Genomic DNA, 121,896 nt, shown 5'->3' with positions numbered 1-121,896 from the left:
GAGAGGTGATAGCATTATTATTATTATTTATACGGCACCATAAATATGTATTCTGCTTAACAGACAAATAAAAGACATCTCAGGAGATCACTTCAAGTTCAACTTCAGCCTAAAGTACAACTTTCTCCTGAACAATTCCTTTTCTCGCAGTTGCAAAGAACAAGTGTTTCAGACCCAAGTGCATTAATCTGAGGAACTGAAATCCTTAGCTAGTTGAAAAAAGAAAGAGATTTGATCGCACTGCTTCAATGTATAGACCAAAACTCACTCTGATAAAAATCCTCCTAACTGCAGGTGGAGGCCAGCGGCTGACCCAACATGCCCATCAAAGCTGCCGTAGACATGAGCTGGGAGCCCGTGGAGTGAAGGTAAGAATCCCCTTTTGTTTCCCCACCAGGGAAGCAAAATATTCCAAATGAATAGTTTCAAAGGAAATTCACTGAAAGTATTAACCAAGCAACACAACAAATCAATTTAAAATAATGCAATCAAAAGACTAATTACATGCCTATCTAGGATAATGCTTACATATTTCAGAGGGAGCACAGAACGTTTGTCAGAAACATTTGTAAATTGCAAGGCAATAAGAAACATTGGCAGGTGCCAAGACTGTTAGTGGTATATCATGGCCAAACTTCAGATGTTATGTCAGGAAGGAACATGGATTTCAGTGTATCTGCAACTAAGATCTTTGGCAAGGTGCGAAGTTTTATGTGCCAGAGGGGCATCTCCTTAGAGCAAAGTCTTTCTTTTATAGCTTAATTGTTATTGTAAAACCGCATTAATACAAATGTAGCAAGCAGATTTATCTTATTCCATCTATGGGCAAACTGGGAAGTACTTATAGATACCTGTGGGAATCCACCCGACCAAAAGGAGCAACTGCTGTGTCCTTTTCATAGTCAATGGGGAGAAACAGTCAGCTTTACCAGTACAGTTTGTCTCGTCTTGAAGTCAACATCTGACCAAATGCATTCTGTGAAGATGTCTTCCACGTGCCACTGCCGGGGCCCTGAACCCTTATTGCAGTAGGAAAAAGTAGAAACCTATATTTAAAGAAATGAAAGAAAAAAGGGCAAAAGTCATATAATTAGTACTTCCAACCAAGTAAGACCAGACACACTTTCAAGTACATATGAATAGTAACAAAGATGTTCTAGCACTGCATCACATTCCCAAGTTGCAAAAATTAGTAGACTGTAAACGTTCATCATTCCAGATCTGTACAGATAATAGGGCCTTGGTTCTTGATAGTTTATCCATGACAGTTCAGACAACTTTAGAGTTTGGGAATGCTCTTTTCTATTGGTTTGACCCAGGGTTAGGAAATGACCCTTTTGGAAAAAATATCTTGACTCCTGTGAATTCAGTAGAACTTTTTCAGTCAGCCGTGGCTGAAGTGGGATTTCCCTGATTGTCTAAAACAACCAGAAGCAAATGGAATCAACCTGATGGAAAGTTTTATAAAACTGGGGAGAAAATTTCTCTTCCAGGGATTAGAAAGCGCTGAAGCCAATTCTGTTGAACTCAAGCCTGCCTTCTGACATACTTTACAGTCCTTCTCAGTGTGATAATTGATTTCAAATACCTCCTGAAAACACTGTGGGATAGCATCTAAAACAAGGGGGGATCTGGTATACCTGGCTGACAAATATTAGTTATTACATTCCTGTTTCTGAGCAAATGCTTTTGGACACAGTCCTTTTTCTGACCTGAAAAATAACATCAGGAAGATTATAAAGCAATTCCAATGAGGGAAATAAAAATTGAGACAGATGTGTTTGGGGCATTTTTTGTTCTGTTTTGTTGGTGGTTTTTAAGTGTCAGTCAACAAACAGCCTTTAAATCAACAAATGGCTCCTAAAGCTCTTTGAAAGCCTAATACAAAATTTCTGTTTAATGGCTAAAGGAAATTCCCCTGTTGTCTGTGGAAAGGGGTTCAACTGCTGTCTCTAATTCTGTTCCACTTAGTTTTAAAACTGACTATTCTAGATCTGCATTACCTTGGTAATCCTTCCCAACACTACCCAGGAAGAGATCTGGGTGCTCTGAGGATTCAGAGATAAAAAGAAGTCTCTAAAGTGGTCTTAGAGTTAACGTCAGCTGCCTCTGGCCCCCATCCAGCAAAGCACTTAAACCTGTTCTTCTCTTTGAAATTGTCTTGGTGATATCAACAGGGCTTCTCATGTATCTGCAGTTAAATACCAGCATAAATGATTATTTAGATCTAACCCGTCTGCATTAAAGCCTGAAGTACCCACAGTAGTCACTGTAAAGGACTTACTATTATTATTATTTAAACAGCACCATATGTTTTATGTTTCTGGTGATCACATTAACAAGTTACTTTTCCCTTTCAAGAAATACCCTGGCGTTTGATTTGCTGCGCAATGCTTAGGTTCAGGCTCAAAAGCTTCTCTGGCCCAAACTCTTCCCTCTAAATTTTGCATCTGAACAGCCCCACTCAACCCAATCAAACATCTTCTTGGTACCCACGCAGATTTACTGCAAAAGCTTCTGCCCATCGCTAGGGAGAGTTGACCCTCAGTAAAACCAGGATGGCTTTTCCTAATTAAAGAACAACTCACCTTCTCTAGCTTTGCCCTTCGATTTCTCCCAGAAATCATTTTCGCCTTAATAGAAAAATGTCTACATGATGAAACAAAGCACGATCTGGTGACCCTTGGTTGAGTAGAAATCTAATAGCTGTCTTATAGGCTGGGGAACCACCTTTTCTTTTTCTTCCTTAGAACTTTGTAAAAACTAATTGGAAAGCAATCACAGCCCAGCACTTAACAGACTTTCACGTTCCAATAGCAAGCAACTTTTTGCTGTGTTCAAGAGGCACATCCTCGGCAACTTACTCCCTTTCATATAAGGTAGTTTGGTCTTGGTTAGAGAGAAGGCTACAGTGTATCACTTTTATTACCTACTTCATATGAGAATAAATGTTTTATAAAAGTTTTGAAAATGATTTCTTATGGCAGGGAGAGTGAAACTTCACTCTGGTACTCAAGATGCCTTCATTACTGTTCCCTGAGTCTGTTTTCTCAGTTATACCACTACAACTTGATCCATTTTATTACCCTGAAGAAGTAATTTGCTGTTACTAAGACCAAGAACTCTGTTCATAATCTGTTACATTCATTTTCAACATTAAAAGGGCCTGAGCCAAAGTTCACTGAAATCAGTGGAAAGTCTGGTAGGGATACCAAAGGGTTTTGCACCCTTTTAAGAGAGTTTTAGTCAGAAGATGCATCTATACTGTGGTTATTATGTGCAGCGTATCTAACTTAGGTATTATTAGAGTTGTAACAATGGTAGTACAGGGTTGTGTGGTAAGTATTTATGCAGCTCCTTGAGCAGGTGGGGTTTTTTTAATCTGAGCTGAATTTTATGCTACCATGGTTACATTACTAGAAATACCTGCCCTCGTTAGCTTAAATTTAGCTCATGTATGGTTACACAAGTTGAAGTCAATCCAGTATAGACATATTTACTCTCCCTAGAGGTTTATTGTCTTATAGTGATATGATTTCATCCCTTAAATCAGAGATATGTGTCTTGTTTTGCTTCATCACTGGCTGGATCATGCTCCCACTTGTCAGCAGTCACCCATAACAGACAGCCTTCTCTGGAAATATTGTCATTTTCAGTTAGAATCTATTTTCTTCTTTCATTATTTGAAAAGGTTTTGGTGCTCCTGCTTTTCTGATAGGTAAATTTTGTCCTTGCCACCTGTGTTTCCCTGGTGAATCTGCTAATAGCAATAAATTAATCCCTAGATGCAGTATAGCATGGCTGAGCACCATTATACTGACAAGTGAGCCAGAATAACCCTTCTAGCTCAGTCCCTTAGAGACTGAATGAAAAAAGCCAACCTAGAACTACATTGATATCAGGGAATATAAAAATTACGTTGTGTTCTGGAAGCATTATTTTCTTCCAAGTCATAGTCAAGCCTAAATGTGTTCTAGGCTTAAAAACCTTGGTTTTGAAGTGTCCAGTATGCTTGCTTATCTGTCTGAGAGTCCTGAGGATCCATTCTAATTCCAGAAAATTAAAATCCCCCATAATAAACACCTTAAATATTCATCTAACAAAAGAGGAAGTCCTTTGTCAGGTTCATTGATGATCAACAATGGGAAATCTGATGTTTGTAAGCAATGTTTTTGTTACCTTCTTGCATGTCCAGTTGAAAATCCTTCGCCATATCCTAATGTGTCATCATGGGCCGGCTCCAAAGCTGGTTCAGACCAAGAAGGGGCTGCCTGATACTTTCAGTCATTCGTCTTGTAGCAGATGGAGTTAAAAACTTGCTCCTTCTAAGCTCGCTGTGATGCTCAGTTTTTACAAAATGTAATGAAAGTTCCATAAAGCAGGCAATTTTGTGTCCTCATTTTCTGCTGCTCTGGTGTTTGTTTCATTTTAGAGTTTGTGAGAATTGAGGGTGAACGTAAGTAATTTCTTCAAAGTTTCTTCACAAGTCTGACAGCCGTGAGTCTTTAAGGAACACCCTGAATCAAGTGAGTGAGGCATAGAGTGCCTCAACGGGTGTCGTGAACTTTGCAATTAATTTGCAAGTCATGGTACTGGAGTCCTTCCGCCTTCTGCATCCTCAGCACGTGGACTTCATGAGAAGTATTGATACAGCTCCTAAATGGAAGGAGAAATGAGGGAGCAAACTGAGCAGTTATTAAGAATGGAGCTGTTTTCCTGATGAAACATGACTCATGCTGGCAAGGGAGATTCAAAGGACTCTGCAGATTTAACAGTCATAGGTAATATTTCACTAGTGGTAAGTATTGTTTGAGAAAGAGAAATTTTGAAGGGAAAGAAATTCTGTCTGATTTTTTTCAGACACTTTTTAACCTTTTTTCTTTAATGCCTTTACCGCAACATCTATAATGAACCAATGCGTAGGCTTTGGGGACAGCTGAATGTAATTTCTAAGCCTAACACATGCATATCCATATACACTGGAGTTTTATTCCATACCCTTTGTGCTTTTATTTGTTTACTTCAGGACAGAGGCTATTTCTATTGATATGCATGATCTGATTACAAGAATCACCCTGATACAACCAATTAATAATACATACTCTCACTTATCTTGGAGGGTTTATAAAGACAATTGTTGGCAGGCAGATTTACAACATACGAAATACCTGGTATGAAGACATGAGCTCAGCAGCCAAAGGAGGCATAGGCAGACTTCATGCTTCATTGTATTTTCTTCTTTGGGAGGTTCAGAAAGATAATGATTCAAAAAAGCTCTCGTCATGAATGTGTGTAGGTGGAGACAGGACTTATTATGTATTAATTATAATCTACCACAAGCTATTGCTGGACCAAAGATAAATACCTTTTTACTATGATGGTGTTTAAAGAGATCATAGCTCCTCCTATGTGTGTAAGAATGTGTGAAGCTGTATTAAAGTATCTTTTGCAAAACTTCTCAGCTTTCCCAGTGAGTTTTAAAAGCTAATATCAGTGTTGATATAATAGAAAAGAAAGATTTTGTGCTTACACTTTTTAAAGTGTGAAGTGCATGTTTGATATTCTTCATACAATACTGGATTTTAATGAGCTTAGAGGCTGCACAAGGTGTCTCTTTCTTGACTGATAGAAAGGCAGAAGGAGAAATTAGTACCGGGAAAGAACATTATATTTGCTTCTCTCAGCGTGATCTTTTTGTCTTCAGATCTGAACCCTTTGTTATTTTCATCCTTGCTCTATTGAAATCTGGGGGCAGGGAATACTCAGGCAGTAGGATATACATTCAAGCACACACAGGTGCACTAAAAAGCCTTATGCGTGAGCTCCTATGGAGATTCTCTAAATCCTTAAGGTAATCTATTGTCCACCTCACTTATACTCAGTGCTCTGTTCTTCCATTTCTCTGTTTTCAAGCTGGACAATTCTGTTTTCCGCATCACCAAAATGAGAGTCAAAAGCCTTTGATTTATGCCCTCAGTTCTCTCATTTACAGATAGTACAGAGATTTTTGACTATCCAGTCTGCTTTCAGGTAAGGTTGAAAGTGCCCTGGATCTTGACAGCTATGCAGCAGCAGCGGGCTCAAGAGAGCTGCAAGAATGAGTCCTGTGTCCTCCAGTGGCAAGTGGGAAGGAATTTGTATTCTTGAGCTGCATTCTCGAGCAAGAGATGATTTTCTCCCTTTTTAGTTCAAAACCAAGAGTTATTCCTAGGTGTTCTAGTGAACTAAATTGGGCAGCAAAGCCACCAGTTTTAGATCAAGAAGAAAGGAAATATGTTTGATGCTCGACCAACAGCATCGCATCCTTTCCAATCTGAGGACATCCCCGCTTCTGTCAGTGTTTCTCAAAGGTTGCTTCTCTTCCCTTCACCTCCAGGCCCTGCTTGAAGAAGCTGCTTTTAGCTGGGGTGCCCAGAAGAAAGGGGGCATATCCCTTCACTTTCACACTCCTTGGCCAGCCAACTTCTTTCAGCCTGTGGTCCCCAGAAGTACAGAGTGCAAGCTGCTCTCTGACAGCAGGTAGTCATGCTATAACTGTACATGCTTCTTACTCAAAGCCTTTGGTGGACCAGACTTTTCTAGCAGTGTGCAGCAGAGCAGTTGCTCTAAGACAGGAGTGTCAGGCTATGTATACAGGGAGGAAATTTCAGAGATGCCCAAATCCTACTGAAAGCTGATAGGATTTAGGCACTTAAATAAAACCCTCAACAACATTACTTTCCACTGAGTTTATAAATGTAAATGCCAGAAGGGTTCAGATTTGCAGTCTATATTTTTTCCTGTCTAGGCTCTTATATATTTTTTGCTATAATCAGAATATAAACTACAACAGAGGAGATCAAGGGGTTTTATTTCAATTTCCTGACAACCCCTGATTTAAAGTCATTGAACTAATACATTAAAAAAATTAATTTCCCCATATTTAAAAGGGTTAAAAAAGTAGTTGAAGTGGCTATGCTTTACTGATAATGCTAGCATGTAACCACCCCGCATGAGCACCGATATTAATGTTTCGATAAGGTATATGGTGAAAAAGAAAGCAAAGTTTTAACTTCCTTTATGTTTCTGCAGTTTTACTTATGACCAACACTCAGCCAAGTTGGGAATAAGATGGCAATGCTACGTTCCCTTCTGTCCAGTCCGCAGTATGGCACCTCAGGTTAATGCAGCCTACCTCCAGCATGCTGAACATATCAGCCCATTTTCATCAGAGCTGCCAGAACTAGTGTGAGGAAGCCAAGTGGAAGAGCAGGCATAGGGGTACTTCCAGGCTGGCAGGCAGAGAAAAAGCTCTTTCTGAAGAGTGGTTTTTTGGGAGGAAAAGTTATTTTGTAACATCACCGGAGGGCAACAGGAAGGGTCAGAAGTGAAACGAGAGCAATTTGCTGGCAATATGGGGAAAATGCTGCCAGTGGACTTTGAAGTGGGAAACATTTCTTAAAAAACAGACCAGATGGAAACTGATCATTTTGATGCTCGCAGGACACAAAATAGACAGATTGTCAATTACCTGAAAGACCGCACGATTTGTCAAATACGGGCTGGATAACAAGCGAAACAGAAGTTAGCAGTACAGGGGAGTTCAATGAACAGGTTAGCCTAGCCGTGTGAAAATCTCTAGCTTTAGCAAAAGATATGACTTTCAAGCATATTTTTGATCGCAGATAAAATGTTTCAGCTGGCAGTGATGTTCTCCCTTGCTTGTTGTTTTTGAAGCACTAACATCGCCCACCTATCTTTCTGTCGCTTGCCTTAAGTTTTAAATCAACTGGTGATTCTTGACAAAAGGACAGGGATCTCAGGCACACTCACTTCCTACACAATTACTGCATGTAGGCAATTTGATAGGGAACAGAACCCCCTACTAATGTCTTCTCACTGCAGTATGAGCACAAACGGTATCAGGTGTCAGTGAATATGTACTGGTGTAGGTTTTGCTGAGAAACAAAGCCAGAGAATGGCAGGTTTTATTCTTCGTGTTGCTCATGCAGTGGTTTTATTTTTCTATAGTCTTCTCAATTAAATAGCTAGTGTATTAAAAAGGACTGTCACATTTACAAGAAGGCATACATTAACCAAACTAAATCCTTTTTACTATTATTATTTCCTATTAAAAATATTTGAAAACCTGCTATGGTACAGACTCCCGTAGGCATCCAGGCAGCCAAGTAAGAAATGGCCTGATCCTTTTTCTACTGAATTCAACCACAGTATTTTCTTTGCAGTACTATGTCAGGCTGCAGTCAATGATATTATACAGGAAGTATACGACAGGTAAGCTTGTAATGTTGGAGATGAGCCATCAAAAAAACTGATTCTATGCAGTTTTGACCAAAAAGATCAGGCCAGATGTCTCAGAACAGCCTAATGGATAAGCCACACGGAGCGGAACCCTTATACATTCATATATAAACACATGGATGGATAGTAGGAAGAAATACATACTGAGGAGACAGTGGAAACATTTTGTTATGTCTGACAGCCACATGAGTATGGATACATAAATGATCAAGGTGAGATATTAGTCAAAGACAGGTATCAAATGGGACCTAGACCCAGTACAAACTGAAACTGAGATAGCAGTAATGCTCAGCAAATGGAGCTGGGTGGGTGTGCTTGCACATGTGTCCACACATGCGCACATGGGTGCGTGTGTGTAATAAACTCAAGAAGTGCCAGATTGGTGTTAAGCTGCAGGCCGGTTGTTTATGATGCTTAGCATAACATCAACAAGAAGCCTTTGGAATTATCCATACGAGCACAATCCTTGGGGCATCACAAACATCTCTGCATAAAGCAAGACCAGCTGACAGAAAGCAAAAAGCATTTTCATAGAATCATAGAATAGTTAAGGCTGGAAAGGACCTCAAGATCATCTAGTTCCAACCCCCCTGCCATGGGCAGGGACACCTCACACTAAACCATCCCACACAAGGCTTCATCCAGCCTGGCCTTGACCACCGCCAGGGATGGAGCACTCACAACCTCCCTGGGCAACCGATTCCAGTGTCTCACCACCCTAACAGGAAAGAATTTCCCCCTTATATCCAGTCTAAACTTCCCCTGTTTAAGTTTGAACCCGTTACCCCTTGTCCTGACACTACAGTCCCTGACGAAGAGTAGCTCCCCAGCATCCCTATAGGCCCCCTTCAGGTACTGGAAGGCTGCTATTAGGTCCCCACGCAGCCTTCTCTTCTCCAGGCTGAACATCAACAAGAAGCCTTTGGAATTATCCATATGAGCACAATCCTCGGGGCATCACAAACATCTTTGCATAAAGCAAGACCAGCTGGCAGAAAGCAAAAAGCATTTTCTCTAATATTTGAACTTATTAGTCATAATGAAAGCTCGACTGGATGTGCACAAGTGTGTACAATGGGAGGCAGAGGTCAAATAAATGCTACATATTCCGAATTCCACAGGAAACACTCCCCCCCCCCCCCCGTAAGACACTACTCACAAACTCCAGGGACAGTGCTGATTAAAATGAAAGAAGAAAATACAAAGACAGAAGCAGCAGCACAGAAAGTCAACATATTCTGAGCCGGCTGCTGCCAATCAAGTTATATTGCCCCTTATCAGTTGGAAATTCAGTTTTCCCTCAGCAGAGCTGACTACATGCACTTTCCCAGTCTCCTATAGTGTAAGGTTCATCACCTCCAGAAAGCAAGTTGCAATCCCAGACAAATGACATATTCATAAAATACCCTGGATCATTTTAAGAGCACTCTTCCAGCTTGCTTGAGACACAGCCTTATTGAAATCTTTGTGTCAAGGTATTCTTAGGCTCTCAGTGAGGTCTTGGAGGTTATTTAAAAGTGCAGGTATTAAAGACCACGTGAATACGGTAGATATTCCACAGTGTCTGTCCTAAGGCTGCAAACCACCAGGCTACTTCATCTGGCAAAAAACTATGAAAGCGCTGTTAAACCCAGGCCTCACTGAAGACAAAAGAAAGAGAGGAAAAACTCAGACCTTCCAAATGTCGGTATGTTCATTGAAGTTGGAATGACTGCATTTTGTACACGGCACATTACATGCTAAAGCAGGCATCTAAAAAGAGAGGGAACACATGGAAAAAAGAGAGAGAAAAAAGACATGAGGGCCAAAAAAAGAATAGCTTGGTCTGAGGATCTCAAGAGACAGTGATGAGATCCAGCTACACAGAGCTGAAGGAGCTCTCCAAAGTCAGTGTGAGAAAACCACTTTCTTTCCACTCAAGATGATATTGCCCATGAATCTGTGATGCATTGTCTCACATGCATAGACCAGACCCTGGCAAACTAAGTTAGATGGGGGGGTGTGGGAAGGGGACACGCATGGCAGACTGACAGCTTGAGCGTACCAGCTGACTAGCAGTAGTTCACTTACCTGCCACTTGCAATATCCTCCACCCAGGAGGTACTTCAGGTGAAAGCAAATGAGGTGTTAGCTGACTTAAGCAGTGCGGAGGTCACTGCTGATGAAAGACTAGTGAGTAGGAATTCAAAGGAGCAGCTTGACAGGAATGCAATGGCGTGACAGGAGCAAAAGGGGTTGAGCGTGCTGCAAGCATCTATTCCTGCAAAACAGTACGGAGGGAGGTGAAGAGGCTTGTCTGTTTTGCATATAACCTAAGGAAAGAGGACTCGGCGAAGGAGGACTGAAGAAATCAAAAGCAGGTTGTCCAAAAGAGATGACAGTGGCAATGTGCTTTCTGCTGCGCCTCGTCCCACCATTTGCTGAGATCATGCGGTCCCAGGGTGACAGCCCCGCAGCTGTACTCCTGCGTGACACCTTGTGTGCTGGCCCAGGGGGCAAATCATGTCTGCAACCACAACCTGTGAGAAGAGAACTCACATTACTGTAGAAACTGCTGCTCAAACACGCGTTTCTTGAAAACAGGGGAAGCTGATAGGTGAGTACGAAGGGTAAGAACAAACTCTCAGGCACACTTCAGAAGAGGGTAAAACTTACGTCTGCCTGGAAGTTTCCTGGCAGTTTTATTTAATGACAGAAAACAGAGGCTCCGGTTAGTTTATATATTCATGAAAAGAGCTGATTTCTGTCAAAAAGCTTCACATTTTTAGGAAGGGGATTAGAAGATGAAATTTTTCATGCAGCTGAAAAGACTGCAAAGACTTCTTGATTGCTCTTAATGTTGTCTCTGTGCAAAGAGCTGCCAGAATGTTCTCTATCACCTCCATGATTGAGTACAGAAATGAACCACAAGCCAATGAAATCTATTTTAAACAAAGCCTTGTAGTCAGCACTGCCAAAATACATCTTTATCGTTAAAACAATAAATAACAGTGACAAAATATGCAAAAATAGGACAGATCTCACTGTTACGGCCCAGCTCAGGGAAAATGCATGTCAAAATACCTGAGTGACCTTTCGAAAATGTTTTATGCTAAAAAAAATGAAGCATGAAATTGAAATCATATCCTGCCCCTTAGTTAGTGTCCCTGCATAGAGACAAGAACCAAACCATTTGTTTTGAGGTCTGGAAAAGAATGCAGGCAATAAATATCAGCTTCCATTATTTCTCCTTAAATAAGCAGCACAATATTTCAGCATACAAATCTCCTTCAATAGTTGCTAATAGTCAAATCTAATCTAAAGACCGGAGACATGGATGAAAGGGGGATACAGTGTCTGTCTTATCCTGAAGTCTATCCCAAGAATAGCCATCACTTAATCCAAAAGAACAGCTTATGACTCCAGGACCTGAATACCTTCCCTGTTGCTCACTTATATCCCTTGCTTGCAGGAAATCAGGTTCCTGCTGCCAATTACGTTCATCATCATCACTCATCCACGGAGTCTTACTAATCTGAGAGACATTTGTTGCTCTGTATGTGTGCAGCTACCCCGAGCTGATGTTTAACCTCATCTCTGCCAGGTCATGGCGTATGTTAGAAGAGCACACATGCCTCTAGGTGTCTGAAGGGGCAGGAAACTGTTGGGTCAGTAAATGGGTCAGCAGAAGATGCTTCTTCCTTGATCCATGTGCTTTATGTTATGTCTGCTGACATAAGATCTGTCTGTCAATTTGTTTTGGCTTTGTTTTGTTTTTTTTCACTTGAATGACACCTTTAGTTTCCCAAACAGTATGTAGAAATGTGAGTATAAATGGTCCAGTCCTGAAATGCAAAAATCTGATCACTATTTCATTTCTTGGTTACAGACAAAGTAGTAGAGTTTAACTGCTGCTGCTGTACTAGATAGCTGTTACACTGCCCAGTTCATGCCTCTGTCACAGAATGATGTTTACTGATGGGGCACAAGCAGCAGGATGCTATAGAAAGGCACTGCATTATATATGGCTGAGTGTAGGCACTTGAGTGTTGGAGTTTGGCTCCTTTGAACTCCATTGCTGACATCTCTTCTGCTTTCAAACTTCCCTTTTTGAATAGAAAGGTTCAACATCATACCTCAAGACTGTATTTCCCCCTTTACTGAAAAAAGAGAGTGTGATTAGGTGAGAAACCTTTATGCTACCTGATTTTGAGTCACAGTGGAATAATGCTTTGAAGCAGCTTTTGCTCACTGGGCCTCCCAAATAGCTCTGTCATCAGGATGAGGAGGCCTCATGCGAAGGGGAAACAAGATGTGAATATTCTCATGTCCATGAAGTAATTCTTTCATTATGCTCAGTAGGTCTCAGAGGTGATCTTTGTAAATGACAGACTGATTTCTATATAGATAAATACCTATGTAGTTACCCAACCCTCCCAGACAACCTGCATGAGATATTTGCTGTCTGAAATGTGGAAGCCCCTTTCAGTTGCCTCCTTTGTCCTACAGCTATTTTGGTCCATTGGTCATTTTTTAATGTGCTTGCTATTGTGCTTTGATTTGCTAACCCGTTCTCAGGCCTGGCTAAGCTGTTTTTTGTTATGCTGCCATTGAGCATCAAGATAGATATATAAAATTATTCTGTTTTCAGAGAAAGAGGCTGTTGCCATCAAATGGCTGTGACAATTTACAGGGAGGGGAGTTCTTACATGAGAGACAATTCCTTAAAAGGGTAGAAAAAAAGCGAGAAAGAAATATTGCAGTAACTCAAAGAGCAGAGCTGGACCTTGTTACCTTGTCGAGGAAAAGAGAACTAAACCAAAACCCTGTTAAGAACACAGACTGATAGATTACTTTTAGTGTCTCTTCAGCTTTTGCTGCATGCCAGCATTCCCTGCAGAGAGTGAGATTAAAATGAAAAGTACAATTTTGCCTTTCCCTGCTTGCAAGGATCCAGCCCCTGCTCTGTCCCCACAAAATTACAGGAAAAGGAATCTAGCTTTGAGGTGTCAGAGCACAACGGATCCATATAGCTGCCACAGTACCATGCGCAGAGTCCAGTCCCCCCATTTCTGTCTCTGTTTCCAGTTATTGCATTGTTACATTTTTTGCTCTCTTAAGTGGCCATCTGGGACAATCCTCATTGTTCTATGCGCTGTGGACTTGCTATGTAGAAAGTTAGCTTGTTTCAGAAAGCCATACTTTCCTCCAGGTGTAGGAGGTGTATTTTCCTGTTTCCAATACGAAAACTGGTGTTGGTTAATTGGATGGCACCCTGATGGGTCTTGCGTTTTGCCACCATCACTTTCTGCTGCTACTTCCCTTCTCAGATTTTCCTTTACACTGCACCCATTGACCATGGGTCAGCCTGAGGAACCCAGGGGAAACAGCCCTTGAAAATCTGGATGTGGGTTCTTCCTTCAGACTGTCTAGCTGTTTCCATTTAGCTTTCTGTTCTCTGTTTTGTTTCTGTGTAGTTCTCATTTATGGGTTTATGTTTGCTTCTGTTTTTCTCTGATTGGCAACAGACACCTGGGTCTGTTCACTGACATTTGAATTAGAAAACCCTTCTATCTACGATTATTCCCATTTCTGAGAGCGCTGGAGTCTACTGCCTGGGTAGTTTCCTTTGCTTTGGCCATGTAACACTCAACCTCTTTTGCTCTGGCTGCCTCATTTCTGGAAGCTTGCTTCAGACTTCATTGAGTTTATTGCCTACACTGTGTGAAACTACAGTTCATTATTGTCGTCGTTTTATTAAAATAGTCCCTAAGTGCACCAGATTCTGAACGCTTGACTGCAATATTCCACAGAGATCTACTTTATTTTTATATTGGTCAAAGCCAACAGTAAAGCTGCCACTATCAGCCAAGCTAACGCCTTTGTGAAGTGCTGCCATGCTTTCCCAGTGCCTGGCATTTAGTCGTTGGCTCTTGAATGCTGTATTTCAACACTGGCTACAATACTGCTTTAGCATACCAGGGGTAAAATGCACTACTACTGTACAGGAAGGAGCATTAAGACAAGCTGAAATCCAGTTCTATATTTAGAGCTTCATGCATTCTTTATAAGTTTTGTGTTCTCTTTTCTGATCTGAAATGGAAAGAAATGCATTTGGCCTTTACGCCATATATTAAATTTTAGAGTGTTAAATAGGAGGGGGAAATGTATATGAGTCGATAAGTGATCTTTAAGATGTAAAACATGCTGCTTACATTCCTCAGATCTATAGTAGAGTTACTGTCTGGTTTATGTGGAGCTTAACTATTCAAAATTTTGTGTATTTTAATGCCAAGCTCATAAGGATGCTGTAATGAAATGCAGATTCCTGAGAATTTTACAGCAAAGTAGGAGAAAGTCAAAGAGAAACTGGAAACAGCATTTGTGCTTAGTAAGGTGTGACAATTTGTTGGGCTTTTAAGATGTTAGACCAGTGTTGTGAAGTAGAAGCAAAATACAGTTTTGGCACTTGTGTTCTGTTGGCATTGTGTTGAGTATTATGTCTATTGTTTCATACAGCCTCAGCAATAATCCTGCGGAGTAGTTTAGGGTTTGTCATGACTTTATGTTGAGCTTTTCCAGGGAAAGTGGGAAAACATGTGTACAGCTGTATTTATCTTGTGTGTGAATGACTCTTCTTGAAGTACAGGCATACTGAGAGTCTTGTTTTAGCACAAGTGAAGCTCTTTAGATAATCATGTCTGGATATTTTTAATAGCTCTTGGTAGTATCTTATCCCCTTCTACTCTAAGTACCTTTGAAAACCTCCCAAGTACTCCAGGAAAATGCTTTGGAGCAGAGCTGTATGCGTAACAACTTCAGGTATTATCAAGAAAAACTTCAGATAATAAAAGAAGTTCAAACCTCAGACTTCCCAGTCTTCTATAACTAAGACCCATTGATTTCATCACAAAACCTTTATGAAGGACTGACAATACGCAACGCCCTCACCAAACTCACTATAAAGGAGTTACTTTTGTTAGCTTTTTGAGACAAAGCACAACTGCTTAGTTGCTGAGTAGGGCTGGTAAGCTGGGTGTGAGGCAAAAATCATGAGCTCAATCATACCAGCACCATCCAAGTGAATGAAATGGCCAGATCTTGGGTTTGAGGCCCTGCCTCACGCAAACAGAATCAAACTATTAATGTAAAAAAAAAAAAGTTAAATTTCTTTAACAGGTCAGCATCGACATTAATCAAAGAGCAGAACCTTTTAAGTGTCATTTTCCTTCTGTATCTTGTACAAAATGTTACAGTCATAATAACAGATTCCTTTCCCAGAGACTGATTTTACAGCGACTCCAAGTAATTACACACATCTGGTGATAACTTTAAAAACCGCAGTTATAAAAAGAGCTAAACTAAAGACTACAGATTCCCTGTGCTATAATAGATCAGGTTTTGGAGCCATATCCATTGTGTCACTCTTCAAAGGACAAACACTGCTGCAAATTTGGAAAGACTCAACTGTAAACTTATTTATAACATTGTTATTATTAACATCTGTGTTACAGAGATCTTAATTTCCCCAACGGTGGAAAAGCAGCATGAAAGATTTTGCTGCACACCTCTAATTAAGTTCAACCCAGTTGCAAGCAGTGTTGGGTGGTAGAAATGTCACATCGCATTGTCCTTGACTGGACTGATAGTTAATCATCACAGATGCATTTTCACAGTAGTTTTCAAAATCCACCCCCCAATACACACATAAAGCACCGTGTGTACAAAAAGCAGTAATATACATTGCAAAAATGTGTGAAGTCTACATTTTTCATCATATAGTTCAGAAATCTGTCACACGCTCTTGACTGGCTCATTAAACCCTGACCATTAATCCATCTTCCCTTCTCAATTCAAACATCCCACACATCTTCATAGTGTCATACAGCTGTCATTTTGCAAACAATCCAGCAAAGAAGAGTTTCCTTTACGTCCCAAAACAGACATTCCAACCTACCCCCATAATTTCAACACAGTGTTAAGAACTGGATTAGTGTCAGAATTAGTGTTTTAGAATTGTCAAGCCAGCACACACAGAAATGGGGATCTCGGGACTTGTGTGCTTCTACCATATTGTGAGGGTTTGGCAGCGCTTGTGTTTATTCCCAGTTACTTATCATGCCATTATGCTCTTATCTGAATGCCTCACAACCTTTTGGGTTCTGGGAGCCATCTGGTGAGATAAAGGACTGTTCCCCTATCACAGGTTGGGCACCTAGAGCCAGAATCTTCAAAGTCATTTAGTACATTGTGTGCTGCATTGGAGGCAGACAGGGAGAGATGGAAGAAGGGAAAGCTTTATCAGTGGGAACCTCCAGCAGCAGGATCCTCACCACCATGGTGACATGACCCTGAAAAGGATCAGTACTACAGATATATATCTATATAACTAGGTACGGGGGGGGCTGGGGGGTGTTCTGTATTTCCAAAAGTTACCAGAATCATTTGTGAGGGGAACAGAAAGGGAATCTGTGTGCCTCTGGGGTTGTCCACTGAGCTAGATTTGAGGCATCAGGCTTTGTAAGCAGAAATAGAGGACGGACAGCTAGGCAAAAAGTCTGACTGATGCAGACACACATGCTTATGGTATGTGCAGAACAGAAAATGAACTTGTTTATGTATCCATGTGTGTGTACGTTGGGGGATTTGGCATTTGGAAAGATCTGTATAAAAAAATCAGCCTTTGTATTTTACTGGACAGGTAATAAACCCATTCGCAAGTCAGGACCAAATCTTTTTGCCATACAGTCAATCCCTGATTCACTGGGGTCATGGTGGTGGGGCAATAGAACCAAATTTAAAACACATTCTAAAAGCGTTGTTAGACTGTTTCTTGTAAAGTACCTTCCTGAAAAGCTAGGCACCTTACTAGCATCAGTGCAATTGCAGGAAGGGAAATTATAGGTAAGAATTTTAGATACAACCCCAGGATGTACTGTGTGTACCTCTGAGCCAGGAAAACCCCGATGGGCTTAAGTCTGGAACATAGTAGCTAGCTCCTTCCCACGCAGACAGCTGCAGTCTCACTGAAAGGCTGACAGACACTGCAATGCATACACCTAAAAAGCAGCACCAGTGGCACTTAGCTATTCAGATCTGATTCTCAAGAATAATTTGGGTTCAGGAGGGCAAAAATGGTAGACATTGTGGGGATAAATCCTAAGTATGGGGGCTTTGGTTCCATATCCCATTGGAATAATTTCCTCTTATCATTCACTGTAATGAACTAAACCCCGTACTTGCCATTACTTAAAGAGCCATTAAGTTCATAGGATGTGTAGGCCTAGATAAAACACTAGGCTTGTACAGTCCACAGGATCACGAGCATATGTAATTCTTTTGTAGGATGTGGTCCCAGGAGCAGCACTCATCTGTAATGACTGTAGTGGCTTTCATTGTGAAATAAGGTATTGTTTAGTGAACGTTTTCTGTGATGCTACCAGGCAGGGCAAAGTCAGTTTATGCTCATGTTTTCAACTCCATTCCAACACATCAATACTGGAGGAATTTTCTGCCTCCATTTTAATTCTTAGCTTACCTTGCTCCAGTTCGAAGTAGCGCAGAGGAGAGAGGAGGAGTCACTTAGCATTCGAGTTTGGAACCTGCTCTTGTAAATCTCAGCAGCCAGCCGGCAGCTGACATCTTTTAATGAGAATGATCCTTTTCTGACAACAGCCAAGTTCCTTCTTTTGGGTTCCGCCGTTGCCAGCAGGCTGCTATAGAAAGACTCTCAGGGACAAAAATACATTAGAAAATAGTAGCAGGAAGGGAATAGTATTGGCTGCAAACCTGTCAACCCAAATCAGACGTTAGCTTCCCTTTTTGCTTCCAATTTAGTAGAAATATGCTAAGGATTTGAAACTGTGACTTTTCATCAACTATGATCCTATTTTTCACTCTCTAAGTTAAAAAGTGCTATTATATTAGTGCTCTCTGAGTTTCTAAAGTGAAAAAAATGTCTTGTTTTTAATAGGCTGGAAATATAACAGCATGACAGTCATTTGCACCTGAAGCTTCCTTCTCCTCTCACTTCCTTCCCCACACCCCATTCAAATCCACAAAGGCCTTTTTCATGTCAAGCAGGAGAGCTTTTTGTGTGGTCAAATTGTTTTTTGCAGGCACTAATAATTCTGCCTGCTGTTAAGCTTTCAGCATACAAAAGCAGGACATGCTCTTTATATGCCTATTTTATATATATATATATATATAATATATATTTAATTTTAGATGAAACAACAAAACTGAAAGCTCCACAGGGGTCAGGGAGGGAAGAAGTTGTGTGTAACAGACATACCCCTCTTGCTGGTTCCATGAAATTGTCCATCTCAGGGCTTCTTTCAGCACTGCAGATCTGGAAGCATGCAGCACAACTGACCAGACTTCCCATGAGTTTTGGAGTTCTCCTTAGGCTCCAGCGGCAGGAGGCAGGCAATCTGAGTGGGAAATTCAGCTCACTTTCCTTTCTTCTCAAAGCAAAGACTCAGGTCTCAGAGAACAGCCTAAAACTATGGCACACATGCACCCCTCTTGGCTAGAGACAGAAGGCAGACTACAGACATCATTTAAAACCCTTGTGATTTTTAACCTGATGTCTTGGTTGCCTTTTGGGAAGTGGATGAGCCACAGAGTCCACAAATTATTTGGAGTGCTTGGGTTTAGCAGTCCTGAGCAGACAGGTAGGCAGACATCTGATGTTTAAAAGACATGAGACACAAGAGGCAGCCACAACTACATACACATAGTACATAGAGACAAGCTGGCTGGAGGCCCTGTGTTATCTCTATAAATTGCCAAAGGGAATGAAATTCAGAGTAAATGCTCAGACTTTTTGATTAAATCAATCCATTGCCACTGCTCAATGCATCTTGTGTTCTCTTTTACTGCAGCACATTACCCAGCAATAGTTGATACCATAAATGATCTATACGATCTTCTGGAGCTCTGGGTGAAATAAGGACAAGCTGCATTCATTACCTTCAAATTTCCCTACTGTTTTTTTACTCCAATCAGACCTTTAGCATCCTCTTAAATGTCTTTCTCTATATTTATTGTATGTGAAGATAAAGGAATTCAATAATTGTGAATGAGGTAGGTGTGAAGTCAAGCTAAAGTGGATGCTTGGTTAAAATGAAATTGCTGTGCAGGGGACCTACCTGTGATGGAAGAAACAGCAGCAAGATTCCTATAGACTTTTCTGTGCCCTTTTCCATATGTATCAATTTGCCTGGTAGGGAGCAGGCCATTGTTTAATTTAGTGATGCATTCTACTAGCCCTGCTGTCAGGACCTGTGGACAGCATCATAGATTAAAACCTGCACTTGGGGAATTGGTGCAACAGGCCATAGGGTTGCTTCAGGCTCTTCAGGCAACAGAACAAAAACTGGGGAACTAAGGCATACTCAATCTTTCCACCTTTCAAAGGAAAACACCAATGTTCTTAACATTGTCCTGGTGAAATTGTCACATTGCTCTAATGCAGTAAAAACCCAATATAATCAATCCTCCATGTATGGCACACAGGATAGCACATGCAGGCACTCAGAGCTGCCCAAGTCCTCTCTTCTGTGGAGGTCTCTGGAGCTGCACAGGCAGCCTGTCCGCTTCCCTCAGCCCCAGAATATCAGTGAAAGATGTTTCATTAAGTTCTAAGCTCTTTAGGTTGGAGGCAGACAGTCTTCCTGGCCTGGTGCCCACCACTAAAGTTTAAGAGACACTGCAGAAAGTTGCTGACCATGAAATACACACACACACACGCACTCTGGGAAGAGGCAGCTAGACTTTTCAGCCTGTCTTTATCAGTTCAGTAGTTCTAAGTTAAAACAGGCAAAAGCCTCAATATCAGTAGCTGAACACCAAACCCTGGGAGCTTGTATAGCAATAGCACTGTGTAGTTTACGTGGGGGGATATACAGGGAAAACAAAACCAAGACAGAACAGCAATGCACGTATATAAGGATGCTGGGGAGGGACTCTTCATTAGGGACTGTAGTGACAGGACAAGGGGTAATGGGTTAAAACTGAAACAGGGGAAGTTTAGATTGGATATAAGGAGGAAATTCTTTACTGTGAGGGTGGTGAGGCACTGGAATGGGTTGCCCAGGGAGGTTGTGAGTGCTCCATCCCTGGCAGTGTTCAAGGCCAGGTTGGGCAGAGCCTTGGGTGAGATGGTTAAGTGTGAGGTGTCCCTGCCCATGGCAGGGGGGTTGGAACTGGATGATCTTGAGGTCCTTTCCAACCCTGACTATTCTGTGATTCTATATGAATGTGTGTATGTGTGCAAGCTTCTGTGTATCTGCACAACCTTTTCATTCCTGCACAACCTTTTCATTCCTGCCTTCTCCCACAACTTGAATAGTCATGCGGCTGATAAGGGCAGCACAGGCACTAGCTGAAACTACTCGCAGCTGGAATGCTCACATTTCCCAAATATCTGCACATCAATCAGATACCAAAGCCTGGCCTTTCCTGGAGGCACTTCCTGGATGTCCAATCAGTCACAATGCCAGACAAATTCCTCTCCTAATTCTCAACAGTTAAGATTTTAATCAAGCTAACTGTGAGTTCTTGCCTTTTCTATTAAGGTGGGCTTGAGTCTGCTGAGATTTGAGCAGCACTGTGCCATGGCTGCCCAGTTGTGGCACAGCACTGAGCACAGCTTGGATTCAGCTGTGAGCATAGCTCCTTCTTGCTGAGAAGTCCAGGGCATGGTCCTTCTCCTAATCCCCAAGAGGCAAGTGGAGTGGAGGGGCTACTGTCAGCCTTAGAAGGAGAAATGGGCACGTCAAGCTGCAGGGCTGAAACCCACCATTATCCCAAATGTAACATGAGGCATGCCAAAGGTTTTCTCAGCCCAGTGTGCTGCCTGGAGCGGGTCTGTGAGGCTGGAGTTTTTCCAGAGGAAGCTGAGCCCAGTGGGACAGGTTTCAGCCCCCTGAGACCCCTGCGCACTTCCTCGTACTGCGGGGTATCTTTTAATACTCCTGCCCAATGGAACTTGGGACCATTTGCAACTCTATACCAGCGATAATACAAGGGAGAAAAACCTTGTATGGGATGAAAGTAAAGTAGGGTCAAGATTGAAAGAAAAATGGTTAAAGGCCTCTGCAAAGAATGGTGGTTCAACCTTTATTTTACAAAGATTCATGACCACACAACTCCCTCTTTTGAGCAGTAGCTGACATTTCTGGAATGGCAAACTATTTCCAGCTTTGCAGAGAGGGGGTCCTGATGGACACCAAGTTGAACATGAGCCAGCAGAGTGCCCTTGCAGCAAAGAAGTCTAATGGGATCCAGAGCTACATCGGGCATATTGCATCTGACCGAGTGATGTGATCCTTCCCCTCTAGTCAGCACTGGTGAGGCAACATCTGGAATCCTGTGCTCAGTTCTGGGCTCCCCAGTACATGAAAGACATGGGCAAACTGGAGGGAGTCCAGCAAAAGGCCACAAAGATAATTAAAAGCATCTCACAGGAGGAAAAGCTCAGAGATCTGGGACTGTTCAGCCCAGAGAAGAGAAGGCCCAGGGAGATCTCATCAATGTGTAAAAATACCTAAGGGGAGGGTGCAAAGAGGATGGAGCCAGGCTCTTCCCAGCAGTGCCCAGTGACAGGATCAGAGGTGATGGGTGTAAACTGAAAAATAGGAGGTTCCCTCTGAACGTCAGGAAACACTTTTGTCCTGGGAGGGTGACCAAGCACTGGCACAGATTGCCCAGGGATGTGAAGACTCCTACCCTGGAGGTACACAGAAGCTCCATGTCTGGACGTGGTCCTGGGAAACCAGTTAAAGGTGACCTTGCCTGAGCAGGGAGGTTGGACCAGTCGACCTCCAGAGGTCCCTTGCAACCTCAGCCATTCTGTGGTTCAGTGATTCTGTGAAAAGCTTTGTCCTGGCTGCAGTTTGCTCATTTTTCTTCAGCCATGTTCCTTTCAGTTCCACTCAGAATAAAAAGGAGGAAAGCAACTTAAACATGAAGGAAACTTACAAAGGGAGTTTCCCATCCGAAACTGTTCTTTCCCTCCCTCTATTGTCCGTTTGTGCCACAAGGGCATGATCAAGGAAAAGATGCTGAACATAATCCACTAATTCAATAATCTCACTCAAACCCAACATCCATCACCAAATGACACTGTTGTTCTCTCTGCCCCATGCAAGAATACACACACTCTCCTCCCACAGCCCAGGCAAGTACTCCAGAGAAACAACACTGATGTGCAGTGCACATCAATTCGAATTTAATCCCAAATAGAAAAATGAATGTATGACTCTGCAATTCTTTTTCTTTCCCCCCAGCCCTTGCCCTGATTGTCACTGGGAGGCACTGAGAAATGCATGTGCATGAAAGCAAGCCAGCTGGCCACTAGTTTCCTTCCGGCACTCATTAGCAAAGATTTGGATGATGGAAAGCTTTGACCAAACTTGAACATTTTAGGAATGATAGCCTAAAATCAGATCTATCAGTCACCATTTTTCTACCCACTGCTTTTCTCTTTTACACAGCCAGATGATGCTGCTGTTAACACCCTGACGAGAAGTAGCCTCTTGTATCCCTCTTAAGCTTTAAATACTGTTTTACCTGCTCAGAGTGAAAAACCAAAAGGGCTGTTTAGACCATTAGGGTGTTCTGTGTCTCCCTCTTTATGTTTCCTACTGTTCCTACTGTTTGTTTTTTCTCTGTACAGGGCAAGGGAACCTTTGTGCTACAATTGCTTTGCAGATGGCATCAGGAAATGGTTCTTTAGGAGTTTTCACTTGGCTTCCCCTACTGAGGATAATCCTTAGTTTGCATCAAGCTATCATCTGCTCTGTTCTCCCTTGCAAAATGGGATGTGGTACACCTTCAACAGAATAGCTGCAGCAGGACGACTCAGGCTAGCATCACCTAAAGTGACCATGACAGCCAAATGGAATTGGGGCAGCAGCACAGGCCAAATGCTAAATAACATTTACAAAAACTAAATAAAGCGGCTGGGCCCAAAGGCAATGTGGAAACCAGCATCTGGCAATTGCTCTTTTTAAGGAGGTATCTTTTTAATGGTATTTTTATATCATGCAGATATTGCAAATATGAATTGCTCACCAGTGAACACTCATCTTGCAAAGACTCCAGCACTCACTGGATCTTACTTTCTCACATAAAAGGAATATATCACAGACAAAATAGGACCGTCTCCCACATGGTCAGACTTTAGGCGAAATTAAAATCTTAAATATCTACCATTTATTGCTCTGTTGTTAACCAGTGGAGAGCCTGGAAAGATGCCAGTTAGCAGCTAGCATACAGGAGATTCACTGGCTATTCTTGCTGTTCTTAAGGACAGATTTCTTTAGCTAGGGAACTGTGCTCATGCAGGATTATCTTGAAGAGATAAACATTCTATCATATCTTTATCATATTATCACTTAAAATTCAGGAATGTCCTGGGGTCTTAGCCAGACTGAGGCTCTATTGCATAAGGCCCAGTGCAGACAGGGAGTCTATGAGCAGTCACAGCCTTTGCAGTTTTAGTCTGAACAGGGTTTTTTTCTGAAAACCATAGCTGCCGCATAGAGATTACTGCCTGAAAATCTCACTTTATTTTTAAAGGAGTGTGTTTCTCGCCCGCAGTGCCTGGAAATGAAAGTCCTAAATGCTCCAGCACCAGAACACATATAAAAAGACTGTAAAATGAAATTGTCTGCTTTCATGGTGTTAAGTCAGTCCTGTGATTGATTGAGGAAAGGAGAAGGTGAGAGGTAGAGAAGGTGTTATTGAGGGTTTCTGTATGCTGGAGTTGGGCAGAACTACAGGTCGGCGTTCCCTCTCCCCATTCCAAAATGCACTGATTTTAAACAGACACCATCTTAATCAGACCATCTGCAGTCAGAGTAAGTAAGGCCACTAAATGCTCATTTTTGAGACCGGCATCTGTAAGCTGATGCATCATGACATAAAAGAACACTGGTACCCAAGGATGTTCAGGGATATTTCACTTGCTGAAAAATGCAATTCATATACCATCATATTGGTGCATTCCAGCTGCTGGTCTTTAAGAGAGCTATTTCTTCAATGTCTATCCTATTTTATTGTGGCTTGTGCTACAGCTTCGGTTTGCCACTCACCCAGAACTCGCAACAGATCTAGGCAAAACCATTGCAGTTCACCCTGTGAAACACTAAACCTTGTTTCTAGCATAATCAAGACACAAATCATCTTGCAGTCACTCATTGCAGCAGCTTGGCCTTTTGCGTGTTACAAAACAGACTGACAGCAGTGAATTTCTGCATAGGTGCGAAGTTCCTGATCTTCATCCTCTAGATTATTGCTACCACAACAGTTCTCAGGCATAGCAAGAGACTGCTTTCTTTTCTTTACCGCTTCGCAGGTGTGCCATACTGGTGTTTGCTGAACCTCTTGCTGCAGTATTCAGGCCCCACTGTTCAGAGGGAAAAGCCTTCTATACATTTTGCTTTCTGACAGACTGCTTTGGCCACTGCTCAGACGCATGAGTTACAGCCAGGCACCAAGCCAGTATGGCCTTCAGGTCAGCTAGTATGGACTCTCCATGGCTAAGTCAGAGCTGGGGGAGGCTCTGGAGGTAGGAAAGTCGTTTTTCACACAAATCCCCTTGTGGGGTTTATCTTGGAGTTAAACTTTGCTGTCTGAGCAGCAAGGTTAATCCAGTAAATTGGGCTTGTAAAGGCAAGGTCTAGGTAAATGAAAAGGCAAAGAAAGCTATAGTTAGCAAAGGGAATGAAATGGAGAGAAAACTCAATTTTGGTCTTTTGGAATTTATTGGTCGTTTTTTGAAATGAAAGAAACTTCTGAAAGTCTTTAAGATTTTCTTTAGTTTCCCTTCCAAACAAGGCAGGATCATACATTTGCATTTCTAACATGATCACATTTGCAGCCATTCAGATTTCAGAGACATTCTTCTGGTTTATGTTGTCAGGGCTTTTTTGCTTGTTTGTTTTGTGTTTTCTTTATTGGATGGGTTCTTTGGTTTGTTTCTTTGGGTTTTTTCCCCTGTATATCATTCTGCTGTATTTCTCTGATTTTTCACTCATCTTTCCACAGTTCCTCCTGGGCTGGAAAGCAAGTACTGAACGTCAATGTCATCAGCCAGTTTCTCAGACGTTGAGCTCAGACTCTGTCTTTAAGGGCTCTTTAATCCTGGCCTGAACACTGTGCCTGTAAGAATGGTCCCATGACATTGCCTTCCTCTGAAGAGCCACCTTTAGTCCCTTCCAATGGTGCACTGAAAGAACCAGGAGGTTTTGTTCTGAAGCAGCTCAGCATTCATGGGACCAGGACACTGAAAAGAGCACGAGGCAACTGTGGAGCTGGAGGTGGTAAGTTTTCTGTTTGCACATCAAAATGAAAACTGGGAACACCCGTCACCAACAGAGAGAATGAAGGGCTGGAAAATATTCTATTCACGTCCATGTGTTCTAAGTTTCTGTTTGTTCTCCACCCTTTCATTACCCATGGTTTTCCTTATTGTCTTTTTGGATAAGCAAACTGGTTTAAATATTGATCAGTGGATCTGATTTTTCACTCTCTTCTTATGCTGGTAGAACTGGAGTTACAGTGGCCAAGGGGCCTATTCTAGCTGAGCACATCACCTGATTCATGTAGTTTTGATTAGTGAGTTGTAAGCATGGCATACTGGGTCCTGCCCTGCATCATGTCATTGATGTTAGACCAGCTTAATGAAAACCCATGAGAAGGAAAGCACAACAGAGCATTCCTTCCTCCGGCATTCACTTTCTTTTGCTGCCATTCAGCAGTTTAGGGACTTCCTGCAGTGGAGGCTGTGCTTAGTTTAATAGACACTGGTGAAAGGAAACCAGATCAGTGCTGGGATATAAGCAAAAGCCTCCTGGGTTTCAGCACACTTACAGTGTAAGCATGCTTAGCTTACACAGGTGGGGGTGGAAACTGCCCTGCCTCTTTGTAAAATGACCTGGGGATCTACATAGGTCTGCTCTCTCAAATCCATCACCTGGTGTGTCAAAGAGGGATTACATCCCCTCTGCCACAGCACACCCACACCAGCTGGTGAGTCATTCATGTTTGCTCTCACACACCATGGGCTACTTGAACAGACTTTTCCCCTTTCATGGGGCAAGGAGCGGCTGTTCGGTTTCTTAGCAGCATGTTCGGGTAAAAAGGGGAGCTGCATATAGAGAAAGGCACTTATTGTTACTCGTGTTTGCACTGAAAATTTTGAGAGCACAATGCAAACAGGGACGTCAAATATAAGCTGTATCTCAAATATAGTTTTAAGTCTGAAAAGTGTGAGAGAGAGCTGACCTCTACCTTGCTGAATGCTAGTGTTGCTAACAGGACTAACGTAACGTCTGCAGTTGTTCATAGGCATCATGATGGATGGTGAATTTTCTGGTTAAAACAGTGCATCATTTAATCTCTGATTATACCACACGTTTTTACACCGTGTTCCAAACTGTACATTGTGGATGCTTTGTCTTTTTCCTAAGAAAACCATAAGACATATGAGAAGCAAGCAAGAATAAAAGTAATCAAAATTTAGAAGGTAAATTCCTTCCCTCTGAAGGTGTGCCTGCTAAGTATTAGAAATATGCTGTGTAACTATATGCTGTGTAAGCTGCGTAGAAGCAGAGCAACGGAAAGGCTAAATTATAGTGAAGTTAGGGTGGGACAGGACAAAGAGCTGAGAAATGGCAGTGGGAAAATTAATCTCTGTAAAGCTGCAGGTGTAAACCCAGGAATCAAAGTAAAAAACCATAATGAGACAGAGAAGGCTTAAATTAAGAAATGAATAATAGAATAATCTCAAAAGGATGCTGGTCCAATTTTACACAATTGACACTTAGATGATTCAGTGATTGTGACATTGGTCACAGGATTCTTCAGTCATGTACAGGGGTTAGCAAGTGCTTTCAAAGCACACAGCAAGTATACATGAAGACATGCTGTTGTGGTTGTCCCAGGTAAGTGAAAGAGTTGAAGAAGCAGGCTTTGGCTAAGTTTGAATCTGTCCCTCCTATGTCTCTCCTGAGAAGAGCCTCTGGTTCTTTGTGTCATGCTCCTTGAAGCACACGGTTTATTTCCCTAGCAGGCTCTAGTTACTGAGCATCGACTGGCATCGTTTTCCTCAGGGGATTTGTGAGCCTGCAATTGTACATTTAATGATTTTGAAAAAGGAGCATCTGAAGTGAGTACCTATTTGGGAGTGGGTCCCAGACCTCTTCACTCACATTGTTTCACAAGACCATCTTCTGTGTCAGCAAAGAAATCACGTTTATAAAGAGAGTGAACTAACTAGTAAGTGGTTCTAAAAGCAATAGAGAGAATCTGTTCAACTGAAGATAAGTAGATCCAAGATAAGGGTCCTTTCAGAACTAGAGAGACTTGAAATTGTTACAGATACTCAATTCTTCCGAGATTTCTGTGAAAAAATTATGACAGAATTGATCCTGCTTTCAAGTCAAACCTGAAATGCCACAAACCTCCTGTTTTGTTTACAGTGCCAATCTCTATTTGGTACTTCTGTGTTTAGGTGGCCAGAAGTAAAGAAGCACAAAGAAAGAACAGTGGTCTTTGAAAGCTTCTCGGTTTTACCTAAAATAAGCAGATATAGCTGTCTCAGAGTTGTCAGTATCATTTGTACTTTACTTACTACAGCTAATTCGTTGAATATTACAGACACTCTAGTTATCTAACTGCAAATAGCAGCTATCATTGCAAAGTGGCAAACTTCCCAGAGTCTCTGCTGCACAACTTCTCCAAAGCTTGACCAGAACTCCATTCAGATTCAAATCATGGTCATGAGCAAAGTCAGTTCTTTACAGCAGACAAATGAACATTTCTCATTCTTTTCTCCCTTAACCTCAGCCTGCAAGGGTCATTTTTCAGCTGTTCCTGAGTTATAGGAAATGCCTTGTTAATTTGGACATCTCTGTCACAGACTATGGGGAAACTCTGATACATGCAGGTTGCCAGTAAAACGTAGAAGAAAGCTGCGTTATTGTTGGCATCACCCGGGAAGAACTGAAGGTAAATGTGCAAACCACAGCTCTTGTTTTGGGAAGTTCTGGAAGCACTTCCACTGGTCTCAAAATGCAGAGACGTGTGCACTGAGGACAGAGGGGCTACTCGCAACCATCACATAGCGCACCTCCTCCAGGCATGTGCAGGACCGCGGCGAATAAACTGCATGTGCTGCACTTGTTTATTGTTTCAGCCAAGTGCTGTGGAGTCAGAGAAGGCGTAGACAAACTGCGGAGACACTGAAATCTGTTTTGGGTCTTGTTTTGTTTAGTGTTTTACTTGGGCATACTTAGAGATTTCTTCCCTCTTTCTGCAGTGAGGGCCTCGATTTCTAACAACATGGAAAGGCAATCATCTAGACCTGCCCCAGTGGGATTACACACTATGGAAAGTGTGTTTAATTATGAAAAATTAAAGACAAGGGGGATGTGTTTAGACTGAGAATGCAGACAGTTTCTTGGCTAGAAGCAAGGCGGAATAAAAAAGGGTAAGAATTCTAGAACAAAAGCGAATGATTTATTTACATTTTTTTTTAGAATCTACATATGTTTTCACTTAAAGCTCTTGGGAGGGTCGTTGCAAAGGTTGGGACTCCTGGCTGTTCTCTACCTCTACTCCCTCTGCTTGCAACCTGAATGCTAATATACAGACCACAGCAAAAAGAAATGGGTATCAGGTGTGATGTATTAAGTGACACAAAAGCTCGGTCACAAGAAACAAGTTTTAAATTGACCCCCCAAGTACTGTGAGGCCCCTTAGGAACATTCATTGGTGTATTTTGCACAGTCTGGGCCACAGAAGTTTCCTGGAGAGTTTCTGGTTTTGCTGCCAATGAGGAGTAAAATTTATAATATTAAAATGTATTCTTTTTAAGCCTTCCTGCATCGCAAAATGGAAAAAAAAAAAATCCAACTTTTTTTTTTCCCCCAGTAAGTTTGCTTTAAGGCTGCAAGGCTTTTTTCATTTGGTGTTTTGTTTTGTTTCTGCTTTCTTTACTATACCTTCAATGTGGGTTACACTTAATCTCCTCTTTAACTCTCTAAAGCCTCAATAATCCTTACCCTACCTTTATGGAACACCAAACCCAACAGTATCGTTGATCTGCAGATTTGAAAATGGGCCATTAGAGCTATTCATCACAAATGGTACAGCACAGTTTAAACAGAAGACAGTGCAAATATATGCCATCCTGAGTCAGATTAAATGTCTGGCTGCCCTAACAGTTCTGTCTTAGTAATGTAGGATCCGTGACCAATTTTAATGATAACACAGGAAAAAAATCAGCAAAGAAAACTGCCACAAGGGAAGGGGACAATCTGGATTTCCTCAGCCAAATCTTCTTCGTTTAGGAGGCATGATGCTCGTGTAACAGAGCTCTCAGGCTGCAGCTCACCAATGAGGAGGGGCAGGGATCACCCTGCCTACAGTTTACCTTCTCTAAAGAGCTATTATTACTATATAGCCACCTCAGGCTCTGAACACAAAGGTCAAAGCTCTTATCTACAGCTGGGTGTCTGGACTGAAGGGTGAGGTAAGCGGGGGCTCTGATTATTGTCTGTGAGCTCTGTGACAGCCAGAGGAAAGACCAAGGGGAGAGACTGGGGCGCAGAGCCCTGCCTTGTAGATGATTTTGCCACTCTGGACCTGAGAAAAAGGTAAAGACTAAAGACTTCAAGCTCCTTTCTGAGTGTTTTGGTGTTTCCGTGCCAGGAAAGTGCTGCGTGTCATTAAACAAAACCAAATGCAAACTTCCCCGAGCACCTTGCTGCTTGGCACATGATGTGTGCAGAGTCAAGACAGCCAAAGAGAATTCCACTTGAGTTTCAAACACAAGAGAAAGATTCACAGTATCATGGGAAAACGTAATGGCTTGCAGCCATTGAGCCATTTCAGAAGATTTATGGCAGCTTTTTAAACAGCAGACCTTCACCTCCATGCACATACGCCTGTATACACCTGCAGCGTGCGCAGGAAACAGTAGCAGTACCAGGAGGGTGGTTTTACAGATGATTATAGCAGATACAGATACCTTTGGTTGCTTTAAGTTCTATGTTTCAAGCCCCGTGTAGCCAAGTAGTTCATCCACCCTCAGCTGGAGGATGACTTCTACCCTCTGCACATTTAGTACTGCAGCTATAGCATGTAGCACTGTTGGAGTTTTTCCTTTAAGAATTCAGAGTGGTGCACCTCTAATTGCTAAGGAGAAATAACGATGGTATGAAGAATCACCACAGTGTTGGTTTTGTCAGCCACACCTGGCTAATCCCAACCTGTGAACTTTCTGTCCCATCTCCAGGAATGTATGGCTCTGAGACAGAAAGCAAGCAGTGAATGCCAGAACAGGCAGGTAATCACTTGGCAGCCGGCTCCTTTGGCTTAAGCTTCGAGCCAGGAAATGGACATTTTCATGATAGCAGCATACAGACAGAAGATTACTTGAGGGAAATAAAACTTACTTGCTCTCAGCCCCTTCACAGGTGACAACCCCATCTGCTTTGTGCTTTGTGCTCCACGTGCTTGTGTCAGTTGCATCTTCAGAAACTAACAATTTAATGTGAAAATGGTTTCCTAGAAGTGAGTAGAGGAAGAAGAAGTCCTCCATTAAATAATGAATCCACTGCATCACAGCAAACATTAATGCTGATGACTTAATGCCACACAGAAAATGGAAATATAAAGAGCAAACCTAATTTGGGGGATTGAAGAAACATGAATGATTACAGTGAAAAAACGCAGCAGTATTGCTTTCATTCTTACTTGCTTTGTACTAGACAGGAACCCATTAACACCAGGTAAGGTCTATTTCTAATCCCCTTCTTAAACCCCAACCCTCGACCCAGGAGAATTCGTACTGAAGCAGAAACATGTCAATCATTTTGGCCAATTAAGCACAATAATAAACACACAGGAAGGAAAAAAATGTGGGCGGTATTGCAAGGATAAGGAGAGCAGTGTCTGCACATTGTGAAAGCTTGCCTAGGTTATGAGGTTAGCTCAATGCAAATTCATATCCATTCTCCTAGGTCCGGGGCATATTCCTGATCTATAGCTTATTCATTTCCTGTACTGATGACACATGTGTGCAGTATGTGGCAAATGGTAACAGGATTACATTTCACACATATTTCCCTGAGTTTTTGTTTCCTGAGTACTCCCTGTGCTTCTGTAGCCCATTTTAGGCTAACAGCTGTTCAAATGATCACTGGGTTTATCAGGAGCCTTGTGAAATAAATCAAGTGCTATTTGCATGCAGCAAGCTTACTAGATATGCTGGTAACAATAGTCTCGGTGATGCTTTTAGCTGACAAGAAGATAGTTAAGAAATTCCTGTTTGATTTTTAGCTGTCCTCCAAACTTATCTTGTAAACGGTAACACACGTTTTTGTCTGACATCCCGAAGAACAATGTCACTGATTTGCAGAGGGCATAAAAAGTTCTTCTGAATTGTTATTATTTTTATTGATGGCCTGCTTTTCCTCCCTCTGCCTGTTCACTGACTCTTCCACATTCATCGAGTGGACCGGCATCAGGAATTTATACCTAGCTCTACGGGTAAAGCAGATGACAGGAAACAGAAGCTGTGCAAATTGCCTCTGAAGGCGACAGACACGCACACTGGAATGTATGGGCTTATGCTGACATGCAATTAGAAAAGGAAAGGTAAATTTGGAATAAATATAGTAGCTGTAAGATGTAAAACCATCCTGACGTTAGCTGAAGGCCTAGGTGCTCTCTCTAGCAGTAGCTCAGCTCCCGAGATGATCAAAATCCCGGGAGGAAAAGCCCACGTGCAGTATTTACACATCCATGGCATCTCTTGGGGGTCAGAGAGCAAGAAGAAGGAAGATGGGGGAAGCCTGGCTTGCTTCCAGCTCACATTTTCATTTTGAACAAACGTGTGTAAAGAGTTTAGACAGAGTCCCTGTAGATGGTGTTTATTTGCTCAGCTTCAAAGGAAGCCGCCACAGAAGGACTGTAATGAAATCTGGTGCAATTATCCCTTTCAAAGCCAAGAATAGGCTTTTTTTTTTTCTTCTGGAAAAGACTGATGGCGAGGTGAGAATGGACCTGAGCAGTCCTTATATTGAGGCATAATATGCCATCTGTCATTTCCATTTAGGGGAACTCTGATCTGTCCTTTGCTTTCTAATCGTGAATGGTAGGTGCAGGAGCCATTTTGCTTGAGGAGCTGGTCTGCGCTCCCCTAGCCACAGCTCTTGACATATGTTTGTGCAGGCTGGTTGTAGGCTAGCTCTGATTCATGAATTATGGTTTTATTTTCCCTTTATCATTCCCTTTGGTTGAAGCAGTGTTGATAAATACCATAGCATCTAAACACTGAGATGGTAGAAAACAAGTTAGGAATGCTGTATGCAGGCAAATCCCTCCTGCTTTCTCCCTGTCTCCCCAGGCTCGGATGCCTCTATATAAACCCACGTAGTATGGGGAATAAACAAGAGGAGTTAGAGATGTGTGCACGTCTACGGGGGTATGATACAATAGATCTCACAGAAACATGGTGGGATGGCTCCTATAACTGGAGTGTGGGAATGGAAGGTTATAGGCTGTTTAGGAAAGACAGGCCAGGCAGATGGAGAGGTAAGTAGCTACTTAGAGGGGAAAAAAGCAGCTTAGAAAAGATTGGAGCGAGGACAGGTGGCCTGGGAAGAATACAGGGACATTGTCCAGGAAGCTAGGGACCAGGTCAGGAAAGCTAAGGCCCAGTTAGAATTAAATCTGGCAAGGGATGTGAAAGACAACAGGAAGGGCACGGAAATGCTGGAAGAAGTCCAGAGGAGGCCACGAGGATGATCAGGGGACTGGAGCACCTCCCGTATGAAGACAGGCTGAGGAAGTTGGGGCTGTTCAGCCTGGAGAAGAGAAGGCTGCGTGGAGACCTCATAGCAGCCTTCCAGTACCTGAAGGGGGCCTATAGGGATGCTGGGGAGGGACTCTTCATCAGGGTCTGCAGTGACAGGACAAGGGGTAACGGGTTAAAACTTAAACAGGGGAAGTTTAGATTGGATATAAGGAAGAAGTTCTTTACTGTAAGGGTGGTGAGGCACTGGAATGGGTTGCCCAAGGTTGTGAATGCTCTATCCCTGGCAGTGTTCAAGGCCAGGTTGGACAGAGTCGTGGGTGACATGGTTTTGTGTGTAGTGATCCTGCTTGTAGCAGGGGGTTGGAAACAGATGATCTATCTTAAGGTCCTTTTCAACCCTAACTATTCTGTGATTCTATGAATCTAATATACACTCGTTTCCAGCCTCTTTTTTCCCCCTCTATCTTGATCTAGCTGGTAAATAAATTAGGCTGCTCTTTAGAGACAGTCTTTGGACATTAACGTGACTGAAGAAAAGATTATAAAAAGGAAGGGGGGAATCTCTGCACTTTTACGGTGAAATACTGCCAAGGAACAAGCACACAGGATACAGGGTAGCATATGTTTGGAAACCTTGGGATATACCTATACTACAACTGGCAGTAATACTGACTTTTATGTAGATCTAACTGGAACCGGATGAAGGGTTTGCACCATAGGCTTTAACATGGACTGCAATAGCTAAGGAAGGATGCTAAGGATGCTCATACTATCTGAGGTAGCCCTCAGCAAGGTTACTAGTACTGACACCAAAACCAGATAGTTTGAATGTTATTTGACATGTGCCACCACAGTGAGCTCCTGTAGGCAGGCAGAGGCACAGCCAGCTTAAGAAAAACTGCTGGTGAAACCCCACGAGCTTATTGTGGGTGGATAGGTGATGTACAGTTCAGCCTGGGGAGGGTTTGTGTCATCTGTAGCCGGACTTTCCAGAGCCAGAGTTCAAACCAGCAGTGCTGTCTGGGGAAGCTGGTACTCCTTTTGATTCAGACGAAAACATGAGTTTCAGCTTTTCAAGTTCTGAGCTCCTTGACCTTCTGCCATACAAGTGTTTACTCAGCATGCACTTGGTGTTAACATAAAATTCACTGAGGGCCTTAATCAAAGACCACTGTAATCAGTGTAAAGACCAGAAGGAAAGTAAGCAGATCTTCATCTTCTAGGGATTTCTCAGTGGAAGTCGGGTTCTTAATTCTTTAAGGTTGACTTGAACTCTGTTTAACCTTTAGGTTAGGTTAAACCAACTTCTCTAACTAGCTAGAATATAACAACGTCATCAAACCCAGTCACTTTTGAGTCACCACCTAAAATGAACAGGTATCTACCTAGAGCCCTGTCAACCAGATGAAGCAGCCTTTTGACTGAGGCTAAAGATGACCTTGAAGAGAAGTCCAGCCAGAAGAGAAGCCATAGCTAGTTATCTACCTTCCTGTGCCACGTGAAAATTCTTGCCATGAATATACATTTCGTGGCACCCACAAGCTGACTGATTCTAAAAGTCATCGGCATTGGTAGGCATTGAGTGTATGAGTATGGCTCAATGAGTAAACAGTTCTTAAGAAAGCTGCGAGAAATTTAAACCCCAAACTTGGAAGGGAAATAGTCAGCTTTTACAAGGATCAATCCATGCGAGCATGAAGGTATATATTAATCTTTGCAGAATCTTTATTATCTATTCCAGCCTGGGATCCCTACTATTTTTGAAGTAGATTTATATTCTTTCTAAGAAATGGTGGCAGTGTGTGAAATGCATGTCTGAACCGTAACCAATTAAAGGGACAACTCTTTCCTACACCTCTAGAAACGAAGTGCAAGCTAAATAGACCTTGCTCAGATAAATGACACTGATAATGCTCTTCTAGGCAGTATTCAGATAAATTAATATCGAGTAAGAAACTCATCGAGCTACTTCCAGTTGACACCCACCTTCCATGGGGATCAATGTTTGATGCAATATCCACATTAAGCATGGCTGATATTTGCCTTTACAACAAGAAAAGAGAAATTTTTAAAGTAGTCATTTGTTAGTCCTTGCAGACACGCAGATAGGAGCCTACAGGACACTGAATGATTCCACAAAGGTCAGGAGCTCCTTTTATTTAGCTCTATCTGTCTTTTAATAGAAGAACAAGGAGATCCTGAAAAAAAATTACAAATGGTAATAACAGACTGATAAAGGCAAAATTGGTATATTTGCTGACCTCAGCAGAATTGAGAAAAGAAGAAAGAAATTATTCATATCTGAGAACAATAAAATTATCCACTGCCACGTTATTCATGGGATAGCTATCTAAAGAAAATCCTTATTCCTGTGCTAGGCCCTAAGCAACTTTCTGCTTGCCTGGGTTAGAAAGAAGCTTCCCTGAAAGGCAATGGATTGCGCACTTACTTACTTTTATAAGTATTGTAACTTTAAGCAGAGACTCTAATGCTGGCTGCTATTGGACACAACAAAAGAATGCCTGTTGCTTTAAAACAAATATGAAAACATTTGGCATAGAGTCTTTCCAGTGCTTACTCTATAGACTTTTATGTCTGAGGCAGATCTGTAATCATCCTTGACAAAATTTTCACTGTAAAAAATAAAGTGCCTGAATTGATGCATATTTATTGAACACACTTAGGCATGACTAGGGTCTCATTTCTGCAGTAGATGGGCCACTGGTAGGTGTTAATAGGCTCCTTGAATCCAGAATCACAATTGATATTACTGTAGAAAAGGTAGGAAGGGGCCTTGATGGGCCACCAAGGTTCTCAGCTCCAAGTCTGTTTAGGTTTTTTGCAGCTAGTGAAGACAGCCTGAAAGAAAAACCTGTGGGAGGTTTATTTTGTCACTGACTGAGTTGTGTCTGTTTCTTCACAAAAATGGAAAACTTCAGTTCACAGCATCTTCCGCTAGAAGCAGCTTAATGCCAGATTTTGAACAAAATGGAAATACTCTACTAGGTTTCTTACTCATATTCTTATATGTGACTCTCTGCCTGCAGGTTCTAGATACTGAACACTTTTCATGTATTACTCAGACTTTATACCTTATGAACAAGAGATTTGCAAAGCATCACATCTCCTAAGACAAAATTCAAATGTCCCCTTAAATAAAAAATATTTATTCCATATTTTAAGTCTAGAATTTCCTTTGTATACTTCCAATGGACTATATATTTTACTTTCACATAGATAGCAAGAGAATAAGAAAAGATTGCCCAGCTAGGAAATGATGGCAAACTTTTGGAAGTACTAAAGCACGTTGAAACACACGTTACTGTAGTAAGATTGAAAATCTAGTCTATGTCTTCAATCCCACAGTAATGCAGACTTGTACAGACTCATACTAGTCACAGCAGTATATTAATGAGACAATGATCATCCTGTTTTGAGAGACTTATCAAAGCAACACCCATTCCTTAGTCACCTCTAGCACCTATGGGCTATATGATATCCAAACTAGGAACCTTGTATGTATATAGGAAGAATTCCACACCTCAGAATAGGATCTGAGATGTGTAGAAGACTGGGGACATCCTGCTGTCCATGTTGCCAACAAAGATGTTAAACAGCACCAATCCCAATACTGACCTGGATATCCAGCTGTTGATGGCAACTCTTTGAGGGCAACCATTCAGCGAATTTCTTATCCAGCTGCTGGTCAAAACCATGTCTCTCCAGTTTAGATGGGACAGTGCCAAATGCTTTTCACAAGTCCAGTTACATGATGTCAGTTGCTCTTCCTTTACCCACCAAAGCAGTAATACTGAACTCCACCATTTCATGATCACTGCAGCCAAGGCTGCCCTTGAGCTTCACATTCACCTCCAGCCTTTCCTTGTTGGTGAGAACAAGGTCCAGCATTGCACTTCTGGTTGGCTCCTCTGTCACTTGGAGAAGAAAGTTATCATCAACGCATTGCGGAAACATGAATTGCTCCCAGGCCTTCTCTCAAGGCTTTCAAATTAATAATGGATGTATCTGGAGGATAATCAGTGAATGATAAAAACTGAGAGGAGAGAAACATTCACTCCTTGGCTGGGAAGTTTTCAAACTTGTAGAGCCTAGGGGCTATCTTTAGATGTATAAGCAGCTCCTGTTGAATACAAAGAAAATGGTGTGTCTATGCCTGTGAACAGAAGTTGATCCTGGCCTTAGGTGCTTTAGAAGGATGTGTTTTCTTGCCTCTCTCTGAAAAAGAGAGAAAAAAAAAAGGCACTTGATTCCTCTTTCTAAAGTAAAATATAAACATCATAAAGCATGTTAGTACAGACAGTCTTGGTGCTGTTCCCCACCCTCCAGCTTTCCTCTCCCTATCTCCTTGTTACTTAAATAGAAAGTTAGATGTAGTACACAACTTTAAAGTAGCCTTATATGGTAATTTTGCTGCAACAGTAAAAAATGATCAGTTTATCTGTCAGACAGCCAAACAACACTTCTGCAGTAATTTTTGCGCTGACTTCCAATCGCATGAACGTTTGTTCAAAAAGCATGTTTCTGTTACAGTCCTCATCTCAGCTACAATGTCTGAGGTTTACAATGCTCTTTTTGAGGGAAAACCAGGCGGGAGCCATCCCTGATAAAAATAGCAACATGGAGAAAACCCCAGTGAAGGAATTCAAACATAGCTTTGTAGCTTGTCAAGGTTAATATAGGCCCTGACAATTCAGAAGCAGGTGATGCATGCTTTACGCTCTTAGATACAGAAGCAAGGTGAATGAGAATAAAACAGCCACTCACAAAATCCTCACCGAGGTCCATCTGACAGCATCATGCACTCAGCCATGCATGGTGATATAGGGAGATGCAGCCTTCCTCCATCACCTTGGTCCTGCAGATAGGAAGAGGAGGGCAGTGATTCTGCTGTGTGGTGGGAAAGCAATCTAGAGCAAACCAAAGAGCTCCAGCAGGATACAAGTCCATTAAGGGGTGCTTACATAAGGGAGAAAGTTAATTTTTTAAACTCAGACACTGCTCACCTTAATGAAAAGGACACCTTAGCCACAAGACCTTCTTGCCTTCTTCAATCACAGGCATTCCTCTTCGCATGCATGAGGGAAATCAGAGACAGTGGAGCTAAACCACAGACCTTGGTGTGCAGCCCAGCACAGCCAGCTTTTGTTCATGGACTTCATTTTCGCCCTAAAGAAAGGTCACACATCAATTACTGTGTACAGTGCACTTCATTGCGAGATTACTGAACACTATCAATGAGGCTATAATAGAAGTCTATACCACATCAGGAAAATCCAGCAGTTTGACTTAGCTGATGGATGTGTCATCCCTTCCCAATATCCCAAATGCTATTAGAAATGAAAATATCTCTAAGAGCTTCAGACATCTCATCTGTTCTTCTGGGTGAATGTACCATTAAATGTCAGTCTATGGATGTAGCATTTCCTGGGGCGGGGGGAAGTAATAGGCTAAATTGTTCATATCGGAGTGAGACACTCAAATCAGGGCAAAGGCACATGAATAAATGGCTCAACAGTCACAAATGGCTCAACAGTCATAAATGGCTCAATAGTCATAAAGACCAAGCACTCTTGACATTGCAGACTTCCAAAATCTCAGAGGAAGGTCAGCTGTTCAGGGATGCAGCACAACTTGGTATGGGATTGTTGGCAGAAGGATTGAAAACGTCCCTGATTTTCTGTGCTAAGTGTTGGTAAATGGGGTTGCTTTACTGTGTTTCACAATTTGCCTTTCTGCACTGATACCTTCAGATCCCGGTCATCTGAAGATGATCTGGAGAGTCTGTGTGGCAGGGGCTATTGTCAGAAATGAGTTAATGGCACAGAGACTTCTTGTCTGACTGCTCTGTGCAGGGTGGCTGGACTGGGAAGAGCTGCACTGTTTTTGCCTTAAACATGTGTTCCAAATGTAAGGAAAGCACATTGGGACTCCTGGGGCATTTTTAATGACATCAGATGAGATTATTTAACCTCAAGAGGTTAACGTTTAATAATTAGGTTAGAACCTGCTGTTATCGGACTTGTCCATCTTCTAACACCAGAAGAAATTTTAAACATCTGTGGAGGCCACAAACTGGGGGAAAAAAATGGTCATTCCTCAAACACTGGGCAAAAAAATGGATAAGGAAAACATTTCCAAAAGTATCCTGGGTTCATTTACGACTGAAGTGTTTAAAAATGACGGTTAATACCTAAAAATGAATGCCTAGTGAGATTAAAAGATCTACCGTAACTTTTGTAAATGATGCTAGATAAGGGGTTTTAATATCTAAAAGAGTTTTTCATTCTGGTCTCAAGTTCTTTACACATCTTGAACACTTTGGGACTTAAACAGCTAACTCCTTTTTCTCACCTAAATTCCCTCAAGTCTCTGGGGAGGCTTAGCCTTCTATGTAACTAAGGTGCCTTTAAAAATCTGCAGGAATTGCTTTTGCTCTGACACACCTGTTTGAAAGTAAAGGTTATGAATTCATTACACACTGGCATTAAACTAGCAGAAAGGAAACCAGCAGCATGCATGTTTTCTAATAGACAGGAAAATGGTTTGGTAAGAGTGTTTCCACCAGTCTATAGTGTACATGAAGAATAGGCACCGGTAGATGAAGGGTTAAAATAGAAACTGAAGTATAAAAATCACAGAGCAGGACAAGGAAGCGCTTGAAAAATAGACAGAAAAGTAAAGCTTGCAAAACAGCTCAGACCAAATGAAACCAGACCTGCACAACATCTGGTCCTCAGATGGTTTGCTAGCAGCTGAGTGGCAGCATGTCTCATAGGCTGACAGGTAGTCAAGAGGAGGCATGTCTCAGGCTGACTCGGAGGCTCTCCTGCTCTGCTTATCAGCCTGCAGCTGGGGTGCATTGCATGACCATGTTCTCAGACAAGGCAACCCATGAAGAAGAGGCAGGGAGGCTGGGAGGAAGGCTGCAAGGAGGTAGGGAGAGAGGGCTGCAGCAGGAGGGGACACAAAGGTGTAGGGTAAGGGGGCATGGGGATGAGTTGCAGTAGAGAAGGAGGTGTGTAGGTCACAGATGGAAGCATAGGAGAAGGTGTGAGGGTGTAGAGGAGCAGAAAAGTGAGGTCCAAAGCTCTTATGCTGAAGTCTGACCTGTCACTGAGCTGGGGACCCCTGAAGTAAACCATAGGATTATGCCCAGTTGCTTAGACACCCACAGGACAAACAGGACGGGGTGTCCACCCTTCATACAATGCTTGTGCTGAGCTGCACTACCTCCCAGAAAAGGACAGCAGCTGTCTGGGGACAGTCAACAACGCATGGATCAACGGACGTGAGCACAGCCAGCAGCCATGGCAAGGTTAATGGGGTGGCAAACTGCATGATGTGTATGCCAGGAAAGATCAGATTCCCTCAGACGGTGGAGTCATGGTCAGCCATGTGGACCCGATGCACCAGTGCTGAACGCAGCAGCGGCTTCACTGAGACCTCTGAGAGGGGGAGAGCCCAGGCACCCAGCTCCACTTTCCTCAAGCCCATGGAGCTGAGGCAGCTAGCTACCCTTTCTTGAGCACTCCACAGGCCATCAGGATGCAAATTATCACCATTTGTTCTACTTTTCAGCTACCGAGACTGCTGAAAACATTTAAATTTTGAAATGTCACAGCTGTATAAGAAAGAGAAATGCACTGAATTTACTTATTTTTTCTCTCAGTTTCACAGATGTGACTACCTTGAATGGCACTTGCAAAATCTTCAGTGGCCTATGAGAACTGGAGATTGCTGTATTCATGAGTGCCTCATGAAGCCAAAAGACAACAGTCTTACTTTAGACCATGAGGAGAAGAAACAGCAATGTAACTAGGGACTGCTCGATCTAATTTGCCAAGTCACTCTGTTCAGCCTCCCAGCTTTGTGCTGGACTTCTTCCACACTGCCTTGCATTATCTCCCCTTCTTCTAGCCTTGTGAAGATTCCAGTTCTGCACAGACATTCATGTATGTCTGTGAAACTTCCAGCAGTTGCTTTGGTCTGTCAGTGTGATTTAAGCTGTAGTCTTCCTATATTGGGGCTCTGCTGTTGCTAATACTCCCATGCTTAACTACCTCACATAGCAGAGTTCAGCACATGTGCAAGAGTTTGCAAGACTGGCTATTTCCTTGAGAGCACTTATAAAGAGACTTTATATGAGGGCTATAAATATTTGAAAAGTGGCCAAGAACAAGTTTTGAAACTATAGAAGCAACATTGGGGGTGAAATGACAACTTCCACTGTCAAAGGAGCAGCGCTTTATTACAATTTACTGGATTTTTTCCCCTCCCTAGAAATGAATGAAATGTTTGAAGAAAAATATCGTAGGTTCTGCATTTTCCTGACCAAAAAAAAAATAAATAAAATAAAATAATTGTCTTCTTTGTTTCAGGCACTGAAAGACCCAAAGTATACCAGAATAATAGAAGAGTTTTAGCTATGCTTGAGCGTAATCTGGAAGTATTATGCTTGTGGCTTAAAAGATCATTCTTTTAAAATGCTTCTGTTTCAGCCAGCGTATAAAAATATCAGGAAAATCAGAATGATCCTGGCAAAGCAGCTTTGTGACGCCTTCTCCATTAAGGTTACTTATTCGAAATCATGCAGAAATTGATTCAACAGAGAACATGCTCCAAGTCATACAATGTCTTTTCTTGCCTAGATGCGACAAATTACAACATCTGACAAAAACTGCATAAAAGAAACTCACAAAAGATATTGTAGGAAGGAATTATTCCCAGAAAAAACCATATGTAAATGACAGGAGAAGGGCAAACAAAGTGTCTATCATTATAAAAAGGGGAGGAAGACAAATTACTGGAAGAAAGCAGCCAACAAACGAGCTGTAAATACATGGAAGAAAACAAAAAGATGAGCCAACAGCCAGTTACCATTTGTTAGAGACGAGCCATGTCAACTCATTCATTTCAGGAAGATGATAGCACAGTGGGAAAGTATACACATCATATAACTTCATTTTAACAAAGGTTTGGGGTTGGTTTTTTCTTTGTGGTGTATCACAGAAAGACCACATGAGCAAGCTAGGGGATCACAGAACGGATGAAACACCGGGGAGTTACAAAGCTGTTTGGAAAGCTGTATTTTTATGTGATGTGGGTGGTTTGTGGACAAGTTATGTGGTGATTCTGGAGTTCTGCTTGTGTTTGTTCATGATCCAGCGATACTTCATGTTTTCATTAATGACTGTGTGAAAATTTGGAGACGATATCCAAACTAAGTGGAACTGCAAGCATGTCAGAGACAGGGTATGGATGGGTGCTAGAACTGGAGTAATAAAAGGACTGTCATTTAGCAAGACAAGTGGAAGGTACACAGGCAGGGATCATCAACACAAATAAACTCAGGCTGAAAAATAACTGTTTAGGTAGCATTCCTATAGAACAGATCTTGGATATTAGTGAATTAGAAGGTTAACAAAAGCCAGTAATTTCATGTTGATTTGGAAAAGGCAAATGCTGCATAAGAAGGTTTAAGTAGGAATAAGTGAAATAGACTTTGACATTTGTCCGATTTTGGGTAGAACACCTCAAGAAATGTAGGAATCAATAGAAAAGAATCCACAGAGTTCATGAATATAGAAAAACACAATCACTGGCAGCAGATTGAATGAGTTCTGACTGTAGCAGAAATCAAATGTATGGCTGGCTCTCCAAAGCCCACAGTAAGGCAGAGAAGCAGTGACAGGCTTACATTATGACTAGAAATGTTCAGCTAATTACCTTTAATTAGAAAACCTGGTAAAACTGAGAACACTGAAGTGACAAAATAGATTTCATGATGATAACTTCTGTTGGAGGTCTTTACAGACAGATCAGACAACACTTGAGATGGAAGAGATAAATACCACTGATCTTTCCTCCAGGACAGCTCCTCCAGGGCTTTAAGCAATCTGTGCTAGTAGGACCCCCACTACGGGGTGGGTTGGAACTAGACCATCTTTAAGGTCTCTTCCAACCCAGACCATTCGGTGATTCTATGATTCTATGGTTCTATGATTTGATGACAAAGAGTGGATTTCTTGAGGGGATGTATAGGTAATTCTATTGATTTCTTCTCTAAAGTGCTTTTATAAAGCTTCCATGAAGAGTTGAGTTTGAAATTGTTACTGACTGTTTACTTCTGGAAGAGCTCTCAAAACGTCCATTTAGGACCTGGATCTCATTTTTAACTGGGAGTGTGAAGTGAAAGGTTCCCTCATGTACCAAGAACTCCAGATAAAGCCACAGGATCTGGGTGAACTTGCAAGATCAGGTCAACTGGCTTTGCTAATACTCACCAGAAACTGCTGTCTTTGTAAGAGCTTTTGTTGGAACTGGACATAAACAGATCTGTTACCTCGCTCAGTCCAAAATTATGACCTTGGCTGAAATGATGTTTGCTTGAATCCATTACTGGAAAAGTATACTCCAAGAAAAACTGCATGCAGCACTGGCCTGAAGGCAGGGAAAGAGCCAATATCAGGGTAACTTTCTTATTCTGGAAGTTCTGTCCAAAAATGAGAGCTTTCAATCACGGAGATAAAATATTAAAACCCAAGAAATACTCAGACAAATACTCAGCAAAGCTGTATCAGGAAGAGCTTTTTATGGAATAAATTCAGTACCAGCCTTGATATATTGTGATTTAGTGACATGTCTCCCTATGCTGAAGCATGGCTACAAGTGCCAGTCCTGAAGGATGGTCCCCTGCAGCTGTTTTGACTTGTGAAGAGTATAGACATTTCACTGATGTTTTCTAGTCTGGTCTGCCTAATGCTTAAATCAGGTAGAGAATTGATATGGTGATGAAAGTCGTCTCGGTGCAGATAGTCTGCATGATGCTTAAGTTTCCATTTGAAACCCGTTTTGAGGTCTGAGATGTTCCCAGAATGCATTGCAGGCTTTACACTGACCATATGTTTACCCCTAATAATTACAAAAGTTAGTCACTTCTGTTTAAGTTGACCACAACATATATTAAAGCTAAGTTGTTAATTCAGGTTTTATGCTTCTCCTTTTCTCCCCTCTTTTACAGCAAGCTTGCTGAGGGTCCTGTGGCTATGGTTTGTACCATGCACCAGGAAAGAGGAAAGATGGGCTGGTAATTGGAAGGGTGTAACACAAGAACTGCTCTGGTCCCTTCCTTTCCTATTGCAGCTTGAACTCCTCCTGACATGGTACTGGGACCTGTACTTGGCGAGGCACTTCTGTTTATACTCTTCCCTTGGTTAGTTGGTCTCCCCAGCACTTATGCTGCTGCCTGTTTCACCTGCTGATGGTTCTGCCTGAGTTTCTTATTAAGCAAAGGTAGGTACAGAGCATCAGCATACAGCAACATGCCTATGGATGCATGAGCCATGCCAAAACTTCAGCTAACACCATTCTCATCTATCTCAACCATCACCAAAGATGAAGCATTGCCCTACTTTGCACCCAAATCTAAAAGCAGGTGGCTGATACTTAAGGAACATTGCCAGCATGGATATCTCCTTGTAGAGTTTTATTGTCAAGGAAGCTGTGATTAAGCTACATTTATATAGCTACTTTGCACATATGTTGCTATTCCTTGCTGACAGTCAAATTTTGAATTCCTACAAAGAGGGGAGACCCTCACACCACCACAGGAAAGCACACCATCAAATGACAAGCTGTGAGTGTGCCTATTCCACTCTGTCTTCTTTATGTTGTTCTCAGTTCTCTGCATGCTGCCTGTGGTTTTCCCCTTTATACCTAGGAACAAGTATTAGAGTAAGCCACAAAGCTGGTAAGTCTTATGTGGATAAGTGGCACAGTCAAAACCAAAGATACTACCTGGGGGAGCTGGAGGACTCTCGTATGGGACTGAAAGAGCAGGTTGTCTGCTGCTAAGGATCTTTAAAGCAGCTTTAGTTGCTTTAAAAAGACGGCTGGACTGTTATCACCTGCTGTGCTCACATTCTTCCCATCACTGTTGATATAACTTAGCTTGGAATCTGAGTCTCTAATAAAACATTTGAGTGTTTTATTTTGCGTTTTATTTTGTTGTGTTTTTTAATGCACATCAAAGTCATTCATAATTCCCAGAATTTTCTACACTGAACTGTTTGCTTAAGCAAAGACTCTAGTGATGGTGTGAATTATTTATAGTGTCTACTTTTAAGTTGGGGCCAACATTAATTTGGCTGGGTCACTGGCACTGTGGATTTAATTGCCATGTAAATAGCTATGGAGCCTGTGTCTTTAATTAGTGTGCTAAATTCTACACAATTTATGAATAAAATATACTAATTTTGACATTTAAAAACAGTTATTTTATTAATGAAGAATTTATCAGTGTTATACCAATTCCCTTGCCTTTTGTTAATTATATGCCTCTCGTGCATTTTCTGATACGTTAATTTTGTTTGGTATAAATATTTGTCCTAATTAAGATGAATGCATTGTCAATGTTGACTCATTCTTTTCCCCCCAATAGATAGCTTAAATGTGACTTAATTTTTTGATCTTATGGTTCTTACTGATTAAAAGAACCATGTAGCTCCATCTTCCTTTAAGTCTTCTTCAGCAAGGTCTACAATTTCACCAAAGAATGGCCTTGCTTTCTGTACGAGGTATGCATGCCATGTTGAAAGGGATATAGATAGGGATAGAGTTTAGCTAGCTGTGTTTCTCACAAGAAGGAATAAAGAGCAAAGTTTTGCTAACAGCACTGTCCCTTCTGTGACCTTGTGCTGCTAGACCTGTAATTCACACATGATGCCTGCAGATATGGAATGAGAGGCATGATCAGAAGCAGGCTGTGGTACCAGAGTGCTTCTAGGTCAGTGGAAAAGCTGTGAACTTATGTAGGAATAGCTATGACCCTCTGAAAAGCAAGGGCTTTTTTAATCTCACATTCCTAGCTAGGGTAATTCTGACTCCCTTTTCCTCTCAAAGAATAGGAGAGCAAACAACCTAATAAAATTGACATACAGCCATGAGTCCCTTTTGACACACAGCTTGCTTGTTTTTGCTTGTACATGAGCTGATAAGGTGCCAAGACCACCAGGGCGGTACAGGGGATGTACTGATTGGGGAAGGAGAGAGCAGGGGAGGCAGGTGTGACACGTTCAGAGAAGGCAACAGCAAGTCCTCTGTGAAATGGGAGGAGTAGGAATGGCAGCTAATAGTTGTATTAAGAATCAGCATCGTTTTCAAAACCAGGGAGTCCCCTGATTTTAACAGGCATCGACACCGCGGTTTGAAGTGAGAGCTGATAAGGGAGGCCAGGCCTTTAGGAGCTCAGATCGAATGCTGAAGATAAAACTTGCTAATGAGTCAGGAGAACACGTGTACATGGATATATGTAGGTCTGCATTTGCATACAGCTTCACTGACACACAGTCCATTTTGGCATGGGTAATTGCATACAAATATTACACCTTGGATCACCTCTTTAAATGTGAACTTTCTCATCTTTACAGACTGCACTACTGTCCAGGCTATGCAAAAATATTTTTTCAGTTCCTACATGTTTTTTTCCCCACAGATGTGCTGTAAGTAAACTTCAGTGGTCAGGTTTGTATATCTACTGAGATAAGATTATATGTCAAAGAACAGATGGAGCATCTGGGCCTGCACATAGATGCAGATCCTGCCTGCTGTAAGTCACCTAGGAACACAGAAAACCTCTTCTGACTCTTGAGGTCTTTAGGATATGGATTACTTTCCTTTGCAGACAAATTTCAGGTCATCAGGCTTATTTCAGTTGCAGTTAAAACTAGGATTTGAACACAGATTTAAAAGTAATCCGAGAGTAATCCACTGAGCTCCTTGTTGAGCCATATCCACCTGCTTCTACTATTTGAATTTTGCCGTTTTTGGCCTGTGACTACATTCACATTTTCCTTTCGCTTACTTTCATTGCTTATTTTTGTACTATGCTGTTAATACAGCATTTTTTGAGGTGCAAATGCTTGCAGGTTTCCTCTGAAATTATTTGATCCTATACATTTGTGGAGTGCTTTAACATCATCTGCAACTTTTGTAACATGCACTGCAGACAACATTGTGATTTGTTCAGACATTATATTTGTTTGTGGATGGAAGCCATCTTACTGCTTTCACATCACAGATCTGCACTCAATTGTTTAACGCCTGGGTCAGGAACATGTAGGATTAGATACGTTTCCTAAATGTTTTGAGGAAGCTTTTCTCAAAAGAAGCTATGCTGCAGCATTCACACTTTTCAGGTACTGATCTCAATGCTCACTGTCACTGAACAGCAGGACTTAGAAGACTTCAGCCAGGAGGCGACTTGATTTGTCAATCAAGTCACTTGGTTAACTTTTGTCTTTGCTTCTTTTCAGCTCCTCCATTTTATTATATTTGAAAATTAAAACAAAATCTGCCAACATAAAATTTGTTTGTATGTTTCCCCATGTACCAAGATTTGTATATCCGCATACAGTCACCACTCCTTCTACACTGAAATCAGTTCTGTTTTGGTGTCACTACAGTCTAAGTGAGGGATCCTACAGCAGTTTCAACACAATAAAGACTGATTGAAGTGTCAATGATTTCAACTGTTTTGTACTACAAAGTTAAACACTGTCTATTCTACTTAAGCAAAACAATCCCAAGAAAAGAGATCAAAGATGTGAGGTCCTTAGTGAAGCTTACTGCTAATAGGAAAAGAACCTTCTTACATGGCTGTGCTTCTCTTTCATTTATTTATTTTTGAGAAGTGATTTATATCCTCATACAGACAAAATTTCTTTACAACACTGGATTCTGTTCCCCAGGTGTTCCTGCAATTGGTCATGAGACTTAATTTATGAGGACAGAGAGGAACACAGGTACGCAAGAAGGATGCTCTAGGAAATTATAAGAACCCACATTATAGGAAGTCCATTAGCTTTCACTTTTTAAATAATTAAACAGCACACTCATTCACCTTATCTGAAGAAGCAAAACAGAGCTTTTGCAAAGGGCGGCCTCTTTCATTTGAGAAAATATGATGCTTCTGCAGAATGCAGTTTGAAATATGCAGCAGAAATTCTGGAGAACACAGAAATCAATCAAATTTCATTAGAAATGCATATTAAAAACTAGAACTTTTCATTACACAGACAGTCAATATTTATGCAAGTCAACATGAAGTGATAACTCCACAGTTATTTGTAGATCAACATCATTCATCAGTTGTGCTCATCAGATATTTTGCAATACAACAAATTTCTTTAAGGGGAAAATGTTGTTCCTTGAAAGCAAAACGCTTACAGAAATAGCCCAGTTTCACTGAGCTGATGAGCGGTTTGAAAGCCAATTATCTCAGGGCTGTGCCCAATCATACTGATTCAGCCAAAGCTTTTAGGAACTGTGCTTCTTGGCTTTGTGGAAGGCATTCTGGAAGCCTTGAAACTTCAGTTACATCTCGGCTTTCCACGTCAGTTATTCTCTTTACTTTGTGTCTGGGGCTTTCCAGACTGTTCTTTAATCTTTCAGGATGGTCAAGGTAACAACACAAGAACAGCTGATTATTTAGTTTCATACTCAATAATTCCAAGTTGAGATATGTGAGTATTTTAATTTGAATTTCAAAATAAGAACAAACCTTTTGTTACCTTAGAACTTTCTACAGCATCAGGAATTCAGAATTTTGAGCTGCTCTAACAACAGTAATTTAGAGTTGGGGTTTTGTTCTTGTTTTCTGGGACTGCTTATAAAGTATTTGAAATGCCCTTAGTTGTGCTGATTAGTCTGAAAATTCAGACCAAACCCACAAGGTTTAGAGCATTTTTAGATGTTCTTCACTAGGCTTCTGTTTGCATTTTTTAATTATCCAGTAAGCAGGCAGAAATACCAGGATATGATTTAGCTGCCTGTACTGACTCAAAAATATTAGTAAGTGGTGACTAATCAAAAGCACGAATGCACAGATTGGTATTTCTTTGCATAAATTATTGTCAAATACGTATTATTCTAGTGGATTATGAGATATAAATTACCAGAAATTGGGTAATTTCCTGCCTGGGTAACTAATGGAGGCTACTAATTTGGCTGGCTCTAGGAAAATTGATCAGCTACAAATACTAATCTTTATGCACAGGACTACACATTCTCAGCATTTAAAGATAACAGGAGACTCCACTACAGGCAAGTACTTCCCAAGTCTTAAATACACAAGACTGAACAGTCAGGCAGATACCTGATGGGTTTGTTTCCCTTTCTCAAGTATGAATGACTGCCAGAGGTAATGTACAAAACTAAACGGGCAATAACTGCCTCTGTTACTGCTAGCAAGAAGTTAATGAAAAAGATACATAGCAAACAACATCAGTAATGATCAGTTGTAATCAACTGTACAGGTCTCAAACGTCAGCTCTATTGGGTGTTCTTGAGAGCCCTTTGCTGACAACCAAGACCAGTAGAGCACTCCTGTTACACCCATCTTCGGTGTTCAACACAAAGAATGAACTGCAAAGCACTTATGGTTGGTACTCAGTTTCTTGTGTCAGAAACCACAAGTGTGTGGTGAGACCATGTGCTGAAGAATTCTGCTGGCTCAACTCCTATTAGTCAAGAAGATCTCCCTATTCTACCTGCTAAACAGCTTCACCAGCCCCTTACTATTTTTCATTGCTGCGTTATGCACTGCTTTTCATTTTGACAGTGTACTTCACAGCTGTGACCAAAGCTTGAGTACCCAGTCCCTAATAACTTAAGACACAAAAAATGAGGTGCATGAAAGCACAGACTTTTTGATCTTTTCCTGGTAATGATAATTCCTTTATTTAAGTGGTTTAATCAAGACGAAAATAATGTCTTAAAAGTGCTAGTACCAGGAGACTTTTAAGATGGCAATATCTAGGAAGTCTCTGAAGATAAATATAGCTGCAGAATGACCTGTCAATAGTTGTCTGTCATCTGTTTCCGTTTATGGCTCAACCCACATGTGGGAAAGGTCCTGATGTTTCAGTGTGCTGTTGGAGACCCCCTGAAATCCCCACTGATGGAGCCCAGTTTTGGAAAGCTACCAGCTTTCTGAAAATCAGTCCCCTCGAAGGTATTGTTAGACTGCAAAACCTGTGGCCTCCAAAATCCCTTATCAGATATCTGCACTACTTAAGGCCTACAAACAGTCTTCAGACTGCATTCATTAAAAGCCATTGTGTTGCAAAGACTGGACAAATAAAGAAGCCAGTTTATACTAGTTTACAACTTTGTTTCTCATTGGTGCACTGAGATGTAGAGGGCGGAGAAGCTAGCTATGCAGTTAGCAATCTGTGACTATGGCACATTATTACTCGTCTCTAAAAATACAACTCAATAGCAGAACAATTTAGATACTTTGGTTAACAGGGAAAAATAAAGTTCTATAATCAGAGGTCAAAATATAACTGGTCAGATTTTCACAGGTCTCTGAGCCTTAGATTTTCATAGGTTTCTGAGGCTTCATCTCTGCCTCATTTAAAGAATTCTGCAGTTTCGCAGGGCTTGGTGTGACTGCTCATATGCATAAAATTAAGCATGTCCTGAAAATGAGCTGGGACAAGGTTTCTCTACCTTACGTATTTTGCTCAGAATAGACACCCAGAGAGACCTGCAAATGTGCAGAAGCAGGCTTCAGTGATAATTTCCATAAATCTGTCTTTTCTCATTGGATTCTGTGGGAAAGAACAGTAAGAAATGCACACAGGATGAACGGTTGTGAGGCACTGCAAGGTGTCCTTACAATGCCTTGTGTTTCCCCTGGAGCACAAATTGGAGAAGCCCAGGATCTCCAGCATGGGTGGGCAGTCCTCACCACTTCTGGCAGGTTTCATTCTGCCACCTCTTGCAGGCCTGAATGAAACACAGACCCCATCTCCAATTGTGGCCAAAGGTACCGCTTTCTATTCTGCTACATCTGCAGTTGCATGCTGCATCTGCATCTTACACAGGCACTTTCTTTTATTACAGTTTTATTACAGTTTTATTGCACTTCCTCACTGAAAAGAAAGACAAACCTACGTGAAACTTAAAGCCTGTTTTACCTGGATCCCAGACCATGACGCTTAGAAGACAAAGTCGGCTAGATATCTTCAAACATCAACAACTGTGACCTTTTTTGTGGCCTCTGAGGGAAACTGGTACGTAGAAAAGCTTTAAAGGCAATTGTAAGAGGTGTATGAAGAACCACATACAATATGTGTAACTTTTTTCCTATAAATGAGTAGGACAGAACCTCTTCAAGGACTACATCTTTCAATTCCAGTTTCATTGCTAACAAAGATTATAGAGAACGAATTCTGACAAAGACTTGCAAGGTCTCCTTTCTTTAATAACAATTAAAAAATCATATGAAAGCCTTCTCTACACAATACATCCAAAGGAAACCCTGAAAACTCTCTGCTACAGGAGTACATCCATAGGAAGTAAAAACATGTCAGTTAGAAACCACCACCACAATGGGAAAGCAGTACGAATACCTATGCTTTTAGGTAATAATTAGAAGACTTTATTTCTATCAACAGGGTTATGTATGTGAGGCAAATACTGATTGGTGGTGCCAGCGGATCACTTACTTTCATAACAAGGTACAGAATGCAAATGCTTTCTGGAAAACCGTAATTGATTCAGTACTTGGTTATGTGCATATTGATATCTTGGCTGCATGAGTAATCTCAAGACTAAGTACAATACAGAAAGTTATTTTTTATCACAACCCCCCCAAACAGATTACCTCATTATCACATATATTTTGAGTCTCAAACCTGAACTGTGCTATCCAAAATGTCTGTCAGGACTTGAAACAAGCAGCAGATGCTCCTGGAGGCTCTAGGACAGTCTGAGAGCCTAGCAGGGTGGGAAGATGTGTAGCACGTTTCCCTCCACTGCTCTCCCCTTCCTTTCAGTTCCCTTGGGAGCAGGTGGCACTGGGCAGATCTGGCATTATCTGAGCACAGGCATCAATTCTGACAGATGTAAGGACATATTGCAGAGGGGGAAGCAATTTGTATGCAGTTGCACTTACCAACTACAGTGCTCAGGCTAGAGGCAGTGATGCTTTTTTTGCTGGACTTCTTTTCATGAAAGAGCTGTGGATTGACTAACACAGTCATACCTCCTTGGAGACCAGAGAGAAAGCTAGGCCTAAGCCCTCAAAGCTGTGACCTGGAGATCAGGCTGAGCTCTGAACCTTGCTTGGTCGGCAGTTGTTTGTCTGGGGTCTGCCCCCATACCATTAAATTCCTGTAAGTGCCAAACCAAAGTCCTGAAGTGGTCTTGCAAGGCAAGTTCAGCGTGAGGTATGAACTTGGTAGCTCAAGATTATGCCTGATTTTTAAAGCAGTAGTCCTGAAGAGAAAATGCAATTCCTGAGGCCATCATTGTGAAAAGCAGAAAGATGCTCACTCCAGGTTCAGAGTACAAATCAATTAGGAGACCCTTAAAATCAAGTGTTTGAACTGAAACAGCCAAAACCTCTTTATACTCTGCTCTCAAAAGCAATCTCCCACCTAATGCCTTCCACTGTAGCGTTGCTGTTCACAGCAATCAGTATTCTGGGGCACAGACTCTTTCTTAATGCAAAGCCTTACTTAGACTTCTCGTAGTAGGCTGCATTCTAATGAGGACAGTTTGCAACCTTTACTGTCAGTGAGAAGTCCCAGGGTAGCTCTCCCTCATTCCTGCTTGGTGGGGTGCACTGCACATGGCACCCTCTAACTGGGGAAAAAAAATCAAATGATACTTCATCAATGTGCAGTTAAACCAAGTTAACACAATGGCTGCTTTGTGTTTCATGTGAAGCTAGCATTCCTCAGGGATCTTTTCTGCTGGCCTTTATCAGAGATTCAGTATAGTCAACTTCGCTGTACTTCAGACCCTGGACATTGAGAAGCTGAAGCAGCACATGCGTATTTACACAGCACACAGTGACACACGGTAGCAGTTAGATGTGTAGTAGTTGCATAAAGCTCAGCACGGTCTTTTAAGAGATGTTCCTGTTGCTGCTTAGGTTATGGAATCACTGAGATGCTACCGGGGAGATCAGGGTGCCCCAATTCAGTCACAGTAGAAACATCTCTCTGAGGAGAGCAAAATGCCCAGTACCCTCTGCAAGGCAACACACGATGTCAAGAAAGAGCTGGGAACAAAACCTAATTCTTTTTGGGAACCTTTCTGATGTAGCCAAAGGAATATACTGTGAATGCCCACAGTGCTATGAACATTAATACACTGCTGAGTACACACTCTTTGACAAAAGCTGGTCAGGAAATAGTTAATATTTTCAAAGAAAATTATTGCAATAAGTTGGTGTCATCTCAGAATTTAACCTGTTCATTTATTTTGACCTAAGAAATGCTGAAGATTGAGGCTATATGGATGGGAAATGTAACTTAGTAAGCACCAGGGAGAGGAATCCTGCATTAGGTTCAGCTCCTTTCTCAACTATGTTTGATTGGGTCCCCTAGTTTAAGGCTTGTTACTTGATTTGGAAGCCTGCTATGTCTCAGAAGACTTAAACATATAACTTGTAGCTTATTTCATGGTTTAAAAGCTTTTACTTCACCTTATGCACAAAGAAATGCTTTTCCTATCTTTGTCAAAGCAATCCACACAGCTCTCCCATGGAGTTTTGAAAGCATCTTCTGGGTACAGCAGCACAGTATTTCTTCTGTGAGAGCAACTTGCTCTGCCATTATGTTGTCTGCAGGTAAGCAGCTGTATTGTTTTACTGTGTTGATCTTGGAAGGAGCTGGAAAGCTCATAAACTGGAAAGCAATTGGTTTCCAGCTGAAGATTTACTTCTTCCTAGCCCAGTGTGCTCTCCAAGGGAGTCTCTGTGGGATTTTGCTAAAGAGGAAAAGGAAGATGCAGTTGTGTTCAGAGCTGGGGCAAACGCAGTATTACTCCAAATGAAGGGTTATATTCTGTTCTGTTTCTTACCTGTTCCTTCTCAGTGTGCTCACTTAGATCATGAGCACACCTCATCCTGTGTCTGCATCAGCTGCCCACAACTCCCACTGCCCAGTTCCACATTTCTCTCACTGCAGGGAGCCTGCACATTTACTGTGGGCACACAGATACGTCAAAGGCAAACACAGGCAGCTTCTGTAAAGCAGGTGATGAACACATACTGGACAGAAGAAAAACTTTCTGCAGAGGGGCAGAGAGAGAACCACGTAGCTGGTGCTCACAGATCCGACATCCCAGGCGCTTTCTCCTAGAGGCACCACCACCTCAGTCTATACTCAAGACTCCCCAGTAACATTCATAAATGGGAAGAAGCATGGGAGACAAAGGCCACAGACTGCAAGAGAAAGAAAGGTGGGGGGAACAAAGCCTAGCTCCAAGAAACAGTGCAGAGCTGCCCTGCAAATGGAGCTGGCTTGTGTGCAAGCTGCTCATAGCTTGCAAATACTGATGGAAGTGAAATGTGCGGAGTTCACTGGGGTTTTCTATTGAGCTCCATGCAGTTACAGAGGCGTTCCTCCTTAAATTTAAGGGAGTTAATTAGAATAATATATGTGCCACTTCAGTGTGATGCCTGATGATCACGCTGTTGGAGAAATGAAAGAAAAGCTTGCTCGAGAGAAAATGCCATTATCTACCCAAAGCAAATAGAAATCTGGAACCTGGTGTATACTATTTCAGAGATGTTACAATTGTCAGTCACATAGCGCATGGATCTGATCCACATACAGTGCACACAGTCAGCTGTTCAGCATGTTGCCCTGTTGCTAAGTATGAAGCCAGAAAATAAGTAGGCAGGTCACTTCCAGCCTCATTAACACAGTGGGAGGGGAGAGGTCTGAAAAATAAGGCTGCAGAAAGAGCCACGAAGGCTTGTTGGAAGCTAAACAATACTCAAGACCCAGCTATGGTTCCCTTCCTTTACCTTATTTCTTTTTGTCTTTTTCTCAATGGCTTATTTTCAGTTGTTCCTAACTGCTGGTGATTGCTGCAGCTCCGACCCGTTAAGAATCCCAAAGCAGAGAAACAATTTTCTCATTTACTCAAGCTACAGGAGGTTTTTGTTGGATCAGTCCTGGAAAAGTAGGAATTATCTCAGAGTGACAGCCTTTTCAGCTATTGTAAAAACTTACTTGTATGAAAGCGGGTGTGCTGAGGGTTCAGATGGGGCAGGACAATAAGCTGGAGCACTCCCAGCACTCAACCAATGCTATCTTGCTTTTGTCATAGCTTGATTTCATACCAGCCTTGAAGCCACCGCTTCTCTGAGGAGCAGTGTCCCAGGAGACATTCTTCAAGGACTGTCATAAAACCACCATCCTTAGGCTGCACTGAAGTGTGGATAAATGTGGTTACGTGAGGGTGGGGGTTTTGGGGTACTTTTGCCTCTCTCTAGCACTTTCATTTTTAAAAGCTGCTTTAACAGAGGGTTAAATATGTGGAAGGAAAGGCAGTAAAAATGTTGGATAAAAGAATAAAGCGATAAAATGTTCATGAAAAATTAAAAGCATCTCCGTTTTGTTCAGAATCTGCCCTGGATTCTTCGTTCCTAAAGGTTCATCTGTAGCCCTTTTTGTTTTATTGGCTTGGGGGCAGAGGCCTCTGTTGCCTTGATTTTTTGTTTTTTAATTAAAAAAGAATGGAGTTCTGCTCCTCTCTTTTATTTCCATTACGACTTCTAAATTAGACAAACTGTGTTGGAAAACAAAGGCTTTTCAGCAGCCTTCCCCATTCACTCTGCAAAACTTCCATAGTGTGATATGGCACAGGTATAGCCGTGAGGAACAAGAGAGCAGGTATATAGTTGCTTGCCTGGAGATGCATCAAGAAAACACAGAATACAAAGTCCTTGCAAAAAAGCCACTTGCAGAATCCAGATTCAAGGCATGGGTTAGAAGACAGAGGTAGCTTAAAATACAGTAGCAGGTCACGCTCAGATAGTCCCTTCAGATGTATAGATAACCTCCTTACTGTGCAGTGATGCTCGCTGGTCTGACAGACCTCTTTGGTAGCAGTTTGAGCAAGTCTCTTCCCACCCATCTGTCTCCAAACAAACCTTCTGAATTGACAGGCAGTCATTTCTCAATAATATTTCAATATGAAACGTTACTGGCAAGGAAGCTTTGGTCAGACAGAACCCAATTCTCTTTTTCTCGAGGCACCTCATATAATGCTAGCTCCATGCCAGATGCCGACTCTGCCTAGGGAGCAGAGGACAGGGCTCTCCCTGACAACCAGTGCTCGTGCCTCCCTGTTGGCTGTGAATGGTGGTGGGCCAGGCTGCCGGTAAGGGTGATGCTCACTGCCCTGTCTCAGTCAGGGACTGCATGCTGGTGTTGGGCTGGTGCTGAGGTGAGAGGCCAGGGTGTGGAGCCATGTCAGGGACACATGTCCTTGGGTCCCTGATGGGGTCATGCTGAGGCATGTCAGCTTGATGTGAGCTGCACGGGTCCCTGCTGCTAGCAGGGCCTGGCACATCCCCCTGCTTGTAGCCTGGCACTGCAATCGTGCTGCAGGCAAGTACCAAACTGTGGATCTATGGCTGCCTTCTGGCACCCCCCAGAAAAGCAAGGAGTTGGTGGGGGACTGGGAGCCACTGAAGGCTACAAGAGCAAGAAAGGTTTCCATATCAGAGCACAAAACATGATAGTCATTGTGAGGTATCACTCCACTGACAGCAAAAGGAAGGGCAGACTTTTAATTTATTAAGAAAATTTAGGGAGTAATTGAAAGAATTTAGTCCTTGGGCTTAGAAGCTGTGGTGCATATGGCTCCATTAAAATTAAATGCTAATAAAGACACTAAAATATCTACAGGCCTGATAAGCAAAGTACTTTGAACAGTTCTTCAGATTTCCCCATGAAGAACTGGAGGGTGTCTTACAAACAACTCTGAAGACAGAGGAGTAGCTGTGTCTTCCTTGTACGTGCCTTGGAGGCTCAGTTGCAAGTACCCATCAGGGTGCCAGTTAGTGCTGGTCACTGCTCTTGGGGTGCACAAGGTAAGGACCTTTGTCCAGGGCACCCTACCCACCCAAAGACAAACTGTCCTTCCCTCATCTCTGCCCAGCTCGGCCATTCCCTCCTCTGGGGCAATGCTGGCAGCAGGATCTGCTGCCTTTCTTGCTCACATGTCTGAGGGACCTTCACTTCCCCTGGCACAATGCTACCTCACCACAAGGCTAGGTAAAAACAGCATGCCAGGAGGTGAACACAGCAAAACCTCGGCCTTCCTGTGCTGCAGCCTCTTTTGATTCTTCATTTTCCTCTCCTGCATTGTTGCAATGACAGCCTGTCACTTGTGGGTTTGGTTTGGTTTTGGTAGGGAGAGGTTTCAGAAAAGGTTTTTCACTGAAGTTTCTAGTGAGAAAAATGCCACTATTTCTCAATACTGAATCTGTATTCACAGGAAGCAGAATGGTTCTGTGACAACTTCAAACAAATCTTCCTTAAAACACTGACAAAACAGTTTATTTTTAAATGTGGGAGCATTTTTATCAAGGAAAGTGGAAGCAGCACGGAAATTCCCTGAGAAATGATGTTCCCTTCCTTTGAACAGATTTTAGTTGCTCCTGGGAGAGTAAAATTCATTTCAGACAAGTGCTGTCCTTCAACAGATGACCCACTGAGGGGCTGGTACAGCACCTAGCATAATGAGATACTATTCTCCAATTGGGAACTTTAGACGCCTGTGGGAAGTACATAACAATAACGCGGCTGATGTAACTGTTAATAAACCCAGGAATACTAGTTTGGCAATATTCACTCATCACCCAACCAAGTAGACTTACAACCTTTGTCCCCTGTAATCAGTCCCCATGTTTCTGTCAGTGGGACCTGTCCAAGGGGGTCTGAAAACCCCTCTCCTCTCAGCAATCTGATCTTTATTTACAGCTGTTGGTGTGAATCAGGTGTTGGTGTTTGGGTGAATTACAGCACGTTTGACCAACTCAAACTGTTGCTGTATATGAGACATCGTTAAGCTCTGAAAATTAACAGGTGTAAGTAGGCTTTTTTCAGTGATATCCAGTGATAGGACAAGGGGCAATGGGTGTAAACTGGAACATAGGAAGTTCCACGTTAACATCAGGAAGAACTTCTTTACTGTAAGAGTGACAGAGCACTGGAACAGGTTGCCCAGGGGGGTTGTGGAGTCTCCTACACTGGAGATATTCAAGGCCCGCCTGGACAAGTTCCTGTGTGATGTACTGTAGGTTACCCTGCTCTTGCAGGGGGGTTGGACTAGATGATCTTTTTAGGTCCCTTCCAACCCTTGGGATTCTGTGATTCTGTACTCTTTACTTCAATCAAGTCTCAGCTATGCTAATAGGTTAAAGAACTTTAAATGGCCCTAAGACCACATGACAGCTTTCATTTGGTGTGCAGCTCTCACTGTGTGCTGAAGCAACTTCGAGGTCAGCTATATGAAATAAATGCTAGCATAAAGACAGGGTTAAGCTCCGTAAACAGTTCCCCGAACCGGGAAGCACGTAACCAGCAGATAACTCAGGTATGCTTAAACTTTTTATAGATGTTATTTCTTTCATCTTCTGGGCTTTGGAGCGGGCTTTAGAAATGAAACTCTTCACTGTAGAGATCACAATGACATATGTGAGGTCCTCGTCAGAAAAAAGGGTTTTCTGAGCTGGGGTCTGAGATTGAGCTTGCTTGAATCAGGGCTTAGATAGTTTCTATTGCTCGCTAATGCATGTGCAAGCATATTGTTCTTTACAAATTTTTGCCCCTTTCTTCAGAATATATTATTTCTGAGGGACAGTTGAATTAAGTTTCTTTGGTTTTTTTTCTCTTTTCCCTTCAGCTTTATATTGTCATACCTTGTCAGCTAATCTCGATTTCCTTGTGAGCAACATACCCTACCATTTAAGTAAAAATGGTTTTCAGGCAAAATATGTCCTTTCAGATGTTACAACATTTTGTGAAACAACATAATGCAATGTGACTGATGCAGATGGATATGCTCCATAAAGCTGAGAGATTTAGATATGTAGTTTTTCCCCCGAAATCACTTCATAAAGAAGTTTTGTTTAAAATATCACTTTAAAATCTTATTTAAATTCCTTGGAATAGGTAGAAAATTTATTTAAACTTCTACATAAAAGGCTTTTTACCTGAATGTTTAGGGATTTTCTATGTGCAATGCTTTTGTCAGTCTAGTACACTGGGGAAAAAATAAGTATATAGTCTATAATAAAGAACCTAGCTAATGTTTCCCTTTTTACTCCCCTCCCTGAAGAAAGAGAAATGCTTTAGTGGGATCAATAGTTATAAATCATAGCAAATTATTTGAGATTTTATTTCATCTACTTTTATTACAATGTCCCTGCCATCTGCTGTACATGTTGAGCTCATTACACTAATTCATTTCGCAACCTACAAACTCCGAGTGAGAGATGTCAGAGGGCAATTGATTAAGGGATATCTGTTCTCTTACACCTTTTTCTTTAATTTCTCTCCTTAAGGATTTCAGGTTGAGCAAGTGAGCTGACACGATAATGGGGCCTCAGGTCTGGAGATAAATGAGACCTGTGACTTTGTGCATTCATAAATATCAGAACATCATTTCACCGGGTGGTGATGGGAGGGGCAGTCAGTGTCAGCTGTTTGTTAGTACAAATCTAAAGGCCTGAGGTTGTTTCTCTTCTTAAAAGCCAGAAGATTACAGATGTTTGTCATATAAATGATAGCTCAATCCAGGAATCTACCTTGCATACACCCCTTATTATCTATAGTTGAAAGAATTTTGTGTGATGGGAGTAGGACAAAGAGGAAAAGTAGAACAATCAAAACTCTGAAAGGTCTTCTAATATAGCATATGTTATTACTTATTTGCACTGTATTGACTGTGTACCTACCACAAAATAAGAACTGTTTACTCCCAAACTTTTTAACTCTAAAGTGTATATATCCTCTATATCCTCACACTCTTGCCTTCCACAGCACTAAGCTAATATTAAGCTATGAAGGTTATAGGTGCTTGAACAAAAAAAAGAAAATCCATCACCTTGTCTCCATTAGTTCAAGACAGTGTCAAGAAGAAGTGAACGAGACATGTCATAAATATTAGAAACTTGCTTTGTAACCTTAGAGCAATCAGTTCAAGTATGACAGCAACTTGAATATTTAATAACTAACGCAAACTTTACAACTGCAACTTGAGCTTCATCACATTTTGACCTATTTATAATTAACTTGTCCATCATGTCTGAGGTCCTGACACTATACATACAGCTGAGTAACAGTTACACACATGAGCAGTTCACTGAATTCAGTGGAAAACCATGAGAAATCTTATTTAGTGGCTACTGGTGCTGGATCCTAAATGCAGACAGGCATGCATGAATACCTCAGTCTGAGATCCTCTTTAAGGTCAGGGCAGCATTTTAGCACAAGGTTCCTTATCAGTGCTCCAGGACTGAAGAAGTCTTTCCCAGCACAATGCCTACTATTCATGAAATAAAACCACCTGGGCTAGGAAAAAAGGCTTCATTAAGCTGGACAACACCAAATAGCTGAGGTCAATGACTTTGAACTGTGGCCCTGCATTTTCTGCATGTGTTTTTGAAGGCTTGGATCTCTGCAACATGCTCTTAGTTGCATTTGTCTACAACTTGAGTCTAGCTTGTGGCCCCTTTTGAGTTCCAGTTATCACAGCCTTCAAACGCAAGCCTAGTTGCTGTCAAATTGCACTATCCCCATGTGCCTCATCACATTGTTTCCCGTGTGCAGCAAAGTGCTCAGATTGCCATTTTCTCCTTTGAAGACAAACTTAACTTCCATTTATTTGGGTAAAATAGTGCTTGATCAGTCTTAGTTTTCTGTAACATTTTATATAAGCCAACGACTACTTCAAACACCAGTTCTGCTGATTCTCATGCACGTACTTCACACTAAAGCCAAATGGCATATAACAGAAATCTTTGTTAAACTTACTGTGAGTGGTACCTTTCATATACTTAATGAATTTGATGGCTGAGAGCTTTACTGCTATAATACCTCCAAATATCTGCAATGGGTATATTCTACTTCTGTTCAAGAAAACATCAGATGCTGCATGGCATGACACCCCCCAACCTGGTTGCATCATTTTGTGCATCTAGTTGCCACAGCACACAAGCTCCTGTTTTGCCTGTTATTAGGCACTTCACAGCTCCAGTGCTAATTGCACAAATCGATTCACTTACAGCCAGCCAGCACAACAGAAAGCTGTGCAACAATGGAGACAAAAACACTGCAGTAAGGCATTGCAACTGGTTTACTGATGGATGCTGAATAAAAGTGCCAGCTGTGTCTTGTCAAAAGGAACAACTGAAAAAGAAAATCCCAACAAGGACTTTGTGAATTCAGAGGCATTTTGGTGTCTGTAGGGAAGAAAACAGCAGAAAGGATTACCAAGAGCTTCCCTACCCACTAGGTCATGCCACCACCTTGTGTTGAGGTGTGAGGTGCCATTCCACTTTTATTGCTACTGCACTTTGTATAATATGGGATTTACTGCTGCATTAAGGACAGAAAACTTCTTTTCTCTCTTTGACAGAGCTTCAGTTAGTCATACAGTACCCACGTCTCTCCAGTGGGTTTTTTCTACAGCTTACTGAACTTGCTGCACTGAATAGGCACTGCTAAGAGCATGGCAACTGAGTCAGGAGTCTGACCGCTGGGTAACTATTTTGCTGTAAATAAACTCCTTTATAGAATGCAGTCTCAGGAGAGTTTGTCTCCAATTGGCACAGACTGTGAAACATATCCTTTCCTTGCAACACAGGGAGAAAAAGTAATACCCTTCTACTATAGCCTCCCCTGTAGCAATCTAATACATTCTTACTGGCATAGTCAAAGCCACTGGCTACCAACTGGAGCTGTTTTGAAGGCTCTCAGGACCTGTGCAGAGATGATGAATGCAGGGCACATGGGAGACAAGCCCGTTACATTCAGGCAGTCTCCACAAAAGAGATCCCAAAAAGAGTTTAATGCCATCTTCCTCTGTGGGAAATAGACACGTGCAGCTTTGTCACCATGATGTGCCCTGCAATTTGTCCAGCTTCCCCCTGTAGACCTCTTGCCCCTTGTGCAGCCTCCTGGACAAACCTATGGTGCTCGCCTTCACTGACACAGCTAAGCCTTTCTTTCTCAGGGTCCAAAACTCTGATCTAAAGCTTCATTCCACGGGTCAGCTCCTGGAGCTAAAGGGGGCTGTGTAAGGCAGAGGCAAATATTCCAAAGTCCCAGTCCAGGGGGCTCAGTAATTTAATAAGAACAAATAAAGAATAGAAAAAAAAAATATTATCAGGAGCATCTTAGTGGATTAGCACCTCACATATTGAAAGCATTACTGAGTCTACATATTGCAGCATGCAGCGTGAACATCTTGCTTGAATATGAGCACGGGTAATACTGCAAACCACATAGGAGTTAAGTTTAAGATGACTGAGGTCCACAGTTAGCTTAAAGAGCCAAAGTCATGATTTGTAGACATGGCAGATTAATGTGCTTTACCAAGACTCAAATGTAACATCATGTATATAATGCAATTAGAAGGCTGTGTCTCTATTAATACTGTAGGCAAAACGCAAAGATAAGCTTCTGAGAAGCAGTAGGAGTTTAATAATTATTTATACTTTCATCCTGTCTCTGAGAACTCATGGACTTGGAAATTTGAGCATTTGAGAAGCATGTGCACTAATGAGTGTGTTATTGATTTTCCCTCAAATTCCACATCTCAGTGTACCTTGCTCGGTTTACATGACAGCCTAAGAGTCTAATAGGACATGACTGTATGCTGAGGAGGTCAAAAAGGAGAATATGCAGCAATCGGGTGCCATGACTGAAAAGTAAATGAGAAGTAGACTTTCTTCCATATGTGTTTATCTTCTCCCAGAGCAGTGGCATGCCAGGCACCCAGCAAGTGTGACGCAAAGGAATTGATTCCTGCTCCCCATTCATACGAATGATGATAATCGTACTGTAGATAGCTACATGTTGTTAGTTCCACATTAAATTAATTAATTAAATTAAATTAATTAGTGTTAAAATTGTGGCCCATTTTTAGTCTTGTGCACTGTGCAGAAATAGTCACATTAAATAAAAAGGGGGAAAAAAAGAAAAACAACAACAAAAGTCCTCGAGAAACTAAAACCCCAACCTAACACTGGCAAATAACCTAGGAACCAATGCAGTGAGGCACACTTCATACAGAACTCCTTCATAGTTCTCTTTATTCTTTTTATTACATTGCATGAGTCTTGTTTTCTTCCTTCAAGAAAGGGTTCAATTCTTGCTTGTTTCTTATTCATTAAAGGGCAAGCAAGAAGCAACCATGTTCAGGGGGGTCAAAGCATGTCAGCTTGCCTACGGATATGTTAAATAAGAACTAAGTATAAGGATTAAAATGGTCAGGTCTGGAAAACTGCCCTAGAGGCAGATGAAGTAAATCAGCTAAAAAGACTTAACTATTGTCTAATTGCAGTAGCTATTTATAGAATTGAATATGGCTGAGGTTTTCTTTGCTAGCCATGCTTAGCAATTTGCAACTAATGAGTCTCTAAAACCTGAGCTTTGGTATATTTTGGGGGACAGTGTTCAAGAATGGATTAGTGTGTGCTTACACAGAAATGCATACAACTATATAACTATAGTACTGCATGTGCTGTGACTGAGGGGTGAGTTGTCAAGACTAGTTCTTTATGTGGTATGTTTCATTGTAACTGATCATTTAATAAACAAACAGAAACCAGTACAAAACAAGCAGCAATAGAGCACGCATTCATTCAGCTGCTAAGACACTTATAAATGGGTGTGTGAAGACCTTTGTTTTCCAAAGGCGCACCTCAGTCTACATGACCCATTCAACCCTCGAGTCCTTTCTGTATTCAAACTCAGAAATATCTGGTATCATGATAAAGTTTTCAATAATTGATACAGATGAGTTTGCGTCCTACACCATTTTAGTTAATAGAGAGCTCCAGGGAGCCAAGAATTTGCTTGTTGTATATTCGTTCATTATTCACTTAAAGAACATGGCCATTTGCCAATAGGAACTGAAATGAAATCACCACCTTCACACAGGCAATCCAACAACCCTCCAGTTGCAATGACATTCAGTTACTAATGGGTTAGTTCAGTTTTAATCTGCTGCCTAGAGATGAATAACATTAATTATTGTAATTGGTAGTGACAGTAATGGGTGCAACATTTCCAGGGCTAATTTACTCTACTTTTGTATCATGCTAATGTGGCTATTCTGCTTCAGTACACAAGATAACTAAAGCTAGCTCAAATGTCTTTCTACTGTACAACACTGTGCAGCACCTTCATGTCCTAAGACTCGCAATGTACAAAATGGTACGGAGTTGCTGATCTTAAGCAATTGACTAGACACAACATCCTTGTCTAAGTATGAGCCGGCTTCAGTGTGCCCTTGCAGCCCAGAAAGCCAACTGTATCTTGGGCTGCATCAAAAGCAGCGTGACCAGCAGGTCGAAGGAGGTGATCCTGCCCCTCTACTCTGCTCTTGTGAGACCTCACCTGGAGCATTGTGTGCAGTTCTGGTGTCCTCAGCATAAAAAGGACATGGAACTGCTGGAACAAGTCCAGAGGAGGCCACGAGGATGATCAGGGGACTGGAGCACCTCCTGTATGCAGACAGGCTGAGAAAGTTGGGGCTGTTCAGCCTGGAGAAGAGAAGGCTGCGTGGGGACCTCATAGCAGCCTTCCAGTACCTGAAGGGGACCTGTAAGGATGCTGGCAAGGGACTCCCCATTAGGGACTGCAGTGATAGGAAAATGGAGGTAAAAAAAAAGTCCCAGCTATTTTGGCCTAGCAGCACATGCCATCTTAAATACTAGAAGGAGCTCCCATTCACAGAAATTGGATTTAAGGCTGTTCTCATGAGTTAGTTACAATAGATTACGTTTTTATATCCTGACCAGGAAACAAAAAAGGTCATGAAACAAACAATCAAAAATAATAAAAACATATTTTTAAATTCGGTCTGAGTGCTTCCAAAAAGGCTTTTATGAAAATAAATCAGTATCAGGATTACATTAAATTCTTCTTTATCAGTTTTTCAAACTTCTGACATTTTAACTGTTTTTTTACTTCAATTTAATGAAACTTGATACCATTTAAAATGGCATCCTATTTAAAATTATATGTATATTCATACACAGAGTAAGCTAAATTTCTGACTTCTGCAGAATATATGGAAGACAGCACAGTTCCTACCAAAGCCAAGAGTGCCTTACACCTGAAGACTACTGACATTTGTGATGAAAGAAAACATATGCTACCTAGAGAAGTGCACAGAACAAGTCTCTGAGTAGAGGGAGTGATTGAATCTAGGGACAGATCCATCCACCTGTCTGACAACTAAGAAGGGACAGACAGAGAATGGGAAGTGAGCATTTGGCTTACCAAGTCCAGCTCACAGCTGGCACATGCCCTTGTCAACACGCTGTGTCAGAAGGAGTTAAGCTCCCACTAGTCCCCTCTGGATGCTCCAGAGCCTCCTTCTTCTGGTGTTCAGAATCCTTCCTCTCCTAATTTATTCATTGCCTGTTTAGACTCATTTGTTCCTGAGCCAACATCGTCCTTTGGCTTAAATCACCCTCCTTCCTTGGTGTTTATCGTTCTGATGTATTTATAGATAGCAATCAGATCCCCTCTCGGCTTTCATTTTGCTAGGCTAAACAAGCCAACTTTTCCCCGGTCTCCTCTGCTAAGACAGGCACTCTATTCCCCCCCATTATCCTCTTAGTCTTTCTCCACATCCGTTCCTGTGCTATCTGTAAGCTTACGGTAAGAAGCTGTGACACCCACTTGAGGATGGATGTCTCTCTTTTAGGTGCTGTGCTGGCAGGTGGTCAGAATGAAGGTCCTCACTCCACGGAGTAGTGGGGGTCCCTACTGACCAGTAGATGGGTGCAATCCAGAGTGAAGTCAGGGGGGCTGAGCAGGGGCTACATACCTGTGCCTATTAGGTTCAGATGCTGTTATCACTGGGGCTTCAGCCCTGCTGACCATTGGCATGGCTCATGTGTATGCATGGTTAGCCTGTGACTGCACTTAACAGGACACTCATTATGGGATGCACCTGGAAGATCCATCACAGGATAAAATGTCCTGCACCATGTCAGGCCCGTGGCAATGAGATGTATGCTTCTTGGGAATAACTAAATTAAAAGTGTGCATTAATAGGGCTACTGTTCATATTTTCTGACAATGTATTTCCTCTGTGCTATTTATAAATCTTACATGAAGAATTATTGGTCATATTCGCAGCTGGCATACATTGATGAAGCTTCATTAGCTACAATGAAGCCTATCACTGCACCAGGCAATCAGTTGACTATTTATTAATTATGCTGTAGAACATGCCTTTGAAGGGGATTTTTCTTCCCTCTGTGTAATCCGTCCAACCATATTTCTTCCTTCCCTTTCCCATGGACAAAATACACTCTTCAGATTGTTGCCAAGACCTCTGTGATTCACTATATTGAAATAAACCTACCTTTCTGGAATTTATAGGCAGGGGTGCTATGCTGAGTCTGATTAATCTAAGATTTGAAGGGCTTCAGCCCAGCTATAAGTTTCAGTAAAGAGCTGTAATTACAGGTTAAGTATAGCAATTCCAGATTGCTGAACATTGCTGTATTGATCCCTTTAAACCATTAAATATGGAAGTTCAAAATCATGCACAAAGGCAACATTTTTTGAAATCCCAGTAATTTAGGAGTGTTATCTTTCTGAATGTGGTGAGATGGGAGAGCACTTGTCTAAGTAATGGCTTCTCTCTGCTGGAGAGACTCAAGAGCAGGATTCACAACTAGGACTTTCATTTTAGTTAGCTGCTCCAAGTGCAGGAAACCTCTCCCTTCTTCCACAAGAGCTAAGTAAAAGATAAGATAGGGACTATGATGTGCTGTTGACCAGCTGGAAGCCTAATTATTATGTAATGGAAAAACATGTTATCAGTGTGATGTAGAAGTCTTGTCTCCTCAAGGTTATTTAGAGCACCCCCAGGATGCTCTCATCTGGTTTGGATACTCCCTTTCCCACTGAGGCCTCCTGTCCCATCTCATGCTGGCAGAGCCACTGCTCACAGCAGCTGTACAAGGCCACCCATGATAATGGTGGGAAAGAGGATAGTGCAGTTCTTGAGTCTTCTGCTTTAAGGTGTAAGGGGAGGCATGATGGGGAAGATGGGGTAGTTGTGTGTGCCTGTCTGAGCTAAAACATGACAAAACAACAGTGACAATTTTGGTATTTGTATAAATGCATTCTATAAGATCAGGGGTGTTGCCTCTTTGTGCCTGTAATCATATTAAAAGTGCCATGCAGTCTTTCCTGTAAGCTAGAATATTGGTATTATGTGTCATCTGTGCAAAACACTTATAAGATCTGGTCCATAATTACAGCTTTCTAACATCACACAAGAACATTCCCTGGACCTACTAATTGTGTTGCCCTTTATGGTCCATCTTATTGATTAAACATCTGTTAGTGTTTTGGTGAAATGAGAATCCACTTGCAATGCAATGTGTCTGGTATATTAAATTCCGTATAAGTCAGACCTAACTACAAGTTTGAGATACATGTATTGTATCTATCTCCTTAATTGTATCTTAGCGTCTTTTGCCTCTGTTTGTTATTTGCACTGTTTGCTGGAAGGCAGGAGAGTGTCCTGATGACTTTTTTACAGAAAAGTCAAATTATACTCCCTTAATTCTTTTGTCACACTTAACCCATTTCAGGTGAACAAATGCTTGGGAACTTTGCAAAGTAATAACTTAATACAGACTGTTATCTTTTTTCATATGTCACGATCCAATTACACAGTAAATTTTATCCTTTGTGGCCACGTCAGAGAAACTGATGTATGAAGTGAGATAGGAAGAGGGAAAAAACCCCAACCAAAAAGCCAGCACAAAAACCATAAAGACTTTTTAATTAGACATTCTTAATTGTGAAGAATTTCCTGTTCAAGGAGGAGAAAAAAGAAGGATCTTTGAGCAAGATCCCTCAGCTCCTACTCTTCATAACTCAAATTAAAATGAAAAAGATGTTAGTGGGCTGGTAACCTCTGGGAAATTAAAGGAGTAGCTCTTTCAAAGGGCCTGCAGAGAAGCAAGGCAGAGTCTGTCTCTCTTTCCATTCTCCGTGCTTACTAAAATTTTAGTTCTTCACAAAAGAAATCCAAAAGCTGTCACAAATAGAGAAGAGTCTGTTTCGCTGCTGTCCAATGCAATTTCAAACCGACTTCTCCTTCCTTTATCTCATTTGATGACTGATAAAATCTTGACAATATTAAAAAATAATCTGAGTCCTATTGCATGACTTGTTTTCCTGCTGCATGTCTTATGTATATTGATCAGAGAAATGAAAAAATGCTAATATCCATACGTTGTCACATCAAGAAAATGTGGACCACTTATTTTCCCAAATTATATTATGTCTGGATGATTTTGCGGAGATCTGGGAGCTGAGCTTGCATTCACTTTCGAGATGAAATGAACTGACCCAACAAAGAAGGAAAATTAAATTACTCCTATCCATATTTTATCCTTTTGACATTTACTTTCAGTGCCCCTCCTTCCATCATCTCCTTCAGTCTGACAGTTACAGTATCACCACTGAAATGCTGCCTAGCAAGAAAAATAACCCTTTTATTTGTCTCTGCTCCAGACATGGATGAAGTCAAAGAGGGTCCTTCTGCCAAATTAGGGAGGTTTTATCAGGTCCTTTACCATTTATGGATGAGAACAGAAAGTTTAATGCAGTGTTTTGAGGGCTTATGCTCCTACTTAAGTGTTTTAGAGTCTAACTTGGAGTATAAGAACAACCTCTCTAGCTTCAGACAGAAAACACACTTGCTTAAGAGAACACAATCAGGTGTTTTGCTGGACCAAGGCCTTTAAGCTTTTTCTAAACCCACACTTCAAGAAAACTACTGGGGAGATGCGCACTACTGTGACTGCCAAGCAGCAAAATGAACACGCCGAGGGAACAACAGCAAGAACAAAAAGCCACTTCTGGATTTCAATCACCATCCCAATTGAAAAATTAACAATAGAAAAATTAAGCTAGCAGACCTGAGACTGTCTGAAAACTAAAACCTTAAACACGATACTGTTCAAAGTATTTGCCATTCCCAAAACCAAACAGACTTAATTCCTCCATTAACATCTGTGCCTTTGTACAAAACAATTCCTGCAATAACTTTGGCACACAAAAGTTGTAAGAGCATCAAATCAGCTCCAGAAGTTCCTATTTTGACTCAATGGAGAGTAGGTAGCACACTGGTAGTAACACTCAAAGTCTGCTCTTTCTTCTGCTGCAGAGGTTTGATTGTATAGACACTGTCAGTGATGAAGTATCAGTGATTTCAAACCTCAGGGTCAGAGCCATTTCTACACCTCAAAATTAAACCGGACATCTAAACATCTTTAAAATACTGTGCTGCGAATGCCTGAAGTGTCCACTCTATGAAGACCATCTCCTAAAGGAAAAGATAGAAAATCTGGCTCAACTGAACTGACCACCTTGCCACAGGCAGCTCCTGCAGAAGCTGTCCTCAAGATGCTTCCCACCACTTTTGAAGCAAAATCTATTGTACTGGGTAGCGGGCAGCCCTCACCTTTGTATGAGTACAGGTCTCAGAGCAAAACCCAGACTTTGCCTTTTTAGGCTAAAGCCACATATCGTTGCCTCTGCAAACAGCTGAGTCTAATTTCACTTTACACGAAGCAAACCAAAAATACCATTCGAAAGGCGACAGGTCAGTGCATTAAGCAATTGCACCACTGGTGGGGTTAAGGTGGATAAATTATATAACACTAGAGTTTGACACTAAAAACCACCAGCTGGATCAAGGACATTTCTATCAATTCTGGCTCATTAGATGTAGGACAACAGGGTCAGCTATGTTAAATTTAATCACAGGGCTTCCTAGAGGGTATGGTAAATGTGCTGGCTAATTTTTCATACCATATTCTACATAATATATCACCCACAGCCTGAGAAGTAGCTTGCTTGTGTTTAAAGTATCCACTCTACTTAAGACCAGCTAAGACAAATCTCTATTGTTTTTCAACCAGGATGAGCTAAATTAATCACAAGCATTTACCTCCTTCCTCCCCTATTAAAACCAGAGGGGTTGTAGTTCATGTATGTTAGCACTCAGTTTGGCATCATCTTTTTAATGGAAAAATAAACTGAGCTGTCTATTCTAAATTTAATAAATAAGCAAACAAGATTTTTCTTTGCTGTAGGTACAGAGCCCATGTCCGGAACGGAGAAGGCTAATTAGTTTTAAACTCTCTGGGAGAAACAGTGTCTTTTTGTACTCTGTTTGTAAGGTCCCTAACACAGTGGGGGTCTGTTCTGTTACTACAACTTCCATGCACTACAGTAATAAAAATAATAATACTGTGAAAGTTATTTAACATTGAGTCGTCTCGGGTGAACTCCATCTCGCCTCCAGAAGGTCCATTGTCCCTCACAGAACAGTGCCACGCATGAAGAATGGTATGAACAACTTTTATGCTACTGATACTGCTCTTCTGATGCACGGGATTTTACAATAGTTAGCATAAAAACTAGTGTGATACGGCAGCAACGGGTAGTACCCTCCCTTCCTTCTGCTGCCAATATTCTTCCTCAAAACAGGCTCCACATGGTTCCACTGGAGGAACAAGGTACTGCACGTGCTGTGGTGCCAGACCAGAAAGAGACAACGGGCTGTGCTGGTTAGGGGTGTCATGGGAAGCAGTTAGTAGGAGCCAAGTGGGAGGTGTGAGCTCCATATTTGAGAGGCTAATCATTGCTGTGAACTGTGTGGCAGATGAAAATCTGAGGACCCTCTGCCGTCAAAGGTTGGTTCTGGCACCTCATTTGGGAATAAAAAAAGACAAAATAAGGAAAGGCCCACCAAAAAGAGTGGGACTTCTGGCTCCTGAACATTAATGTTGCATCTGAGTTTTGTAAATAACCTGGTTCCAGGAAGCCTCCCTCATGATCTTCAGCGGCTTCCTTAAACCCAAAGGATAATTAATTTTCATCACCTTCAACCTCCTCCTCTTCCTTTTACAACAAAAAAAAAGTAAAACTAAGGGTAAATGAAAGATTGCTAATTACCTACTTTAGGCACATCCAGTCTATTGAAAGGTCCATGGCATGAAGCACTCATGAAAAAGGTATTGCCTTGCCAATTCCATGCGACAAACTTGATCTAGAGATGACATGACTCCTCACTCCCCTCCTCTCCAGGCTACTGATTCTATAAATTTTCTCAAAGGTACACAAAAATAATGAATGATGAACATGTATTACAACAATGAACTGATTGCACTGAATGTTCGTATTTGAGCCAGGATTTATTTGGGAAATGTTAAGACAGAAGCCTGGTATTATTTCACTGAAGCAAGAAGAAAAAGGGACAAAATACAACATAAACCAGAGAGAAAAGAAGAAGCGGCTGTAGTATAAGCCTACATAATACCCGTAATTCTTACGTACTTGTGAAAGGGGGCAGGTCTCTTAATGCAGTGAAGCAGGTGTAAGCTAGGTTGTAGGTAATGCCTCTAAACTACTTACTCTCTTGGGAAGTGTTGTGAAGACTCTCTAGAGAATTCTGCAATGGCAGGAGATGCCAGATGACACCACACTATGTCTAAGCCTCAGAAGGCTACAATTTAATGCTAAGTGGTGGCTTAGAACCAAATTGCATGCAGGTTGCTGTATCTTCAGAGGGTTCACAGTAGTCTAGTTGGATATCATGACATTGGAGAAGTACCAGCTATTGAAAAGTCAAGCTCAGTTACCAGCAAAGGTATCTGAGATACTATAATTATTACCCCATAATTAATTGTACATCTCAGATGCTCTGGCACAGTAACTAGCAGTTAGGTAGTTTCTTATGAGTGACAATTTTTCAGTAGCAGCGGGTGAGATTTGAAGCCTGACTATGCACTGCTCTGCAATTTGCTGAATTATATACACCAGGTTAAAATGCTAACAGTGTGATTTAGTAGAACTTGACATTTACTTCAGCCCTCCATTTCCCTACTGGCGTATAAAGAAAAACAGCTTGCTTTAAGGTCAGGTGATTATGCTTTTGTATCACTTTTTTTACCCATGGAAGTTCATAGAATCATAGAAGGATTTGGGTTGGAAAGGACCTTAAAGATCACCCAATTCCAACCCCCCTGCCATAAGCAGGGACACCTTCCACTAGACCAGGGTGCTCCAAGCCAGTCCAACCTGGCCTTGAACACTGCCAGGGATGGGGCAGCCACAGCTTCTCTGGGCACCCTGTGCCAGGGCCTCAGCACCCTCACGATACAGAATTTCTTCCTAATGTCTCACCTACTCCCTTTCAGTTTAAAGCCATTATGCCTTGTCCTGTCACTACATGCCCTTGTAAAAAGTCCCTTTGCAGATTTCTTGTAGGTACTGGAAGCTGCTCTAAGGTCTCCCTGGAGCCTTCTCTCCTCCAGGATGAACAACCCCAGTTCCCTGTTTCTTCATAGGAGAGGTGCTCCGGCCCTCTGATCATCTTTGTGGCCCTCCTCTGGATTTGCTCAAGTACGTTCACATCTTTCTTCTATGTGGAGCTCCAGAGCTGAACACGGTACTCTGGGGTGTCATAAGAGTGGAGTAGAAAGGGAGAATCACCTCCCTTGACCTGCTCCTTTGATGCAGCCCAGGATACGGTTGGCTTTCTGGGCTGTGAGCACACACTGCTGGGCCATGTTGAGCTTCTCAACAACTAAGATTCTAGAAATATGTAGAATACCTGGGAGATAACTCGACCACAGGTAATAAGGAAACCTTCAGAAGATACACTTCTTGATTCCCATTAGCCATAAATGGGGAAGTTGCTTTCTGTTTGCAGGAGAGGAGGGGAAAAGGAATAGCATATCCAGCTAACAGAACAGGGGATGGATTAGGCAAGCAGGGCCAGGGAGCTTTCTGGTACAAATCCCTACTGTATTACCAAACCCAGGGCAGCAGTGCTGATTTACACCAGCAGATGAATATCAGACATGAGTTAGTTAGAATTTTGCCCAGACCATCTGTTACAAGATCTCTAAGCTTGAAGTTCCCTGGGGCTCTTTAATGACTAATAGTCAGTTTATTCACGGGTTTTATGCCTACTCCAAAAGACAACACGCCACGGGGTTTGTAGAACATGGATACTCCTAACCTCATGCTGAGGTGTTGATTCATTACAGATTTGGCAGAGTATTGATTCATTTCACTGAATAACCAACAACTTTTCTTTAAGCACTCTAACAACTTTAACATTTCCTAGCCCATCTACTGTCCAAATACCTACTTAAAAACTCTGATCAGTTTCTGAGTTCTGCAGATGAACACAACAAGTTTAATTCATCAACAAATACCGTGCATAAACAACTCAGTTCCAAACCCTGAAGAATGGATTAAAAATTTGTGTTTAGACCTATTGGGAGGTTGTTGAATAGATACCATAACTTTATACTACTGAAGAAATTTTACTGTTCAGTATGCTTTCCATGTCAAGTTCTAGGACAGATTTGAGCTGATACACAAAGAAAGTTTGAAATATACTTCATTTCACATAAAAAGAGTCATTATGGTTCTGGGGTATCATGTCTTCCACACGGCACAATCCTAATATCATGGTTTAGACTCTTAGAAATAACTACAATAAGGAAGGCAGATAATCAGTCTTTCTGTCCAGGATGTCAGCGTTAATTTGCAATTCTGAGGAATCAGTCCGAGTTACTAAAGCACTGTTTTACAGGTATTAAAAAATATCTGTAAGCCTCCTCTCCATTTATTTTAGACTGAGGACCCTGAGCTCATGACTACACAAGGACTTGTTACGTTACTAATCCTGGTGACCCAGATGAGTCATTGGACGGCTGCAAACAGACAGTAGGCATTGTCAGTGCTCTATCAGTGATTTGATTTGGTCAGTAACAAAACATCCCTGCCATTTGAAGGCCTGTTCGTGACTCTTACCAAATGGATCAATGGTGTCAGTTCACTGCCTGGCAGACATGTGTCTAGATCCACTTTTGTCATCCTTATGGTGCATCTGGTGAGTGAATTTCACTTCTGCCTGAAAAGAATCTGCCTGTCTGCAGACGCGACACCCATTTTGTACTCAGCTGTTGGCAGCCAATACACAGTTCTCTCACGGACCTTCATTTTCTCTCAGTTAACAGTCAAACATATAGTATAGACACTACTAACGAACCAGAACCTAATAGTCTAACGAGATTTTTAGTTTATTTTTTCCTTTAGTAACGGATGGATGGTAGGCACCAATATAATAGGAAGAATGCCTTTCTTCCCTTTACCTCCCAGTTGTGGGATCTGACGCTGACACGGGGACAGGGGTGTTATGTGCCTTCTGTGGAACCCTCTGAAAAAGCATAGATGGTTTTCATGGCAGCTTGAGAGAAAAAATAAGAAAAGGCCTGTGCCCAGACTTTCTTCAGGACACTGGGACAAGCTGCATTACTTGGAGGTTGTCATGGCCAATCCAGATGTCACTGATGCAACACCTGACTTGGAAACATCTGGTAAACTTATCAGCAAACTCAGCAAGGAGGCTTGTGGCTGAGCAAATACAAAGATGGTTCATTTTCTCACACACGGAGTTTGGGGCATATCAGCAAGGTAGTAAGTCAGCACAACTCCCCTTAATGCTATGTCTGCTTTTATAATAAATTTCCAGGTCTATCATTCCACAGCTTTGTGTTTAGGTCATACTGATCCTCTGGCCTGTAAAGGAAAGAGCCATGTCCTTTGTATGTTACTGATGAATCCTCACCGAATTTAACAGGGCAGAACCTTGCTGGTGCTTAAATCAACACAGTAAGAAGACTCTTTACTAAACACAGTGCTGTGCCATGTAGGACAATGTGGATCAGTTGGGAGGAGGGAGGAGACAGACAGGGTAATGCCGAAAGCAGAGGTTAAAAATAAATCATTTTGCAGAATCTTGACTGGTACCTGTTCTTCTCCCTAATGTTTTGTTGGATTTCTTTACACTTTTCAGGGAGAAAGAAAGGAAGATAGAAAGCACTCACCCTTCCTTTCCTGTATGCAGAGAACACTTCTTCTGGAAGTCCATTAGGATGGTACACGGCAGTGTGACACCCCTGTGTTAATTTAAAACTCAGTTGGTGATCTCAAGGCAAACTTAAGGCCACTTCAAATAAAGTGTGTTCATGTGTATATGCACAGGGGAAAAAGTCAGGGGGTTGTGTTAACAGCATTCTGCTTGATAGAGCCTTCACATCCTAAGTACTGTGGCCAGTCCCTATTGTGCTTTCAATTTCCTTGCTTTCTGTTTTCTTAGGAGAACTTTTATTTTTCTAGACTATTATTTTTCAGTTCTAATTTTCAAAGGCCTTCACTATAAGGAGCTTTTTCTCTGCTAACGCACTTGTGGGGGGCCTTTGGCTTTAATTTAACATTCCATCTGGCTTTCTGGGACATCGCTTTAAGTGTAGAATTCCCCCAGGAATAATAAATAATCCATTTTGTTCCCTTTAACATTTGTTGTATGCTGCCTTACTTTCAACCAAGCAGACACATTTAGTGACCATCACTGGCTACCTCTATCAGCAACTCCTCCACTCCCCCATCTCCAAACACAGAAAGTACAAAAAACAGACTTTGCTTCAGAGGTGGCAGTGGTGGGGGAGAACGGTCAAGCCTGTTATTGCCAAAACACAAGATTTGAAGCCAGAGCTCAATGAAAACAAACATGCTGCTGGAAAAGAAGGTGAAAAGTGAATCAAAGTTCTGCTGCCTCAGGCAAAATAATCTCACCATTTGTTTCATCATCTAAGCTTCTCCTCAGGACAGCACTGAGGCAGGTATGTTCATCCTTACTGAGGAGAGCACTTAAGCATATGCTTAGAAGCGAGCAAACATGCAACTTCATTAAAGGCATTTCTTTATATTGGGGCCTAGGCAGTGTGTGGTAAGACAAAACTTGTTTACATTTGTTTTACTGATCAGTCATTTTTTCATTAGCCATCTTAGGAGACAATGCCCTCTTCGACATTTAATCCCTCCTACTTGTTCCTTATTCCGGTTACCCATGGAAAATATATCTGCATGCCTGACTGTCCTCCTTCTCCCTGACCACACAAACACACCTCTGATGTCTAACCTGCCAATGCAATTCTACTGTCTGGCTCCGAGTTTCCCTTCATGTGCACCAAGAGTTACCCATGTGCAGTTGCTAAAGGGTAAGGCAGTGTAAAAACTACAACAGAAAATGGTGTAAACTAAATGTAAATATAAGCGCGAGCATCTCTTTACCACTTTCACCCTGTGCCATCATTTGCTGCACCACCACCACCTTAAATGCACATACCTAACTCTGTTTCTGTGAGGTCCGCTCTCAATCACTTTGCAGAGATGCAGGTGGCAAAGTAAGGTATAAGGCTGTGAAGAAAATAATAATCATGAAGTCCTGGTCTATCCCTGTTACCTGCTGCACATTAGTCTTCAGCAGAACCACTCTGATTTACAGCTGGGTGTGCAAGACACTGGCTAGAAGAGCAGCAGGTATGACTGGCAGACAGTTAGCCCTCTGCAGCTGGTGGTGCAGCTCCTTTTCTGCTGCAGAAGCAGAAATCTGTGCATGGAGAAGGGGACAATGCCCTTCATTCCCTGGAGCTGAGGTACAAGTCTGAGGTAAGTGGGTCAGTGTGCAGCTGGCACCCAACACATGCCTCAAAAGCATTGCACGTTGTTTGCAGAGGGATGAATAGGGTTTGGGCAGCTTCACCTGTGGGCTTTTGTATTTCGGTGTCTTTGGGCACATGGTCACACCCTGGTTACAAGTGATGTAACTCTGGCAAGTCTGATGGGGTTGCATTTGTGTGGCATGGATGGCCTAAGTGTGAAGCAGGACAAGGTGCCATTACCCCATGTTTCCCCAGCTACATCTTCTTTTTTCAGCTGGAAATTCTGAGCTAAAGCATCTCAGGTTCTTGGGCCATTTTTCTGTGGTTTCTGGACAGCCGGCAATGTTTTCTAAGCATCTGAAGACACAGGGATGCTTAGCACATGGCTTATGCATGAGTGCAGGTCAGATCAGCTGTAGAGGTGTAGCCAGTGAACCCAGAGGTTCACTACCAGTGTAGGAAGAGAAAAGGGTCTTGTATTTCTCTCCATGGAAGTCCAGAAAAAAAAGAATAGTTTGGATTGTGGTGATAGAAGGGCCAATTTCTTCTACTTTCACATCATGCTGTATGCAGATCTATGGTTTAGTTAAGATCAGCTGAGTTACAGTTTATATTGGCTGTGTCAAAATCAGGTGCAAGCTTATACCATCCATGTGCGAGTGCCTGACCTGAAAACAATGGGGAAATCCAGAAACCTACCTGCATCATCAAGCTTGTGTGCAAAAATAAAACCATCAGGTAGGGAAAACTGCTCCTGGGGGATGACCACAGAAACGTGCCAGGATCAAGTGCTCTGTTGTGCTGAAGTGCCTGTAACAAACATAATGTCAGTGGACACAGCTGAAGAAATGGCTCAGTTTTCCTTAGACTTTGGCCTGTACCACCAAAAAAGTGTAAGGCTTTTGCTGACTGTAGGGTATATTGTTGCCTGAAAAGCCTGCCTTGTAGAACAGCCTCCAACAGAAGGAAACCTATAAATCCCCTGACTCCATTTCACTTCATGGAGCCCAAATGCCTTCCAGGAGCCATTCAGTGTGTTGTAAACAACTACTAAAATGAAGATGAGGCACTTTTAACCAAAGCACATCACTAATCACCACCCACTGACAACATCAGCCTAAGTGCAGCTCATTTCTTTGAAACCTCACCAAAAACTACTTGAAAACCTGTAGCACCCATCCGAGGACAGCTGCTCAGAAGCTGTGGACAGGAAACCCATCTTTGGGCAGGACCTCCACATCCTCTCCTCAGGGCCAAGTGCATGGACTTTGAACAACTAGGCGAAAGGCAGTGGCCTTACCTGGTATGAGATACCGGGTGAGCTGGTCTTCTCTGGGGCTTAATTTTTTAATCAGGTTGGTTTTATCTCCTTGCTTTCCCCTTACAGCGTTGCTCTCTGAGCTGGGAATCCATAGAGTTGTCTCGTCCCCACACTCTTTTGGAAAGTAACTCTTTCGTGATGTAAAGCCTTCAGGCTCTTCCCTGAGAACCACATTTCTAGCAGATACCTTGGCAACAGACAGTGCCTTCATCTGATCCTTATAAGGCTTTAATCAGAATGATTTTTGAAAACACGGATTAAGCTCCATCTATGCTGTAAAGAAACCATTTTTCATTAAGCCATTTTCAACCAAACTGCATTCACTAAGGACACTAAATCACGCAAACAGAACATAAATCACTTCGAGGCTTTAGAAATCATGTTGGTCACTGATAAAAAAAAAAAAAAAGGGGAAAAAAAAAAGATTAAAGTACACATTTGAAAATGAGCTTAAAAAGGCATCTAAAGAACTGCATCCCCATTGCCCAGCGCAGCTTCATTTAACTGGGCTAAGCCTACGTAAGGCAGCAGGCTTTCAAAACAGAAGTAGAAATTACTAGAAGTGGTCAGGAATATTGGGACTAAACTCTTCTTCTCCCTCCCCCAGAACAGAAAGAAGGCAGTCATCTGTCAAAACCGAAATTGACTGATGGCAAAGGTTTGTTTTCAACAAGTCTCTCAGCTTTTCAAAAAAATCAAAAGAACCTCTGAATGATCAAGAATTGCTGTTTTGACATTTTTTAAAGTGAAAAGTTTTGGTTTCTAGTCGAACGAAACAAGCGAAAACCCCATGTTCCTTTTGTACTAAAAAGAGGCAACTGCTTAGAGAGACCACAAGCAAAATATACTCTTTGAACATTATTAAAGTCAAATATTTAGTTTGGCCCCATCTTGATTTTGTTTTGGAGATTTTCCTCCAAGTTTTAAAAGGACCTTTCATCCCTGGCGGGACGTAGGAAAAATACTGGAATTCTCGAATACCCTGATAGAGCGAGGAGGTTCATTCCCATCCAGGTCCAGTAGCTCTTTCTCTCACTTCAGTTCCACTGGAAGGGCACGCACTGTTTCTTGACTCACTTTAAGATGGCTGAAAAATAGACATGAAGTTACTTGCAGGCTTTAATTCTCAAGAGCCCAGAGACATACAGGTAAGATCCCAACCACAGAAAGTCATATCCTCAGCTTGGGTCAACCAGAACAGCAACTGGGCTGTTCTGGGTCTCAGACTTTATCTCAGACCTCTTGCGTACTAACACAAGCATCTGCTGTGCTAATAAATCAGGCCATATGTCTAAATGCAAATGTGAAATATACTGGCTTAGCTGGTATTGTTCTGTTTTTTTTTCTATTAATATACCTTCTGAGTTCATTTTAAAGAGAAACTAACAAGTCAGCCATTGATTTACCATGGGACCCATTAGCAGCAGGCATTTAAATCTGCAGACCATTTGCTTTAGCTGTATTATGGCCCTGCTGGTATCAATCACCATAACATCACAGACATCAGCAGGGCTGCACCAATTTATATGATCTGAGGATCTGCCTTCTTACCTTTACAGAGGTATCTGCAGTAATTCAGCCTTGATTCTGAGAGGTTATTTGCAGCTGGACCCCTTGTAGAGCCCCACTGAAATGAAATTAGGTGAAGCAATTTCTAAGGCAATTTAAGGCCATTAAACATGACCAAAAAGTGATTAACATTGTTTGTGTGATTTACTGCCCTGGCTCAACACTGTTTGGTTGAAAATGGCTTAGTCAAAAATGCTTTTACATACAGCAGGGAGAGGAATTAATCTGTGCTTTCAAAGACGCTGATTTTAGCCAAATATGGAGGGTCAGATACAGACACTCTGACCATTACCAGTGTAGTGGCCTGACGTGTTCTTCTAAGGAAGAAACACAGGTCTCATTGCACATCTAGCCCTGACACCAGCAGGTCTCCACCAGTAAGCGGTGATGAAGAGTCAGGGCATCCACACGGAAAAACCTCCACTTCTGCAGTGAAGTTTCACTTGTACAGGGGACAGTTGGCAATGCAGAAGCAGAGCCGCAGCCACCCATTTGTGGAGTTGCTAGAGCGTATCATAAATTCCCCCTTTCTCTGCCCCAGTGGTCTCCCACCCTCAGCCTTTACAAAAGGAGGAATCTCACTTTGGAGCATCTCTACATGCACAGCTCCTTATTAAAAAAGCAAAGGAAGTGCCTTATGTGTCAAAGGCAATAGTCACAATGCTCTCTAATGCAAATTCTGGTTTCTGACCGTCACTGTTCCTTAAGTAAGTATGAGAGTGACGTGCAAAAGAGCCCTTGGAAAGTTGAGTCTAATTGCTCAGGTTGTGCACCAAATTAAAAACCATCTGACTCAACAGTTCTCTGGCCTAGGTTTGTTTGCTCCCACTGCCAGATGCAACTTAGTGGCACCTGCTCACCTTCTGATTCAGAAGTGAGCTGGCAACACCTGTTCTGATTTAATTTGATGAAGGTAAATCACTGCACGTCCCCTAGCAGCAAGGATCCATTATCGGTAACTACATCATCCGCAGCGTACTAAACATTTGCTCAGAACACACTTACAGGAAGATAAGCAAAATAATAGGAAGCATCTCAGTCAGGAGTTGCCAATCTAAACTCTTCCCTCTCTAGGAGCACCTAGCTGTGTGGGCAGGAGGGAGGAAAAGCGAGTTTACCTTCAGGCTTTTGAAACCTGCAGATGAATGTAGATAAGGAATCTGCGCTAATGGATGAGGACTTGTAGTTCCCCTCAAGAGGACATCTGCAGGAGGCAGAGGATATTTTGGGCTGCAAGAAAAGAAAAAAAGCTTAATGATTTCAGCTGTAAGAGAGAGAGCTGGCGTGGTTTATGAAGGTGGGACATCCAGCCAGAGCTGCGTAAGTGGGAACAGGAGGTGACTCCTTTGGGTTGTGGGCGTTGTGGGGCACACAGCCATGCAGCTCACTGCTTTTGCATCAGTGGGTTGCAGGACCAGTGTGATCCCTGGCTGCTGCTGGGTTTCTTGTCAGGATCTGAGGAATTCAAAAAACATCATGAGGGAAACAAACCCCTCTTTTGGCAGTGTAGGAAAATAGACCCAAAAGGTCCTCTGAAAGGAAATGCAGATTGTGTGTGAAAAGCAAAGGCTCAGCTTTAGAACAGTTTTCCTTTCTGAGTTTCCCAAAGCCTGCAACAATGCACAGCTAGTGCATTAGCAAGCAGAGTGAGGCTTGCCTTCTCCTAAGTAAGCCTGTTTCCCAACAAGTTCCCAACAACTACTCAGAGTACTGCTGCTTTTCCCTCTTCCTCACATCTCCCAGCTCCAGGAATGGCCAAATCCCTTTCAGAGCCAAGTACATCGTGGCTCCCACTCTTCACTTGCTCGCCAGCAAACTCTGCCTCGTATTCTGCTTCAAACTCCATCCCCAAATCAGACAACAGGCCTAAGAACTACAGAGCAGTGGTGTTTGCTCAGACGTGTTTCCCTGGCAAGCTCAGTGCAGCAGCCACAGGTATGCTGCACTGCTGGCCCTTAACACAGTCCCTAGACTTTCATTTCACTCCTGTTTCCACAGCAGTCTCAAAGATGCCCATCTGCATCACGACAGAATAAAGGACAGTGCCATTTTGGTTGCTGTTCACTACTTCCTGTTAGACAGCTACCACCCTCTTTTTTTCTTTTCTCTTTTTTATTTTATTACAGCTTAATTTTGCAAAGCTCAGCAGTGAAATTGCAACCAAACATAGTTCACGTAAGGGGAGAATTACCTCTGAGGCATTAAGAGAGAGCAAAAGCTTGCATCAGCTTTTGCACGGGCACAGGAGCTGACATATGGCACAATGCAACAAGCAACCAAACCCAGAGCTATTTGGCAGTGACCTACACATCTGCTGGAGTAAGAACCAAGGCCTTAGGGCACAGCTGAAACCAAGCTAGGCTGAACGAGAAAAAGCAACTTCCCCGTTCTTTCTTACAGTGCATCTTTGTGCGGCACAGCTAATCACAGCGCATTAGGAATGGAGCCATACCTATTATAACATGTTATAAAAAATAACTCTAAAATTACATTGTAGGGTTCTCTACCTAATGATGGATTAAATTTACTTTGTGATCAAGTGAAAAAGAGGGGGTTTTATTAATATTTCCCCCTAACTGGTAGTCTGAAGATTCAATCTTGGGTCCCAAAAAGTCAAACCCAAACACTTGTGTTCTACATTTCTAGCAAGAAATGTTACTTATACAAAACCTTCCCCCTAAGCAACACCAGACTGATACAGCAGGTTTGGGAACTGGGGAGTAGAAAGACAAATTTTAGTTTTAAAGGAATGAGGATTAGGATTTAGCAGTGGCCTGAAGGTGCAGAGTTAAAGAGAGGGGAAAATCAAAGCAATGCATCTGGGGAACATGGAACGAGGAATATGAATAAGGAACATGTTTTTTGCCACAATGATTTTAAGTGACTGGCAATGGTATCTGGAAAGGCAGACACTAGGGAGGCAGGCAGAGGTGAGAAAGTAATTTGAAATGCATTGCCATAGAGATCTGAGATGCACTGATGCAGGGATAACACGAAGTGGATGTGAGAGAAGGGCTGTTGCGATACCAGTGGAAAGCAAGAGGTAAGGACTGCCACAGGAGAAGAGGAGGAGAGGAAAAGAGGGTAGGCATATGGTGGGAAAAGGCTGAAGGACAGAGATTTGAGAAGGAAAAAGTACCTGCCAGTACTGATAGTTCAAGGATGAAATAACCCAAACAGGCTGTCCTCAGAGCACGTTTGCATGAAGTGTTTTGTGCCTGGCTTGTGTCATCAGGAGACGTAATTCAGTCACACACTTTCTGTCACAAAAGGGCTGAAACTGTAACATCTATTTTCCAATTATCACTTATGATTGAACTACAAGCAACACTTCCCTCCCATGCTGAAGGAAGCTGCAAACAGTAGTAAGGGTGTTACTCCATTTTCCTCTGAAATTATAATTCTCTTTTGACTGGTCTGTGGTTTCTTCAGTGTCCTTTTGGTTTTGGGCTTTTTTCCCTTTTTTTCTTTATTTGGAAGAAAAGTCTGCTGACTTGGGTGGCATGACTTGAGTGGGTTCCTCTTTTCTCTGAAGGGCTTGCACTCTTTCCCTAAAACACCAAACCAATTCACACTGGGAAGCACATACAAAAGCAAAGCAGGATGAGGCAGTGGCTGGAAACTCTCCTGTGACAGGATGGTGATGACACAAGAGCAGGAAGCTGCCAGGAACTTCACAGGTTAAGTCCTAGAAGCACAATGAGGTAAGTTGCTGCTTCCAATAGTGTGAAGTCACTTGAAAGATGCAGAAACTTCCAAAATTGGGAACAACGGGTTCCTGGAGGTGAACGATTCATAGCAGACAGAAAGAATTCAGGAAGAAGAGAATAATTTCCTTTGGGAGGTATTTCAGTGAAATTGGCCCAACTTCATAAAACCCAGGAAGCTACGGCTTTTCTTGCAGCAAATCTCCATCACACCAAATCAGTCAGACCTAAGACCAAGTTACAATGCTAGGAGAAATATCCCTTGTCGGGCAGCCAACTCACTTCTAGGCCCCAAAGGACAGCAAAACAGAAAGTGTAACTTAGTGCTGAACTCAGCCAATACTATAGCATTTTGAGCTAGCTCAGGAAGACCCAAGTCAGCTTTCAGTAATTTCTGGCTATAAGCCCTGTTATTTGGAAGTCTGCAGGAATTAAAAAAACCCAAAGAGGCTACCATCTGATGAAAAGAGAAAAGAAAGCCCAGATGACTACAAGTAAAGCCCACTGGTAACCACGTAAACCCCGACTCTGAAGTGTGAAACTTCACTGTCACTTCAGAACATCATGCAGAAAATCCCTAGAGGAATCCAAGGAAGAAGGGTGTGCTCATCACCATCACCTCTTTGTCTCTCACATGCACACATGCACAGACATGCACAATACAGGTTTGTATACATAAACACTTCTGATTCTTAGGCTCAAAACAGGTACAGAATGGCAGCAAACCCTTAATTCCTCAGTGCAGAAAGATGTCCACATGTCATCTTGAGCTACTGCACCCTTCAGTGAAGTACTAGTCAGACAGTGAGACTTTACAAATAACATCTACAGCAGAGAACCTTAGGGAGGAGCCCATCACACAGCAGTGCAGAGCCACTGCTTTTCTCAGTAATACAGATCAGAGAGGACATTGTTTCTCTGACCTTCTCAGAGATGTATGAAGGTGAGCAACCATCAGTACCATTTTCCAGAGATAGACATCCTCACAGATGTTGCCACATAAGCAATCATTGGTATATTTGGGCATAAGAGGCAAGTCTAATTCAGTAGGTCATGTGGTTTTCGTATACATCAGGCTTTCCCTTGTGAGTCTGTAAAAACAAGTTGCAGACCTACTGAACACCACCCCAGTGTCCTCAGTGATTGCAAGAAGGGGGTACACATTTGCACTTAATTATGGTCTGTTTTCTTCAGTGATGCTGGGACTCTGGCAAAGACTGTTGTGCTGACCACCTTCTCCAAACCAAGCACTTGAGAGACCCTGGGAAAGCTGCAATGAAACTGCCTCATTGAAGGCTATGATATCCTATAATACGAAAACATAATTTCATCGTAATTACATATATTACGTAACACAAATCACTTCTCCGTCAGGTACAGAAAGCTATTCCTGTTATTAAGTGCAGCAGTTTGGTTCGATTTTTTACAATACAATGCTCTCCAGAATGAGCAAATTAGGTTTGGCTTTCTACAGGATACAATTATAGGCTTCAAGCAAAAGAGTCTGATGCAAGATTCAACAGTATGTCTTTGTAAATTATACTCTGGGGTTTGCATTTACTCTCGGTTTGATGGGGTGAGAGGTAAGAGGCAATTGCACTGAATGGGACTTGAAGAAAACATTTCAGTAAAAAAATAATACAATTCAAGAAAAAGTTCCATATGATTCAGAGAGCAGGTGTGTGCAGAGTTGAGCAGTGACAGGCAAAAAATGGGGGAGAATGAGGGAATAATCTAGCTATTTTTTGCGGGCTCCAGTTACTACAGTACGATGCACTCCGGAGATGAGAGTGCATGCGTCTGTTTCCTAATGACTGTATTTGATTCTGCAGCTAATAGAAAAGAAACAGATGTAGCCACCAAGAGGCTGGGCCACTGCACTGGCTGACATGCTTTCCAATATTAATATATCTATATGGAGAAGTCTGCTCATTCAGCGTAATCATCCTTGTCTTGATTAGTTCAGTCACTACTCAGGCTTTTCTCACCATTTTTGTTTCTTTTAATTGTGCTCACCCTTCCCTGCCCCATCCTGACCTGGCTATGTTTGGAGAACAAACACCTCTTTTGCATTTAGACTGTGAAGCCTAACAAGCATCTTCATTAAAAACCTAAGACATCAGTAAGGTATTGTTTCTCATATTGTCAACGGTAATGGGGAACACAGACTGTATATAGCATTACTCAGTTTTCCATTTGGTTTCCCTACAGCAAGCAGGATTGGATAGGGAAGCAAGCAAAGCAATAAGCAGGGCCTTTTTTATTTTTTTCTTTTCATAGCTGGATGGTCTTCAGACACCTGCTTCATGTACCTACTGATGTGTGTTCCCTCCAGCCTCCTAATACCCGATAGTCTAGAAATGATACCCACATCATCCAAAGCGTCTGTTTTATTCTCTAACCATAAACTATCGTTTCATCAGATGTGACCCTCGGTTAGATATGTCTCAACCTTTACACTGCACATCCCCAGCCTTTATCAATGCTATTCTAAAGGGCAGGCATATTCGATTTAATAGTCTTTTTACTTTTCCCTTCATTTTTCTATCTTTCGCGACTGAGACAATCAATCTTCTCTTTTTTGCCCATTTTTTACTTGAGAACTTCTATTTTTATTCTTGCTTCTGCCTGTGTCTCCTTTGTCTCTAGCAACCTGTCAGCAAATAGCATTTTCTGTGTTGACACAGCTCTTTCCCTTCTGATGGCAGACCAAAGGCATTAGTGTAACAGCTCTGTCCTGGAGTCAGGGGAAGGGGGCTGTCGCCTCCAGGGTAGTGACTTGGAAACGGGTAAACTGCTCTGAGGAACTGGGACTGCTGGTCTTGCACCAGCGCTTCAGGATGCCTCCCCAGATTCCAGCTACCTCATCCTAAAACGCACCCTCATGTCTGTGTGTCCGTCACAGCTGGTTAGGATGGCACTGCAGGATGACAGGTTAGAATCCCTTCTCCAGTATGGCAGTAACACCTCGCCCTCTGATACTTGCTTGCACACACATAAATGTAATTTCTCCCCCGAACACCCCTGTGAGCAAGGAACTGTGACTGCTGAGCATGACAAGTGGGATCCCAAAGCTACTTCCTAATTTAAAGCCCGTCACGATAAAAGTGGTAGAGGCCAGCTGAGGTCCTTGTAGCTTGCAGAAACACAAGTAAGCTCACCTCTACCCCCACCTCCCCACTCCTCACCAGCTATACCTGCCACAGTGATACTCCCCGAGCCTCTGAAGTGCTGAGTGGCTCTTCCCACCCTGGTCCCCTTCACTTTGCATCACAGGAAGCTAGCACAGCGCTGAACGATGGAGAGGTTTTTCTTTCAGTGAAGACACTGCTTAGATGAAGAGCTGAGAAATATGATTTCTCCTCTTCCCTCTCCTTTGTACTTTCTCTCCCTAACAAAAACCAGGTCATTTCTGCAGCCTCTGCAGTCAGTAGGGATTTTATTGTGGAGCTCATCAGTCACAATATGGCTTATAAACAAAATGCCAGCACAGAACTGTCAAGCCTCTTCCTTGCTGCATGACACCTAGCTCTCTGTTCCCTCCCCACCAGTCCCCTGCATATTCCGTTCTCCTGTCTCTCCAGGCCAGCAAGTCAATCACTGCCAGTGCCAGGCCACAGCACTTCTCCAGGTGTAGCTTCCCTCTGCACCAGCTTTGCCCAGTATCACCCTGCCTCTCCGGCCACCTCCTGCAGAGGGGCATTAGGAGGGGGCCACACCACTCAGCACATGCTGGTGGAGACAGGGAGGGGAAGCACATCATTCCAGCGGGCTCATCAGGCTGTACCTCACCCTCTGGGTAGCAAAAGATATGTCAGACTTCCTGTGCCTTTAATCTACATAGAGCATTTCAATACTCACAATGACAACCCAGGGCAAGGACTGCCATTGTTAATAAAGCTGTTAACAAATCCCTGGTCCCAGGGTTAATCTATAGGGCAAAAGAAGGGGACTGGGTTACCGTACGTGGGCAAGGCTGCCCCATGCATTCCATGCCAGGGAGCCATCAGACATCAGAGCAAAGCTTGTCAAGTACCAGGTCTTCAAGTTTGTGCGGTGCTTCAGAGGAGGATGTTTCAGCAGACACTCTTGTACAGCTCCATAATACAGTATAGGACTTTAATTCCATTTGGACAGTGTTTGTTTTCAGGAGCGGGTGCAACTTCAATGATACTGTGGAAATCCCTTCCCTCCACCAGCCTCTGCTCTGCTGGGTCATGTCGCAGACCTCAGAGTGGAATGCAGGGCTGTGAAGAGGGAGAATGACCCCTGGCTCGGCTGCTGTGCAGCTGCCTGCGGCTGCCTGTACCTAGGATCAAGCAGCAGTGAGAAGCCTCTCCCTGCATATGTACAGGTGATGTTGCAGGAGATGGTGGGCAAATTGGGTGACTGAAGCTCTCATAATTCACCCCTTTATACCACTTTCCCTTCTCTCCCCAAGGTAAGCCTGCACCTGATTTATTCTGAACTATGAAAGAAGAGAAATCAAAATGCAAAAGCATAGGCAGGTTTTACTCTAAGAATCTCTTTTTCCTTAGAAACCTCTGGTTTAAGTCAAAACCCCCACTCTCTCTCACTGTCCAACTTCCTAGATTAAATTCTATAATGTTTCAATTTATTTCCAAACTCATTTTTTCCCTGTAAGCCTGCCTTGCTGAGGTCCTGTGACTTGCACAGCAAGCATTTCTTTTAAATACCTGATCATGGTTGCTCCGAGCTGATGTGGGAACATCTATCAAATCAGAGTACTGGAAATCTGTAAAGAGCCAACCTTACTGTGTGTGGTCCCCTCTGACCCGCTCCAGGACTACACCATTGTATGTAGAAAGGGTATATGCCAAGGAGAGGGGACGTCAGATAACCTAGCAATGGTTACACAGCAGGGAAAACAGAAAAACACTCTGATGAGAATACATCCAGCATGGAGAGGTCATTCACTTCTGAAGGAGACAAGTAAAGCTGGCTGAACAATCAGAGTATAGCTTGGGAAACTTCCACAAGTTCTGTGTTACATTCGTCTCAGACCCTTAGCAGGTCTAAGATAGAGATGTTGAATACCTTAGAAAACAGGACTAACCTCCAAAAATACATTTCTGCCACGTCTCCTTAAGGCAAGACATTACTGACATTAGTGATTTCACATGGAAAAAATTAAGTTCCACTTTTCTGTCCCACTCCCGTTCAGTTCAGACTCCTCTGCTTCCCAGGGGATGCAAACGGCCCTTCTTCCTCCAGGAACATCTGAACTCAAAGAGCTCTCCTGTTTCACCACAGGCTTTAGGTAAGGATCCTTTAGGTAAGGATCCCACCCTCACCAACTTCAAAAGCTTCTGCTTATGGACTTCAAGCATGAGAAGATGGTGTTCATGTCTAGGTCTAACAAACCTATACTTTTCTGTGTAAGTAAAGAAATGTGGCTACCACTCGGTAAGGCTGGGACTCTGCAAGTAAATTCATGCAGCTAAATCTGTCTGGAGTCCCAAACCATCCATAAAATGAGGGCCTAAAAACTGAATGCAAAAGTTGCCAAGATCAGAGAAAGCACGTCCCTTATTCTTATTTGGACCTCCATGTATACATCGGTAGAAGATTAGATCATACATTGTACATCATGTTTCAGTTCTTTAAAGAAAAAAAAAGAGCTGTTTAAATATTTTCTTAACTGTTAAAGGGGATTTCTTTTTATAGTGCAGATAATTAAGTATTGAAGATGTAGCGATCTATTTGATAGAGACTTAATACAGAGAGAATAAAAGATTTGAAGAATTTTAAATAAAAAATACAACCCAAGCCCTATCTGAACTGACTACTGTACACTTTGAAATTTAAGGCTGATATTTTATCCTTATTCCTATCAAATCGTACAGATAATGGCTATGCATATTTATATCATTTAAATTAGTTAACTTTCATTCTCTCATATTGTTCCATGGAATATGAGAAACCTATGAGAGAAGGGGGATTCAAAATTATGAAAATAAGACTTAGAGTGGAAGCTTCTTCCCTAGTCCGTATAAGAGCTAAGGTAGACAACATTTTGTCAGGTTACACCGCACTGTATTTCTTCTTATTTAAATAACAATAAAAAAGAGACTTGATGAAAACAGAGACTTTTTCTACAGTTTCCTTCTAACTTTCTTTGTAGCCTAATCTCGTATGTAATATAACAGAGACATGGACTGTACAGAAATGTAGCAAGAGATAAAATACCAGAGTTCTGTATCTGCAGGTACCTGTTACAGCCATCAATTCAACAAATCACTTAATTGTGCCTATCTGAGCACTGGGTGAAGCCCTGTGGGGCTTAAATACATGTTTAACATTTGGCTGTGTTAAAACTTGGACTAAGTAATAATGACTGTGTTTTACTTTGGTTTGCTGCTGCTATCATTGATAAATGTACTTGTCACTGCCTCTAGTAAGACTGTGTATTGCACTGAGGCCTTAAAAATTGCTCCACAAGCAGACATCCCACTGAAGTGCATTACTGTGTGCTTCCTAAATGGAGCTAAATAAATATCCCAGCTCTCGGCAGCTTATTCAGTGACATTGGTCATTTGCATTTTTAGCTGCAAAATTTTGCCAACTTCTTACCACACCTTCTTCCCACAACCCTCTAGAGCAAATGCATCTTTGGGATGCTATGGGGGTCCTGAGAGAAGCTAGGATGCTACAAGAAGGCAGTGGTTGTGTTCATGGGGGTGGAACACAAGGGTGGCCACCAAGGGAAAGGCAGGAACATGACAGTGAGGCCAAATGATGGAGAGAGTCGCTAAGAGAGTCTGGGAACCAGTTGTGTAAAGTACTAACAGAACCAGTAACACAAGCTTAACTTCCTGAGTCACAAACTTCAAGAGGTTTTGACAGGTAAAACGCATAAAGTGAGTCCTGCTCATCATGTGTAACACGAAGAAGGCTCTTCAGAGATGTTTTATTTCCTAAGCTATCTCTCACCCATACATCCACACACCAGATTTTTTTGTGAGATAAGTATAATTTTGGGTAGGGGTCGTTTCAGGACTTTGTGCCAGCATTTTGCAGGCTGCCAGGTCAAGTGTGCACCCCCTCCATGTTCCCCCTCCTTCTTCTCTGCGTTCCCTGTTTCAGCTGGGGCTGCATCCGCCTGTGAAGGAAGGAGGCATATTTGAAATCTCCAGGAAACAGGAGACTATCACTGCTCTGGTTCTCTCCAAAATTCACATAATTGATTACTGAACTCTCCTTTCTGCTCATTTGCAGCAGCAGGAGGAGACGGATGTAATTATGGCTCTTGTAACTGAAGGTTCTGTACTGTGTGGTTACAACAACCAGAAAGCTAGGAGGAGGAATGCATATGACATGACGATTTAAAGTGTTTGTCAAAGCTTAGGAATGAAAGGGCTATCAACAAGAAGTCCTTGCATGCTTGCAATGGTCTTCTCATTTCCACACCACACCTGACAGTGTAGAAGCCAGGCTAATGGCACCCCAGATAATTCCTGCCACTGCAGCTGAGCCTACCCGTAAGCTCAGGTTCAGAGACCTTTGCTTATCACCATTGTCTCTGATGAGGTCCACTGCAGCACACGCTTAATCTATTTGTTACCCACCTCATAGCAAAGGTTGGAAGCAGTCAAAATAATTCCAAGCTCATTGTCTGCAATGTCAAACTCACTGCAAGTTCATTTGCATAAAAGCAAGCTGTGTTATCTTTGGGGAAGTGACTTCAGAGGACAGTTCAGCTGTAACAGGATACACTGTTTTTCCTACTGACCCCAAGTCACTGTTTTACATACATGTGAATGCCTCTTATCAAACCTTCCTCCCTTCTTCTTCTTTATAAAGAGAACAAAGCCCCCCACACATAGAGAATCATGTTCCCTAAAGAGCCTGCAATTCATACATCTCATGTCTTCAAGGGTTTGCAAACAGCTCACTCTCCTCTGACAGCCACAGAAATCCACTGACACAACAGAAATTGGGGTTTAACTTATTACTTTGGCAAGAATGGGTACTCAAGCCCAAGAGGTGGACCCAGAGGCACAGCTCTCTGACATCCAGAAAAAACATCCACTGCCTTTATTTGCAGAGGGCACGGTAACTTCAGTTTGCATGCTCCCAGATCTTTGGCACTAAGTGGATTAAATCAAACCGCAGCTTGTGGGTGCACTCAATTCATTCAGTAATCAATCACCTGAAAACATTCCAAGCAAAAATAAGGGTATAATTTGTAACTAATACCAGAGTAAAAGGAAACAAAATCAATATTAGAATATAGCCAAGTATGGGTAATCTAACACAGGATTACCAATGGGATAAATACAAACACTTAGAAAACAATTAGAAAGAAAGATAAATCATCCTTGGATAATATATGTCAAGAGGGCTACTGTACAGGGAGGCAAAAACCAAATACGAGCAACAAGAAATGAACAGGAAAGAACAAGAACTTTTTAATTTAGTTTTAAAACTACCTTCCCAAAATTTTAAACTATTATAAACCCACTAAAATGTACATAAAATCTTTACATATTTGTTCAAAGCATTTTAATGCTTTTATAATTCCTCCTTGCACCTTCAGAAATACGAGGCTCTCCAAACCTGTTGCTTGAGAGGAAGAAACACTTTGTTCAATAGGATACTTACTTTCCTATCAGGTGAGTTTATCTCTGCAACTTTAGTAGGAAGAAGAGCTGAAAATCTGTTATTTCCTTTTTTTACTTTTTTTTCTGGTGTTATTTTTCCTCATTTCCATTAATTATCTAGAAGCACAATCAACTTAGCAGGGTGCCTCAAAAATTCCTTCACTGCCGTGCTATACCACTGAGCAGAGAGTTTAACTAGATGATTTTATTAGGGAGCCAATTAACACTCAGATCCCCCAAAAGCCAACTAATCCATCTTTTTACTTCGCCCCTCTGATCAAACTCCACATTGTGAGTACGCAATGAAACCCTTGTTACATACCATAGATGCCGAACCAGAAAAAGCATTTGAAAATATGTAATCCTGATTTTGAAGACATATTATTTGCCCGCTCACGGGAAAGCAGCCATCTCTTGTTCCACTCCTTATCAATAAGTAGGGAACAAACGAGAGAAGACGAATTCGAGTGCAGCTTCAAGTAATGACTGTGAGCAATGACACTTGAACTGAGAATAGGGATGGGTTTGCTGCCTGTTACAGGAGATAGAGCCCAAACTACTCTGGTCTAAAACCAGGGCAGCAGAGATGAAGGAAAGAAGAAGGTGTTTCAATGGAAAATGTCGCCTTTTGTTTAAAAAAAAAAAAAAAAGACAACATCAGAAAATTTTGCGGGGTGCATTTTTAGTAATAATAATGCGTTTACTGCCAGTTGGTGCTGGACTTCTTTTCTATTTCATTAAATCCACATTTTCTCTCCAAAACTAGCTAGGACAGAAAATTTTCAATACAGGTTTCATGTCTTGCATCTGTATAATTCCACTCTGACCTGATGTGTCTGTACAGGGATTGCACTCAGAGCGTGCTACGTGTCAGAGAATTAAGTTTCCAAGGTGCAGAAACACAAAAAAAAAATCAATTTAGTGGAAACTGCAACAGAGAAATAAAAGTAAGCAGTAGTTATGAAGGCACAGATTTAGCAAGAAGGCACAGTGAAGAGACCTGTCTATCAATATTAGCTTGGCCTGGAGTGCTCAATGATCTCTCAGTTTAGCCTCTCCCCAATTTACAGAGGGGTTGGCTCTACTTTCACTCTCTTCTGTCTCCTCCTTTGTAGCTTTACAGTATCACCCATGGTCAAACCCAGAGGAAGTCAACACTCTTGTATTTCAATCCCAACTTTCCAGAACCGTTGCCTTTTCCCCACAACCACCTTCAACTTTCTTCCTACAAGGACTTCTGTGCTGCACTGATATCTGCACTGCTATTTGCCCACTCTTCTGTGGAGCTACAAAGCCAAAAGGTCTGAAAGGAATTAACCAGGGCAAGAAGGAAGCAAGGAATGAAAGAAGTGTAGTTAAACACGGAGGTACATAAAAGAATTGAGAAAAATAAAATGGGTTTTTACAAGCTATCATATGAGAAAGTAAGCATGCCAATAACTTAAAAGGAAGGAAGAACTCAGTAATAGCTCTGAAAGGCCAGATTTTCAATTTCTGCTTTGGGAGATAGACTGCAGAAAACAATCTTGCACAGGCACAAAAGTAGCTGAAAGGTCTGAAGAACACGTTCCAAACCCTCTGACAAGGTGATGAATTGCTGATAGATAGTCTCCAGCTCTAAACTGGTGCACTCCAAATTTGGAGTCCCCAAACACTGAAGAAGGGGAAGGAGAATATCAGAGACTAAGCACAGATTTCTTTCTTCAGCTTTAGAAGAAAAATCCCATGAAGCCAGGTTTTGGCTTCAAAGAGTAACTGCCTTATCAGCAACCACAAGACACATGCAGCTAACCCAACAGGTGAGTTAGCACTCTATAAAGCCAGTTATCCAGGACTGATTGTGTAAATAGAAAGAGATGGTGATTGTGTAAATAGAAAGAGATGGTCATTGCCAGAAGACACATTGTCCCCCTCCAACAAAAACACACCTGCAGCAAGAAACTCTTCCCATGCTGCCTAATACTGGAGGCCCAGGTGGTTAGCTTAGATGAGAAACTTTTAGGCAGTTCTTCACCCTCCAAAAGCTGTACCATCTTTTCTTGGGATTTGGCCTTGCTCTTTCTGTAGGTCTAAATTTTGGCTTTATAATGAAAGAAAATCAGTGAAGCTAAGTCCACTTTGGTTTTGCTGGGAAAGGTTTGTATAGCTTAAGGCATACACAAAGCAGCTAGCATGCTTGGCTGGAGAGATCAGAGCAGTGATTTTAGACCCTGCTCTTGGTACAGAGCTGGTGTGAAGCAGAGAAAAAAACAAAGCAAAACAAAGAACCCAACCAAACCCTAATTATCTAGCAGAGGTGCAGCGACGAAGCAGCAGAGGACTGGGAAAACTAGGGCATGATTGGTTTAGGCACTGTCCTTACCTGGCCTCTGCTGCAAGGGGGAAGTGTGAGACAGGCAAACCCACTGCCTTATGGCAGTTCTCACTTGCTGGAGGTCTCAGCATCTTACAAAGCCAGTCTTTAGCAGATCCCTCTCCTCTCCACCCTTCTCCCACCTCATGATTTACTTTCTGGCAGTATCATGAGAATTACTGCTATCCCTTTCCCTGCCTTAGGTTAGCTGTATTTTAATTTCGTGTGTTATTTACCAATGACCTTCGCTTCAGAAGATGCCTCCTTTTTGTAGCCTGGCTGTGTAAAGACTGACAGCAACCTTCATCAGAGGATAATTTCCAAATGAGGAAAGTATCCACGTGGGACCGTCAGAAGCACTGAATTGATTTGTGCCTGCACCACAGGTCAGATTTCAACCCATTTTTCTTGAAGACAAACTAGACTGATTTATCCTCGGGGGCCTTGCCCTCCACTCCTTATAAGCCTCAAGACCCAGAAATAAATGATATATGTTCATTTAGTACACCCATATCATGTGAGGGCAATTGATTCAATTACATTATAGCTACTGGAAACAAAACAGCCATATGGCAAGCTTTTGATCCCAAAGTAAAGGATGCTGCACAGCCACAGCTCTAAACTGGGAGTTAGCTCCATGCACAGATACTGCCCTCTAAACAGACTTCCTGGGGGGAAAGCCTTCCCTAAGCAACGGGGGAAACCAGAGTGCTGGTTAAGCTACGCATCTAAACCTCAAGGTACTTCTCTGAAGCTTTCTCTGAACTATCCAGAGCTCCTGGGTCTGCAAAACTGCAATGAAAACTTTGTAAGAAAAGGCTTTGTGTGTGCAGGCAGGTATGTGTGCGCAGGCAGCTATTTATGTGCAAGTATGTGTGTGTGTGCAGGCAGCTATGTATGTTTGTGCAGGCATGCGTGTGCAGGCAGGTATGTGTGTGTGCAAGCATGTATGTGTGTGCAGGCAGGTATGCGTGCGCAGTCAGGTATGTGTGTGCAGGCAGGTATGTGTGCGCAGTCAGGTATGTGTGTGCAGGCAGGTATGTGTGCGCAGTCAGGTATGTGTGCGCAGTCAGGTATGTGTGTGCAGGCAGCTATGTGTGTGTGCAGGCAGGTATGCGTGTGCAAGCATGTGTGTATGTGCAGGCAGCTATGTGTGTGTGCAGGCAGGTATGCGTGTGCAAGCATGTGTGTATGTGCAGGCAGCTATGTGTATGCAGGCATGTGTGTGTGTGCAGGCAGGTTTGGGTATGCAGGCATGTGTGTGTGTGCAGGCACATGTGTAGATGCTTTCCTTAATGATTTAATTTTCTTTTACCACCTGTAAATGGTGAAAGAGCAGGAAAGAGATGAAGAGCAAAAGCAGTGACTGTGCTCTGGTTTGCTTCATATGCCATGCACAGTGCTGGCTCTAAAGACATACAAAATTCAATTATGAGCCAAATCCAGCCTTAAATCAATAAAGTTCTGCCGGCTTCAATGGAGCAACTGCAGAGATATGCTCCAGCTGCTGCTCCAAGCCCACCCATTTTCACACCCTCTCTGCTTTCCAGCAGGCTGTCTAGGCTGCCATCCGGAGCTGGAAAATGCAAAGGTTCACAGATATCTATGAAATCTGCATATGAGGTAAGGTGGGGAAATTCTGCATGGGCTTTGATACCTAAAAAATAAAATAGAGACAGAAAAAACTGAGCTCCTCACTCTTTATGAAGTGAAGCTGTAGCTGAAGAAGTTGTGTTCTGACAGCTCCAGCATTTAGCCAGAACCACCTTACCAGGCTCAGATTTCCTACTTCCGAGCAAAAGCCCCTGTGGTCCAGAAAAGGCCCACTATTGAAGGTAGCTCTGGGAATAGGTATGAGTCGCTCCTAATGAATTAAAAATGTGACAGCAGCTTTGGGATTTTTGTGGTTTCCCTGTGAATCGCTTCTGACCATGAAAAGCCTGCTACTTTTACCTCAGAACTAAGCAGAGTTAACCTCAGAACAAGCAATATTTACTTGTACTTCCCAATACTTAAGACAGGAAATGCCTTAAATATTGCAAATACTGAGGTTATAAAACTGTAAATGCCTGCCTGTCAGGCACCTGACAGGGTTTTACAACCCTCAGCTGCATGCGGGCAGTCACACTAGCACTCGGGTTTTCCCTCTCCTCTCCTTTTCACCCAACTCACGGTGTGCTTCCTGGAAAACAGATCTCTTTGAGCGTTTCAGTTTCAAGGCTACTGCAGAACTAGCAGTTGCAGAAAGATGATCTGGGTTTCACCGAATCCTTAATTATCTCTCTTTATTGATGGAATTGTGCTTCTTCCAGTTTATGTCTCGGTAGATGGCTAAAGAAAGGCTCAAGACTTCAAGAACATTTCTCAAATACCTTAAGAGGAGAAACTCGGCAGGTAACTTTAGGGGAGATTGATTTACATGATAACTTTTTAAAGGATGATATAAACCCATGGCGTATGGAACGTGTCAGGACATGGTGAGTGCCAGAGTAGTCTTTTAATACCAGTTTTCTCTGTGACACCTTAAAAATTTGGCAGGGGAGTCTTCCTGCCTGGTGTTTCATTGTGAGCTCACCAGCTTGGGTATTTCCTGCTCACTCTTGCACAGGCTTCTCAGAAGCGAACTTAAAGCCTGCAATCAGGCTGCTCCGCTTGGCTGCACCAGCCTTCTGACAGCCACGACCCCAGCACAAGGAGCAGGGTTGCAGGTGCAGTAGAGAAGCGGTGCAAGGACAGGAGCACAGGGCATCCCTAAGCAGGGCACCTCACCCACCCCATGCTAGGTCAGAGCTAAGTGGGAGAAGCAGGTCCCTACCCGAGGTCAGAATCAGAGAGAAAATACCCCCTCCCTGGAAACATATAATGACAGGTAATGCATCACAGCACATGCACATTGGATGGAGAGATGGTCTTCACCCATCTTTTCAAGGCTGTACTGGCATCAGGATGATGTTTGGCTGGCTTTGCTTACTAACACGTTGTCCATATGGCCTAGATATGCCCACATGCTCATATATGCCTTATTCTCATGTAGTTTACACTGCTGCAGTCTCACTGGCGACAGTAAAGCTGTCTAACTGCATGTGAGGGAAGAACCCTAACTGTTCAAGGAATGAAAAGATGTTGCTGGATTTCCTGATTTACCCTCCCATACAAAGGACAGAACTGCACGTTAGGAATTTGTATAACTGCCTACTGGAGCACCTCTGTAATGCATCCTTGTACCACGGGTGAAACCCACTGAAGGGAATTAAATCAGCACAATCTTTCCCAACTCAAACAAAACCAACAGCCTAGGTTGTAGGCCCTACCCGAAGGCTGCTGTAGAAGTAAGAAAGGCAATTTCTAGACTCCTTTTTCAACTGTGAGCTGTTACTGCTGCAGTCTTGTACTGCTTTGTGGCTAGTGCTGCACCCAGCATCAGGGGCTGGGGTGTCAAGGGAGGAGCTGCCAACCTCTCCCCCTGGGATCTTGTGTGATCAGCCAGCTGCCTAATGCTGGGACCCCTGCTGCCACCCCACTGCTGCAGCTGGGATGTGTGCTGGCCAGGCACCCTTCATCCAGGTGGCAGGATGCTGCCCTGGGGATGAAGCTGCTATGAATGGAGTCTGTATCAGCCTGACTATCCCCAGGGAAAGAGTCCCCCAGAAGGGACACAGGGAGCAGCCAAAATAAGAATATCATTTAGGTGTGCTAATGACCCTGCCCCTGCCAGTTCTGTCCTGAATATGGTTGGTTTGCTACCTTCCAGAAATGGTGCAATAACACTTGTGCACCAGGAGTCTTATTAAATATCTGCGGCCCAGCTGAGCACGTTCTAACTGAGTTTTTATTACAAGCCACTATATGTCCTTGTCATTAAACATGCTGCTAATTCATTACTTTGGACATTAACAGAATGCAGAAAGTATCTTAAAATAACATCTTAATTTATATTTTCAACATCTTGGCACCTCAAATTTTTATTTTATAAGCTTCATTAATGCTTAATGTCTGCTGTTGCATGGCAGCCCAGCTATACTGACAGCTATTGCTGCAAGTCATAGAATCATAGAATGGTTTGGATTGTAAGGGATCAAGGGACCTGAACAATCATCTAGTTCTAACTCCCCTGCCACAGGCAGGGGCAGCTTCCACTAGACCAGGTTGGTCCAAGCCTTGAACGCTCTCAAGGATGGAGCATCCACAGCTTCTCTGGGCACCCTGTGCCAGCACCTTGCCACTCTCACAATAAGTAATTTCTTCCTAATATCTCATCTAAATGTCCCCTCTTTCAGCTTAAAGCCATTCCCCCTTGTCCTGTCACAACATGCCCTTGGCAAAAAGTCCATCTCCAGTTTTCTTGTAGGCCCTCTTTAGGTATTGAAAGGCTGCAATAAGGTCCCCCTGGAGCCTTCTCTTCTCCTTGACGAACAACCCCAAATTTCAGCCTGTATTCATAGGAGACATGCTCCAGTCCTCTGATCATCCTTGTGGCCCTGCTCTGGACTTGCCCCTACAGATCCACGTCCTTCTTCTACTGTGGGCCCAGAGCTGAATAACTCAGTCTTTCACCTTTGATCCATTCAATTCATCAAACAATCAGTTTAGCATAATTTCCCCGAATCCAAACTATTCCTACTTTCACTATTGCTTCTGCAATAGGGGTAGTTTTTAATAATGTTCCTCCTGAAACATAAACCAACATACTTTCTAAAATACATGTATCAAATACAGTTTTCTGCAAAATTGTAGAGGGCTTCTATCTTCTTCCAGTATCTTCCAGTATCTCAGTTTTTCACATGTGAACGCAACAGTAGCAAAATAGTAATTCATAACATTGCCAAATTATTTGCCAGTTGATAATATATTTGGAGTTTGGACCAAAAAAAGAAAAACAAACACAACCCTCAAAAAGAAACAGAAAGAACCTGGTTAGAGGGAAAAGGGAGAACAATGTATCCCGCCCTTTCATCAGTCACATTACTGCTCAAAACCACGTCACTTATGATTTATACACACATCTGATTTTGCTACGCTTCAGGATTTTTGAAAAATGGCCATCCTCTTTAAGGTCTCAGATACAATCACTATATAGCAGGCTTGCAATCTTCTAATGACGTAATAAGAATGTATAGAATATTGTAAATAACTGCATACACATAGGACTTTTTCAAGCTTTAACAGAAATCTATCAAAGCGGTTCTAAACCCAGCTTTACTTGGAAACCAGACTGTGAGCATTTATAATCATTCAAGCTGGGCTGAACCTGAATATTCTTTTGGATCTGTGAGTTTTCTTTCTTTGGCACAGCCTTGTTCCTTAACACAACAGAAGCTGTCAGTGTTGAGTATCCTCAGTCTTATACGTGGCCTTCATTAGGATTCCCTCCCAGGTCTCCAGAAAGGTAAAAAGGAAGCAGCTTCAGGAAATGCCATGTGTGGCACTACTGAAGCTGGAAAGACCTATTCTCTAACAACTAGCCTCTGTTGCTCAGGCAGCCCACAGTCCCACTGGTGACCTTTCATTAAACACTATGCTTCTTAAGTCCGCAAGGCGGCCGGACAGTTTCCTTAGCAGCCAAGGAATTTTCTACTAAAACAAACCAAGGATCCGTATATTGTAATATCTTTCTTTTATACCAGTTAATGTTAAATACTTCAGCGGAAAGTGTAAATAATGGTGTTGATCTAGCAAAATAACATCTGCTTTGCTTTTAATCCGGCTTTAGACTTTGTTAAAAGAAAATCACAACTTCAGTAGAACCTAAAATTAACATTTAACACATCAATTCCGCTTTACTTGAATGTATTTTTACCTTGCGTGTAAAATGCTTTAGGAGGACTGAAGCCTGTGCCTAAAGCTAAGTAGGAATTCAAGTGCTTCTTTGGTGAGGAATAAACAGAAGCACATAGTTGAGTGCACTGGTCAACCAGGTTATGTTGCTATGTCTAAATAAAAGCCAGCCAAGAACCAGCCTTAGGCCCCAGGGCCAGAGAGTTGCCCTTTCTATGGCAAGTTTGTCTTGGAAGCAAATATTTGGGATAGTTCAAAGAGGAGCTGGAACTGAGCTGGCTCACAAAGCAGAGGGGACAATGAGACCCCAGGCTCTCCATCCCTACACACTTTGATTTAGCAATGCAGAAACACCCTCAGCACCCTACACCCCAGTTCTTGTACCAATTTTCTGTTCAGGTAGCTCTGCAAATTTCACTTCTGTTAATCCTGCCTACACCAGGCCCCAGTAATGTTCTTACGTACACAATCCTAAATCCCAGGGAAAGACTCTTCCTTTTCCTTTTTTTTTCTTTTCTTTTCCATTTTTCAGGTCAGGATGCTAATGCCTTGAGGCAAACATGTCTGTATATCCTGGGAATGTAAGGCTTCTTTGCATTACTGATGATGTGTCTGTTGCTGTTAACCTGCCTCTTCCACCAGTACCTGGGGCCACTCTGTTCCACGCAGGTTCTGGAAATACCAGTCATATGCTTTGACTGGTTGTCAGATGATGAAAACAGGCTTAAGAAAAACTTTCCTTGGGAACAAAAGTTGATCAGAGCTATAACTGGACCTTCATAAAAATATGATGCTTAGAAACTTGCGGTTACCTCACCAGTTTGATCAACCCAATTCACCTCCAGGGGCAGTTACCATCTGAAATGTCACAGACATCGTACGCCACTTTGACTCTCCAGAAATTGTTCCTCCACTAAAGACTTTTCTTATGGCACAGTGGGGATGCTGGTGTAAAAAGCCTGGCTATAAATTGCTGGATTTTAAAGTAAATATCAGTATTCTTGGAACCAGGTTCCAGACCTCCAACTGTTTGAGCTTGACAGGCTTGTCTTTAAAGTTTCTGTATTTACTTTAAGATTTCTGACTGCTGTAATCAGTGGATGAAACAACAGCTAGAATACTGTACGGAAAGAAGTGATGGTGGAAGTTAATGTTTTTTCTCATCTCTAAGTACCACATTTATTTTCTCTGCATGCATTTTTAGCTTATAAGTTAAAGCATCTTCAGTCAGTCATAGTTTGATTCTTTTTCATAAGGTGATACAGGTACTTCATATAATTCAGCTACACCAAGAGCCTTTTACTCGGTATTTCATAAAGAGATCAGATCGCAAAGGCAAAAGAAGAAAAAGGAAACATGATGGCAGACCATTCAAAACCACAATTCAGACATTGCATAAAGGAAGTTTTCATTTTGTTGGCAAATATAAATTAGAAAGCTGTCCCCTTCCCAAAGGAAAGGACCCTGTAGATACGTTTTGCAGCAGCAGGCTAACCAGCATTTTTTAATCATTATTTGTACTGCTTCTGCTGAATGAGAAAAAAAAATAAGGCTGTGCTATGGGAATGAAGCAGAATTTACAATTTTTCATTTAAACATGCAAATGTCTATGGGAAAAAGACTGGAACATGTAGGAGGGAGAAGACTTGATTATATATTACATTTCAGAGGTCCATTCAGCCTATATCTCAACAGTTCCTAGCTACTCAGTCACTTATTTTTAGATCTAAATTTCTCTCTATCACACTTGAAGCTGTTACCTAATTTATAAGGTACTCCATCAAAACATCCAGTTCTTAACCATGAGGTAACAGAAAACATCAAACATGTTAACTAAAGGACCTCCCAGGCAATTTTAAGGTCCATCTTTCCTAGTATTCTGCCCCTTCTCTTTTCACTTTGCCTTCCTTTTCCCTTTCCCTTTTTCCTTCTTTTTCCCTTTCCTTTCCTTTTCATCTTTACTGTAATTTTGCATCTCTCATGGGTCTGAGCCTGAGCAATGTTTCTAAATAACTTATATTTATGATTAAAGAGAGGGAGAAAAAAAACCAACCAACAAACCAAACATCAACCCTGGGAAAAATATATATTCCTAGGTCCATGTGAGAGAGAACAGGGTGCAGAAATCATCTGGCAGCAGCAGCCCCCTTGACCCAGAGCTGCTGAGCAGCACAGCGAGCCCTGCAAGGAAGGCAGCAGAATCCTTGGACCCCTCAGCATACACGGGAAAGGGCAATAACCACTATCGGCAGCACTGTACAGGTAATGATTGGGAGGGGACGGGTTGAAAAGCAGGGCTGCTGCTGAGGACAGCTCCTGCGCTGAGCATCACCCCCAGCCTCAGCTGCCAAACCCCCTTGTTTACTCTGAACTAGCAAGGCTCCCACTTGCTGCTGCTTTCCTGGGGCACCAGCTGGCTTTGGGAGGCTTGCAGGGCTCTCACAAGGCTCTCACAGTGTAGAGAATCACAAACTTGAGGCCACGGTGCAGTCCTTTCTCCTGCTGAAAGATTAGCTGGAGACTTTACTTCCCTGCGTATTGCAGCTGCCACCAAGACAGCCCCAGATTAAAAACCGCTGTATAAAACATTCAGCCTCCTGGAAAAGTTTTAAAGCCTTTGGACTAGTGCCGATTCTCTGACAATCTCACCTTTGCTTTACATGAACTGGGAGCTATTATACTATAAGGTGTGATCAAGAGCTGATAATTACTGTCTTAAATCTAATGCTATGGCTAGCATACACATAGAATATTTAATGCCTTTAACAAAAATAGAAAGGCAAGTGCTTCTCTGCAAAGTCAAGGCATGGGTCTCCTATTTGCCAACTCTAATACCTTTCTTTAAATCTGCTTTCATCCCTTAAAGCTCTTTAAAATAACACAGGAATACCCATTATAATATTGTAAATAGTATTGCTCAGCTCTCTTTTCAACAGAGGGAATAAAAGAGCCCACCTTGTAAAAATGGCTCCTTATCACTGTATTTCCTTTGTGACTTTCCACGCATTACGCTTATCTTTAAACAAGAAAAAAGATATTCAGTCTTGTAAAATCAATTAAGCTTTTAAGGAATGAACTCATCTTCTACTTCCTTTACATGTCCTTTAAAATATATGCAGGCTTTCCTGACTTGCTTCACCTGGCAAGCCCCGATCTAATCCTTCTCACCAAACTAGAGTAACTTATCTGGACACTAAAGGGATGTACGAAACAGCCTTTTGCGAAGGAATTCACCCCCTTATGCAACTAAATAACTTCTGGGTTAGTCGGTAGCTCTCAAAGAGCCAGTGTGGGGAATACCTCATTTATTCGTTCCTGGGGCAAACTGAGAAGCCACTGCAAACTTCAGCTTTCTCAGTGAACTAAAAAACTAATGACTGCTTTGTCCATTCTCCCCAGTTGCACCATCCACCTTCCCTGGGGTCTCTGCAATCTAAAGCCATAGATCAACAATACTAAAAATCACCATCACTTGCTGTTATGAGGGAACAGCAAAGTGCACGCATCTCTGCTGGCAGCGACCATCAGTATAAACCAGAACAACACACCCTGAGCACAAAGCTTTCTGTATAACCCCCTTTTAAATAGGCTCCACGTCCGCATCACCATCTCCAGTTAAACCACCAGCATCTGGGCCTCAGCAAATGCAGAAGTTAGAACACACCTGCGCTTTGTGTTTAGAGAAATGAAAGGGATGGTGTCTTTCCTCTTTCTCCTCACCCTAGGTGCACCTTGCTTCTGACCCCTGTGCTGAATGGGAGATGGAGGGGGAGTAAAGAACAGAGTAGGGGAGGAGGAATTTTTGTGATTTTTGCCAATGTAACTAACTTCAGAGCCTTTTTACTATCCCACACTTTTCTGAGATCATTTCATACTTCTAGCATAGCTGTCAGTTCCTCTTAGGTGGTTTTGTCTGAGGAAACTCAGTAACAGTTGTGTTTCAAACCAGTATCAGCTGATGTACTTTCTGTTTGAGTTTACTTCCTGCACCAAACAGTAGAAATGAACTCAGCGATTTCCCATTCCTTTCCTCTCTTCCGACCTTTTATTATGGGGGGACGGGGGGACAATTTGTAGCATCCTCCTCCCACATGACTTCCCAAGGTAGTAAGGTTGAACAGGCAGCTGAAGAATGGGTGCTGACCCTGGCTGCAGAACCAGGGTGGTAAGATCAGAGTCCTGGGCTGCAGCTGATGGAAAGAAGGTGGCAGAGTGGGCTGCAGCCACCGCCAGTCCAGACCGACTGCTTTGAAAAAGGGGAAGATGTTGCCATGTAACAGTGGCAGGCAATCACGCCTTGAGACAGAAAAGGTCCTCACCAAGCCACAGCTCAACTATGCACTCCTTACTCAGGACTGTAAGCCAAAGGGCACCCCAGCATGTTGTAAATACGATGTCCCTTCCAAGAGTTGCCTGAATGTTTTGTTACACGCTCCTCCTTCTGTTCTATACGCTTGGTGTGGGCGAGATGTGCACAGCAAATTGCTCTTTCTCCCGTCTCAGAAGTACTGTAATTCCCAGGGTGACTAAAAAGGATACCTGCATGTGTTAGTGGTCTTGCTGCCTTTTATTTATGCACCACTTAAATTCCATTTAAATCAGATGCACACAAAGTATGTACATCAAGCAGATGATACTGACATTTTCTGTGCTGAGGGCTGGATGACAGTAACAAGCAGAGGTGCCCATACTGCTGTGTGTCAACGTTTTAAAAGCAGCTCCACAAATGCCACCGTCTCTCAGCGCCTAATAAACAAGCGGATATTGCTGAAGCTGCCAAAACTAGAGTGTCTCACAGGAGGCAAACATGCAGCTTGAACTCAAAATGCCTCTCCCACCTTGCAGATGGCTAAGAGGCCAGACCACCACTGCCAGACAACATGGGGCTTGGCACGAGGAGGCTGGGAACACAAAGTCAAGAAGAGATGGTACATGAGTGACACCAAGCATGACTGGGGGAGAAGCACTGGAACAACTGCCAGTTCAGGGTGTTACAAAATGGGCTATTTAGCAGGGTTGCCTCACTGAGGCAGGCAAGGCAGCAGCTCTCCAGTCTGAAGCCTTGGTTCTCCCTCTCCTCCTCATAAATAAGCAAACCTCTACTCTGCTGGCTGGCCTCTGGAAATCCCTTTCCAGCAGACACCAGTAGGTGAACAACACTCTCTAGGAGCATTCTTGGAAGCACAGGCTACACTAGGCTGCCTAATCAAGGGCAGAAACGTCCACCAGGCAGCAGGGCACTGGCAGGTTCCTCTGCCCATTTGAGAAATATCTCCATCCCTAACTATCCTGTAAAAGTGCTTTGGGAGATTCAGGACGATGCCCACAGGAAGCAGAGAGAATTAAGGCTGGTCAGCTCCTCAGTTTATCACTTGTGCATTGATAGAGATCTGTAAGCATGAAAAGAGCTGTATCATTGTAAGATAAGGGTATGATTAATTTTATTGATGTGTGGGTTAAAAGAAATGAATTGGTTCTAAGTGCTTTGAGACAAAACACTATGATGTGTTTCCAAAGGGAACTTGGGAAAATAAACTTTACAAAGCAACAGGCGAGGTTAATATGGATTGGGAGTTAGAAGCTGAATATAACATTTGATGCTTTGGTATTTGAATCAAGCCCAAACTTTGATTATCACATCGATCAGTTGATTAAACCTAGTCACCTGAAACCTGGTATTATGCACTGTGCAGGATATCAGAAGACACTGTTTAAACCAAGAAGCATAAAAGGTTATTGCATCTCAATCATCATTCTGTGCCTATGTTGTGGCGATGCCATTTATAAAGATAGCAGGAATGCCACAAAGCAAGCATTATGTACGACTGCAAACGTTGTTGACTTATTCTGGGTCATTGAAGATTGACATTTTGGAAACTGCAGACACATGGATGATATGGTGTGTGTTATATGGAACAAGCCTCTTTCTGCTAAGATTTCAAACTCAATTATGCAGATAAAAAAAGTTTAGATAAACTTCTCAGTTTAATACAAATGAACTTTTGGATGCTTATCTGAACTGACCCTCTGAAGGCATTTGGGAGTATTCTGAATGCTGTTGTTGCTGGAAATAACAGCAAGTTAAGAATTTAGTTTTAACTTTTGCATTTCTTGAACCTGGTCTGCTGGATTGTGCAAGGGGAGGGACAGATTCCAAACTCTGCCCATTTTCATCATTTCATTGTATCTAACTGACTGTAGTGAATATCTGCTCTCCAGTGCAAAAAAATCACAATTTGAGCCTTAGAGTTACATTAGAAGCATTGTGAATTGAACTGTAAGTGATTTTTCTTGCTTTTTCATGAGAGGATATTAAGAAACAAAAGCCCACACGCACGACTTCAGTTTCAGGGGGACGGCAGACTGTCTTCATAGGTTTGCTTATTTCTACCCCTTCCAGGTCAGGAACTTAATGTACCTCTGTGCATAGCGTCTGGTCAGTCCTGGAAAGCATTAAATCAAAACGGACTTTGCAGACTCCACCTCCTGACCTGGATCCACTGCTCTAAGGTCACCCTTCAGTTACTGAACCATGCTTAGAGGTGGGTCTTTTTGTGAGACAGGGAAAGAGAACAATGTCGCGGATCTCATCCTTCTCCCTGACACTTCCCCTTCTCTGTACTTCCAGTGCTGCACAACCAGAAGGTCACAGCTGTGGACCCCCCGTCACCCCTCAGTGGGAAGAGTGAGGACTTCTGATGTGAGCTGCCAGCTCAGGGCTTCAAGAAGAGCTGGAACTGCCAAAGAGGAGAGCTCAGACAATGGGGAGTGCACAGGCTGAGAAAGGAGTGGGAAAGCTACTGAGAAAGAAGGGCACACAGGTGAGACTTTCCGGAAAGCAGTGGTTTGGGGACAGTAAGGGTGGGGGATGCATCAGTGCAGGGCCACCTTCCTGTTCAGCTCATGCTTTCTGGTCAGGCTGCCAGGGAAGGACCCTGTGTGCACAGCTGCCAGGCACACATCCTCTTTTCTGTTTTTAGAAATACATGATTTCAGGAGCAGCACTGTGCTGGCATGGCTGGACTGCACTCGGTCATAGGATCCTGACATGTCACTGCCTTGCAGCTCACTTGGAGATCTGTGGTCTTGCTTTGTGAAGACCTCAGGCCACACTTTACAGCTGCTTCCTAGTTGGTAAATAAAAGACACTAACATGAGAAGTTTGGTTGTCAAACAGTTCCTAGTATTGACATAAGCAGAGATTTACAGCCTTAGACCATACAGGATCTTCTTCAGCTTCACCCTTCAACAAGATTCACTACAGCCCACCTAAGGGTGGCTGGCCTGCTTGCTCTCCTGCTGAATGGTAAAGAGCCACCACCCAGTCGTACTGAGGTTTTCCAAAAGAGGGAAGGAAATACTGCCCAACACTGAGATCATACATTACCAAACACACCCCCCCCATCTCATTACCAAAGTTATCCAAGAAATTACAGGACACAAAAATGTAAATGGCTGAATGCAAACTGCAGTAAGCTACAGACAGAGCATATGGCTGAATTTACCACATCAGTGCCAATACCCACTCAACAACAACCGAAAAGCTCTCCAATGTTCAAGTTCAAACAAGCAACCAAATTTCACAAGGGAGGCCTATATGTTGTACATGTACTAATGCACATACATGTGGTGACTCTCCACAGAGTGGTAACTGGCCATCAGCATGATGGCCATTTATTTGGCTGTCTCAACAATAATGGACTACTCTTGGTTAGTTATTTTACTTGAAATAAAGTTTGGAAATGAAAACTTCTCAGCCTTGGAAAGGTTGTGATTATCTAAACCCTCCTATTTAACCACAAGAGGAGTCTTTTGGCTGCCAGAAACCAATGCATGTAGACATCTAGTTGAAATCTACAGGGGAGAAGTACTTGCACTCCAGTACCTAAAAATTAAAGTGGATTCACACAATACCTGTGCTCTCAAAACTCTGCCATGTGCTAATGCCACCACGTTCATAGGGTTCACAGTTCACAGATACAGGTGTCAGCAACTAAACATAAACCATACATACAACGCATTATACACAGTAAGCACTGCTGCAGAGAAAACCATGGTGCACAGCTGCAATTGTACATGCCACTCTCATTTCAATAAAGATTACATGTTGTCATTACTACCTGCAGAATGAAAACCAAAAAGGACTAAAACTTGTTTTTCTTAGGGGAAGGGAGAGGGATGGGGGAAAGTAATCTCATGGCAAAAGTTTAACAAGTTCTTGCCTGCGCAGCTCATGCCAGGCAGCCCTTTGCCATGCGAGGCAGCTTCACAGCAGTGTTGCAGGGTTGTGCTTGCAGTGCTCCAAACAGCACTGGACTCCCTGGGCAGGAGGCTGCTGGTGAATGAGGATCTCTACAGGGAGCTTGCGGCTGTATTTCTCCAGTGTCGCTACAGCAGGGTTTGGGGTTGGTTAATATCACTATGTTTAACAATGTAAATTCCCTCCCAGACTTCTGACTGTAATAAAAATTTCCCACCAGTACCTCAAGCTGAGAATCATTCGTGAACAGCCAGTAAGTCATTGCCCAGGCAGCTAAAATAAATCAGAATATCTGTTTCCCAGAAATCTGAAGTAACTCTATTTGTTTTGATGGCAAGACACACACAATAGAATTAATTTCAATTAATATTTTTGACCTTCTCTATAGAGATCCTGATATTGAAGAAAGCTCAGGAACGGAAACTTATCAAGACTGTCATTGCCTTTCAAAGAGAAAAGAAGTGGGTGCTGACACAAGCTGAAAGACAGTGGCCATCTGCAAAGAGGTGAATGAACCAAGCAGCCCAGCCTGGTGCTCGGGTATCCTGACAGTGGCAAGTAAATTGTCCCTCACTTACTCAGACGGATGAGATCCCCGGCAGGTGCAAAGCTCATCTCATGGAGAGACAGTGGAAGCACCTTGAAGGACATACTATCCTTCAGGACAGCTGAAGGATGCTTTGCCCTTATAATCCTCTTCCAGTGTGGTTTTCTCTCCAAGGTGACGTCTGACAGGAAAACCCAGAATAGCCATCCAAACCATCCTACTTCCACCCTCTCCTTCTTCCTCACTACAGAAGAGACAAGATATCTTTAAGAGACTACCTCTTTCTTGCCCTTCCTAGGGCAAGCTAAAACTGAGGGCCTGGCCATCACCATGGAAGCAAACTGCTGGAGATCACCAGATGGGCACATTCAATAACCTTGCAGGTTCAAGAAGCCTCCTCCTTGTGGGCTAGCTTATGCTGAGGTTTAGCTGTCCATCTGAACTGTGCAAACTATAGGCTCCTCAGGTATGTATCCAATACACTGTAGCTACTCCTCCAAGCAATTTCAAACAGTATGCAACCTTTAAAAGACCATCCAGAGGTGAAACTGTGTGGAAAGCTGCAAACAGAGGTTACCTGCTGGCTTAGAAGACTAGCCAAAAGGAAGACTGCCAGGAAGTATCTCCATTTTTGACAATAGCAGCTTCTGAAGCAGCTCGCATTTACAACAGTTTCCAATTAACTCAGAAGAGGCTCACAGTGAAACATAAAGCAGGAATTTGAAGCACTCTGCATGAAAGTCAAAAACGTATGGTTGGAAACAAGCAGGCGCTAGGAAAAAGTGTAGCGGCCTAAGAGCTCAGAGCTGTCCTTGGGTTGAGCTCAGGGCTGCCAGCATGACTAGCAACCTTGCTGGGCACTGCTGGCTGTGTGCTGGACCCCAAGCCACCCTGCTGCATCTCAACACAAGGCTCTGAGTGGGCAGAGGTGTGGGTGGAGGAGGGCTGGCTTGGGAAGGATCCTGCCCAAGGTATCTCCTAGCACACACCTGGAGGGCACTGATACTTTGACCAGTGGGCACCTTCCTCTGTGGAATGCTCACGTCAAGAGGACTCCTGGTCTTCATGGCACCCACTCCAGATGCTGCTGTCCTAGGACTGCTCCTCACTGGGCCACAGACCTTATACCTCCATGCAGAGGGATTTCATTCCCTTCAAATCTGGTCCCTGACTATCTCTGAAGCTGACGCGGCGTAAATGACCAGATGTGTCAAAGTACACAAAGCCTTGTTTTAGACTCTGAAACCAACTTGCAGCATTTTCCTGTTCAGAAAGGCAATCTAATCCCCCCTGAGGCCCGTGAACAATACCCTGATGTTACAGAGGATCTCATACTACATGAGAGAAGCAAACAGGCAAAATTATGCAAAATCAAAGACAGACTCCATAACAAGCAGAACATGAATTTGCAGACACTGTGGTGAACAGCAACAGCCACAACTGTGCCCAGTATTAAGAAAGATAAGAAATAAGTTAAAGATATAATTGAAACAAATGAAAAGTGTCTGTCTGGTGGCAAAGCAAAACTCTTCTAGATCAAAGTAGGTAGAGATTTACTTGTTTTGGTGGAGACATCTCTTGCTGTTAAAAGAAAGCATTAGAAAAAGCTGACACAAAAATGGAGATGGAGCATGTCTATTTTCTCTAGGTCTTATACCCACAACATAGTAATAGCTGACAACAGGCCTAAACACAGTAGATATGAATTCTTAGCAGTAAAAAGAAAGATTAAACAAGGAAACTCTCATTATCAGCCATGCAAGTGGCAGAAAACAAATGTCAAGCATCGTAGAATACCAAGTCAGACTCATATCTGCATTTAATACTGCCACTGAACAACACTGATGAAGGCAACTTGTCACCTGCTCTGTTCCATGAAAAGAAGAAAGCAAAACTGCCTACACTCTTGGAACTGATGTCAGAGTTACTGGGGGCATGCAGATAAACAGAGACAGGCAGAACAAACCCAATTAGTGTGAGAGTCAGCATTCTGGCCACACCAAATGAGGCAGTGTTTCTTGGTAGCTGGAAACAAATAGATAGGAACAGCAGTAATATTACCAGGAGATCAGAGGCTCTCCCTCTCTTTCAAACATAAAGAACATCTGCATCCCAACCCCCCAAGTTGTTTTTTTCCCCTAAAATATCTTGGAGAAGTTAAACCATGGCAAATTTAGATAGCTAAGCCCTACAACATGATGATAGACTCAAATTCGGTAGGTATGAATTTGAGCAGTGAAGTATAAGTTTGGATGCTCATATCCAGAACTAATCCACTTATCTCTACCTGACCATAGTGATGGTGATACTCAGGAGGACTCAATCAATTACAGGCACTTCAGGGATTATTTGAGCATTGCTGTTTATATGTATTTGAAGTTTTATGATATGCTCAGGCTGATGAACTGTTATTTCTGGCTATCCCTTTAAAGAGTCCTCACTTTGAACAAACTGAACCTGATTATTGTATTACACACAAATTCATATTGCATTGACACAACTGGTTGTAAACCACGCACAGAAAGAAATCAGTCTCTGCTGGGTTCCTCATCCCTGAATCACAGCTGAAATGCGCACTGACCTTATAACCTGCTCATAGGTCTGGCAGGGAAATGGTGATGCAGTCCTTGTCCCGGCTCCCCATGTCCATATACTCCTTTTAGGCTGCAGGGGCCCACTGCACCCCCAACCCTGAAGCTGTGCCTGCCCCTGCCAATGCAGCTGATGTTTCTGCAGCTGCAGTCTAGTTCTGGGTGGGGAGGACAAGGAAGAGATAGCGAGAAATAATCTCAGTGATTATGTGAGATGGAGAATACATTCCCTTAAATAACCTCCTCTGCCTGCTGAAGTTATCAGAGCATGCCTTTCTAATGCTGGCTAATGTCAGGTTAAGTTCAGTAGTTTGCAGCTGCGTATTTTGTTTGAGATTTGTCCTTAATTGAACAGCAAGCTCAGGGACCGCACTAACAAGTAATATCTGCTAGAAAAACACATCCATCTCCAAAGACATTTTTCAAAGAGGCACATACAATCTAGTTAAAAGCAGGAACCCTAATGGCCATTTGCTCCATCATATACCAGCAGCAGGTATGGCAGGAAAGGGAACAGCTGCTTAGTTGCTTCTGCAATCTATTTTGCCTAGATGTTTGTATGTTTGGGAGAGTGGTCTGGCCCTTTTGCAGCTCTCAGATGAATCACTCTGATAATGGACTAGCAAGTGCATGGATAACATTATCAGTGATGCAGACCATGGTTCCTATATTGCCTTAATATGCTTCCAAACCAATCTGGTAAATTACTTTCATTATAGGATTTAGATAATATCCCATTACAGATCAAGCTTTTGGTTAAATGTCATTTCTTTGAAAGACATACTTGGTATCAAGGTCTGCTTGGCAGTTTCTGAAGAGACTGAACAGAGTCCCAGACATCCTTACCTACCCCTCAAAGCATTCCCTCTAACTAGCAAGGGCAGGGAGGAACAACAAAAGCCAGGAGATGCAATAAGAACATCTTTTGTCAACACAGGAGTGAAAGCTAGACAGATTTATTCACTAAGGTCTGTCCCTGGAGTACTGCAAAAACGCAAGCATCCTGGTCACATACTGAAAATTGTTTCCAGGCCACACTGGGTAACTCTGAAATTAAAGAGACTACCTACGATTACACTATTATGCTAGAAAAATATTTCCATACATAGGCTGCCATTAGAGAAACCGACTCTTCAGTACCTTTCCAGTGGCTTACTCCTGACACTTCAGTGAAACTACAGAGCCCACCCCAGCTGTCGAAGCAGAGCCAGTCTGTGCTGCATTTATTGCATGGCTCCCTTCCTTGCCCTGAAAGGAGATCTCAACAAAATAATTTTCCACTTGCACTTGAAAAAAAAAAGATAAAAACATCCTGCAACAAAAGCAAGCCATGAAAATGTTTTTATCTCTATGAGAAAGTACAAATGTTCATCCCCCTTTTTAAACAAAATGAACACATTTGCGCCCAGCCTATGCTTTTTTTCCAGAGTTTCTATTAAACATTCTTCCTTTATAGGTAATAAAAAAAGGCATTTCGTTTGAGCAAAGTCCTGGCTTATTAAAACTAAAGTGACGTGGCGTATTAGAGGGACTTGCCAATATTAACTATCTTCACATGATAATTTATTCCATATTTAGTGTTTAACACAGCTAAAGCATATGGTGCTGGTTTATTCAAACAGTAAACTATGTGATCATTAAAAATATATGGAAATGTAAACATCATGTCAGAGTTCAGTGTTTCAGAAAGGAGTTGTTAATCCTTGCAAACAGTTTCATTATAATGAGAAGCCAAATGAATTAATGATTTTGTTTCTTTATGTATTTAACTTGGTATTATGCATCCATTTACAGCAATTAATTTGGTTGTATTTCAAATTTATATGTATTTACATTTCTCCATTATTATAAAGGAATGTGTCATTTTTATTTTGATTTTATGAGAAACGAAGATTGGCAAAATCTGTTTAACTACTAAGCTGGGAGCTCAGATCAATCTCCATTTCACTTGAGGATTGAAAGCACAAAGCTTCTGGCTCTACAGCAGCTTTGTCAGCCTTGGCAATTTGCATTATGTTACCCATGATAGTATGCAGAAGGATCCATTGCCATGAATGCAATTTAAGAAAACACTTTCAGTTCTTTTTATTCCTTTCTCAGTATTTTTCAGGCAGCTGGAGTGCCTTTTTTTCTTCCACTCTCCTTGCTGTAGAGATAACTTATTACTTGTATTTAACTGAATAAAAACACCCCCAAAAAACATCTTGAAAGGTAATTAATAAGTTGAGTCCCTAAGAGAAACTTCTCAGGGCTGTTCATGCAAAGGGAGAAAGCAAGAGGGATTTTGCTGGAACATGGTAGGGGCACGGTTTTGGAGACTGAGTCTCTGCTGAGCAGAGTATCAGCGAAAGCTGCAGTAGGTGCTCTGGGAGCGCTTTCCACAGCCCCCCGCCCATTCCTATCAACCTGGCACAACCTGTACCCCTTCTAAGTGTAAGCTGACCACTGAGGCTCTGTGCACCTAATGATAGCATTACCATAACATTATAATTTTTCAGCTGGGGTCTCGCAGGAAGACGCAGACGTTTGGGGCTCACCGCTGCGCTGATTAGTATGCAGGGTTGGACATTTTTCACTGTTAGGCAAAAATGTCTCCGTCTTTACCAAGGTCAGGATTTCATCCACAGAGCATGAAGATTCCAAACAAACCAGATACTAGAATAAACTAAAACCCTCTATGGCTGCCTCTCAAATCATCAAACACTGCTGTCGATGCAAAGCCTTTTAACTATTTCATCAGGCTACCTGAAGATTTAAGGCTGTGGAGTTATCTCCCTCCAAATCTGACTTCTGTTTCCATACTGGGTTCCTGCAGCTCAGCCTGACTGTCAGCAGCAAAGGCAAAATGCTCCAAATACCTTCGCTGCTCAGACAGTGAGCAATCCCAGAAAACAGACAAGCCTTATCTGCTGCCCCTGGGCAGAAGGACGCTGATAACAGGTACAGCCAGGATTTTGCTCCACAGCACAAAGAGAACAAGGTATTAACTTGCAGCTTCTCCAGGGCCTGCAAAGCTAGCTAACATTTCACCATCACTGAAGAAGCTCTCACCTTGCAGATGAGTCACGTTCCTTAACAGAAAAGCACATATCACAAGGGAGATGGTGAAATCTGGATATCCTTCTAGGAAATCACACAGATTCTGCTTTCGTCCTAATGGAAAACTCAACACCTTGGTGACTGGGTGAGTTTAAAACTGAACATGATTTCAGCCTAACTTAAAACTCAGTATTGGGTTACCTGCATGAAAAGGTGAAAGCCTGTGTTCACCAAGTCAGGTGCAGTGATCTAAATCTTCTAACCTCAAATTCTCCAAGATTGGGGTTATGATACCTCATTTTGCTGTCAATTGTTTGTCCTCCAGACCATGCAAATTCAACATGAAAACTTCTTTCTTACAGCCATTTAATTTATACCATCCATTACCCCTGCCTGCATGACTGACATTTACTGCATGATGTCTGGTAAGTAGTGCTGGCGGCTGGGAGCCAGAAGACCTGGTGTCTATAGCTGATGTTACTATCTTTGGTAAGTCGCTTCATCTCTCCTATTGCATGCACTTAATCACGGTCATCATCTTCAATTGAGCTGTTTGAAGTGACTCTATTATTACAGCTGTTACACCAGATACAACAAGGCTTGAATTATTTTCAAGGAACACAGCAATACAAGACTGTGAATTATTAGGTAGCACGTCTAACCTAAAGTATTTGGCAGATACAGTCACAGAGTTGGATGTCACACCATTCAGGTCTTTTTTCCACATAGTCAGCAGTGTAGATAAGCAACACATTTGCTGCCTGTACTGAAAAAAAATGTGCCTCACCCATTGTGCTGTGGAGATGAAGGGAAATAGGTAGTTCATTAGCTCCTTCTTTGAGCATTATAATTGTTTGGATCAGCCTGATCCAAAGTCTGGTGCTGCTGGCTGGGAGCTTTTTCTTCTCTTCATTCCCTTTTTAAGTAGCAAAGTGTTCTCCTAACTCACACTCCTCTGCTGAAATGGTGGGAAAACAGGTAGTAAAGCTGACACAGAGGAAGCCACAAATCCTGTTAATTACACAAATTTACACCAGGTAAATACCCTAGACCACCTTTCTCCTTCTTGATACCTCCAAACAGCACCCAGTTTTAGCTCTGGTGTTCCTGAGAAAAATCAGGATGATGATTTAATGAAGGCAAAGAAACTAATCTGGAAACATGAGAACCCTTCCATGTAATTCCTTTCATGCAGAATCAAACAGATTGATGGCCAGAGCTGTATTAAAAGCATGACAGAACTGTATTAAACCAAAACTGTATTAAAAGTGTGACATGGTTAAATAGGCATTTTATGTTCTTCAGCCATTAGCACTAAAAGTCCTGTAAAGAACTACAGGATATATTGTGAGAATGCCTGTATCAAAGCCATCAGTTTTCTAGCTTTCTTTATACAGATCAAGTTTTAGCAACCTTTTGGATTTCAAAACTGAAATCAAACTTTGGGAATCCACACATCTCTTGGGATCACTGCATTTATTTCACATGGGCTGCAGAAAAAGAAAACATCCCAGGTCCTCTAAGTCCTCATGCTAACCCATTTCCATCCCTAGTGTAACAAAATGTTCAGGTGCACAGGCTCCCCCAAATGATCTCAATATTACAATAATCATGTATTACTTACTGAGCCCTGACCATGTCCTTGGTACTTGGCGATTCACGGAGACCTCCCTGATTAAAGGGGTCTCTCAGTAAAAGTCAGGAGCTAAGACCTGCTGGAAAATCAGGGGCAGGAGGAGGACAGAGAGTGCCTCTCTCCTGCCGTTCCCCCACCACCCTTCACCCAGGTACTGAATCTATTATTGAGCAAGGCGTCTCTAAAGTCTCACTGTTGTTAAATCCCCCACCCAGAGCCGTTGCTGTGACAAGACACTGTGCTACCCCCCTTCCCTGGCACCATGAGGCTGTCACCTCTCATAGGCTTTCAACAGTCCAGAAACAAATACATGCTGCAGTCTCTAATTTGCCTGTCAGTACTCAAAGTACTGCGCAGTTTTGGAGGACTTGGTGTTGCAGAAAGTAGACATGTATCACTGAAAAAGGAACCTTGCATCAAAGCTGTTTTCCTGCATCCTTAACGCTAAATTTTAAGGCGATTTTTGCCTTGTTGTAATTCAGTAGCAAGCATAACTTAATTATTTGGCCAATTATAATATCAGAGATTATAACAACCATTACGTGAATGGGTGTTGAATCGGCGCATTTTCCACTCCACAGTAAGCAACAGGAAAGAGAGAGGAAAATGTATTAACTGAACAAAATCTAATAAACATAATGCTACCTACAGATACGTGCTATTTAATCTCATGAAGGGATTTTATGCTTCTGTTCGCATGGCAATATCAGATAGCATCTCACTGAAGGAAGCAGTGACTCCAGTGTGCAAGTCCAGCATCTGGAAAATAATGGTTCTATATTTTAATATCTGCATGCAAACAAAATGTTGTCTGCCTTGCTAATTCTTAAATGTGTGTGGAGGAATAAAACTCAGGCATTAACACATTTTAGGCTACACCCAAGCAGAAAATGCTGCCATTGTCTTTAATCAGAGCTTTGTAGACAAGCCTGTGAGCTTCTCTGGGGACACAGCACATCATCTGTTTGTCTGCATGGACCTTCCTCAGCTGGAACTAGAGCTGGAATGGGCTGTTACCAGCTACTCCCATACAGACAGTAAGGACCTCTTTCCACGAGTTCAATCAAAACATATCTGTCACACTTATCCTGCTGTTGTGGATAAGTCCAAGGGCTGATAAATTCCCTCCAGAACTTGGATGTTTCAGTCTGGAGAAGCAGTAATAATGAACTGGTCAGAAGCTGTGCTGAATCGAGAAGGGCTAAAAGAAGAACATACCACATTTAACTTTACCCCTCCCCTTAACAGGAGGGGAAGCAGAAAAGGGGATAGCTAAGCCTTTAGAACATAAGGTAATCTACAAAAAAACCCCCAAATTTACAAGAGCTAGTGCTTCAGTTCAAGAGGCAAACGTTTGTACCAAATCTGAAGTCATACAGTGTTCCATAAGGGTTAAATGTCCTTTCATTATCAGTTGTTACAGCTACGTGTGATATTGATTAAGTTAATAAACAGGATAACATTTTGAAGAGGAAGTGTTAGATTTTCTACCAGTGATTAGCACATTGACTGTGATTGGCTATACAATTACAGAGCTATTAAGGTGGTATTTGATTGTTTAACATGGCATTTTATAGTCAGTAGCTAATTAGAACATCAGTGGGCTCATGGTGGAACATTCACACTTGTAAAGCACACATAACTTTCTAAATATAAAATTCTTTTATTGACATTCATTTACTGAATAGAGACCTCAAGTAGAAGGTTTCTTTCTGCATGCCTGTTATTGAAAGTGAAGTCCACAGCATGCGTCCAAGTCTAAATCTTTTTAAAAACAATAGCCACATTTATGGTGACCCTCTCTAACACCTGAATACATATTTAAGCTGAATTTATTTATTATTATTCTTCTTTCAATACAGGAAAAGATACTCAAAGGGCCATCTACTAGCTAGTCCTCATCCAGACACTATCAAAGTAAATGGTAAGGGCCCTTTTTTTCAAGGACACAATGCAGATTCTAAACTGGGTGCTTTGAACAGTTAAATCTTGCATCATTTTAGGTTATATTCTTATTTTCACTTCAGAGATTCAAAATAAAAGCTGACTAGCGTGTTACTCCGAGATTTTTACTGCAGCTGGAAGTACACGTCTGTGCAAGGTAGCACTAGATATATCAGGCTATAAATTCTGGTATTTTGTGAACTACCCCTGGTTTGCACATTTGCTTTTCCCATGAAAAATGGCTGACTCAAGAAAGATTTCAAGATACATCAAAATCAGGAATTTATATTTAGCACTTAAAACCAGCGGAGCCTTCTTTTTAGTGTTTATAAAGTCAAGGAAAATAAAGATCAGCTGTGGCATTGCAAACACCACCTATTTCACACAGCTACACCCAGCCCTGTGGGGGCAGGTAAACCCAGGTTTTATCTTTTTTCTACAAAGGGACCGTCAGGCAGCCCTAGAAGTTTGCGGTAATCCTGCTAAAGCAACCATAGCTAACTATACGTTCAGCAGAATAAGTGCATGGGGCTGTACCCCATGGCATCTCCTCCTTATAAAACAAGAAATGGCTCTGCTGAATGTGTGTCACGTTTTTTCAGGATGTACTATTACCCTGCTCTTGCAGTTGCTTCTGCTTCTTGGCCCCATTTAGCACACTGACAACTGCTTCTATGGCCCGGATTCACACCGCCAAGTTTTAACAACTGGTGTGCAGGTCCTGACAGAAACAGTTCAGGAAACTGGCAAATCTGTTTCTCTTTTAAGCCTGACTATATGCCCTTCCTTGAACAGCGCAAGGTCTCAGAAAACACCTGATCATCGCTACCTGCGTAGATGCTGTACTGTGTCCCAGCAGCCCTCAAGAGTCACATACAGCATTTGTATCCATGACGGTTACAAAGCGAGTAAGATCTTTACTGCCTCAAGTCCAGGGACTCAGACTGCAGACGCCTACATGTATTTCCCCAGTCTTTTGCAAATGCCTCCCCAGCGATCCACTCCTATGGCCTGACAGGCAATGGTCCACAGAAGGTGAGCGCAGAACTTCATCCCTATGCTGTGGATAAATGCAAGATCACCTCAGCCTGTGGGGACAGGAGACTCTTTCAGTTCCTCTCCAAGCTCAACCAGAGGAACAAGGACAGCAGTCCTGATGTTAATAGGAGGACAGACACCAGCAGCCATTAGGAAGAGAAAGGCAGCCAGGACTCGGCCAAGGGAGCCCGCCCTGGTAACGCAGAACCGCAGCCCACACAACCTCTGGAGATCGCCAAGACCTGCCCTAATCCAGGAGCCAGCCTTCCTCTTCAGTGGTGTCTCCCTCTTCACGTTCAGTAGCATTATGAATGTGTGAAAGGGAGGGAAGAGTTTCTGGGGAATAGGAAAAGGCAGGGAGGTGACGCTGTCATGGGTCTCTGGCCTTTTGAAAAACACCAGGCTGAAACCTGCCACCAAATGAGGACAAGGTTTGATGCTTAGATAAAATTCTACCCTTTCAATGCGTTTTCCCCATACATAACACATAATCCGATCCTCTCTTACATCCTCTTTTAAAATGGCAGTCCTTTGTAGAATAACAAAACAGAAAGGAAAGAACATGGAGAGCAGCTAGCTTATTCCGAAACCCTGCCCTAGCCATGCATCAGAACACAGAGTGAGCCATCTGGTAGGGTTTCAACTGCTGCAAAACAGAAATACACCAGGAATCAGACATTTCATAAGTTAGTGAAATTGTGATCCACATCCCCAAAGCATTACAAAATAAGTGACAAAAGGACATAAAACTGTTCCCTGAAAAACTTGCTAGTGACTTTAGCCTGAGGTCTTGTTTTTAAGTCCCCAGTACTCATGCACTGAAAACCACAGAACTGTAAGTTCAAGGCCAATTTCCCCACACTGAGCAGACCAAGCTGCTGCAGAAGATAGTAAAGGGAATACTGTTAAACTTATTTCAGGACGAATAACTTGTGCGCGTTGCTAGCAAGAAACAAGAGTCTGCTCTCCTTGCATAGTATTCCTTGACCACACCATTGCTTTTTTAAGCTGGTCTCAACAGTGTTTGAGAGGAGATACTCATCAGTTCCTAGCTGTTCCATTGCATGCTGGTAGAAGACACAATGACTACACGTAAACAAACTGGCTCTACAGGCAGCTTGCTCTTCCTTAGTGGTGACCAAGAAGCAGGCAACTCTCACATCCACAGATTCTCTTCTTTGCTCTGAACAAGTTTACTTCTCTTTAGATTTTTTGCACATGCTAAAAACGTGTGATAAAGTTCCGTGTAAAGGCATGAGAACCAGCAGATGTTTTGTACCACCTTTTCCCTTCCTTTTGACATGACATTATAAATATTGGAGCTATTTACACAAGTACTAAAAATAAGCAACAATTAAGTACATGTTAAGACATGGCAGTAAAGTATTTTCCTCAGCTTCAGCACTCCTCAGTGACTCTGCTTGGTGCTTTGCTGTTGAAAACTAACAGAAGACTCTTTGTTTCCTTCTTCCAGTCACCACATCATCTTTGTTATGCCACATACTCCATGACACACAGCAATAACACTTCTTGCCTCAGAAAACTGCTTGTCTCAGAGAGGTGCAAGCAAGTCAGTCTACTAATAACATACCAAAATGTTCCCTGCCTTCAGAGTGCAGAAAGACTACCCAGTCCCCCTAAGAAGAGCCCCAGGTTCACATCAGAGTAGCTGGGTCCTGTGTCTTCTTGGGCAACAAGCGCAGACATGGACCACACCAAGCCTGGCGTTCTACATCCAGGAATGGCCACAGCAAGCCTTGAGTACTGTCTCATCCCCATATGATCATGCAGCAGTCACCGCTGGCATCCTTCTAAAACAGCCAGCAGGCTGACACACAGCCCACTCCTCGTGGTTGAAAAACAAAAGGAAGAAAAAGAGAGAATTTACCCCTCGAAGTGCAGCAGTGTCACAGGCTGGTGTCCTTCACTAGAGGGCTGGGGAGAACTCTCCCCACTGCCCACCCTCCTGGGTGCTGCTAGGTGTTCCAGGCTCCATCACGCCTACCACCTGTGAGCACCATGTGCACCACCTGCTTTCTCCTTCCAAAATGTTCCATCAGCTCTGTTGCAGCAGTAGTAGTTGCTTGAGTTACACCAGATGCTGGTGAATTGCGTAGCATAGCTATATTCAGACATCAGACACAAGCAGGACCCATGACCATGCATGGGAGAAGTAGCTGCTGGGTGCTGAGGATTTTAAGTAGTGAAGAAAAGGTGAAAAGCCATCCCCCCCCCCCCATGATTTCCTCAGCTTTCTCAGTGCTTTTTTATAAACCATAAAAAGCACGTCCTGCGGGATTCAGTGCCGGAGGGCAGGTTGGGGAACGTTTGTGCTATACAACCGCTGCGTACCAACCAGCCAGGAGACTGCACCAAGTATAAGCTCAAGCAGCAAAACTTTGTTTTTCCTCTGAGCACATGTCAAAGTCAGCTGTCGCATGCTGATAAAATTCGTAGCAGCAAGCCTTCTAGTGTAAACATAGCCTCACTCACACTAAAGTAACTGGTCCTCTGCTGTGGGGTAAAGCCATCATCTCGAAGTGGGAAAACACGATGAGAGTCAGACAAAATGCACAATGATTTATTAATAGAATGATAGAGGAATGAGATAACTCAGAAGCATGGCAACCAATTTACTCCATATGGCTGAAACCCTTCTAATGTTTGGGATTAGATCTCACAAAAATGTATACAACTCATATCAAGAATTTCCCTCCCAGACCACTTTTTAC

General features: G+C 42.4%; 2 long non-coding RNA genes across 2 annotated transcripts; both read right to left on the bottom strand.

Annotated features, from left to right (window-relative positions):
- Positions 1–218: 218 nt before the first annotated feature.
- LOC136012882 (uncharacterized) lies at positions 219–17,311 on the bottom strand. Its single transcript, XR_010612036.1, has 3 exons — positions 17,226–17,311; positions 4,180–4,656; positions 219–1,046 (listed from the first exon to the last, which is right to left on the bottom strand). It is a non-coding gene; the product is annotated as an uncharacterized LOC136012882 (long non-coding RNA).
- Positions 17,312–17,985: 674 nt separating this feature from the next.
- On the bottom strand, positions 17,986–79,710 carry LOC136012881 (uncharacterized). The gene is made up of 11 exons (XR_010612035.1): positions 79,633–79,710; positions 79,063–79,168; positions 78,061–78,354; positions 77,460–77,570; positions 76,445–76,515; positions 75,144–75,215; positions 38,143–38,305; positions 37,904–37,994; positions 36,755–37,354; positions 30,753–30,864; positions 17,986–18,779 (listed from the first exon to the last, which is right to left on the bottom strand). It is a non-coding gene; the product is annotated as an uncharacterized LOC136012881 (long non-coding RNA).
- Positions 79,711–121,896: the final 42,186 nt, after the last annotated feature.

This window comes from Lathamus discolor, chromosome 4, assembly GCF_037157495.1.
Source record: "Lathamus discolor isolate bLatDis1 chromosome 4, bLatDis1.hap1, whole genome shotgun sequence".
Classification (NCBI taxonomy): Eukaryota; Metazoa; Chordata; class Aves; order Psittaciformes; family Psittacidae; genus Lathamus; species Lathamus discolor.
Note: the sequence above shows the minus strand (reverse complement) of the source record. Positions and strands in the feature narration are given on the sequence as shown.